Source organism: Somniosus microcephalus, unplaced genomic scaffold, assembly GCF_052327205.1.
Source record: "Somniosus microcephalus isolate GS21.2 unplaced genomic scaffold, FLI_Smic_1.0 scaffold39, whole genome shotgun sequence".
Lineage (NCBI taxonomy): Eukaryota > Metazoa > Chordata > Chondrichthyes > Squaliformes > Somniosidae > Somniosus > Somniosus microcephalus.
In genome coordinates, this window is record NW_028225226.1 from 1,048,612 (window position 1) to 1,175,000 (window position 126,389).

At 46.0% G+C, this 126,389-nt stretch overlaps 24 non-coding genes across 24 annotated transcripts; all 24 read right to left on the minus strand.

The window, feature by feature from the left end:
* Positions 1 to 26,129: 26,129 nt before the first annotated feature.
* Positions 26,130 to 26,201, minus strand: trnaq-cug (transfer RNA glutamine (anticodon CUG)). Its single transcript has one exon. It is a non-coding gene; the product is annotated as a tRNA-Gln (tRNA).
* Positions 26,202 to 28,156: 1,955 nt separating this feature from the next.
* On the minus strand, positions 28,157 to 28,228 carry trnaq-cug (transfer RNA glutamine (anticodon CUG)). Its single transcript has one exon. It is a non-coding gene; the product is annotated as a tRNA-Gln (tRNA).
* Positions 28,229 to 29,511: 1,283 nt separating this feature from the next.
* Positions 29,512 to 29,583, minus strand: trnaq-cug (transfer RNA glutamine (anticodon CUG)). The gene has a single exon. It is a non-coding gene; the product is annotated as a tRNA-Gln (tRNA).
* Positions 29,584 to 32,889: 3,306 nt separating this feature from the next.
* On the minus strand, positions 32,890 to 32,961 carry trnaq-cug (transfer RNA glutamine (anticodon CUG)). Its single transcript has one exon. It is a non-coding gene; the product is annotated as a tRNA-Gln (tRNA).
* Positions 32,962 to 34,236: 1,275 nt separating this feature from the next.
* Positions 34,237 to 34,308, minus strand: trnaq-cug (transfer RNA glutamine (anticodon CUG)). Its single transcript has one exon. It is a non-coding gene; the product is annotated as a tRNA-Gln (tRNA).
* A 3,315-nt stretch (positions 34,309 to 37,623) lies between these two features.
* trnaq-cug (transfer RNA glutamine (anticodon CUG)) lies at positions 37,624 to 37,695 on the minus strand. The gene has a single exon. It is a non-coding gene; the product is annotated as a tRNA-Gln (tRNA).
* Positions 37,696 to 38,970: 1,275 nt separating this feature from the next.
* On the minus strand, positions 38,971 to 39,042 carry trnaq-cug (transfer RNA glutamine (anticodon CUG)). The gene has a single exon. It is a non-coding gene; the product is annotated as a tRNA-Gln (tRNA).
* Positions 39,043 to 45,059: 6,017 nt separating this feature from the next.
* trnaq-cug (transfer RNA glutamine (anticodon CUG)) lies at positions 45,060 to 45,131 on the minus strand. Its single transcript has one exon. It is a non-coding gene; the product is annotated as a tRNA-Gln (tRNA).
* A 1,283-nt stretch (positions 45,132 to 46,414) lies between these two features.
* Positions 46,415 to 46,486, minus strand: trnaq-cug (transfer RNA glutamine (anticodon CUG)). Its single transcript has one exon. It is a non-coding gene; the product is annotated as a tRNA-Gln (tRNA).
* Positions 46,487 to 47,769: 1,283 nt separating this feature from the next.
* trnaq-cug (transfer RNA glutamine (anticodon CUG)) lies at positions 47,770 to 47,841 on the minus strand. Its single transcript has one exon. It is a non-coding gene; the product is annotated as a tRNA-Gln (tRNA).
* Positions 47,842 to 49,124: 1,283 nt separating this feature from the next.
* On the minus strand, positions 49,125 to 49,196 carry trnaq-cug (transfer RNA glutamine (anticodon CUG)). Its single transcript has one exon. It is a non-coding gene; the product is annotated as a tRNA-Gln (tRNA).
* Positions 49,197 to 51,833: 2,637 nt separating this feature from the next.
* Positions 51,834 to 51,905, minus strand: trnaq-cug (transfer RNA glutamine (anticodon CUG)). The gene has a single exon. It is a non-coding gene; the product is annotated as a tRNA-Gln (tRNA).
* A 4,668-nt stretch (positions 51,906 to 56,573) lies between these two features.
* On the minus strand, positions 56,574 to 56,645 carry trnaq-cug (transfer RNA glutamine (anticodon CUG)). Its single transcript has one exon. It is a non-coding gene; the product is annotated as a tRNA-Gln (tRNA).
* A 1,953-nt stretch (positions 56,646 to 58,598) lies between these two features.
* trnaq-cug (transfer RNA glutamine (anticodon CUG)) lies at positions 58,599 to 58,670 on the minus strand. The gene has a single exon. It is a non-coding gene; the product is annotated as a tRNA-Gln (tRNA).
* Positions 58,671 to 61,978: 3,308 nt separating this feature from the next.
* trnaq-cug (transfer RNA glutamine (anticodon CUG)) lies at positions 61,979 to 62,050 on the minus strand. The gene has a single exon. It is a non-coding gene; the product is annotated as a tRNA-Gln (tRNA).
* Positions 62,051 to 77,423: 15,373 nt separating this feature from the next.
* On the minus strand, positions 77,424 to 77,495 carry trnaq-cug (transfer RNA glutamine (anticodon CUG)). The gene has a single exon. It is a non-coding gene; the product is annotated as a tRNA-Gln (tRNA).
* A 1,283-nt stretch (positions 77,496 to 78,778) lies between these two features.
* On the minus strand, positions 78,779 to 78,850 carry trnaq-cug (transfer RNA glutamine (anticodon CUG)). Its single transcript has one exon. It is a non-coding gene; the product is annotated as a tRNA-Gln (tRNA).
* Positions 78,851 to 81,481: 2,631 nt separating this feature from the next.
* On the minus strand, positions 81,482 to 81,553 carry trnaq-cug (transfer RNA glutamine (anticodon CUG)). Its single transcript has one exon. It is a non-coding gene; the product is annotated as a tRNA-Gln (tRNA).
* A 3,315-nt stretch (positions 81,554 to 84,868) lies between these two features.
* On the minus strand, positions 84,869 to 84,940 carry trnaq-cug (transfer RNA glutamine (anticodon CUG)). The gene has a single exon. It is a non-coding gene; the product is annotated as a tRNA-Gln (tRNA).
* A 1,947-nt stretch (positions 84,941 to 86,887) lies between these two features.
* trnaq-cug (transfer RNA glutamine (anticodon CUG)) lies at positions 86,888 to 86,959 on the minus strand. The gene has a single exon. It is a non-coding gene; the product is annotated as a tRNA-Gln (tRNA).
* Positions 86,960 to 88,242: 1,283 nt separating this feature from the next.
* trnaq-cug (transfer RNA glutamine (anticodon CUG)) lies at positions 88,243 to 88,314 on the minus strand. Its single transcript has one exon. It is a non-coding gene; the product is annotated as a tRNA-Gln (tRNA).
* A 3,315-nt stretch (positions 88,315 to 91,629) lies between these two features.
* Positions 91,630 to 91,701, minus strand: trnaq-cug (transfer RNA glutamine (anticodon CUG)). Its single transcript has one exon. It is a non-coding gene; the product is annotated as a tRNA-Gln (tRNA).
* A 1,953-nt stretch (positions 91,702 to 93,654) lies between these two features.
* trnaq-cug (transfer RNA glutamine (anticodon CUG)) lies at positions 93,655 to 93,726 on the minus strand. The gene has a single exon. It is a non-coding gene; the product is annotated as a tRNA-Gln (tRNA).
* Positions 93,727 to 95,009: 1,283 nt separating this feature from the next.
* trnaq-cug (transfer RNA glutamine (anticodon CUG)) lies at positions 95,010 to 95,081 on the minus strand. Its single transcript has one exon. It is a non-coding gene; the product is annotated as a tRNA-Gln (tRNA).
* Between the last annotated feature and the right edge of the window lie 31,308 nt (positions 95,082 to 126,389).

The window sequence follows — 126,389 nt, forward strand, 5'->3', positions numbered from 1 at the left end:
TCTCACACACTGTCTCTCCCTGACTCACTCTCTCACATACTGTCTCTCCCTGACTCACTCTCTCACACACTGTCTCTCTCAGACTCACTCTCTCACACACTGTCTCTCTCAGACTCTCTCTCTCACACACTGTCTCTCTCAGACTCACTCTCTCACACACTGTCTCTCTCAGACTCACTCTCACACACTTTCTCTCTCAGACTCACACTCTCACACTGTCTCTCTCAGACTCACTCTCTCACACACTGTCTCTCAGACTCACTCTCACACACACTCTCTCTCAGACTCACTCTCACACACTGTCTCTCTCAGACTCACTCTCTCACAAGCTCCCTCTCAGACTCACTCTCTCACACACTGCCTCTCTCAGACTCACTCTCTCACACACTGTCTCTCTCCGACTCACTCTCTCACACTTTCTCTCGCAGACTCACTCTCTCACACACTGTCTCTCAGACTCACTCTCACACACACTCTCTCTCAGACTCACTCTCACACACTGTCTCTCTCCGACTCTCTCTCTCTCACACTGTCTCTCTCACACACTGTCTCTCAGACTCACTCTCACACACACTGTCTCTCTCAGACTCACTCTCTCACACACGGTCTCTCTCAGACTCACTCTCTCACACACTGTCTCTCTCAGACTCTCTCTCACACATTGCCTCTCTCAGACTCACTCTCCCATACAATGCCTCCCTCAGACTCACTCTCTCACACACTGGCTCTCTCAGACTCACTCTCTCACACATGGCCTCTTTCAGAATCACTCTCTCTCACAGTTTCTCAGAGTCACTCTCTCACACAGTCTCTCAGACTCACTCTCTCACACACTGTCTCTCAGATTCACTCTCTCACACACTGTCTCTCTCAGACTCATTCTCTCACACACTGTCTCTCTCCGACTCACTCTCTCACATGCTCCCTCTCAGACTCACTCTCTCACACACTGTCTCTCTCAGACTCACACTCTCACACACTGTCTCTCAGACTCACTCTCTCACACACTGTCTCTCAGACTCACTCTCTCACACACTGTCTCTCTCAGACTCACTGTCTCGCACACTGTCTCTCAGACTCACTCTCTCACACACTGTCTCTCAGACTCACTCTCTCACACACTGTCTCTCAGACTCATTCTCTTGCACACTGTCTCTCTCAGACTCACACTCTCACACACTGTCTCTCCCTGACTCACTCTCTCACATACTGTCTCTCCCTGACTCACTCTCTCACACACTGTCTCTCTCAGACTCACTCTCTCACACACTGTCTCTCTCAGACTCTCTCTCTCACACACTGTCTCTCTCAGACTCACTCTCTCATACACTGTCTCTCTCAGACTCACTCTCTCACACACTGTCTCTCTCAGACTCACTCTCTCACACACTGTCTCTCTCAGACTCTCTCTCACACACACTGTCTCTCTCCGACTCACTCTCTCACACACTGTCTCTCTCAGACTCACTCTCTCACACACTGTCTCTCTCCGACTCACTCTCTCACACACTGTCTCTCTCAGACTCACTCTCTCACACACTGTCTCTCTCAGACTCACTCTCTCACACTCTCTCTCAGACTCACTCTCTCTCACACACTGTCTCTCTCAGACTCACTCTCACACACACTGTCTCTCTCAGACTCAATCTCTCACACACTGTCTCTCTCAGACTCACTCTCACACACACTGTCTCTCTCAGACTCAATCTCTCACACACTGTCTCTCTCAGACTCTCTCTCTCTCACACTGTCTCTCTCAGATTCACTCTCACACACTGTCTCTCTCAGACTCACTCTGTCACACACTGTCTCTCTCAGACTCACTCTCTCACACACTGACTCTCTCACACACTGCCTCTCAGACTCTCTCTCTTGCACACTGTCTCTCTCAGACTCACACTCTATAAACACTGTCTCTCTCAGACTCACACACTGTCTCCCTCAGACTCTCTCTCTCACACATGGTCTCTTTCAGACTCACTCTCTCACACACTGTCTCTCTCAGACTCACTCTCTCACACACTGTCTCTCTCAGACTCACTCTCTCACACAATGTCTCTCTCCGACTCACTCTCTCACACATTGCCCCTCTCAGACTCACTCTCTCACACACTGTCTCTCCAGACTTCCTCTCTCACACACTGTCTCTCTCCGACTCACTCTCTCACACATTGCCCCTCTCAGACTCACTCTCTCACACACTGTCTCTCTCCGACTCACTCTCACACACTGTCTCTCTCAGACTCAATTCAATTCAATTCAAATCGCTTTATTGGCATGATAAGGTACATCTTATGTTGCCAAAGCATCGAAAAACATTCATGGTTGAACATATAAATGCAGATCTATCCATACAGTGTATAAACAGATATATCCCTGAGTGTATAAATATACATTCGTATAATTTGTATATACTCTTTTCTTAGGTTTACTGGTTGTCCCTCTGTTTATGCCAAGCTGTAACATAGTGTGCCGCTAAGGTTACACAATTTCTCTGTTCCCCTAGTAGGTATGGGAGTTTTTGGTCGTCATTCAAATTTCTGAATTCAGGGCATATTTTTGTGAATTTTGGGTAGAAATTCTCCCTTAAGCCCTGATATTTTCCACAAGCTGTGAGGAAGTGCATCTCTGTCTCCACCACTCCCTGACTGCAGTGAGAGCATATCCTGTCCTCTCTTGGCAGCCGGGTCTGTCTGTGTCTGCCTTTTTCGATGGCCAGGCTATGTTCACTAAGTCTGTACCTTGTCAAGGTTTTTCTCAGTTTGCTATCCTTTACCACGGTCAGGTATTCAGCCATGTTGTATTGTCTGTTTAGGGCCAAGTAGCAAATGAGTTTTTTGGGTTTTTGTTGTTTCTGCCCAAAATGACAGGTATTTTTCCTTTTGCTCAGTGACAATTGTGTTGGGTCGAATTCTCTGCGCTACGATGTCACTCTCCTGGGGCTGGCTAGTGTTAGTAGTGTTAGTAGTTACTTCACTGAGTCCCAGGACTAGTTGACTGAGGGTATTCTTCTTTATGGTCCTCTCTTGGCATTTCAGGGCTTCGTAATGATAGCAGTGGGAGTTGCTCATTTTTAGGCGTTTCCAAAATTTGGTGGCTCTTTTTTGGATAGTAATTATTAATGGATATTGGCCTAGTTCTGCCCTGCATGCATTGTTTGGTGGCTCTTTTTTGGATCGTAATTATTAATGGATATTGGCCTAGTCTGCCCTGCACGCATTGTTTACGGTTTTCCTTTGAGTCCGGAGGATACTTTTACAGAATTCTGCATGTAGGATCTCAATTAGGTGTTTGTCCCATTTTCTAAATTCTTGTTGTGTTAGCGGTCCCCACACCTCACTGCCATAGAGTGCAATTGGTTCAATTACTGATTTAATAATTTTGAGCCAAATGCTAATCGGGATTTCTATTTGGATTGATTTTTTTATGGCATAGAAAGCCCTTCTAGCTTTCTCTTTCAGTTCATTCGCAGCCAGATGAAAATTTCCCGTAAAGCTGATTTTTAAGCCCAAGTATGTGTAGTTAGTGGTTTGTTCAATTTTAGTTGTTCCTAGTGTGAAATTTATTCTGGGTCCCTGATGTCTGGATCTTTGCTGGAACACAAGGACTTTGGTTTTTGGGGGGTTTATTGTCAGGGCCCAGGTCTGACAGAATGACTCTAGCAGATCCAGGTTCTGCTGTAGACCCTCCTTAGTTGGTGAAAGCAGAACCAGGTCATCTGCATAGAGGAGGAATTTAACCTTGGATTAACATAGGGTGAGGCCGGGTGCTGTAGATTGTTCAAGTAGTTTTGCCAATTCATTTATGTAAATATTAGAGTGTCGGTGAGATGGGTGAGCCCTGCGTCACACCACGCCCCTGTGGGAAGTATTTTGTTTGTTTGTCTCCAATTTTAACTGCACATTTATTGTTTGTATACATTGATTTAATTACATCATATGTTTTTCCCCCTACACCACTTTCAATAAGTTTCAAGAATAGACCGTCGTGCCAGATGGAATTGAAAGCCTTCTGGAAATCTATAAAGCAGGCAAAAATTTTGCTTTTGTTTTGATGAACATGTTTGTCAATAAGGGTCCGCAGGGTGAAGATATGATCTGATGTTCTGTAGTTTGGTAGGAATCCAATTTGGCTTTTACTCAAGACATTGTGCTCCTCAAGGAAGTTTATAAGTCTTTTGTTTATGATACTACAGAAAACCTTCCCCAGGTTACTGTTTACACAGATGCCTCGATAGTTATTTGGGTCAACTTTGTCTCCACTTTTGTATCTGGGCGTTATGAGTCCTTTGTTCCAGATATCAGGGAAGTAACCGACACTCAGAACCAAGTTGAAGAGTTTCAGTATAGCCAATTTCATTTTATCGTCCGTGTGTTTAATCATCTCGCTTAGGATGCCGTCTGCACCGCAAGCTTTTCCTGGTCGCAGGTCCTTGAGTTTTTCAAATAGCTCTTTTTCAGATATTATGGGGTCTATCGGGTTTTGGTTATCTTTTATGGCAAATTCGAGCTTTTCCAGTTTTTCGCATATTTGGTATTGCTCTGGGCTTAGTGTGTTTTTCTGGTATCATTTTTCAAAATGGTTTTCCCATGTGTCTCCATTTTGAATGGCCAATTCGTTGTGTTGTTTTTTGTGTAATGTATTCCAGTTGTCCCAGAAACAATTGGAATCAATGGATTCCTCAATGGAGCTGAGTGTATTCTTAATATACTGCTCTTTCTTGGTTCTGAGTGTGTTTTTGTATTGTGTTAGTGCCTGACAATAAGTAAGGCGTAATTCCTCGTTTTCTGGTTGTCTGTGTTTTTGGTTTGATGTTTTTCTGAGTTTTTTCCTCGTGTTCTGGCAATCGGAGTCAAACCATTTTTCGTAGTTTTTTGTTTTGGGTTTGTTCTTGTGAACTTTCAAGTTTGACATTGATGCCAAATTATCAAAAATATTTTTTAGGTCATTCACTGCCCGGTTTACGCCTTCTTTATTGTGTGTGTATGTATTTTCCAGAAAGGTGTCCAAGAGAGCTTGAGTTGATTGATTGCTAATTACTTTCTGGTATTTTTCCATGCTGTTTTTGGCCCATCTGTAGGATTTTTTAATGTTGTACAGCTTACTGGGTTGTGTTTCTGTGTTGGTTGTTTCTGTCCTTTTAAGATATGCAGTAATTTGACTGTGATCTGACAGTGTTGTTTGTGGTTTGACTGTGAATGCTTTGAAAGAGGATGGGTCCAGATCCGTAATCATATAGTCTACGGTGCTGAAGCGAAGAGGTGAGCAATAGGTGGATCTTCCTAGGTAGTCTCCCATGAACCTACCATTGACAATGTACAGACCCAGGCTTCGACAGAGCTGCAGGAGCTGTTTTCCATTAGCATTTGTCTGTTTGTCGCAGTTATGCCTGTGTGGATGGGAAGGGAGATCAAAGTGGTTATTCCCAAATATGTAATTATTCCCCTGTCTCTCAGACACACTCTCTCTCACACTGTCTCTCTCAGTCTCACTCTCACACGCTGTCTCTCTCAGACTCACTCTCTCACACACTGTCTGTCTCCGACTCACTCTCTCACACACCGTCTCTCTCAGTCTCACTCTCACACACTGTCTCTCTCAGACTCTCTCTCACACCGTCTCTCTCAGACTTACTCTCTCACACATTGTCTCTCTCACACGTTGCCCCTCTCAGACTCTCTCTCTCAGACTCTCTCTCTCTCTCTCTCAGACTCTCTCTCTCTCTCAGACTCACTCTCTCACTCTCTGTCTCTCAGACTCATTCTCTCACACACTGTCTCTCTCAGACTCTCTCTCTCACACCGTCTCTCTCAGACTTACTCTCTCACACACTGTCTCTCTCACACACTGTCTCTCTCACGCATTGCCCCTCCCAGACTCACTCTCTCAGACTTTGTCTCTCTCAGACACTCTCTCTCTCTCTCTCTCTCTCTCAGACTCACTCTCTCACACTCTGTCTCTCTCAGACTCACTCTCACACACTGTCTCTCTCAGACTCACTCTCTCTCACACTGTCTCTCTCAGGCTCATTCTCTCAAACACGGTCTCTCTGAGATTCACTCTCACACACTGTCTCTCTCAGACTCACTTTTTCACCCACTGTCTCTCTCAGACGCACTCTCTCATACACTCTCTCTAACTCAGTCTCTCACACACTGTCTCTCTCAGACTCACTCTCACACACACTGTCTCTCTCAGACTCACTCTCACACACATACTATCTCTCTCAGACTCACTCTCTCACACTGTCTCTCTCAGACTCACTCTCACACACTGTCTCTCTCAGACACACTCTCTCACACAATGCCGCTCTCAGACGCACTCTCTCACACACTGTCTCTCTGAAACTCAATCTCTCACATACTGTGTCTCAGACTCTCGCACACACTCTCTCAGACTCACTGTGACACACACACTGTCTATCTGACTCACTCTCTCACCCGCTGTGTCTCTCTGACTCACTCTCTCAGACTCACTCTCTCTCACACTGTCTCTCTCATACTCACTCTCTCATATACTGTCTATCTCAGACTCATGCTCTAACACCCTGTCTCTATCAGACTCACTGTCTCACTCAGACTCACTCTCTCACACACTGTCTCTCTCACACTCACTCTCTCATATACTGTCTATCTCAGACTCATGCTCTAACACCCTGTCTCTATCAGACTCACTGTCTCACTCAGACTCACTCTCTCACACACTGTCTCTCTCACACTCACTCTCGCACACACTGGCCCCGATTTTCGGGCAGCTGTCGGGTGGCTTTTCATGCGGCCGTGGTCCGAAAATCGCGGAAGATGCGAGTCGGGACCCCTCCCCCGTCTGATTCCCCGCCCCTTCTGAATTTCGGACCGCCGTTTCCACGCACCCCGCTTCAGTCCCGCCCGCCGCTGGCGGGACTGCTCGTCGGAGCACTAATCGCCAATGATCACCTTGTTAAGGACGATTTTCCCGTGCCGTTGCGACTTTGGGGCTTTCCCCACCTGAAACCCGCCTGCGGGGAACCCCGCCGATGAGAGCTGGCGTGAAAACAGCTGGCTTGCTTGCTTGCAGCAGCAGGTCGCTGAGGGCTGAAGGTATTTAAAGAGGCAGCATTTGCAGGCTGCAGGACCTTGTTGATCAAGGCTTGGGGGAACTATTTGAAGCCTTAGGAGCAGCTGCAGAAAGTTGGAGCCTCACACACTTCTCCAGTGTGAGCTCCTGGAAAGCCGCTCTCACCACCCTAACTCAGGACCTCCTCAACCGAGGCATCTGCTAGAAGCATGGGAGGCCTTTGGCACCTTCCCTTCCTGGCATTAGAGGATCTCCAACAGCAGAGGTGGCAGCAGCAGAACCAGGATGAGCACCAGGAGCACCAGGCTGCTGCTCACTCACCTGAAGCTGCACAATCCAGAAGGGGCCAGCGCTTGGAAGTGGCTTGAGAGCACCTTGCTGCGCTTTAGGGGGCCAGTGGGACCCGTTTCTGCACTGGCAGTCCTACTCAGAAGGACTTCCATGAAGATCTGGTTTCTCTGTTCAACAGATGGCCAACGCTCCTCAAGAGATGTCATTCTCTTATGAGCACTCACCATGTTTTCCGTATGAAACATCGAAACAGAAACTAGGAGCAGGAGTAGGCCATTCGGCCCTTCGAGCCTGCTCCGCCATTCAACGAGATCATGGCTGATCATCCAAACCCTAGCACCCGGTCCCTACACCGACAGCCATCCCACCCAAGCCCTATCCCCGTAACCCCATAACCCCACATATTTAATCCCCCCTAACACTAAGGGCCAATTTTTATCATGGCCAATCAACCTAACCCGCACATCTTTGGACTGTGGGAGGAAACCAGAGCACCCGGAGCAAACCCACGCAAACACGGGGAGAATGTGGAAACTCCACACAGACAGTCACCCGAGGCCGGATTTGAACCCGGGTCCCTGGCGCTGTGAGGCAACAGTGCTAACCACTACGCTGGCGAGTTATCTCCTCCATGGAGGTTGCCAACCTTTCCATGGTGCTGCGTTCATGCACCAGTGACTCCACAAAGGCTCTGCTCATGGTCGCTATGGACTCCTCCATTCGCTCCACATTCGCAGCGACCCTGGAGACAAAACCTGCCAGAGACTCCTGCATCTGTGCATGGAGATCCATCAGCTCTTCTCTTGTGGATGGACCCAGAGGCAGAGGGTCGAGATGCAGCGCAGCTGAGCTGAGCTGGCAGAGCCCTGCGCCCTCCGACGAGGACTCTCCACTGCTGTCCCTGTCTCCAGAATCTGCTGAGGCTCACTTGTCAGCTGTGAAACACCAGGTGACAACACTACTCTATGTCCCAAAGGTACCCCCGAGGTGTGAGTGTCTGCGCTGGTGCTGGGTGCGCTTACTTCTGCTGACGCTGCACCTTCAGAGGTTGGAGCTTCCTCTGAGGAATCTGGCTGCACAGCCTCTTCCTCCTCCACAGTGAGGACGGGGGCTCTGGATGGTACTGTGGGGGAGTCAAGGAAGGAGTTACAGATGTAATGCCAAGGTTCCTCTGGTGACTCCCAGCGAGTTGGCATCTGCTGACACCTGCATCCATGCAGCATTGGTCTCAGTGGGAGGCCTCTTCCTCCCTGACCTAGGGAAGAGGACCTCCCTGTGGGCCCTAACCCCATCCAATAATGCCTGCAGTGAAGCCTCCTCGAATTTTAAGGCAGCTCGGGGTCTGGCACTGGCCACAGCTGCTGCAGGCTCCTCTGCCATCCTGTATGGTTCATTTGGAAGCCTTCAGAGGATGCAGTGCTTGCCATGGACCTTGAAAGCACCACGAATGATGACATCATACTGTGGGGATTTCTGACTCGATTTAGACAATTAGCAAGGCTTCCCACATGCTTGGAATTAATTGGCCAATTGAGGGAAAATTGCATGGGGCGGGCTGACACTTTATTATGTGTGTCAGAAACCCCACATTCGGGGAAATCCGACCATTTCCCACACAAGCCGAAAATCGGGGCCACTGTCTCTCTCAGACTCACTCTCTCACCCACTGTCTCTCTGACTCACTCTCTGATACACAGTCTCTCTGACTCTCTCTCTGATACACTGTCTCTCTGACCATCTCTCTCTCTCTCTCACACTCTCTCTCAGACTCACTCTCTCACACACTGTCTCTCTGACTCACTCTCTCACACACTGTCTCTCTCAGACTCACTCTCTCACACACTGTCTCTCTCAGGCTCACTCTCTCGCACACTGTCTCTCTCAGACTCACTCTCTCACACACTGTCTCTCTCAGGCTCACTCTCTCACACACTGTCTCTCTCAGACTCTCTCTCACACACTGTCTCTCTCAGACTCTCTCACACACTGTCTCTCTCAGACTCTCACACACTGTCTCTCAGACTCACTCTCTCACACACAGTCTCTCTCAGACTCACTCTCTCACACACTGCCTCTCTCAGACTCACTCTCTCACACACTGTCTCTCTCAGACTCACTCTCTCACACAGTGTCTCTCTCAGACTCACTCTCTCAGACACTGTCTCTCAGACTCACTCTCTCACACACTGTCTCTCTCAGGCTCACTCTCTCATACACTGTCTCTCTCAGACTCACTCTCTCAGACACTGTCTCTCAGACTCACTCTCTCACACACTGTCTCTCTCAGACTCACTCTCTCAGACACTGTCTCTCTCAGACTCACTCTCACACACACTGTCTCTCTCAGACTCACTCTCTCACACACTGTCTCTCTCAGACTCACTCTCTCACACACTGTCTCTCTCAGACTCACTCTCTCAGACACTGTCTCTCTCAGACTCACTCTCACACACACTGTCTCTCTCAGACTCACTCTCTCACACACTGTCTCTCTCAGACTCACTCACACTGTCTCTCTGACTCACTCTCTGATACACTGTCTCTCTCTCACTCTCTCTCAGACTCACTCTCTCATACACTGTCTCTCTCAGACTCACTCTCTCACACACTGTCTCTCAGGCTCACTCTCTCATACACTGTCTCTCTCAGACTCACTCTCTCACACACTGCTTCTCTCAGACTCAATCTCTCACACTGTCTCACTCAGACTCTCTCTCTCACACATATAGAAACACAGAAGATAGGAGCAGGAGTAGAACATTCGGCCCCTCGAGCCTGCTCCGCCATTCAATGAGATCATGGCTGATCATCCAAATTCAGTACCCTGTCCCTGCTTTCTCCCCATATCCCTTGATCCCTTTAGCCTTAAGAAATATATCCAACTCCTTCTTGAATATATTTAATGAATTGGCCTCCACTGCCTTCTGTGGTAGAGAATTCCAAAGGTTCACCACTTTCTGGGTGAAGAAATTCCTCCTTATCTCAGTCCTAAATGGCTTACCCCTTATCCATAGACTGTGACCCCTGGTTCTTTACTCCTTGGCCATCGGGAACATCCTTCCTGCATCTAGTCTGTCCAGTCCTGTTAGAATTTTATATGTTTCAATGAGATCCCCTCTCGTTCTTCTAAATTGCAGCGAGTATAAGCCCCAATCGATCCAATCTCTCCTCATACGTCATTCCTGCCATCCCAGGTATCAGTCTGGTGAATCTTCACTGCACTCCCTCCATGGCAAGAACATCCTTCCTCAGATAAGGCGACCAAAACTGCACACAATACTCAAGGTGAGGTCTCACCAAGTCCCGGTACAACTGCAGCAAGACATCTTTGTTCCTGTACTCGAATCATCTCACTACGAATGCCAACATACCATTTACCTTCTTAACCGCATGCTGCACCTGCATGCTTACCTTCAGAGACGGGTGCACAAGGACACCCAGGTCTCGTTGCACTTCCCCTTCTCCCAATCTATTGCCATTCAGATAATCTGCCTTCCTGTTTTTGCCACCAAAGTGGATAACCTCGCTTTTTTCCACATTGTACTGCATCTGCCATGCTTCTGCCCAATCACCCAACCTGTCCAAATCATACTGGAGATTCTCGGCATCCTCCTTACAGCACACATGCCCACCCAGCTTTGTGTCGTCTGCAAACTTGGAGATATTACATCTAGTTCCCTCGTCTAGCTCATTTATATATATTGTGAATAGCTGGTCTCTCACGGTCTCTCTCAGACTCACTCTCACACACTCTCTCTCTCACACACTGTCTCTCTGACTGACTCTCACACACTGTCTGACTCTCTCTCACACACAGTCTCTCTCAGACTCACTCTCTCACACACAGTCTCTCTCAGACTCACTCTCTCACACACTGTCTCTCTCAGACTCACTCTCTCTCACACACTGTCTCTCTCAGACTCACTCTCACACACTCTCTCTCTCACACACTGTCTCTCTGACTGACCCTCACACACTGTCTGACTCTCTCTCACACACAGTCTCTCTCAGACTCACTCTCTCACACACAGTCTCTCTCAGACTCTCTCTCTCACACACAGTCTCTCTCAGACTCACTCTCTCACACACAGTCTCTCTCAGACTCACTCTCTCACACACTGTCTCTCTCAGACTCACTCTCTCTCACACACTGTCTCTCTCAGGCTCACTCTCTCACACACTCTCTCTCTCAGACTCACTCTCTCACACAGTCTCTCTCAGACTCTCTCATGCACTGTCTCTGTCAGACTCTCTCACACACTGTCTCTCTCAGACTCTCTCTCACACACAGTCTCTCTCAGACTCTCTCTCTCACACACTGTCTCTCTCAGACTTACTCCCTCACACACAGCCTCTGGGTCTCTCTCTCACACACGGTCTCTGTCAGACTCTCACTTCTTCTTAGGCATTCCCTTGGAACAGAGGATGATTTGCTTCATTACTGATAATTAGTTCTCAAGTGACTGATGAGTCCAATGCAGGACCTACAGTCTCTGTCACAGGTGGGGCAGACAGTGCTTGAAGTGGTGGGTGGGTGTGGTGCCTGGGTTGACGTGCGCTCCTTCCACTGTTTGCTCTTGGCTTCCGCTTTCTCCCGTCGAAGAGACTCGAGGTGTTTGGCGCCTTCCCGGATGCTTCTCCTCCACTTTGTGTGGTTTTGGGCCAGGGATTCCCAGGTGTTGGTGGGGATGTTGCACTTTTTCAAGGAGGTTTTTAGGGTGCCCTTGAAGCATTTCCTCTGCCCACCTGGGGCTCTCATGCCGTGTTGGAGCTCCGAGTAGAGCGCTTGTTTTGGGAGTCTCGTATCGAGCATGCGGACGATGTGGCCCATCCATCAGAGCTGATCGAGCGTGGTCAAAGCTTCAATACTGGGGATGTTGCCTGAGCGAGAACACATACATTCATGCGCCTATCCTGCCAATGGATTTGCAGGATCTTGTGGAGGCAGCGTTGGAGGTACCTCTCCAGGGCTTTGAGTTGCCTGTTGGACATGGTCCATATCTCTGAAGCATACAGGAGGGCGGGAATCACGACTGCTCTGTAGACCATGAGCTTGGTGCCGGGTTCGACGCCCTGGTCTTCAAACATGCTCTTCCTCAGGCGACCGAAAACTGCACCGGCAAACTGAAGGTGGAGTTGGACTTCATCACTGCCTCTGAGTCTCACTCTCTCACACACCGTCTCTCAGACTCACTCTCTCACACACTGTCTCTTTTAGACTCACTCTCTCACACACTGTCTCTCTCAGACTCACTCTCTCACACACTGTCTCTCTCAGACTCACTCTCTCACACACTGTCTCTCTCAGACTCACTCTCTCTCTGTCTCTCTCAGACACACTCTCTCTCAGAAGGTTGTGATTTCAAGTCCCATTCCAAAGACTTGAGCACATAAAGCTATGCTGACACTCCAGTGCAGTGCTGAGGGAGTTCTGCACTGTCGGAGGTGCAGTCTTTCAGATGAGACGTTAAACCGAGATCCCTTCTACTCTCAGGTGGATGTAAATGATCCCATGGCACTATTTCGAGGATGACCAGCGGTCCTGGCCAATATTTATCCCTCAACCAACATAACAGAAACAGATTATCTCGTCATTATCACATTGCTGTTTGTGGGAGCTTGCTGTGCACTAATTGGCGGCTGCGTTTCCCACATTACAACAGCAACTCCACTTCAAAAGTACTTCAAAGTACTTTCTTTGTTATTATAGCTATTGTCATACATTCCTATTGCACTTTTGCCCTGAATTACATTGAATTTGCAGCACAGAAACAGGCCATTGGGCCCAACTGGTGTATCGCGGTGTTTGTGACTGACACAAGCCTCCTCCCAGCCCTCTTCACCTCACCTTTCAGCATCTCCTTCTATTCCTTTCACCCTCAGCTGCTGATCAAGCTGCCCCTCAAATGGGCCTGTGCTGTTCACCTCAACTGCTCCTTGTGGGAGCGAGTTCCACATTCTAACCACTCTCTGGGCAAAGAAGTTTCTCCTGAATTCCCGGTGGGATTTATTAATGGCCAGCTTGTATTTATGGAGCCTAGTTCTGGTCTCCCCCCACAAGTGGAAGAATCTCTCCACGTCTACCCTATCAAACCCTTTCATAATCTTATAGAACTCTGAGCTCACCCCTCAGCCCTCTCTTTTCTACAGGCCTGTTCTGCCTTTCCTGATAATTATAACCTCTTAGTTTTGGTATCAACCTTGTAAATCTTTTTTGCATCTTCTTCAGTGTCTCTCCATCCTTTTAATAATATGGAGACCAGAACTGTGAAATTAAAGTTAAGTGTGGTCTAACCAAGGTTCAATACAAGTTTAACAAACCTTGTCTGCTTTTCAATTCAATCCCTTTAGAAACAAACTCAAGGGGTTGGTTTGCTTTTTTTGGCCTTATTAACCTGGGTCGCTACTTTTAGTGATTTGAGTATCTGTCCCCCAGATCACTTTGATCATCTGCCCCAGTTAGACTATTAATTTCCAAGCAGTCTGTGGCCTCCTTATTCTTCCTACGAAAATGTAAAATCTCTCACTTATCTCTGTAGAAATTCATTTGCCAATTACACGCCCATTCTGCAAGTTTATTAATGTTCTCTTGTATTTTGTCGCAGTCTTTCCCAGTATTAACTATACTCCCCCAATTTGGTGACATCTGCAAATTTTGAAATTGTGTTTCCGATTCTCAATTCCAAACCGTTTGTGTAAATTGTGAACAGTGCTCCCAGCACCGATCCTTGTGGAACACCACTTCCCAACATTTTCCAGTCAGGGTAGCTCCCCTTAACCCCGACTCTCTGTTTTCCATTCTGCATCCAGCTTGCTAGCCATTCTGCTACCGGTCCCCTGACTCCACATGCTCTGACCATAGTCATGAGTCTACGATGCGGTACCTTATCGAAGGCCTTTGGAAAATCCTAATCTATTACACCTACTGTATTATCCTTGTCTTCTCTTTGTTACTACTTCACAGAATTGAATAAGGTTGGTCATGCATGACCTTCCCTTTTGAAATCCGTCCTGACTATTCTTTATTACGTTTTCTGTTTCCACATGTTTTTCTACTGTGGGTACATTGCAGGATATTGTCATACATGCTTAGTGGCCGCATGTGGGGGTATCATAGATATTGTTGACATGAATCAACTGAGCGGCCTGCGGTTGGCGCTGTCCAGGGAGAGTATGAAAACTGTGGAGGTATTGTATGATATGGGATATACCTCAAACATCCATTGCCTTTATTACCGCTACAATTGACGATTCCAACGCTCTCCTGGCCAGCGTCCCACCTTCTCCCTTCCGTAAACTGCAGGTCATCCAAAACTCTGCTGTCCGTGTCCAACTCGCACCAAGTCCCGTTCACCCATCACCCCTGTGCTCGCTGACCTACATTGCCTCCCGGTTAGGCAATGGCTCAATTTAAAATTCTCATCCTTGTTTTCAAATCGCTCCAGGGCCCCTTCCTCCCTATCTTTGTAATCTCTTCCAGCCCCACAAAACTCCCTCCGAGGTATCTGTGCTCCTCTAATTCCGGCCTCTTGAGCATCCCTGATTTTAATCACTCCTCCATTAGTGGCCGTGCCTTCAGCTGCCTCGGCCCTAAGCTCTGAATTTCCTCTCTAAACCTTTCTACCTCTCTTTCCTCCTTTAAACCTTTGAACAACATTTTGGCAATCTGCCCTAATGTGGCTCGTTGTCAAATTTTGTCTGAAATGCTCCAGTGTATCATCCTGGGACTTTTTACCATTTTTAGTACGTTAAAGATGCTATATAAATACAAGTTGTTGTTGTATTACCCTCATGTCGAAGCTTTGTAGGACATTGTCATATATCCCTATTGCCCTTATTGAGGTACTGTAGGATATTGTCATATAAATCTCTATTGCCCTTTTTGAGATATTGGAGGATATTGTCATATATCCCTATTGCCCTTATTGAGGTCTTGGAGGATATTGTCATATATCCCTATTGCCATTATTGAGGTATTGTAGGATATTGTCATATATCCCTATTGCCCTAATTGAGGTCTTGGAGGATATTGTCATATATCCCTATTGCCGTTATTGAGTATTGGAGGATATTGTCATATATCCCTATTGCCCTTATTGAGGTATTGGAGGATATTGTCATATATCCCTATTACCGTTATTGAGGTATTGGAGGATATTGTCATATATCCCTATTGCCCATATTGAGGTATTGGAGGATATTGTCATATATCCCTATTGCCCTGATGTGGGATATGAGAAGCACAGGACATAGAAACAGGAAGAGGCCCTTCAGCCCATCGAGCCTGTCCCTCCATTCAATGAGATCGTGGCTGATCTGTGTCCTAACTCCATCCACCCGACTTAGCTCCAGATCCCTTAATACCCTTGGCGATGATAAATCTATCGAACTCAGATATGAAATTATTATTTGCGCTGACTTCTACTGCTTTTTGTGGAAGAGGGTTCCACACTTCTACCACCCTTTGTGTGAAGAAGTGTTTCCTAAATTCTCTCCTGAATGGCCTGGCTCTGATTTTAAGGTTATTACCCGTTGTTCGAGACTCCTCCACCAGTGGAAATAGTTTTTCTCTATCCTATCAATTCCTTTCAAAATCCTGGAAACCTCAATCAACTCACCCCTTAACCTTCTATATTCCAGGAACAGAAGCCAGGTTTATGTAATCTCACCTCATACTTTAACCCTTGGTCCCAGTTAACATGCTCCAAGTCCAGGATATCCTTTACCAGGTGCGGTGCCCAGAACTGTACACAGTGCTCCAGATGAGATCTAACCAGGGCTTTGTAAAGCTCTAGCAATCCCCCTTGTATTCTGGCCCTCTCAATATAAATTGGGTGAGTAGCGCCACCTGTTAGCACCTAAAGAGGCAGGCAGTGGCTGTAGCGCCACTGGCTGCACCTCCCGCGATATTCAGGAGGGGTGCTAATGGTGGCGTTAGCCTGTTGCGCTGCACCGCCACCGATGACGTCATCGGTGTGCGCAGCGCCCCATTCGTGCCCCGTTCGTGATATTTGGTAGCGAACAGTGCAGTTGTGCCGTTCGCTACCCTCGCCCGGTTCACGGGGCCTTACTGTGCCGGCAGTGGCGCAAGTTAAGGTGGAGGTGCGGGGCGGCCGCCTGCCAGCACCTCCGTCCCTGGCCTCCTAACCCCACCCCCGCGGCATTGCCGGCTGTTTCCCGAGAGCCCGGCACTTCTCCTTGGTGCCGGGCTCATTTCCCAGCACTCGCGATTGATGTTCGCGCTGTTGCAGGCACCTCCCCCTTAACAGTGGGAGGAAGGCCTGCAGTACCGCAGCGTGCTGTGCCGCAGTGTGTGGCGCTGCGGCACGTTGCACTGCGATAATCAGTTTCAGCGCCCTAAGAGGGACGCGGAGCGACTCGAGTCTCGCCCCGTGTCCCTCGAGGGGCACTGAAACTGAATTTCTGGCGATCGGTATTACTACGATCGCTGCGCTAAATCCTGCGCTCAGGCGACTTTTGCGCCACTTTGGCGCCACAACCCAATTTCTAGGCAAAGGCTCACATTCCATTGGCTTTGTTGATTATTTTTTGTACCTGATCACTATATTTTAGTGATCTCTTTACACAAACCCCTAAATGTCTTTGGACCTTCACTGTTCCCAGCTTTCCACCATTTAAACAATACTCACATCTGTCTTTCTTTGGTCCAGAATGGATGACCTCACATTTAACTGTTGAAATCCACCTGCCACAGTTTTGCCCACTCAGTTAATCTATCAATGTCTCTTTGTAATTTTATGCTCCCCTCTGCACTACTTACTGTGCCACCTATCTTTGTGTCATCGGCAAACCTGGATATATGGCTCGCTATTATGTTATCCCTGTCATTAATAAATATAGTGAATAGTTGACCCCCCCAGCACAGATTCTTGTGGACACCACAAGTCACTTCCTTCCAATTCGAGTACATTCCCACTGTCCCTACTCTCTGTCTCCCACCGCCTAACCAATCTCCTAACGAGCCCAATAATTTGCCTTCAATTCCATGACCTTTAATTTTAGCTAACAGTCTCTTATACTGAACCTCATTGAATCCATTCTGGAAGTCCATATACAACATATCCACAGACATTCCTCTGTCTACTACTTCAGCTAATTCCTCAAAATTCAATGAGGTTCGTTAGACATGACCTGCCCTCTACACATCCATATTGTCTCTCTCTAATCAACTCACATTTCTCTCCGTGCTCAGTCACTTTGTCCTTGGCTGTAGGAGATTGTCATATATTCCTATCTCCCGTGTGGATGTATTACAGGATATTGTCAAACATCCTTTATCTCCAATACAAGTTCGAGGTGAAGGGAAACAGTGAAAAAACCTTTGACTTCGTTCAATAAAGTTATAATCAATCAGATACTGAAATATAACCCCTTCCATGCAGTGTATATGAGATATCGGTACCAATAAAACTCACACACCCCAGAGATACCGGCTTTGCTCCTCAAAGAGTCGATTTGAAGAGTTCCCCTTTTTTTATTACTCTGAGCTTCAGATTGCTGTATTCTTATATTTTTCATATTGGGACACGTGTGGGAATCATAAACCATCACTCCCTCCCTGTGTGTATCCTGATGATACAGTGGTTCTCATTTGTTCGGGAAGCCTTGGATGTTTGATCGCTTCCAACCTTTATTGCAAAGACAACGTTTGTCTCTTCTCCACACGAGCAGTTGAAATTCCTGCTTCACACTCCCCCCTGCTGTGATAAAAGTCTGTCTCTTTCAGTGTGTGTCTTTCTCTCGTGTGTTTTAAACTTGCTCCATCCGGAGGGACCACCCGGCATCGAACTCGGCACCAGCTAAGAACACGGCAACGGCACACCCAGCCCCGTCGACCCTGCAAAGTCCTCCTCACCAACATCTGGGCAATTGTGCCAGAATTGGGAGAGCTGTAACACAGACTAGTCAAGCAACAGCCTGACATAGTCATAATCACAGAATCTTACCTTTCAGCCAATGCCCCAAACTCCTCCATCACGATCCCTGGGTATGTCCTGTCTCACCGGCAGGACAGACCCACCAGGGGTGGCGGCACTGTGGTATACAGTCGGGAGGGAGTGGCCCTGGGAGTCCTCAACATTGACTCCGGACCCCATAAAAGTCTTGTTGCTTCAGGTCAAGCATGGGCAAGGAAACCTCCTGCTGATTACCACCTCCCTCCCACCCTCAGCTGATGAATCAGTGCTCCTCCATGTTGAACACCACTTGGAAGAAGCACTGAGAGTAACAAGGGCACAGAATGTACTCTGGGTGCGGGACTTCAATGTCCATCACCATGAGTGGTTCGGTAGCACCACTACTGACCGAGCTGGCTGAGTCCGGAAAGACATATCTGCCAGTCTGGGCCTCCGGCAGGTGGTGAGAGAACCAAAATGAGGGAAAAACCTACTTGACCTCGTCCTCACCAATCTACCTGTCGCAGATGGATCTTTCCATGACAGCATTGGCAGCAGCGACCACCGCACAGTCACTGAGGAGACGAAGTCCCGTCTTCACACCGAGAACACCCTCCATCATGTTGTGTGGCACTACCACCGTGCTAAATGGGACAGATTCAGAACAGATCTAGCAGCTCAAAACTGGGCATCCATGCGGCGCTGTGGGCCATCAGCAACAGCAGAATAGTATTCAACCACAATCTGTACCACCAAGGCCTGGCCTGGTTCAATAAGGAGTGCAGAAAACCATGCCAGGAGTAGCAGCAGGCATACCAAAAATGAAGTGCTAAAAAGCGGAAGCAGCATGCTATAGACAGGGTGAAGTGATCCCACAATCAATGGATCAGATCAAAGCTCTGCAGTCCTGCCACATTCAGTCGTGAATGGTGGTGGACAATTAAACAACTAACGGGAGGAGGAGGCACCATGAATATCCCCATCCTCAATGATGGCGGAGTACAGCACGTGAGTGCAAAAACACGGCTGAAGCGTTTACCACCACGTTTATCACCATCTCACCCCCTCTCACTCTCTCTTCGCCCTCTCTCTCTCCCTCCCCTCTCTCTCCCGCCCCCTCTCTCTGCCGCCCCCTCTCTCTCCCGCCCCCTCTCTCCCCGCCCCCTCTCTCTCCCGCCGCCTCTCTCTCCCGCCCCCTCTCTCTCCCGCCCCCTCTCTCTCCCGCCCCCTCTGTCTCCCGCCTCCCCTCTCTCCCGCCCCCCCTCTCTCCCGCCCCCCCTCTCTCCCGCCCCCCCTCTCTCCCGCCACCCCTCTCTCCCGCCACCCCTCCCTCCCGCCCCCTCTCTCTCCCGCCCCCTCTCTCTCCCGCCCCCTCTCTCTCTACCTCCGTTCTCTCGCTCATCCTCTCACTCCTTCCCCGCTCTCTCTCCCTCCCCCTCTCTCTCCCTCCCCACTCCCTCTCTTTCTCTCCCTCCCCCCTCCCTCTCTTTCTCTCTCTCCCTCGCTCCCCCCCTCTCCCACCCTACGATTCACACTGTTGTCTCCCTATTAATGTGTCCAGTTTTAGATGTGGCCGTGTAATAATACTGTGTAATGTCGATGTAATGAGTACAGACTCTGAACACAAAGCTTCCTGTGGGCAATTGGGGAGAGGAACACCAGCAGACTCTGCAGGAATTCCCACTGGGAGCACAAATTCATAACATCAACTAGTTTATGTCGATTAGATTTGATTGGCTTTCAGGGAAATATTTTTACATCAATTTAAACATCAACCCACAGCTGTACGATGGGGTTAATTATGAGGTCATTGTGATGAAATATTCCATTCATCACTGCCTGTGACTGTGGTTGGTTTCAGGTTCCCCCTTACCATTGTATTGCCTGTGACTGTGGTTGGTTTCAGGTTTCTGCTCACCATTGTACTGTGTATTGGAATGTATTGAATGTGTTGTGTGTAGGGCTCCGCCCATACCTGGCCTCTATGTAAGCCAGCTCAGTCTGGCCTCACAGCCAGTACTGCAGACCTCCAGGGAAGATACCTCTCTCCACTGCGTGTTATCTTCTCAGTTAATAAAAGCCTTGTTTTGTTTCGCTAACATCGAGTCTCGGGATTATTGAGGCACATCAATTTTATTAACTTATTTTTCAACACAATGGATCAACTCCTGAAACCCGAACGTTTGGATTTGGATCAGCATGCTCCGGACGCATCAGCACGCTTCGGACACTGGTTTATGTGTATGGAATTCTTCCTGGACAATTCCGCAGCCGTCAAAGACGCTACGGACGCTGCGAGTATGAAACTCGGAATTCTGCGGAATTGGGTAAGCCACCGGGTTTACCCCATCATCCAAGACGCTGACACGTACCTGGCCGCCTGCGACATCTTAAAGGCGCATTACCAGCAGCCTACGAATGAGGTGTATGCTAGGCATCTGCTCGCCACTCGCGCACAGCGACCTGGGGAATCGGTGGAGGAGTTCCTAGGCACCCTGAAAATGCTTGGCAAAGACTGCAAGTGCCGAGATGTAAAAGCCGCAGTGTACACCGATGAGCTTGTTCGCGATACCTTTATCACAGGCCTCAGCTCCACTTACATCCGGCAAAGACTGCTGGAAAAAACGGGATTGGACCTGAAACAGGCTGCGGACACCGCGCGATCACTGGATGTGGCCCAGAGAAACTCGGACGCCTACTCTTCAGCCCGTGCCGTCCACGCCGCCACGTGTGCACCAAGGGCGCCGCCATCTTGGAAGGCATCTTCCCCGCCCGGCAGCCCGACACCGTCGGGGCCCCGCTCTCCCCCCCAGAAGCCCTACGACAGCCGCGACGCGTCGGGGACCCAACTGCTACTTCTGCGGGCAGCCAAAGCACACCAGAAATCTGTGCCCGGCGAAAGGCACCACCTGCTTTAAGTGCGGTAAGAAGGGGCACTTTGGGAAGGTGTGCAGAGGGAACCCCGCTGGAAAACCAAAACCCGCTACAGCCGCGTGTGCGCCGTGGGAGCGGCCATCTTGGACGCCATCTTGCCCGACCTCGTGGGGTCGCCATCTTGTGAGCAGACAGCGTGGACGCCATCTTGTCTCGATCAGGGCCCTACAGTGGCATCGGTCACAGTGGACCAGACCAGGCCCCACCCGCTATCCAAATCAATGGTGGACATCGAGGTAAACGGGTGCGGGGTTAAATGTTTAATTGACAGTGGAAGCACGGAGAGTTTTATCCACCCGGAACTGGCACGACAACTCTCCCTAAAGGTGGTCCCTACTCGGGGTACCATCTCTATGGCTGACAAAACCCAGACATCGACCATTCTGGGTTACTGCACGGTACAATTGTCCATTAACGGGACTGTATACGATAATTTTAAAGTATTAATCATGAAGAATCTATGCGCGAGCGTGATCTTGGGCCTGGATTTCCAGTGCAACCACCAAAGCATCACGCTCAAGTACGGTGGGTCCCAGCCGCCCCTCACAGTGTGCGGCCTGGCTACCCTGAAGGTAAAGCCGCCTTCGCTATTCGCGAACCTCACCCCTAACTGCCGGCCAATAGCGACCAAAAGCAGGAGGTACAGCTGGGAGGACAGGCGGTTTATCGCAACCGAGGTAGACAGGCTCCTGAAAGAGCGCATTATTGAATGCAGCAATAGCCCGTGGCGCGCCCAAGTGGTGGTGGTAAGGGGTAGCGAGAAGAAATGGATGGTGATCGACTATAGCCAAACGATCAACAGGTACACCCAACTAGACGCCTACCCGCTACCCCGCATATCAGAAATGGTGAACCAAATCGCCCAATACCGGGTGTTCTCCACCATCGACCTCAAGTCAGCGTACCACCAGCTCCCTATCAGACCAGAGGACCGCCCGTACACCGCCTTCGAGGCGAACGGACGCCTCTACCAATTCCTCAGAGTCCCCTTTGGGGTGACGAATGGGGTCTCGGTCTTCCAGAGGGAGATGGATCGCATGGTCGATGACCACCACTTGCAGGCAACCTTCCCCTACCTCGACAACGTCACCATCTGCGGTCACAACCAGCAGGATCACGACTCGAACCTCGAGAGGTTCCTGAAAAGCGCACAAAAACTCAACCTCACCTACAACGAGGACAAGTGCGTTTTCAACACCACGCGCCTCTGCATACTAGGCAGCGTGGTGGAGAATGGGGAAATCGGACCAGACCCCGACCGATTGCGCCCCCTACGGGAGCTGCCCCTGCCCAACACTCCCAAAGCCCTGAAAAGGTGCCTGGGGTTATTTTCTTATTATTCCCAATGGGTCCCCAACTACTCCGACAAAGCCCGCCCCCTCTTGAAAGCATCCTCTTTTCCGCTCTCTGCTGAGGCCCACGCCGCCTTCAAAAGCATTAAGCAGGATATTGAGCGGGCCACGCTACAGGCAGTGGACGAGAACACTCCATTTCAAGTGGAAATTGATGCGTCTGACTTTGCCTTGGCGGCCACCCTCAACCAGGCGGGGCGGCCCGTAGCTTTCTTCTCGAGGACCCTCCAAGGGCCCGAGATCAGACACTCCTCCGTGGAAAAGGAGGCCCAAGCCATCGTGGAGGCAGTGCGCCACTGGCGCCACTGCCTAGCCGGCAAATGCTTCACCCTACTTACCGACCAGCGGTCGGTAGCGTTTATGTTCAATAACAAACAGAGGGGGAAGATCAAAAATGATAAGGTTCTTAGGTGGCGGATCGAGCTCTCCACCTTCGAGCATGACATCATTTACCGGCCAGGGGCCCTTAACGAACCCCCAGATGCCCTCTCACGAGGGATGTGTGCCAGCGCCACCGGGGATCGGCTACAGACCCTCCACAATGACCTCTGCCACCCAGGGGTCACGCGGCTGTTCCACTTCATAAAGTCCTGCAACTTACCCTACTCGATTGAGGAAGTTCGGTCTCTGACCAGGAACTGCCGCACTTGCGCTGAATGCAAGCCTCGGTTCTACCACCCTGATAGAGCCCACTTAATCAAAGCTACACGGCCCTTTGAGCGGCTCAGCTTAGATTTCAAGGGCCCCCTCCCATCCGTCGACCGCAATGTTTACTTCCTGAACATTGTGGACGAATACTCCCGGTTCCCATTCGCCTTCCCCTGCCCAGACATGACCAGCGCCACGGTCATTAAATGCCTCAACAGCCTGTTCTGCCTGTTCGGTATGCCGAGCTACATCCACACGGATAGGGGGGCGTCCTTCATGAGTGAAGAGCTACGCCAGTACATGCTGTCCAGGGGTATTGCCACGAGCCGTACCACCAGCTACAACCCCCGGGGTAACGGTCAAGTGGAGCGAGAGAACGGGACAGTATGGAAAGCAGTCAATCTAGCTCTAAGGACCAAGGGCCTCCCTATCTCCCGCTGGCAGGAAGTCCTCTCAGATGTGCTCCATTCGATACGGTCGCTATTGTGTACTGCCACTAATGCCACGCCTCATGAACGAATGTTTAGCTTCCCCCGGAAATCCACCTCAGGCGTATCCATGCCGTCATGGCTCTCCACCCCGGGTCCGGTATTCGTGCGAAGGCATGTGAGGGGCCATAAGACGGACCCTCTCGTGGAGCCAGTGCACCTACTCCAAACCAACCCCCAATACGCGTATGTCCGGCACGCCGACGGAAGGGAGGACACCGTGTCAATAAAAGATGTCGCCCCAGCCGGTGACGACAACAACCATGGCAATAGCAGCAACAACGACCACAGCAACTCTTACCCACCCACTACTCTTTCATCACCCCCGGAAGAACATCGACCAACGGCACCCCCACCAACTACCCCTTCAACAACCCTGGCGGCACCCCCGGCAGAGACCCAGGAGGCCACCGGGGACACCCGCGACACCACAACAGCCACGTCGGTCGCAGAGGACTACCAAACCCCCGAACAGACTAAATCTATAGAAGGGGTGAATGTGATTAAATATTCCATTCATCACTGCCTGTGACTGTGGTTGGTTTCAGGTTCCCCCTTACCATTGTATTGCCTGTGACTGTGGTTGGTTTCAGGTTTCTCCTCACCATTGTATTGTGTATTGGAATGTATGGAATGTGTTGTGTGTAGGGCTCCGCCCATACCTGGCCTCTATGTAAGCCAGCTCAGTCTGGCCTCACAGCCAGTACTGCAGACCTCCAGGGAAGATACCTCTCTCCACTGCGTGTTATCTTCTAAGTTAATAAAAGCCTTGTTTTGTTTCGCTAACATCGAGTCTCGGGATTATTGAGGCACATCAGTCATCATCAGCAGTGAGGTAATCAGCTGGCAGGTCAGGTGACCGCTTGAGCCACAAGGCATCAAAACCCGATCTGTGACTGGATTCAGAGCCCAAACCCTGTCACAATGGCCTTTTCAAATCAACTTACTGGCTGCTGGAAAACACAGCAGGTAAACTTTGTGTTTGACCGCGAGGAGAGCGAGTGAGAGATTTACAAAACACAATCAACTCTTGTGAAGATCAGTGAGTAAAGGCTGAGAGCTCTGTGCTCGAGCAGACCGTGAGTTTATCAATAGGAGCTAGGCCGAGAAATTCCTTTCCCCGAGAATGGGTGCGGGGATCGGGATGGGCTCGCAACACAGGCCCGTTCGGAGGACTGCAGGCTGTTTGCCAACTTCGTGCTGCCGACTCTGCTGAGCACTGAGCACGGGGGGGTGAATAACGCCAAGGGCGCGGGTCCGATCCCCGTACGGGCCATCAGCCTAATTTTATGGTCTTTCCGAAAATATAAAATACAAACTTTAGAAGGAAGCCAATGCAGACAGAATCTCACGGGGGATTTATTTGGATTAACATCCACTGCACCTTTGCCACCGGGGCTGAGAGACACATCTTTCTGTTTATTTGTCTTTCTGGGTTTGCTGATGAAAGTTGAACAGGCGGCCTGTTCCCGATAATGGTCCCAAGCAGGTAAGAGACAGACAGAGCGGCTCTGACCCCGCGAGATGGGCAAAAGGCTTCAGTTCAGGAGAAATGCATCAATGAATTGTTCGCCCAGCACTGAGAGAGACAACATCCAGAGAAAAACACAGGAGGAAATCGATTTCAAGTGGATGCCTACCCGCACTTGGTGCCGTGCTTTCGCGAACACGTCTTTTGTGTGCTCGTCTAAAAAATGTCATTTTGTCCGAACAGTTTGCCTGTCGCGAAAGGATCTGAATTGCAAAGGAGCAGGCAGGAACAACTGCATTGCTGTGCTTGCTGGAGCTTCCCTGGTGATCTACTGGTTAGGATTCGGCGCTCTCATTGCCGCGGCCCGGGTTCGATTCCCGGTCAGGGAACAGTGCGTTTTGGGGCTGTTTGAATTGCCCGATTTGTAGAGCCTCTCAATCGAGCTTGAGCGCACCACAGTCCGGAAGGGTCAGCGCGCTCCCTGCTTCCAGCACGATTCGCTGGAACCACAGTCTCTCCCACAATTCTCCAAACACCGATGGATTCTTTGGGCGGTTGCCCTCGGTCGGCGCCCGTTGCTCAGACTACGACCTTCCAGGACCTTCCTTTCAGGTGAGATCCCCGTGAGATGATGCCACACTGCAGGTGAGTTCGAACTTACTCGTCGCCACTGTAAAGTCTGCACCTCAATAATACACGCACTTCGGGAGAACAGTTTAACAGGTACTTTACTGAACAAGAGGCAGCTTGAAACTGAAACTACAGAAGCCTGCTAGGGCCTTTTATACAGGGGTGGTCACTGCCAGTACTGCAGTCTAAGACCAGTTATTCCCTTAAAGGTACATACACAACAGAGAACAATAAATCAACCGTCATTGATTCAGGCAGCAAACGGTCCAGCAACCGTGGTTGGTACGCAAATGCCTTCACCCTGTATGTCCGAAATTTCCAGCAACTGGGACAACAAGAATTCAGGTTCCACAGAGATTTGAACTCTGATTGCTGGATTCAGAGTCCAGAGTGCTAACCATTACACCATGGAACCGTTGCTGAAGATTTCATTAGCTCTTTTCTCAAAATCAACAACATTAACGTCCCCACCATTCAACTTTGTCTCGGCCTGGTCTCATCCTTAACTTCAGCTTGCCCAATTGCCCCTCTGCTAAGCCTCGGTTCTGAGCAAATCACACAGCCGCCTTGATGGATCTTGGTTCTCAAAACGCTGCTTCTTTCTCACACTGCTCAGAGCAGCTTGTATTACAGTCCTGCCTGATAAAATGTGTATAAACCTTGCAAGGCACTGCTGCACCAAAGAAAAGCAATTGTTAACTTTTTTCGAGAATACGAAGTGCAATGCCTACGTTTCAAGAAGCTCTGCTTTCAATGACAACAAGTATGCCAGCCGAATGCAGCTTGCAAAGAAAATGTTGAGCAATCTGCTGTGGAATCAAATGAAGCACTGAACAACACATATCTTTCTGCTCCGCTCATTTGGAACAGGGAATGAGAGGTTCAGCCTATCATCTGATGTCGAGAACAATAAATCAACCGTCATTGATTAAGGCAGCAAAAGCCCAGTGACCGTGGTTGGTATGCAGATGCCAAGCATGTATGCCCTAAATTTCCAGCAGCTGGGACAACAAGAATTCAGGTCCCACCGAGATTTGAACACGGATCACTGGATTTAAAGTCCAGAGTGGTCACCATTACACCATGTAACCGTTGCTGAAATGTTCATTAGATTCTTTGCTCAAAATCAACAACATTACCGTCTCCACCATTATACTTTGTCTCGGCCTGATCTCATCCTTAACTTCAGCTTGCCTACTTGCCCCTCTGCTAAGCTTCGGTTCTGAGTAAATCACACAGCTGCCGTGATGGCTATCGGTTCACAAATCTGTGCTTTTTCACACTGCTCATAGCAGCTTGTATTGCAGTCCTGCCAGGTAAAATGTGAATAATCTTTGCAAGGCACTGCTGCACGATAGATAAGCAATTGTTAACTTTTTTCGAGAATATGAAGTGCAATGTCTACGTTTCAAGAAGCATTGCTTTCAATTTCAGCAAGTATGCCAGCCGAATGCAGCTTAAAAGAAAATGTTGAGCATTCTGCTGTGCAGTCAAACGAAGCACTGGACAACACACATTTTTCTCCCCCTCTTATTTGGAACTGGGAATGAGAGGTTGAGCCGATCATCTGATGTCGAGAACAATAGATCAACCGTCATTGATTCAGGCAGCAAACGGTCCCGTAACCGTGGTTGGTATGCAGATGCCAAGCTTGTATGTCCCAAATTTCCAGCAGCTGGGACAACAAGAATTCAGGTTCCACCAAGATTTGAACTCGGATCGCTGGACTCAAAGTCCAGAGTGGTCACCATTACAGCATGCAACCGGCGCTGAAGAATTCATTCGAATCTTTTCTTAAAATCAACAACATTACCGTCGCCACCATTATACTTTGTCTCGGTCTGGTCTCATCCTTAACTTCAGCTTGCCCACTTGCCCCTCTGGTAAGCCTCGGTTCTGAGTAAATCACACAGCTGCCTTGATGGCTATCGGTTCACAAATCTCTGCTTCTTTTTCACACTGCTCATAGCAGCTTGTATTGCAGTCCTGCCAGGTAAAATGTGAATAATCTTTGCAAGGCACTGCTGTACGAAAGATAAGCAATTGTTAACTTTTTTCGAGAATACGAAGTGCAATGTCTACGTTTCAAGAAGCACTGCTTTCAATTTCAGCAAGTATGCCAGCCGAATGCAGCTTAAAAGTAAATGTTGAGCATTCTGCTGTGCAGTCAAACGAAGCACTGGACAACACACATTTTTCTCCCCCTCTTATTTGGAACTGGGAATGAGAGGTTGAGCCTATCATCTGATGTCGAGAACAATAAATCAACCGTCATTGATTCAGGCAGCAAACGGTCCCGTAACCGTGGTTGGTATGCAGATGCCAAGCTTGTATGTCCCAAATTTCCAGCAGCTGGGACAACAAGAATTCAGGTTCCACCGAGATTTGAACTCGGATCGCTGGATTCAGAGCCCAGAGTGCTTACCATTACACCATGGAACCTTTGCTAAACAGTTCCCTAGATTCTTTTCTCAAAATCAACAACATTACCATCTCCACCATTATACTTCGTCTCGGCCTGGTCTCATCCTTAACTTCAGCTTGCCCACTTGCCCCTCTGCTAAGCCTCGGTTCTGAGCAAATCACACAGCTGCCTTGATGGCTATCGGTTCACAAATCTCTGCTTCTTTTTCACACTGCTCATAGCAGCTTGTATTGCAGTCCTGCCAGGTAAAATGTGAATAATCTTTGCAAGGCACTGCTGTACGAAAGATAAGCAATTGTTAACTTTTTTCGAGAATACGAAGTGCAATGTCTACGTTTCAAGAAGCACTGCTTTCAATTTCAGCAAGTATGCCAGCCGAATGCAGCTCAAAAGAAAATGTTGAGCATTCTGCTGTGCAGTAAAACGAAGCACTGGACAACACACATTTTTCTCCCCCTCTTATTTGGAACTGGGAATGAGAGGTTGAGCCTATCATCTGATGTCGAGAACAATAAATCAACCGTCATTGATTCAGGCAGCAAACGGTCCCGTAACCGTGGTTGGTATGCAGATGCCAAGCTTGTATGTCCCAAATTTCCAGCAGCTGGGACAACAAGAATTCAGGTTCCACCGAGATTTGAACTCGGATTGCTGGATTCAGAGCCCAGAGTGCTTACCATTACACCATGGAACCTTTGCTGAACAGTTCCCTAGATTCTTTTCTCAAAATCAACAACATCACCATCTCCACCATTATACTTTGTCTCGGCCTGGTCTCATCCTTAACTTCAGCTTGCCCACTTGCCCCTCTGCTAAGCTTCGGTTCTGAGCAAATCACACAGCTGCCTTGATGGCTATCGGTTCACAAATCTCAGCTTCTTTTTCACACTGCTCATGGCAGATTGCATTGCAGTCCTGCCAGGTAAAATGTGAATAATCTTTGCAAGGCACTGCTGCACGATAGATAAGCAATTGTTAACTTTTTTCGAGAATACGAAGTGCAATGTCTACGTTTCAAGAAGCACTGCTTTCAATTTTAGCAAGTATGCCAGCCGAATGCAGCTTGCAAAGAAAATGTTGAGCAATCTGCTGTGCAGTGAAACGAAGCACTGGACAATACACATCTTTCTCCCCCGCTTATTTGGAACTGGGAATGAGAGGTTGAGCCTATCATCTGATGTCGAGAACAATAAATCAACCGTCATTGATTCAGGCAGCAAACGGTCCCGTAACCGTGGTTGGTATGCAGATGCCAAGCTTGTATGTCCCAAATTTCCAGCAGCTGGGACAACAAGAATTCAGGTTCCACCGAGATTTGAACTCGGATCGCTGGATTCAGAGCCCAGAGTGCTTACCATTACACCATGGAACCTTTGCTGAACAGTTCCCTAGATTCTTTTCTCAAAATCAACAACATTACCATCTCCACCATTATACTTTGTCTCGGCCTGGTCTCATCCTTAACTTCAGCTTGCCCACTTGCCCCTCTGCTAAGCTTCGGTTCTGAGCAAGTCACACAGCTGCCTTGATGGCTATCGGTTCTCAAATCTCAGCTTCTTTTTCACACTGCTCATGGCAGATTGCATTGCAGTCCTGCCAGGTAAAATGTGAATAATCTTTGCAAGGCACTGCTGCACGATAGATAAGCAATTGTTAACTTTTTTCGAGAATACGAAGTGCAATGTCTACGTTTCAAGAAGCACTGCTTTCAATTTTAGCAAGTATGCCAGCCGAATGCAGCTTGCAAAGAAAATGTTGAGCAATCTGCTGTGCAGTGAAACGAAGCACTGGACAATACACATCTTTCTCCCCCGCTTATTTGGAACTGGGAATGAGAGGTTGAGCCTATCATCTGATGTTGAGAACAATACATCAACCGTCATTGATTGAGGCAGCAAACGGTCCCGTAACCGTGGTTGGTATGCAGATGCCAAGCTTGTATGTCCCAAATTTCCAGCAGCTGGGACAACAAGAATTCAGGTTCCACCAAGATTTGAACTCCGATCGCTGGACTCAAAGTCCAGAGTGGTCACCATTACAGCATGCAACCGGCGCTGAAGAATTCATTGGAATCTTTTCTTAAAATCAACAACATTACCGTCGCCACCATTATACTTTGTCTCGGTCTGGTCTCATTCTTAACTTCAGCTTGCCCCTCTGCTAAGCCTCGGTTCTGAGTAAATCAGACAGCTGCCTTGATGGCTATCGGTTCACAAATCTCTGCTTCTTTTCCACACTGCTCATAGCAGCTTGTATTGCAGTCCTGCCAGGTAAAATGTGAATAATCTTTGCAAGGCACTGCTGTACGAAAGATAAGCAATTGTTAACTTTTTTCGAGAATACAAAGTGCAATGTCTACGTTTCAAGAAGCACTGCTTTCAATTTCAGCAAGTATGCCAGCCGAATGCAGCTTAAAAGAAAATGTTGAGCATTCTGCTGTGCAGTGAAACGAAGCACTGGACAACACACTTTTTTCTCCCCCTCTTATTTGGAACTGGGAATGAGAGGTAGAGCCGACCATCTGATGTCGAGAACAATAAATCAACTATCATTGATTCAGGCAGCAAACGGTCCCGTAACCGTGGTTGGTATGCAGATGCCAAGCTTGTATGTCCCAAATTTCCAGCAGCTGGGACAACAAGAATTCAGGTTTCACCAAGATTTGAACTCGGATCGCTGGACTCAAAGTCCAGAGAGGTCACCATTACAGCATGCAACCGGCGCTGAAGAATTCATTAGAATCTTTTCTTAAAATCAACAACATTACCGTCGCCACCATTATACTTTGTCTCGCTCTGGTCTCATCCTTAACTTCAGCTTGCCCACTTGCCCCTCTGCTAAGCCTCGGTTCCGAGTAAATCACACAGCTGCCTTGATGGCTATCGGTTCACAAATCTCTGCTTCTTTTTCACACTGCTCATAGCAGCTTGTATTGCAGTCCTGCCAGGTAAAATGTGAATAATCTTTGCAAGGCACTGCTGTACGAAAGATAAGCAATTGTTAACTTTTTTCGAGAATACGAAGTGCAATGTCTACGTTTCAAGAAGCACTGCTTTCAATTTCAGCAAGTATGCCAGCCGAATGCAGCTTAAAAGAAAATGTTGAGCATTCTGCTGTGCAGTGAAACGAAGCACTGGACAACACACATTTTTCTCCCCCTCTTATTTGGAACTGGGAATGAGAGGTTGAGCCTATCATCTGATGTCGAGAACAATAAATCAACCGTCATTGATTCAGGCAGCAAATGGTCCCGTAACCGTGGTTGGTATGCAGATGCCAAGCTTGTATGTCCCAAATTTCCAGCAGCTGGAACAACAAGAATTCAGGTTCCACCAAGATTTGAACTCGGATCGCTGGACTCAAAGTCCAGAGTGGTCACCATTACAGCATGCAACCGGCGCTGAAGAATTCATTAGAATCTTTTCTTAAAATCAACAACATTACCGTCGCCACCATTATACTTTGTCTCGGTCTGGTCTCATCCTTAACTTCAGCTTGCCCACTTGCCCCTCTGCTAAGCCTCGGTTCTGAGTAAATCACACAGCTGTCTTGATGGCTATCGGTTCACAAATCTCTGCTTCTTTTTCACACTGCTCATAGCAGCTTGTATTGCAGTCCTGCCAGGTAAAATGTGAATAATCTTTGCAAGGCACTGCTGTACGAAAGATAAGCAATTGTTAACTTTTTTCGAGAATGCGAAGTGCAATGTCTACGTTTCAAGAAGCACTGCTTTCAATTTCAGCAAGTATGCCAGCCGAATGCAGCTTAAAAGAAAATATGGAGCATTCTGCTGTGCAGTCAAACGAAGCACTGGACAACACACATTTTTCTCCCCCTCTTATTTGGAACTGGGAATGAGAGGTTGAGCCTATCATCTGATGTCGAGAACAATAAATCAACCATCATTGATTCAGGCAGCAAACGGTCCCGTAACCGTGGTTGGTATGCAGATGCCAAGCTTGTATGTCCCAAATTTCCAGCAGCTGGGACAACAAGAATTCAGGTTCCACCAAGATTTGAACTCGGATCGCTGGACTCAAAGTCCAGAGTGGTCACCATTACAGCATGCAACCGGCGCTGAAGAATTCATTCGAATCTTTTCTTAAAATCAACAACATTACCGTCGCCACCATTATACTTTGTCTCGGTCTGGTCTCATCCTTAACTTCAGCTTGCCCACTTGCCCCTCTGGTAAGCCTCGATTCTGAGTAAATCACACAGCTGCCTTGATGGCTATCGGTTCACAAATCTCTGCTTCTTTTTCACACTGCTCATAGCAGCTTGTATTGCAGTCCTGCCAGGTAAAATGTGAATAATCTTTGCAAGGCACTGCTGTACGAAAGATAAGCAATTGTTAACTTTTTTCGAGAATACGAAGTGCAATGTCTACGTTTCAAGAAGCACTGCTTTCAATTTCAGCAAGTATGCCAGCCGAATGCAGCTTAAAAGTAAATGTTGAGCATTCTGCTGTGCAGTCAAACGAAGCACTGGACAACACACATTTTTCTCCCCCTCTTATTTGGAACTGGGAATGAGAGGTTGAGCCTATCATCTGATGTCGAGAACAATAAATCAACCGTCATTGATTCAGGCAGCAAACGGTCCCGTAACCGTGGTTGGTATGCAGATGCCAAGCTTGTATGTCCCAAATTTCCAGCAGCTGGGACAACAAGAATTCAGGTTCCACCGAGATTTGAACTCGGATCGCTGGATTCAGAGCCCAGAGTGCTTACCATTACACCATGGAACCTTTGCTGAACAGTTCCCTAGATTCTTTTCTCAAAATCAACAACATTACCATCTCCACCATTATACTTTGTCTCGGCCTGGTCTCATCCTTAACTTCAGCTTGCCCACTTGCCCCTCTGCTAAGCTTCGGTTCTGAGCAAGTCACACAGCTGCCTTGATGGCTATCGGTTCACAAATCTCAGCTTCTTTTTCACACTGCTCATGGCAGATTGCATTGCAGTCCTGCCAGGTAAAATGTGAATAATCTTTGCAAGGCACTGCTGCACGATAGATAAGCAATTGTTAACTTTTTTCGAGAATACGAAGTGCAATGTCTACGTTTCAAGAAGCACTGCTTTCAATTTTAGCAAGTATGCCAGCCGAATGCAGCTTGCAAAGAAAATGTTGAGCAATCTGCTGTGCAGTGAAACGAAGCACTGGACAATACACATCTTTCTCCCCCGCTTATTTGGAACTGGGAATGAGAGGTTGAGCCTATCATCTGATGTTGAGAACAATACATCAACCGTCATTGATTGAGGCAGCAAACGGTCCCGTAACCGTGGTTGGTATGCAGATGCCAAGCTTGTATGTCCCAAATTTCCAGCAGCTGGGACAACAAGAATTCAGGTTCCACCAAGATTTGAACTCCGATCGCTGGACTCAAAGTCCAGAGTGGTCACCATTACAGCATGCAACCGGCGCTGAAGAATTCATTGGAATCTTTTCTTAAAATCAACAACATTACCGTCGCCACCATTATACTTTGTCTCGGTCTGGTCTCATCCTTAACTTCAGCTTGCCCCTCTGCTAAGCCTCGGTTCTGAGTAAATCAGACAGCTGCCTTGATGGCTATCGGTTCACAAATCTCTGCTTCTTTTCCACACTGCTCATAGCAGCTTGTATTGCAGTCCTGCCAGGTAAAATGTGAATAATCTTTGCAAGGCACTGCTGTACGAAAGATAAGCAATTGTTAACTTTTTTCGAGAATACAAAGTGCAATGTCTACGTTTCAAGAAGCACTGCTTTCAATTTCAGCAAGTATGCCAGCCGAATGCAGCTTAAAAGAAAATGTTGAGCATTCTGCTGTGCAGTGAAACGAAGCACTGGACAACACACTTTTTTCTCCCCCTCTTATTTGGAACTGGGAATGAGAGGTTGAGCCGATCATCTGATGTCGAGAACAATAAATCAACTATCATTGATTCAGGCAGCAAACGGTCCCGTAATCGTGGTTGGTATGCAGATGCCAAGCTTGTATGTCCCAAATTTCCAGCAGCTGGGACAACAAGAATTCAGGTTCCACCGAGATTTGAACTCGGATCGCTGGATTCAGAGCCCAGAGTGCTTACCATTACACCATGGAACCTTTGCTGAACAGTTCCCTAGATTCTTTTCTCAAAATCAACAACATTACCATCTCCACCATTTTCCTTTGTCTCGGCCTGATCTCATCCTTAACTTCAGCTTGCCCACTTGCCCCTCTGCTAAGCTTCGGTTCTGAGCAAATCACACAGCTGCCTTGATGGCTATCGGTTCACAAATCTCAGCTTCTTTTTCACACTGCTCATGGCAGATTGCATTGCAGTCCTGCCAGGTAAAATGTGAATAATCTTTGCAAGGCACTGCTGCACGATAGATAAGCAATTGTTAACTTTTTTCGAGAATACGAAGTGCAATGTCTACGTTTCAAGAAGCACTGCTTTCAATTTTAGCAAGTATGCCAGCCGAATGCAGCTTGCAAAGAAAATGTTGAGCAATCTGCTGTGCAGTGAAACGAAGCACTGGACAATACACATCTTTCTCCCCCGCTTATTTGGAACTGGGAATGAGAGGTTGAGCCTATCATCTGATGTTGAGAACAATACATCAACCGTCATTGATTCAGGCTGCAAACGGTCCCGTAACCGTGGTTGGTATGCAGATGCCAAGCTTGTATGTCCCAAATTTCCAGCAGCTGGGACAACAAGAATTCAGGTTCCACCAAGATTTGAACTCGGATCGCTGGACTCAAAGTCCAGAGTGGTCACCATTACAGCATGCAACCGGCGCTGAAGAATTCATTAGAATCTTTTCTTAAAATCAACAACATTACCGTCGCCACCATTATACTTTGTCTCGCTCTGGTCTCATCCTTAACTTCAGCTTGCCCACTTGCCCCTCTGCTAAGCCTCGGTTCCGAGTAAATCACACAGCTGCCTTGATGGCTATCGGTTCACAAATCTCTGCTTCTTTTTCACACTGCTCATAGCAGCTTGTATTGCAGTCCTGCCAGGTAAAATGTGAATAATCTTTGCAAGGCACTGCTGTACGAAAGATAAGCAATTGTTAACTTTTTTCGAGAATACGAAGTGCAATGTCTACGTTTCAAGAAGCACTGCTTTCAATTTCAGCAAGTATGCCAGCCGAATGCAGCTTTAAAGAAAATGTTGAGCATTCTGCTGTGCAGTCAAACGAAGCACTGGACAACACACATTTTTCTCCCCCTCTTATTTGGAACTGGGAATGAAAGGTTGAGCCTATCATCTGATGTCGAGAACAATAAATCAACCGTCATTGATTCAGGCAGCAAACGGTCCCGTAACCGTGGTTGGTATGCAGATGCCAAGCTTGTATGTCCCAAATTTCCAGCAGCTGGGACAACAAGAATTCAAGTTCCACCGAGATTTGAACTCGGATCGCTGGATTCAGAGCCCAGAGTGCTTACCATTACACCATGGAACCTTTGCAAAACAGTTCCCTAGATTCTTTTCTCAAAATCAACAACATTACCATCTTCACCATTATACTTTGTCTTGGCCTGGTCTCATCCTTAACTTCAGCTTGCCCACTTGCCCCTCTGCTAAGCTTCGGTTCTGAGCAAATCACACAGCTGCCTTGATGGCTATCGGTTCACAAATCTCAGCTTTTTTTCACACTGCTCATGGCAGATTGCATTGCAGTCCTGCCAGGTAAAATGTGAATAATCTTTGCAAGGCACTGCTGCACGATAGATAAGCAATTGTTAACTTTTTTCGAGAATACGAAGTGCAATGTCTACGTTTCAAGAAGCACTGCTTTCAATTTTAGCAAGTATGCCAGCCGAATGCAGCTTGCAAAGAAAATGTTGAGCAATCTGCTGTGCAGTGAAAGGAAGCACTGGACAACTCACATCTTTCTCCCCCGCTTATTTGGAACTGGGAATGAGAGGTTGAGCCTATCATCTGGTGTTGAGAACAATACATCAACCGTCATTGATTCAGGCAGCAAACGGTCCCGTAACCGTGGTTGGTATGCAGATGCCAAGCTTGTATGTCCCAAATTTCCAGCAGCTGGGACAACAAGAATTCAGGTTCCACCAAGATTTGAACTCGGATCGCTGGACTCAAAGTCCAGAGTGGTCACCATTACAGCATGCAACCGGCGCTGAAGAATTCATTAGAATCTTTTCTTAAAATCAACAACATTACCATCACCACCATTATACTTTGTCTCGCTCTGGTCTCATCCTTAACTTCAGCTTGCCCACTTGCCCCTCTGTTAAGCCTCGGTTCTGAGCAAATCACACAGCTGCCTTGATGGCTATCGGTTCACAAATCTCAGCTTCTTTTTCACACTGCTCATGGCAGATTGCATTGCAGTCCTGCCAGGTAAAATGTGAATAATCTTTGCAAGGCACTGCTGCACGATAGATAAGCAATTGTTAACTTTTTTCGAGAATACGAAGTGCAATGTCTACGTTTCAAGAAGCACTGCTTTCAATTTTAGCAAGTATGCCAGCCGAATGCAGCTTGCAAAGAAAATGTTGAGCAATCTGCTGTGCAGTGAAACGAATCACTGGACAATACACATCTTTCTCCCCTGCTTATTTGGAACTGGGAATGAGAGGTTGAGCCTATCATCTGATGTTGAGAACAACACATCAACCGTCATTGATTCAGGCAGCAAACGGTCCCGTAACCGTGGTTGGTATGCAGATGCCAAGCTTGTATGTCCCAAATTTCCAGCAGCTGGGACAACAAGAATTCAGGTTCCACCAGGATTTGAACTCGGATCGCTGGACTCAAAGTCCAGAGTGGTCACCATTACAGCATGCAACCGGCGCTGAAGAATTCATTAGAATCTTTTCTTAAAATCAACAACATTACCGTCGCCACCATTATACTTTGTCTCGCTCTGGTCTCATCCTTAACTTCAGCTTGCCCACTTGCCCCTCTGCTAAGCCTCGGTTCTGAGTAAATCACACAGCTGCCTTGATGGCTATCGGTTCACAAATCTCTGCTTCTTTTTCACACTGCTCATAGCAGCTTGTATTGCAGTCCTGCCAGGTAAAATGTGAATAATCTTTGCAAGGCACTGCTGTACGAAAGATAAGCAATTGTTAACTTTTTTCGAGAATACGAAGTGCAATGTCTACGTTTCAAGAAGCACTGCTTTCAATTTCAGCAAGTATGCCAGCCGAATGCAGCTTAAAAGTAAATGTTGAGCATTCTGCTGTGCAGTCAAACGAAGCACTGGACAACACACATTTTTCTCCCCCTCTTATTTGGAACTGGGAATGAGAGGTTGAGCCTATCATCTGATGTCGAGAACAATAAATCAACCGTCATTGATTCAGGCAGCAAACGGTCCCGTAACCGTGGTTGGTATGCAGATGCCAAGCTTGTATGTCCCAAATTTCCAGCAGCTGGGACAACAAGAATTCAGGTTCCACCGAGATTTGAACTCGGATCGCTGGATTCAGAGCCCAGAGTGCTTACCATTACACCATGGAACCTTTGCTGAACAGTTCCCTAGATTCTTTTCTCAAAATCAACAACATTACCATCTCCACCATTATACTTTGTCTCGGCCTGGTCTCATCCTTAACTTCAGCTTGCCCACTTGCCCCTCTGCTAAGCTTCGGTTCTGAGCAAGTCACACAGCTGCCTTGATGGCTATCGGTTCACAAATCTCAGCTTCTTTTTCACACTGCTCATGGCAGATTGCATTGCAGTCCTGCCAGGTAAAATGTGAATAATCTTTGCAAGGCACTGCTGCACGATAGATAAGCAATTGTTAACTTTTTTCGAGAATACGAAGTGCAATGTCTACGTTTCAAGAAGCACTGCTTTCAATTTTAGCAAGTATGCCAGCCGAATGCAGCTTGCAAAGAAAATGTTGAGCAATCTGCTGTGCAGTGAAACGAAGCACTGGACAATACACATCTTTCTCCCCCGCTTATTTGGAACTGGGAATGAGAGGTTGAGCCTATCATCTGATGTTGAGAACAATACATCAACCGTCATTGATTGAGGCAGCAAACGGTCCCGTAACCGTGGTTGGTATGCAGATGCCAAGCTTGTATGTCCCAAATTTCCAGCAGCTGGGACAACAAGAATTCAGGTTCCACCAAGATTTGAACTCCGATCGCTGGACTCAAAGTCCAGAGTGGTCACCATTACAGCATGCAACCGGCGCTGAAGAATTCATTGGAATCTTTTCTTAAAATCAACAACATTACCGTCGCCACCATTATACTTTGTCTCGGTCTGGTCTCATCCTTAACTTCAGCTTGCCCCTCTGCTAAGCCTCGGTTCTGAGTAAATCAGACAGCTGCCTTGATGGCTATCGGTTCACAAATCTCTGCTTCTTTTCCACACTGCTCATAGCAGCTTGTATTGCAGTCCTGCCAGGTAAAATGTGAATAATCTTTGCAAGGCACTGCTGTACGAAAGATAAGCAATTGTTAACTTTTTTCGAGAATACAAAGTGCAATGTCTACGTTTCAAGAAGCACTGCTTTCAATTTCAGCAAGTATGCCAGCCGAATGCAGCTTAAAAGAAAATGTTGAGCATTCTGCTGTGCAGTGAAACGAAGCACTGGACAACACACTTTTTTCTCCCCCTCTTATTTGGAACTGGGAATGAGAGGTTGAGCCGATCATCTGATGTCGAGAACAATAAATCAACTATCATTGATTCAGGCAGCAAACGGTCCCGTAACCGTGGTTGGTATGCAGATGCCAAGCTTGTATGTCCCAAATTTCCAGCAGCTGGGACAACAAGAATTCAGGTTCCACCGAGATTTGAACTCGGATCGCTGGATTCAGAGCCCAGAGTGCTTACCATTACACCATGGAACCTTGGCTGAACAGTTCCCTAGATTCTTTTCTCAAAATCAACAACATTACCATCTCCACCATTTTCCTTTGTCTCGGCCTGATCTCATCCTTAACTTCAGCTTGCCCACTTGCCCCTCTGCTAAGCTTCGGTTCTGAGCAAATCACACAGCTGCCTTGATGGCTATCGGTTCACAAATCTCAGCTTCTTTTTCACACTGCTCATGGCAGATTGCATTGCAGTCCTGCCAGGTAAAATGTGAATAATCTTTGCAAGGCACTGCTGCACGATAGATAAGCAATTGTTAACTTTTTTCGAGAATACGAAGTGCAATGTCTACGTTTCAAGAAGCACTGCTTTCAATTTTAGCAAGTATGCCAGCCGAATGCAGCTTGCAAAGAAAATGTTGAGCAATCTGCTGTGCAGTGAAACGAAGCACTGGACAATACACATCTTTCTCCCCCGCTTATTTGGAACTGGGAATGAGAGGTTGAGCCTATCATCTGATGTTGAGAACAATACATCAACCGTCATTGATTCAGGCTGCAAACGGTCCCGTAACCGTGGTTGGTATGCAGATGCCAAGCTTGTAAGTCCCAAATTTCCAGCAGCTGGGACAACAAGAATTCAGGTTCCACCAAGATTTGAACTCGGATCGCTGGACTCAAAGTCCAGAGTGGTCACCATTACAGCATGCAACCGGCGCTGAAGAATTCATTAGAATCTTTTCTTAAAATCAACAACATTACCGTCGCCACCATTATTCTTTGTCTCGGTCTGGTCTCATCCTTAACTTCAGCTTGCCCACTTGCCCCTCTGCTAAGCCTCGGTTCTGAGTAAATCACACAGCTGCCTTGATGGCTATCGGTTCACAAATCTCTGCTTCTTTTTCACACTGCTCATAGCAGCTTGTATTGCAGTCCTGCCAGGTAAAATGTGAATAATCTTTGCAAGGCACTGCTGTACGAAAGATAAGCAATTGTTAACTTTTTTCGAGAATACGAAGTGCAATGTCTACGTTTCAAGAAGCACTGCTTTCAATTTCAGCAAGTATGCCAGCCGAATGCAGCTTTAAAGAAAATGTTGAGCATTCTGCTGTGCAGTCAAACGAAGCACTGGACAACACACATTTTTCTCCCCCTCTTATTTGGAACTGGGAATGAGAGGTTGAGCCTATCATCTGATGTCGAGAACAATAAATCAACCGTCATTGATTCAGGCAGCAAACGGTCCCGTAACCGTGGTTGGTATGCAGATGCCAAGCTTGTATGTCCCAAATTTCCAGCAGCTGGGACAACAAGAATTCAGGTTCCACCGAGATTTGAACTCGGATTGCTGGATTCAGAGCCCAGAGTGCTTACCATTACACCATGGAACCTTTGCTGAACAATCCCTACATTCTTTTCTCAAAATCAACAACATTACCATCTCCACCATTATACTTTGTCTCGGCCTGGTCTCATCCTTAACTTCAGCTTGCCCACTTGCCCCTCTGCTAAGCTTCGGTTCTGAGCAAATCACACAGCTGCCTTGATGGCTATCGGTTCACAAATCTCAGCTTCTTTTTCACACTGCTCATGGCAGATTGCATTGCAGTCCTGCCAGGTAAAATGTGAATAATCTTTGCAAGGCACTGCTGCATGATAGATAAGCAATTGTTAACTTTTTTCGAGAATACGAAGTGCAATGTCTACATTTCAAGAAGCACTGCTTTCAATTTTAGCAAGTATGCCAGCCGAATGCAGCTTGCAAAGAAAATGTTGAGCAATCTGCTGTGCAGTGAAACGAAGCACTGGACAATACACATCTTTCTCCCCCGCTTATTTGGAACTGGGAAAGAGAGGTTGAGCCTATCATCTGATGTTGAGAACAATACATCAACCGTCATTGATTCAGGCAGCAAACGGTCCCGTAACCGTGGTTGGTATGCAGATGCCAAGCTTGTATGTCCCAAATTTCCAGCAGCTGGGACAACAAGAATTCAGGTTCCACCAAGATTTGAACTCGGATCGCTGGACTCAAAGTCCAGAGTGGTCACCATTACAGCATGCAACCAGCGCTGAAGAATTCATTAGAATCTTTTCTTAAAATCAACAACATTACCGTCGCCACCATTATACTTTGTCTCGCTCTGGTCTCATCCTTAACTTCAGCTTGCCCACTTGCCCCTCTGCTAAGCCTCGGTTCCGAGTAAATCACACAGCTGCATTGATGGCTATCGGTTCACAAATCTCAGCTTCTTTTTCACATTGCTCATGGCAGATTGCATTGCAGTCCTGCCAGGTAAAATGTGAATAATCTTTGCAAGGCACTGCTGCACGATAGATAAGCAATTGTTAACTTTTTTCGAGAATACGAAGTGCAATGTCTACGTTTCAAGAAGCACTGCTTTCAATTTTAGCAAGTATGCCAGCCGAATGCAGCTTGCAAAGAAAATGTTGAGCAATCTGCTGTGCAGTGAAACGAAGCACTGGACAATACACATCTTTCTCCCCCGCTTATTTGGAACTGGGAATGAGAGGTTGAGCCTATCATCTGATGTTGAGAACAACACATCAACCGTCATTGATTCAGGCAGCAAACGGTCCCGTAACCGTGGTTGGTATGCAGATGCCAAGCTTGTATGTCCCAAATTTCCAGCAGCTGGGACAACAAGAATTCAGGTTCCACCAAGATTTGAACTCGGATCGCTGGACTCAAAGTCCAGAGTGGTCACCATTACAGCATGCAACCGGCGCTGAAGAATTCATTAGAATCTTTTCTTAAAATCAACAACATTACCGTCGCCACCATTATACTTTGTCTCGCTCTGGTCTCATCCTTAACTTCAGCTTGCCCACTTGCCCCTCTGCTAAGCCTCGGTTCCGAGTAAATCACACAGCTGCCTTGATGGCTATCGGTTCACAAATCTCTGCTTCTTTTTCACACTGCTCATAGCAGCTTGTATTGCAGTCCTGCCAGGTAAAATGTGAATAATCTTTGCAAGGCACTGCTGTACGAAAGATAAGCAATTGTTAACTTTTTTCGAGAATACGAAGTGCAATGTCTACGTTTCAAGAAGCACTGCTTTCAATTTCAGCAAGTATGCCAGCCGAATGCAGCTTTAAAGAAAATGTTGAGCATTCTGCTGTGCAGTGAAACGAAGCACTGGACAACACACATTTTTCTCCCCCTCTTATTTGGAACTGGGAATGAAAGGTTGAGCCTATCATCTGATGTCGAGAACAATAAATCAACCGTCATTGATTCAGGCAGCAAACGGTCCCGTAACCGTGGTTGGTATGCAGATGCCAAGCTTGTATGTCCCAAATTTCCAGCAGCTGGGACAACAAGAATTCAAGTTCCACCGAGATTTGAACTCGGATCGCTGGATTCAGAGCCCAGAGTGCTTACCATTACACCATGGAACCTTTGCAAAACAGTTCCCTAGATTCTTTTCTCAAAATCAACAACATTACCATCTTCACCATTATACTTTGTCTTGGCCTGGTCTCATCCTTAACTTCAGCTTGCCCACTTGCCCCTCTGCTAAGCTTCGGTTCTGAGCAAATCACACAGCTGCCTTGATGGCTATCGGTTCACAAATCTCAGCTTCTTTTTCACACTGCTCATGGCAGATTGCATTGCAGTCCTGCCAGGTAAAATGTGAATAATCTTTGCAAGGCACTGCTGCACGATAGATAAGCAATTGTTAACTTTTTTCGAGAATACGAAGTGCAATGTCTACGTTTCAAGAAGCACTGCTTTCAATTTTAGCAAGTATGCCAGCCGAATGCAGCTTGCAAAGAAAATGTTGAGCAATCTGCTGTGCAGTGAAACGAATCACTGGACAACTCACATCTTTCTCCCCTGCTTATTTGGAACTGGGAATGAGAGGTTGAGCCTATCATCTGATGTTGAGAACAACACATCAACCGTCATTGATTCAGGCAGCAAACGGTCCCGTAACCGTGGTTGGTATGCAGATGCCAAGCTTGTATGTCCCAAATTTCCAGCAGCTGGGACAACAAGAATTCAGGTTCCACCAGGATTTGAACTCGGATCGCTGGACTCAAAGTCCAGAGTGGTCACCATTACAGCATGCAACCGGCGCTGAAGAATTCATTAGAATCTTTTCTTAAAATCAACAACATTACCGTCGCCACCATTATACTTTGTCTCGCTCTGGTCTCATCCTTAACTTCAGCTTGCCCACTTGCCCCTCTGCTAAGCCTCGGTTCTGAGTAAATCACACAGCTGCCTTGATGGCTATCGGTTCACAAATCTCTGCTTCTTTTTCACACTGCTCATAGCAGCTTGTATTGCAGTCCTGCCAGGTAAAATGTGAATAATCTTTGCAAGGCACTGCTGTACGAAAGATAAGCAATTGTTAACTTTTTTCGAGAATACGAAGTGCAATGTCTACGTTTCAAGAAGCACTGCTTTCAATTTCAGCAAGTATGCCAGCCGAATGCAGCTTTAAAGAAAATGTTGAGCATTCTGCTGTGCAGTGAAACGAAGCACTGGACAACACACATTTTTCTCCCCCTCTTATTTGGAACTGGGAATGAGAGGTTGAGCCTGTCATCTGATGTCGAGAACAATAAATCAACCGTCATTGATTCAGGCAGCAAACGGTCCCGTAACCGTGGTTGGTATGCAGATGCCAAGCTTGTATGTCCCAAATTTCCAGCAGCTGGGACAACAAGAATTCAGGTTCTATCCGGATTTGAACTTGGATCGCTGGATTCAGAGCCCAGAGTGCTTACCATTACACCATGGAACCTTTGCTAAACAGTTCCCTAGATTCTTTTCTCAAAATCAACAACATTACCATCTCCACCATTATACTTTGTCTCGGCCTGGTCTCATCCTTAACTTCAGCTTGCCCACTTGCCCCTCTGCTAAGCTTCGGTTCTGAGCAAATCACACAGCTGCCTTGATGGCTATAGGTTCACAAATCTCAGCTTCTTTTTCACACTGCTCATGGCAGATTGCATTGCAGCCCTGCCAGGTAAAATGTGAATAATCTTTGCAAGGCACTGCTGCACGATAGATAAGCAATTGTTAACTTTTTTCGAGAACACGAAGTGCAATGTCTACGTTTCAAGAAGCACTGCTTTCAATTTTAGCAAGTATGCCAGCCGAATGCAGCTTGCAAAGAAAATGTTGAGCAATCTGCTGTGCAGTGAAACGAAGCACTGGACAATACACATCTTTCTCCCCCGCTTATTTGGAACTGGGAATGAGAGGTTGAGCCTATCATCTGATGTTGAGAACAATACATCAACCGTCATTGATTCAGGCAGCAAACGGTCCCGTAACCGTGGTTGGAATGCAGATGCCAAGCTTGTATGTCCCAAATTTCCAGCAGCTGGGACAACAAGAATTCAGGTTCCACCAAGATTTGAACTCGGATCGCTGGACTCAAAGTCCAGAGTGGTCACCATTACAGCATGCAACCGGCGCTGAAGAATTCATTAGAATCTTTTCTTAAAATCAACAACATTACCGTCGCCACCATTATACATTGTCTCGCTCTGGTCTCATCCTTAACTTCAGCTTGCCCCTCTGCTAAGCCTCGGTTCCGAGTAAATCACACAGCTGCCTTGATGGCTATCGGTTCACAAATCTCTGCTTCTTTTTCACACTGCTCATAGCAGCTTGTATTGCAGTCCTGCCAGGTAAAATGTGAATAATCTTTGCAAGGCACTGCTGTACGAAAGATAAGCAATTGTTAACTTTTTTCGAGAATACGAAGTGCAATGTCTACGTTTCAAGAAGCACTGATTTCAATTTCAGCAAGTACGCCAGCCGAATGCAGCTTAAAAGAAAATGTTGAGCATTCTGCTGTGCAGTCAAACGAAGCACTGGACAACACACATTTTTCTCCCCCTCTTATTTGGAACTGGAAATGAGAGGTTGAGCCTATCATCTGATGTCGAGAACAATAAATCAACCATCATTGATTCAGGCAGCAAACGGTCCCGTAACCGTGGTTGGTATGCAGATGCCAAGCTTGTATGGCCCAAATTTCCAGCAGCTGGGAGAACAAGAATTCAGGTTCCACCGAGATTTGAACTCGGATCGCTGGATTCAGAGCCCAGAGTGCTTACCATTACACCATGGAACCTTTGCTAAACAGTTCCCTAGATTCTTTTCTCAAAATCAACAACATTACCATCTCCACCATTATACTTTGTCTCGGCCTGGTCTCATCCTTAACTTCAGCTTGCCCACTTGCCCCTCTGCTAAGCTTCGGTTCTGAGCAAATCACACAGCTGCCTTGATGGCTATCGGTTCACAAATCTCAGCTTCTTTTTCACACTGCTCATGGCAGATTGCATTGCAGTCCTGCCAGGTAAAATGTGAATAATCTTTGCAAGGCACTGCTGCACGATAGATAAGCAATTGTTAACTTTTTTCGAGAATACGAAGTGCAATGTCTACGTTTCAAGAAGCACTGCTTTCAATTTTAGCAAGTATGCCAGCCGAATGCAGCTTGCAAAGAAAATGTTGAGCAATCTGCTGTGCAGTGAAACGAAGCACTGGACAATACACATCTTTCTCCCCCGCTTATTTGGAACTGGGAATGAGAGGTTGAGCCTATCATCTGATGTTGAGAACAATACATCAACCGTCATTGATTCAGGCAGCAAACGGTCCCGTAACCGTGGTTGGTTTGCAGATGCCAAGCTTGTATGTCCCAAATTTCCAGCAGCTGGGACAACAAGAATTCAGGTTCCACCAAGATTTGAACTCGGATCGCTGGACTCAAAGTCCAGAGTGGTCACCATTACAGCATGCAACCGGCGCTGAAGAATTCATTAGAATCTTTTCTTAAAATCAACAACATTACCGTCGCCACCATTATACTTTGTCTCGGTCTGGTCTCATCCTTAACTTCAGCTTGCCCACTTGCCCCTCTGCTAAGCCTCGGTTCCGAGTAAATCACACAGCTGCCTTGATGGCTATCGGTTCACAAATCTCTGCTTCTTTTTCACACTGCTCATAGCAGCTTGTATTGCAGTCCTGCCAGGTAAAATGTGAATAATCTTTGCAAGGCACTGCTGTACGAAAGATAAGCAATTGTTAACTTTTTTCGAGAATACGAAGTGCAATGTCTACGTTTCAAGAAGCACTGCTTTCAATTTCAGCAAGTACGCCAGCCGAATGCAGCTTAAAAGAAAATGTTGAGCATTCTGCTGTGCAGTCAAACGAAGCACTGGACAACACACATTTTTCTCCCCCTCTTATTTGGAACTGGAAATGAGAGGTTGAGCCGATCATCTGATGTCGAGAACAATAAATCAACCATCATTGATTCAGGCAGCAAACGGTCCCGTAACCGTGGTTGGTATGCAGATGCTAAGCTTGTATGGCCCAAATTTCCAGCAGCTGGGAGAACAAGAATTCAGGTTCCACCGAGATTTGAACTCGGATCGCTGGATTCAGAGCCCAGAGTGCTTACCATTACACCATGGAACCTTTGCTAAACAGTTCCCTAGATTCTTTTCTCAAAATCAACAACATTACCATCTCCACCATTATACATTGTCTCGGCCTGGTCTCATCCTTAACTTCAGCTTGCCCACTTGCCCCTCTGCTAAGCTTCGGTTCTGAGCAAATCACACAGCTGCCTTGATGGCTATCGGTTCACAAATCTCAGCTTCTTTTTCACACTGCTCATGGCAGATTGCATTGCAGTCCTGCCAGGTAAAATGTGAATAATCTTTGCAAGGCACTGCTGCACGATAGATAAGCAATTGTTAACTTTTTTCGAGAATACGAAGTGCAATGTCTACGTTTCAAGAAACACTGCTTTCAATTTTAGCAAGTATGCCAGCCGAATGCAGCTTGCAAAGAAAATGTTGAGCAATCTGCTGTGCAGTGAAACGAAGCACTGGACAATACACATCTTTCTCCCCTGCTTATTTGGAACTGGGAATGAGAGGTTGAGCCTATCATCTGATGTTGAGAACAATACATCAACCGTCATTGATTCAGGCAGCAAACGGTCCCGTAACCGTGGTTGGTTTGCAGATGCCAAGCTTGTATGTCCCAAATTTCCAGCAGCTGGGACAACAAGAATTCAGGTTCCACCAAGATTTGAACTCGGATCGCTGGACTCAAAGTCCAGAGTGGTCACCATTACAGCATGCAACCGGCGCTGAAGAATTCATTAGAATCTTTTCTTAAAATCAACAACATTACCGTCGCCACCATTATACTTTGTCTCGGTCTGGTCTCATCCTTAACTTCAGCTTGCCCACTTGCCCCTCTGCTAAGCCTCGGTTCCGAGTAAATCACACAGCTGCCTTGATGGCTATCGGTTCACAAATCTCTGCTTCTTTTTCACACTGCTCATAGCAGCTTGTATTGCAGTCCTGCCAGGTAAAATGTGAATAATCTTTGCAAGGCACTGCTGTACGAAAGATAAGCAATTGTTAACTTTTTTCGAGAATACGAAGTGCAATGTCTACGTTTCAAGAAGCACTGCTTTCAATTTCAGCAAGTACGCCAGCCGAATGCAGCTTAAAAGAAAATGTTGAGCATTCTGCTGTGCAGTCAAACGAAGCACTGGACAACACACATTTTTCTCCCCCTCTTATTTGGAACTGGAAATGAGAGGTTGAGCCTATCATCTGATGTCGAGAACAATAAATCAACCATCATTGATTCAGGCAGCAAACGGTCCCGTAACCGTGGTTGGTATGCAGATGCCAAGCTTGTATGGCCCAAATTTCCAGCAGCTGGGAGAACAAGAATTCAGGTTCCACCGAGATTTGAACTCGGATCGCTGGATTCAGAGCCCAGAGTGCTTACCATTACACCATGGAACCTTTGCTAAACGGTTCCCTAGATTCTTTTCTCAAAATCAACAACATTACCATCTCCACCATTATACTTTGTCTCGGCCTGGTCTCATCCTTAACTTCAGCTTGCCCACTTGCCCCTCTGCTAAGCTTCGGTTCTGAGCAAATCACACAGCTGCCTTGATGGCTATCGGTTCACAAATCTCAGCTTCTTTTTCACACTGCTCATGGCAGATTGCATTGCAGTCCTGCCAGGTAAAATGTGAATAATCTTTGCAAGGCACTGCTGCACGATAGATAAGCAATTGTTAACTTTTTTCGAGAATACGAAGTGCAATGTCTACGTTTCAAGAAGCACTGCTTTCAATTTTAGCAAGTATGCCAGCCGAATGCAGCTTGCAAAGAAAATGTTGAGCAATCTGCTGTGCAGTGAAACGAAGCACTGGACAATACACATCTTTCTCCCCCGCTTATTTGGAACTGGGAATGAGAGGTTGAGCCTATCATCTGATGTTGAGAACAATACATCAACCGTCATTGATTCAGGCAGCAAACGGTCCCGTAACCGTGGTTGGTTTGCAGATGCCAAGCTTGTATGTCCCAAATTTCCAGCAGCTGGGACAACAAGAATTCAGGTTCCACCAAGATTTGAACTCGGATCGCTGGACTCAAAGTCCAGAGTGGTCACCATTACAGCATGCAACCGGCGCAGAAGAATTCATTAGAATCTTTTCTTAAAATCAACAACATTACCGTCGCCACCATTATACTTTGTCTCGGTCTGGTCTCATCCTTAACTTCAGCTTGCCCACTTGCCCCTCTGCTAAGCCTCGGTTCCGAGTAAATCACACAGCTGCCTTGATGGCTATCGGTTCACAAATCTCTGCTTCTTTTTCACACTGCTCATAGCAGCTTGTATTGCAGTCCTGCCAGGTAAAATGTGAATAATCTTTGCAAGGCACTGCTGTACGAAAGATAAGCAATTGTTAACTTTTTTCGAGAATACGAAGTGCAATGTCTACGTTTCAAGAAGCACTGCTTTCAATTTCAGCAAGTACGCCAGCCGAATGCAGCTTAAAAGAAAATGTTGAGCATTCTGCTGTGCAGTCAAACGAAGCACTGGACAACACACATTTTTCTCCCCCTCTTATTTGGAACTGGAAATGAGAGGTTGAGCCTATCATCTGATGTCGAGAACAATAAATCAACCATCATTGATTCAGGCAGCAAACGGTCCCGTAACCGTGGTTGGTATGCAGATGCCCAGCTTGTATGGCCCAAATTTCCAGCAGCTGGGAGAACAAGAATTCAGGTTCCACCGAGATTTGAACTCGGATCGCTGGATTCAGAGCCCAGAGTGCTTACCATTACACCATGGAACCTTTGCTAAACAGTTCCCTAGATTCTTTTCTCAAAATCAACAACATTACCATCTCCACCATTATACTTTGTCTCGGCCTGGTCTCATCCTTAACTTCAGCTTGCCCACTTGCCCCTCTGCTAAGCTTCGGTTCTGAGCAAATCACACAGCTGCCTTGATGGCTATCGGTTCACAAATCTCAGCTTCTTTTTCACACTGCTCATGGCAGATTGCATTGCAGTCCTGCCAGGTAAAATGTGAATAATCTTTGCAAGGCACTGCTGCACGATAGATAAGCAATTGTTAACTTTTTTCGAGAATACGAAGTGCAATGTCTACGTTTCAAGAAGCACTGCTTTCAATTTTAGCAAGTATGCCAGCCGAATGCAGCTTGCAAAGAAAATGTTGAGCAATCTGCTGTGCAGTGAAACGAAGCACTGGACAATACACATCTTTCTCCCCCGCTTATTTGGAACTGGGAAAGAGTGGTTGAGCCTATCATCTGATGTTGAGAACAATACATCAACCGTCATTGATTCAGGCAGCAAACGATCCCGTAACCGTGGTTGGTATGCAGATGCCAAGCTTGTATGTCCCAAATTTCCAGCAGCTGGGACAACAAGAATTCAGGTTCCACCAAGATTTGAACTCGGATCGCTGGACTCAAAGTCCAGAGTGGTCACCATTACAGCATGCAACCGGCGCTGAAGAATTCATTAGAATCTTTTCTTAAAATCAACAACATTACCGTCGCCACCATTATACTTTGTCTCGGTCTGGTCTCATCCTTAACTTCAGCTTGCCCACTTGCCCCTCTGCTAAGCCTCGGTTCTGAGTAAATCACACAGCTGCCTTGATGGCTATCGGTTCACAAATCTCTGCTTCTTTTTCACACTGCTCATAGCAGCTTGTATTGCAGTCCTGCCAGGTAAAATGTGAATAATCTTTGCAAGGCACTGCTGTACGAAAGATAAGCAATTGTTAACTTTTTTCGAGAATACGAAGTGCAATGTCTACGTTTCAAGAAGCACTGCTTTCAATTTCAGCAAGTATGCCAGCCGAATGCAGCTTTAAAGAAAATGTTGAGCGTTCTGCTGTGCAGTCAAACGAAGCACTGGACAACACACATTTTTCTCCCCCTCTTATTTGGAACTGGGAATGAGAGGTTGAGCCTGTCATCTGATGTCGAGAACAATAAATCAACCGTCATTGATTCAGGCAGCAAACGGTCCCGTAACCGTGGTTGGTATGCAGATGCCAAGCTTGTATGTCCCAAATTTCCAGCAGCTGGGACAACAAGAATTCAGGTTCCACCGAGATTTGAATTCGGATCGCTGGATTCAGAGCCCAGAGTGCTTACCATTACACCATGGAACCTTTGCTGAATTGTTCCTAGATTCTTTTCTCAAAATCAACAACATTACCATCTCCACCATTATACTTTGTCTCGGCCTGGTCTCATCCTTAACTTCAGCTTGCCCACTTGCCCCTCTGCTAAGCTTCGGTTCTGAGCAAATCACACAGCTGCCTTGATGGCTATCGGTTCACAAATCTCAGCTTCTTTTTCACACTGCTCATGGCAGATTGCATTGCAGCCCTGCCAGGTAAAATGTGAATAATCTTTGCAAGGCAATGCTGCACGATAGATAAGCAATTGTTAACTTTTTTCGAGAATACGAAGTGCAATGTCTACGTTTCAAGAAGCACTGCTTTCAATTTTAGCAAGTATGCCAGCCGAATGCAGCTTGCAAAGAAAATGTTGAGCAATCTGCTGTGCAGTGAAACGAAGCACTGGACAATACACATCTTTCTCCCCCGCTTATTTGGAAGTGGGAATGAGAGGTTGAGCCTATCATCTGATGTTGAGAACAATACATCAACCGTCATTGATTCAGGCAGCAAACGGTCCCGTAACCGTGGTTGGAATGCAGATGCCAAGCTTGTATGTCCCAAATTTCCAGCAGCTGGGACAACAAGAATTCAGGTTCCACCAAGATTTGAACTCGGATCGCTGGACTCAAAGTCCAGAGTGGTCACCATTACAGCATGCAACCGGCGCTGAAGAATTCATTAGAATCTTTTCTTAAAATCAACAACATTACCGTCGCCACCATTATACTTTGTCTCGGTCTGGTCTCATCCTTAACTTCAGCTTGCCCACTTGCCCCTCTGCTAAGCCTCGGTTCCGAGTAAATCACACAGCTGCCTTGATGGCTATCGGTTCACAAATCTCTGCTTCTTTTTCACACTGCTCATAGCAGCTTGTATTGCAGTCCTGCCAGGTAAAATGTGAATAATCTTTGCAAGGCACTGCTGTACGAAAGATAAGCAATTGTTAACTTTTTTCGAGAATACGAAGTGCAATGTCTACGTTTCAAGAAGCACTGCTTTCAATTTCAGCAAGTACGCCAGCCGAATGCAGCTTAAAAGAAAATGTTGAGCATTCTGCTGTGCAGTCAAACGAAGCACTGGACAACACACATTTTTCTCCCCCTCTTATTTGGAACTGGAAATGAGAGGTTGAGCCTATCATCTGATGTCGAGAACAATAAATCAACCATCATTGATTCAGGCAGCAAACGGTCCCGTAACCGTGGTTGGTATGCAGATGCCCAGCTTGTATGGCCCAAATTTCCAGCAGCTGGGAGAACAAAAATTCAGGTTCCACCGAGATTTGAACTCGGATCGCTGGATTCAGAGCCCAGAGTGCTTACCATTACACCATGGAACCTTTGCTAAACAGTTCCCTAGATTCTTTTCTCAAAATCAACAACATTACCATCTCCACCATTATACTTTGTCTCGGCCTGGTCTCATCCTTAACTTCAGCTTGCCCACTTGCCCCTCTGCTAAGCTTCGGTTCTGAGCAAATCACACAGCTGCCTTGATGGCTATCGGTTCACAAATCTCAGCTTCTTTTTCACACTGCTCATGGCAGATTGCATTGCAGTCCTGCCAGGTAAAATGTGAATAATCTTTGCAAGGCACTGCTGCACGATAGATAAGCAATTGTTAACTTTTTTCGAGAATACGAAGTGCAATGTCTACGTTTCAAGAAGCACTGCTTTCAATTTTAGCAAGTATGCCAGCCGAATGCAGCTTGCAAAGAAAATGTTGAGCAATCTGCTGTGCAGTGAAACGAAGCACTGGACAATACACATCTTTCTCCCCCGCTTATTTGGAACTGGGAAAGAGTGGTTGAGCCTATCATCTGATGTTGAGAACAATACATCAACCGTCATTGATTCAGGCAGCAAACGATCCCGTAACCGTGGTTGGTATGCAGATGCCAAGCTTGTATGTCCCAAATTTCCAGCAGCTGGGACAACAAGAATTCAGGTTCCACCAAGATTTGAACTCGGATCGCTGGACTCAAAGTCCAGAGTGGTCACCATTACAGCATGCAACCGGCGCTGAAGAATTCATTAGAATCTTTTCTTAAAATCAACAACATTACCGTCGCCACCATTATACTTTGTCTCGGTCTGGTCTCATCCTTAACTTCAGCTTGCCCACTTGCCCCTCTGCTAAGCCTCGGTTCTGAGTAAATCACACAGCTGCCTTGATGGCTATCAGTTCACAAATCTCTGCTTCTTTTTCACACTGCTCATAACAGCTTGTATTGCAGTCCTGCCAGGTAAAATGTGAATAATCTTTGCAAGGCACTGCTGTACGAAAGATAAGCAATTGTTAACTTTTTTCGAGAATACGAAGTGCAATGTCTACGTTTCAAGAAGCACTGCTTTCAATTTCAGCAAGTATGCCAGCCGAATGCAGCTTTAAAGAAAATGTTGAGCGTTCTGCTGTGCAGTCAAACGAAGCACTGGACAACACACATTTTTCTCCCCCTCTTATTTGGAACTGGGAATGAGAGGTTGAGCCTGTCATCTGATGTCGAGAACAATAAATCAACCGTCATTGATTCAGGCAGCAAACGGTCCCGTAACCGTGGTTGGTATGCAGATGCCAAGCTTGTATGTCCCAAATTTCCAGCAGCTGGGACAACAAGAATTCAGGTTCCACCGAGATTTGAATTCGGATCGCTGGATTCAGAGCCCAGAGTGCTTACCATTACACCATGGAACCTTTGCTGAATTGTTCCTAGATTCTTTTCTCAAAATCAACAACATTACCATCTCCACCATTATACTTTGTCTCGGCCTGGTCTCATCCTTAACTTCAGCTTGCCCACTTGCCCCTCTGCTAAGCTTCGGTTCTGAGCAAATCACACAGCTGCCTTGATGGCTATCGGTTCACAAATCTCAGCTTCTTTTTCACACTGCTCATGGCAGATTGCATTGCAGCCCTGCCAGGTAAAATGTGAATAATATTTGCAAGGCAATGCTGCACGATAGATAAGCAATTGTTAACTTTTTTCGAGAATACGAAGTGCAATGTCTACGTTTCAAGAAGCACTGCTTTCAATTTTAGCAAGTATGCCAGCCGAATGCAGCTTGCAAAGAAAATGTTGAGCAATCTGCTGTGCAGTGAAACGAAGCACTGGACAATACACATCTTTCTCCCCCGCTTATTTGGAACTGGGAATGAGAGGTTGAGCCTATCATCTGATGTTGAGAACAATACATCAACCGTCATTGATTCAGGCAGCAAACGGTCCCGTAACCGTGGTTGGAATGCAGATGCCAAGCTTGTATGTCCCAAATTTCCAGCAGCTGGGACAACAAGAATTCAGGTTCCACCAAGATTTGAACTCGGATCGCTGGACTCAAAGTCCAGAGTGGTCACCATTACAGCATGCAACCGGCGCTGAAGAATTCATTAGAATCTTTTCTTAAAATCAACAACATTACCGTCGCCACCATTATACTTTGTCTCGCTCTGGTCTCATCCTTAACTTCAGCTTGCCCACTTGCCCCTCTGCTAAGCCTCGGTTCCGAGTAAATCACACAGCTGCATTGATGGCTATCGGTTCACAAATCTCTGCTTCTTTTTCACACTGCTCATAGCAGCTTGTATTGCAGTCCTGCCAGGTAAAATGTGAATAATCTTTGCAAGGCACTGCTGTACGAAAGATAAGCAATTGTTAACTTTTTTCGAGAATACGAAGTGCAATGTCTACGTTTCAAGAAGCACTGCTTTCAATTTCAGCAAGTATGCCAGACGAATGCAGCTTAAAAGAAAATGTTGAGCATTCTGCTGTGCAGTCAAACGAAGCACTGGACAATACACATCTTTCTCCCCCGCTTATTTGGAACTGGGAAAGAGTGGTTGAGCCTATCATCTGATGTTGAGAACAATACATCAACCGTCATTGATTCAGGCAGCAAACGATCCCGTAACCGTGGTTGGTATGCAGATGCCAAGCTTGTATGTCCCAAATTTCCAGCAGCTGGGACAACAAGAATTCAGGTTCCACCAAGATTTGAACTCGGATCGCTGGACTCAAAGTCCAGAGTGGTCACCATTACAGCATGCAACCGGCGCTGAAGAATTCATTAGAATCTTTTCTTAAAATCAACAACATTACCGTCGCCACCATTATACTTTGTCTCGGTCTGGTCTCATCCTTAACTTCAGCTTGCCCACTTGCCCCTCTGCTAAGCCTCGGTTCTGAGTAAATCACACAGCTGCCTTGATGGCTATCGGTTCACAAATCTCTGCTTCTTTTTCACACTGCTCATAGCAGCTTGTATTGCAATCCTGCCAGGTAAAATGTGAATAATCTTTGCAAGGCACTGCTGTACGAAAGATAAGCAATTGTTAACTTTTTTCGAGAATACGAAGTGCAATGTCTACGTTTCAAGAAGCACTGCTTTCAATTTCAGCAAGTATGCCAGCCGAATGCAGCTTTAAAGAAAATGTTGAGCGTTCTGCTGTGCAGTCAAACGAAGCACTGGACAACACACATTTTTCTCCCCCTCTTATTTGGAACTGGGAATGAGAGGTTGAGCCTGTCATCTGATGTCGAGAACAATAAATCAACCGTCATTGATTCAGGCAGCAAACGGTCCCGTAACCGTGGTTGGTATGCAGATGCCAAGCTTGTATGTCCCAAATTTCCAGCAGCTGGGACAACAAGAATTCAGGTTCCACCGAGATTTGAATTCGGATCGCTGGATTCAGAGCCCAGAGTGCTTACCATTACACCATGGAACCTTTGCTGAATTGTTCCTAGATTCTTTTCTCAAAATCAACAACATTACCATCTCCACCATTATACTTTGTCTCGGCCTGGTCTCATCCTTAACTTCAGCTTGCCCACTTGCCCCTCTGCTAAGCTTCGGTTCTGAGCAAATCACACAGCTGCCTTGATGGCTATCGGTTCACAAATCTCAGCTTCTTTTTCACACTGCTCATGGCAGATTGCATTGCAGCCCTGCCAGGTAAAATGTGAATAATATTTGCAAGGCAATGCTGCACGATAGATAAGCAATTGTTAACTTTTTTCGAGAATACGAAGTGCAATGTCTACGTTTCAAGAAGCACTGCTTTCAATTTTAGCAAGTATGCCAGCCGAATGCAGCTTGCAAAGAAAATGTTGAGCAATCTGCTGTGCAGTGAAACGAAGCACTGGACAATACACATCTTTCTCCCCCGCTTATTTGGAACTGGGAATGAGAGGTTGAGCCTATCATCTGATGTTGAGAACAATACATCAACCGTCATTGATTCAGGCAGCAAACGGTCCCGTAACCGTGGTTGGAATGCAGATGCCAAGCTTGTATGTCCCAAATTTCCAGCAGCTGGGACAACAAGAATTCAGGTTCCACCAAGATTTGAACTCGGATCGCTGGACTCAAAGTCCAGAGTGGTCACCATTACAGCATGCAACCGGCGCTGAAGAATTCATTAGAATCTTTTCTTAAAATCAACAACATTACCGTCGCCACCATTATACTTTGTCTCGCTCTGGTCTCATCCTTAACTTCAGCTTGCCCACTTGCCCCTCTGCTAAGCCTCGGTTCCGTGTAAATCACACAGCTGCATTGATGGCTATCGGTTCACAAATCTCTGCTTCTTTTTCACACTGCTCATAGCAGCTTGTATTGCAGTCCTGCCAGGTAAAATGTGAATAATCTTTGCAAGGCACTGCTGTACGAAAGATAAGCAATTGTTAACTTTTTTCGAGAATACGAAGTGCAATGTCTACGTTTCAAGAAGCACTGCTTTCAATTTCAGCAAGTATGCCAGACGAATGCAGCTTAAAAGAAAATGTTGAGCATTCTGCTGTGCAGTCAAACGAAGCACTGGACAACACACATTTTTCTCCCCCTCTTATTTGGAACTGGGAATGAGAGGTTGAGCCTATCATCTGATGTCGAGTACAATAAATCAACCGTCATTGATTCAGGCAGCAAACGGTCCCGTAACCGTGGTTGACATGCAGATGCCAAGCTTGTATGTCCCAAATTTCCAGCAGCTGGGACAACAAGAATTCAGGTTCCACCGAGATTTGAACTCGGATCGCTGGATTCAGAGCCCAGAGTGCTTACCATTACACCATGGAACCTTTGCTGAACAATTCCCTAGATTCGGTTCTCAAAATCAACAACATTACCATCTCCACCATTATACTTTGTCTCGGCCTGGTCTCATCCTTAACTTCAGCTTGCCCACTTGCCCCTCTGCTAAGCTTCGGTTCTGAGCAAATCACACAGCTGCCTTGATGGCTATCGGTTCACAAATCTCAGCTTCTTTTTCACACTGCTCATGGCAGATTGCATTGCAGTCCTGCCAGGTAAAATGTGAATAATCTTTGCAAGGCACTGCTGCACGATAGATAAGCAATTGTTAACTTTTTTCGAGAATACGAAGTGCAATGTCTACGTTTCAAGAAGCACTGCTTTCAATTTTAGCAAGTATGCCAGCCGAATGCAGCTTGCAAAGAAAATGTTGAGCAATCTGCTGTGCAGTGAAATGAAGCACTGGACAATACACATCTTTCTCCCCCGCTTATTTGGAACTGGGAATGAGAGGTTGAGCCTATCATCTGGATGTTGAGAACAATACATCAACCGTCATTGATTCAGGCAGCAAACGGTCCCGTAACCGTGGTTGGTATGCAGATGCCAAGCTTGTATGTCCCAAATTTCCAGCAGCTGGGACAACAAGAATTCAGGTTCCACCAAGATTTGAACTCGGATCGCTGGACTCAAAGTCCAGAGTGGTCACCATTACAGCATGCAAGCGGCGCTGAAGAATTCATTAGAATCTTTTCTTAAAATCAACAACATTACCGTCACCACCATTATACTTTGTCTCGCTCTGGTCTCATCCTTAACTTCAGCTTGCCCACTTGCCCCTCTGCTAAGCCTCGGTTCTGAGTAAATCACACAGCTGCCTTGATGGCTATCGGTTCACAAATCTCTGCTTCTTTTTCACACTGCTCATAGCAGCTTGTATTGCAGTCCTGCCAGGTAAAATGTGAATAATCTTTGCAAGGCACTGCTGTACGAAAGATAAGCAATTGTTAACTTTTTTCGAGAATACGAAGTGCAATGTCTACGTTTCAAGAAGCACTGCTTTCAATTTCAGCAAGTATGCCAGCCGAATGCAGCTTAAAAGAAAATGTTGAGCATTCTGCTGTGCAGTCAAACGAAGCACTGGACAACACACATTTTTCTCCCCCTCTTATTTGGAACTGGGAATGAGAGGTTGAGCCTATCATCTGATGTCGAGAACAATAAATCAACCGTCATTGATTCAGGCAGCAAACGGTCCCGTAACCGTGGTTGGTATGCAGATGCCAAGCTTGTATGTCCCAAATTTCCAGCAGCTGGGACAACAAGAGATCAGGTTCCACCGAGATTTGAACTCGGATCGCTGGACTCAAAGTCCAGAGTGGTCACCATTACAGCATGCAACCGGCGCTGAAGAATTCATTAGAATCTTTTCTTAAAATCAACAACATTACCGTCGCCACCATTATACTTTGTCTCGCTCTGGTCTCATCCTTAACTTCAGCTTGCCCCTCTGCTGAGCCTCGGTTCCGAGTAAATCACACAGCTGCCTTGATGGCTATCGGTTCACAAATCTCTGCTTCTTTTTCACACTGCTCATAGCAGCTTGTATTGCAGTCCTGCCAGGTAAAATGTGAATAATCTTTGCAAGGCACTGCTGTACGAAAGATAAGCAATTGTTAACATTTTTCGAGAATACGAAGTGCAATGTCTACGTTTCAAGAAGCACTGCTTTCAATTTCAGCAAGTATGCCAGCCGAATGCAGCTTAAAAGAAAATGTTGAGCATTCTGCTGTGCAGTGAAACGAAGCACTGGACAACACACATTTTTCTCCCCCTCTTATTTGGAACTGGGAATGAGAGGTTGAGCCTATCATCTGATGTCGAGAACAATAAATCAACCGTCATTGATTCAGGCAGCAAACGGTCCCGTAACCGTGGTTGATATGCAGATGCCAAGCTTGTATGTCCCAAATTTCCAGCAGCTGGGACAACAAGAATTCAGGTTCCACCGAGATTTGAACTCGGATCGCTGGATTCAGAGCCCAGAGTGCTTACCATTACACCATGGAACCTTTGCTGAACAATTCCCTAGATTCGGTTCTCAAAATCAACAACATTACCATCTCCACCATTATACTTTGTCTCGGCCTGGTCTCATCCTTAACTTCAGCTTGCCCACTTGCCCCTCTGCTAAGCTTCGGTTCTGAGCAAATCACACAGCTGCCTTGATGGCTATCGGTTCACAAATCTCAGCTTCTTTTTCACACTGCTCATGGCAGATTGCATTGCAGTCCTGCCAGGTAAAATGTGAATAATCTTTGCAAGGCACTGCTGCACGATAGATAAGCAATTGTTAACTTTTTTCGAGAATACGAAGTGCAATGTCTACGTTTCAAGAAGCACTGCTTTCAATTTTAGCAAGTATGCCAGCCGAATGCAGCTTGCAAAGAAAATGTTGAGCAATCTGCTGTGCAGTGAAATGAAGCACTGGACAATACACATCTTTCTCCCCCGCTTATTTGGAACTGGGAATGAGAGGTTGAGCCTATCATCTGGATGTTGAGAACAATACATCAACCGTCATTGATTCAGGCAGCAAACGGTCCCGTAACCGTGGTTGGTATGCAGATGCCAAGCTTGTATGTCCCAAATTTCCAGCAGCTGGGACAACAAGAATTCAGGTTCCACCAAGATTTGAACTCGGATCGCTGGACTCAAAGTCCAGAGTGGTCACCATTACAGCATGCAAGCGGCGCTGAAGAATTCATTAGAATCTTTTCTTAAAATCAACAACATTACCGTCACCACCATGATACTTTGTCTCGCTCTGGTCTCATCCTTAACTTCAGCTTGCCCACTTGCCCCTCTGCTAAGCCTCGGTTCTGAGTAAATCACACAGCTGCCTTGATGGCTATCGGTTCACAAATCTCTGCTTCTTTTTCACACTGCTCATAGCAGCTTGTATTGCAGTCCTGCCAGGTAAAATGTGAATAATCTTTGCAAGGCACTGCTGTACGAAAGATAAGCAATTGTTAACTTTTTTCGAGAATACGAAGTGCAATGTCTACGTTTCAAGAAGCACTGCTTTCAATTTCAGCAAGTATGCCAGCCGAATGCAGCTTAAAAGAAAATGTTGAGCATTCTGCTGTGCAGTCAAACGAAGCACTGGACAACACACATTTTTCTCCCCCTCTTATTTGGAACTGGGAATGAGAGGTTGAGCCTATCATCTGATGTCGAGAACAATAAATCAACCGTCATTGATTCAGGCAGCAAACGGTCCCGTAACCGTGGTTGGTATGCAGATGCCAAGCTTGTATGTCCCAAATTTCCAGCAGCTGGGACAACAAGAGTTCAGGTTCCACCGAGATTTGAACTCGGATCGCTGGACTCAAAGTCCAGAGTGGTCACCATTACAGCATGCAACCGGCGCTGAAGAATTCATTAGAATCTTTTCTTAAAATCAACAACATTACCGTCGCCACCATTATACTTTGTCTCGCTCTGGTCTCATCCTTAACTTCAGCTTGCCCCTCTGCTGAGCCTCGGTTCCGAGTAAATCACACAGCTGCCTTGATGGCTATCGGTTCACAAATCTCTGCTTCTTTTTCACACTGCTCATAGCAGCTTGTATTGCAGTCCTGCCAGGTAAAATGTGAATAATCTTTGCAAGGCACTGCTGTACGAAAGATAAGCAATTGTTAACATTTTTCGAGAATACGAAGTGCAATGTCTACGTTTCAAGAAGCACTGCTTTCAATTTCAGCAAGTATGCCAGCCGAATGCAGCTTAAAAGAAAATGTTGAGCATTCTGCTGTGCAGTGAAACGAAGCACTGGACAACACACATTTTTCTCCCCCTCTTATTTGGAACTGGGAATGAGAGGTTGAGCCTATCATCTGATGTCGAGAACAATAAATCAACCGTCATTGATTCAGGCAGCAAACGGTCCCATAACCGTGGTTGACATGCAGATGCCAAGCTTGTATGTCCCAAATTTCCAGCAGCTGGGACAACAAGAATTCAGGTTCCACCGAGATTTGAACTCGGATCGCTGGATTCAGAGCCCAGAGTGCTTACCATTACACCATAGAACCTTTGCTGAACAATTCCCTAGATTCGTTTCTCAAAATCAACAACATTACCATCTCCACCATTATACTTTGTCTCGGCCTGGTCTCATCCTTAACTTCAGCTTGCCCACTTGCCCCTCTGCTAAGCTTCGGTTCCGAGCAAATCACACAGCTGCCTTGATGGCTATCGGTTCACAAATCTCAGCTTCTTTTTCACACTGCTCATGGCAGATTGCATTGCAGTCCTGCCAGGTAAAATGTGAATAATCTTTGCAAGGCACTGCTGCACGATAGATAAGCAATTGTTAACTTTTTTCGAGAATACGAAGTGCAATGTCTACGTTTCAAGAAGCACTGCTTTCAATTTTAGCAAGTATGCCAGCCGAATGCAGCTTGCAAAGAAAATGTTGAGCAATCTGCTGTGCAGTGAAACGAAGCACTGGACAATACACATCTTTCTCCCCCGCTTATTTGGAACTGGGAATGAGAGGTTGAGCCTATCATCTGATGTTGAGAACAATACATCAACCGTCATTGATTCAGGCAGCAAACGGTCCCGTAACCGTGGTTGGAATGCAGATGCCAAGCTTGTATGTCCCAAATTTCCAGCAGCTGGGACAACAAGAATTCAGGTTCCACCAAGATTTGAACTCGGATCGCTGGACTCAAAGTCCAGAGTGGTCACCATTACAGCATGCAACCGGCGCTGAAGAATTCATTAGAATCTTTTCTTAAAATCAACAACATTACCGTCGCCACCATTATACTTTGTCTCGCTCTGGTCTCATCCTTAACTTCAGCTTGCCCACTTGCCCCTCTGCTAAGCCTCGGTTCCGAGTAAATCACACAGCTGCATTGATGGCTATCGGTTCACAAATCTCTGCTTCTTTTTCACACTGCTCATAGCAGCTTGTATTGCAGTCCTGCCAGGTAAAATGTGAATAATCTTTGCAAGGCACTGCTGTACGAAAGATAAGCAATTGTTAACTTTTTTCGAGAATACGAAGTGCAATGTCTATGTTTCAAGAAGCACTGCTTTCAATTTCAGCAAGTATGCCAGCCGAATGCAGCTTAAAAGAAAATGTTGAGCATTCTGCTGTGCAGTCAAACGAAGCACTGGACAACACACATTTTTCTCCCCCTCTTATTTGGAACTGGGAATGAGAGGTTGAGCCTATCATCTGATGTCGAGAACAATAAATCAACCGTCATTGATTCAGGCAGCAAACGGTCCCGTAACCGTGGTTGACATGCAGATGCCAAGCTTGTATGTCCCAAATTTCCAGCAGCTGGGACAACAAGAATTCAGGTTCCACCGAGATTTGAACTCGGATCTCTGGATTCAGAGCCCAGAGTGCTTACCATTACACCATGGAACCTTTGCTGAACAATTCACTAGATTCGGTTCTCAAAATCAACAACATTACCATCTCCACCATTATACTTTGTCTCGGCCTGGTCTCATCCTTAACTTCAGCTTGCCCACTTGCCCCTCTGCTAAGCTTCGGTTCTGAGCAAATCACACAGCTGCCTTGATGGCTATCGGTTTACAAATCTCAGCTTCTTTTTCACACTGCTCATGGCAGATTGCATTGCAGTCCTGCCAGGTAAAATGTGAATAATCTTTGCAAGGCACTGCTGCACGATAGATAAGCAATTGTTAACTTTTTTTGAGAATACGAAGTGCAATGTCTACGTTTCAAGAAGCACTGCTTTCAATTTTAGCAAGTATGCCAGCCGAATGCAGCTTGCAAAGAAAATGTTGAGCAATCTGCTGTGCAGTGAAATGAAGCACTGGACAATACACATCTTTCTCCCCCGCTTATTTGGAACTGGGAATGAGAGGTTGAGCCTATCATCTGGATGTCGAGAACAATACATCAACCGTCATTGATTGAGGCAGCAAACGGTCCTGTAACCGTGGTTGGTATGCAGATGCCAAGCTTGTATGTCCCAAATTTCCAGCAGCTGGGACAACAAGAATTCAGGTTCCACCAAGATTTGAACTCGGATCGCTGGACTCAAAGTCCAGAGTGGTCACCATTACAGCATGCAAGCGGCGCTGAAGAATTCATTAGAATCTTTTCTTAAAATCAACAACATTACCATCTCCACCATTATACTTTGTCTCGGCCTGGTCTCATCCTTAACTTCAGCTTGCCCACTTGCCCCTCTGCTAAGCTTCGGTTCTGAGCAAATCACACAGCTGCCTTGATGGCTATCGGTTCACAAATCTCTGCTTCTTTTTCACACTGCTCATAGCAGCTTGTATTGCAGTCCTGCCAGGTAAAATGTGAATAATCTTTGCAAGGCACTGCTGTACGAAAGATAAGCAATTGTTAACTTTTTTCGAGAATACGAAGTGCAATGTCTACGTTTCAAGAAGCACTGCTTTCAATTTCAGCAAGTATGCCAGCCGAATGCAGCTTAAAAGAAAATGTTGAGCATTCTGCTGTGCAGTCAAACGAAGCACTGGACAACACACATTTTTCTCCCCCTCTTATTTGGAACTGGGAATGAGAGGTTGAGCCTATCATCTGATGTCGAGAACAATAAATCAACCGTCATTGATTCAGGCAGCAAACGGTCCCGTAACCGTGGTTGGTATGCAGATGCCAAGCTTGTATGTCCCAAATTTCCAGCAGCTGGGACAACAAGAGTTCAGGTTCCACCGAGATTTGAACTCGGATCGCTGGACTCAAAGTCCAGAGTGGTCACCATTACAGCATGCAACCGGCGCTGAAGAATTCATTAGAATCTTTTCTTAAAATCAACAACATTACCGTCGCCACCATTATACTTTGTCTCGCTCTGGTCTCATCCTTAACTTCAGCTTGCCCCTCTGCTAAGCCTCGGTTCCGAGTAAATCACACAGCTGCCTTGATGGCTATCGGTTCACAAATCTCTGCTTCTTTTTCACACTGCTCATAGCAGCTTGTATTGCAGTCCTGCCAGGTAAAATGTGAATAATCTTTGCAAGGCACTGCTGTACGAAAGATAAGCAATTGTTAACATTTTTCGAGAATACGAAGTGCAATGTCTACGTTTCAAGAAGCACTGCTTTCAATTTCAGCAAGTATGCCAGCCGAATGCAGCTTAAAAGAAAATGTTGAGCATTCTGCTGTGCAGTGAAACGAAGCACTGGACAACACACATTTTTCTCCCCCTCTTATTTGGAACTGGGAATGAGAGGTTGAGCCTATCATCTGATGTCGAGAACAATAAATCAACCGTCATTGATTCAGGCAGCAAACGGTCCCGTAACCGTGGTTGGTATGCAGATGCCAAGCTTGTATGTCCCAAATTTCCAGCAGCTGGGACAACAAGAGTTCAGGTTCCACCGAGATTTGAACTCGGATCGCTGGACTCAAAGTCCAGAGTGGTCACCATTACAGCATGCAACCGGCGCTGAAGAATTCATTAGAATCTTTTCTTAAAATCAACAACATTACCGTCGCCACCATTATACTTTGTCTCGCTCTGGTCTCATCCTTAACTTCAGCTTGCCCCTCTGCTAAGCCTCGGTTCCGAGTAAATCACACAGCTGCCTTGATGGCTATCGGTTCACAAATCTCTGCTTCTTTTTCACACTGCTCATAGCAGCTTGTATTGCAGTCCTGCCAGGTAAAATGTGAATAATCTTTGCAAGGCACTGCTGTACGAAAGATAAGCAATTGTTAACATTTTTTGAGAATACGAAGTGCAATGTCTACGTTTCAAGAAGCACTGCTTTCAATTTTAGCAAGTATGCCAGCCGAATGCAGCTTGCAAAGAAAATGTTGAGCAATCTGCTGTGCAGTGAAATGAAGCACTGGACAATACACATCTTTCTCCCCCGCTTATTTGGAACTGGGAATGAGAGGTTGAGCCTATCATCTGGATGTCGAGAACAATACATCAACCGTCATTGATTGAGGCAGCAAACGGTCCTGTAACCGTGGTTGGTATGCAGATGCCAAGCTTGTATGTCCCAAATTTCCAGCAGCTGGGACAACAAGAATTCAGGTTCCACCAAGATTTGAACTCGGATCGCTGGACTCAAAGTCCAGAGTGGTCACCATTACAGCATGCAAGCGGCGCTGAAGAATTCATTAGAATCTTTTCTTAAAATCAACAACATTACCATCTCCACCATTATACTTTGTCTCGGCCTGGTCTCATCCTTAACTTCAGCTTGCCCACTTGCCCCTCTGCTAAGCTTCGGTTCTGAGCAAATCACACAGCTGCCTTGATGGCTATCGGTTCACAAATCTCTGCTTCTTTTTCACACTGCTCATAGCAGCTTGTATTGCAGTCCTGCCAGGTAAAATGTGAATAATCTTTGCAAGGCACTGCTGTACGAAAGATAAGCAATTGTTAACTTTTTTCGAGAATACGAAGTGCAATGTCTACGTTTCAAGAAGCACTGCTTTCAATTTCAGCAAGTATGCCAGCCGAATGCAGCTTAAAAGAAAATGTTGAGCATTCTGCTGTGCAGTCAAACGAAGCACTGGACAACACACATTTTTCTCCCCCTCTTATTTGGAACTGGGAATGAGAGGTTGAGCCTATCATCTGATGTCGAGAACAATAAATCAACCGTCATTGATTCAGGCAGCAAACGGTCCCGTAACCGTGGTTGGTATGCAGATGCCAAGCTTGTATGTCCCAAATTTCCAGCAGCTGGGACAACAAGAGTTCAGGTTCCACCGAGATTTGAACTCGGATCGCTGGACTCAAAGTCCAGAGTGGTCACCATTACAGCATGCAACCGGCGCTGAAGAATTCATTAGAATCTTTTCTTAAAATCAACAACATTACCGTCGCCACCATTATACTTTGTCTCGCTCTGGTCTCATCCTTAACTTCAGCTTGCCCCTCTGCTAAGCCTCGGTTCCGAGTAAATCACACAGCTGCCTTGATGGCTATCGGTTCACAAATCTCTGCTTCTTTTTCACACTGCTCATAGCAGCTTGTATTGCAGTCCTGCCAGGTAAAATGTGAATAATCTTTGCAAGGCACTGCTGTACGAAAGATAAGCAATTGTTAACATTTTTCGAGAATACGAAGTGCAATGTCTACGTTTCAAGAAGCACTGCTTTCAATTTCAGCAAGTATGCCAGCCGAATGCAGCTTAAAAGAAAATGTTGAGCATTCTGCTGTGCAGTGAAACGAAGCACTGGACAACACACATTTTTCTCCCCCTCTTATTTGGAACTGGGAATGAGAGGTTGAGCCTATCATCTGATGTCGAGAACAATAAATCAACCGTCATTGATTCAGGCAGCAAACGGTCCCGTAACCGTGGTTGGTATGCAGATGCCAAGCTTGTATGTCCCAAATTTCCAGCAGCTGGGACAACAAGAGTTCAGGTTCCACCGAGATTTGAACTCGGATCGCTGGACTCAAAGTCCAGAGTGGTCACCATTACAGCATGCAACCGGCGCTGAAGAATTCATTAGAATCTTTTCTTAAAATCAACAACATTACCGTCGCCACCATTATACTTTGTCTCGCTCTGGTCTCATCCTTAACTTCAGCTTGCCCCTCTGCTAAGCCTCGGTTCCGAGTAAATCACACAGCTGCCTTGATGGCTATCGGTTCACAAATCTCTGCTTCTTTTTCACACTGCTCATAGCAGCTTGTATTGCAGTCCTGCCAGGTAAAATGTGAATAATCTTTGCAAGGCACTGCTGTACGAAAGATAAGCAATTGTTAACATTTTTCGAGAATACGAAGTGCAATGTCTACGTTTCAAGAAGCACTGCTTTCAATTTCAGCAAGTATGCCAGCCGAATGCAGCTTAAAAGAAAATGTTGAGCATTCTGCTGTGCAGTGAAACGAAGCACTGGACAACACACATTTTTCTCCCCCTCTTATTTGGAACTGGGAATGAGAGGTTGAGCCTATCATCTGATGTCGAGAACAATAAATCAACCGTCATTGATTCAGGCAGCAAACGGTCCCGTAACCGTGGTTGGTATGCAGATGCCAAGCTTGTATGTCCCAAATTTCCAGCAGCTGGGACAACAAGAGTTCAGGTTCCACCGAGATTTGAACTCGGATCGCTGGACTCAAAGTCCAGAGTGGTCACCATTACAGCATGCAACCGGCGCTGAAGAATTCATTAGAATCTTTTCTTAAAATCAACAACATTACCGTCGCCACCATTATACTTTGTCTCGCTCTGGTCTCATCCTTAACTTCAGCTTGCCCCTCTGCTAAGCCTCGGTTCCGAGTAAATCACACAGCTGCCTTGATGGCTATCGGTTCACAAATCTCTGCTTCTTTTTCACACTGCTCATAGCAGCTTGTATTGCAGTCCTGCCAGGTAAAATGTGAATAATCTTTGCAAGGCACTGCTGTACGAAAGATAAGCAATTGTTAACATTTTTCGAGAATACGAAGTGCAATGTCTACGTTTCAAGAAGCACTGCTTTCAATTTCAGCAAGTATGCCAGCCGAATGCAGCTTAAAAGAAAATGTTGAGCATTCTGCTGTGCAGTGAAACGAAGCACTGGACAACACACATTTTTCTCCCCCTCTTATTTGGAACTGGGAATGAGAGGTTGAGCCTATCATCTGATGTCGAGAACAATAAATCAACCGTCATTGATTCAGGCAGCAAACGGTCCCGTAACCGTGGTTGGTATGCAGATGCCAAGCTTGTATGTCCCAAATTTCCAGCAGCTGGGACAACAAGAGTTCAGGTTCCACCGAGATTTGAACTCGGATCGCTGGACTCAAAGTCCAGAGTGGTCACCATTACAGCATGCAACCGGCGCTGAAGAATTCATTAGAATCTTTTCTTAAAATCAACAACATTACCGTCGCCACCATTATACTTTGTCTCGCTCTGGTCTCATCCTTAACTTCAGCTTGCCCCTCTGCTAAGCCTCGGTTCCGAGTAAATCACACAGCTGCCTTGATGGCTATCGGTTCACAAATCTCTGCTTCTTTTTCACACTGCTCATAGCAGCTTGTATTGCAGTCCTGCCAGGTAAAATGTGAATAATCTTTGCAAGGCACTGCTGTACGAAAGATAAGCAATTGTTAACATTTTTCGAGAATACGAAGTGCAATGTCTACGTTTCAAGAAGCACTGCTTTCAATTTCAGCAAGTATGCCAGCCGAATGCAGCTTAAAAGAAAATGTTGAGCATTCTGCTGTGCAGTGAAACGAAGCACTGGACAACACACATTTTTCTCCCCCTCTTATTTGGAACTGGGAATGAGAGGTTGAGCCTATCATCTGATGTCGAGAACAATAAATCAACCGTCATTGATTCAGGCAGCAAACGGTCCCGTAACCGTGGTTGGTATGCAGATGCCAAGCTTGTATGTCCCAAATTTCCAGCAGCTGGGACAACAAGAGTTCAGGTTCCACCGAGATTTGAACTCGGATCGCTGGACTCAAAGTCCAGAGTGGTCACCATTACAGCATGCAACCGGCGCTGAAGAATTCATTAGAATCTTTTCTTAAAATCAACAACATTACCGTCGCCACCATTATACTTTGTCTCGCTCTGGTCTCATCCTTAACTTCAGCTTGCCCCTCTGCTAAGCCTCGGTTCCGAGTAAATCACACAGCTGCCTTGATGGCTATCGGTTCACAAATCTCTGCTTCTTTTTCACACTGCTCATAGCAGCTTGTATTGCAGTCCTGCCAGGTAAAATGTGAATAATCTTTGCAAGGCACTGCTGTACGAAAGATAAGCAATTGTTAACATTTTTCGAGAATACGAAGTGCAATGTCTACGTTTCAAGAAGCACTGCTTTCAATTTCAGCAAGTATGCCAGCCGAATGCAGCTTAAAAGAAAATGTTGAGCATTCTGCTGTGCAGTGAAACGAAGCACTGGACAACACACATTTTTCTCCCCCTCTTATTTGGAACTGGGAATGAGAGGTTGAGCCTATCATCTGATGTCGAGAACAATAAATCAACCGTCATTGATTCAGGCAGCAAACGGTCCCGTAACCGTGGTTGGTATGCAGATGCCAAGCTTGTATGTCCCAAATTTCCAGCAGCTGGGACAACAAGAGTTCAGGTTCCACCGAGATTTGAACTCGGATCGCTGGACTCAAAGTCCAGAGTGGTCACCATTACAGCATGCAACCGGCGCTGAAGAATTCATTAGAATCTTTTCTTAAAATCAACAACATTACCGTCGCCACCATTATACTTTGTCTCGCTCTGGTCTCATCCTTAACTTCAGCTTGCCCCTCTGCTAAGCCTCGGTTCCGAGTAAATCACACAGCTGCCTTGATGGCTATCGGTTCACAAATCTCTGCTTCTTTTTCACACTGCTCATAGCAGCTTGTATTGCAGTCCTGCCAGGTAAAATGTGAATAATCTTTGCAAGGCACTGCTGTACGAAAGATAAGCAATTGTTAACATTTTTCGAGAATACGAAGTGCAATGTCTACGTTTCAAGAAGCACTGCTTTCAATTTCAGCAAGTATGCCAGCCGAATGCAGCTTAAAAGAAAATGTTGAGCATTCTGCTGTGCAGTGAAACGAAGCACTGGACAACACACATTTTTCTCCCCCTCTTATTTGGAACTGGGAATGAGAGGTTGAGCCTATCATCTGATGTCGAGAACAATAAATCAACCGTCATTGATTCAGGCAGCAAACGGTCCCGTAACCGTGGTTGGTATGCAGATGCCAAGCTTGTATGTCCCAAATTTCCAGCAGCTGGGACAACAAGAGTTCAGGTTCCACCGAGATTTGAACTCGGATCGCTGGACTCAAAGTCCAGAGTGGTCACCATTACAGCATGCAACCGGCGCTGAAGAATTCATTAGAATCTTTTCTTAAAATCAACAACATTACCGTCGCCACCATTATACTTTGTCTCGCTCTGGTCTCATCCTTAACTTCAGCTTGCCCCTCTGCTAAGCCTCGGTTCCGAGTAAATCACACAGCTGCCTTGATGGCTATCGGTTCACAAATCTCTGCTTCTTTTTCACACTGCTCATAGCAGCTTGTATTGCAGTCCTGCCAGGTAAAATGTGAATAATCTTTGCAAGGCACTGCTGTACGAAAGATAAGCAATTGTTAACATTTTTTGAGAATACGAAGTGCAATGTCTACGTTTCAAGAAGCACTGCTTTCAATTTTAGCAAGTATGCCAGCCGAATGCAGCTTGCAAAGAAAATGTTGAGCAATCTGCTGTGCAGTGAAATGAAGCACTGGACAATACACATCTTTCTCCCCCGCTTATTTGGAACTGGGAATGAGAGGTTGAGCCTATCATCTGGATGTCGAGAACAATACATCAACCGTCATTGATTGAGGCAGCAAACGGTCCTGTAACCGTGGTTGGTATGCAGATGCCAAGCTTGTATGTCCCAAATTTCCAGCAGCTGGGACAACAAGAATTCAGGTTCCACCAAGATTTGAACTCGGATCGCTGGACTCAAAGTCCAGAGTGGTCACCATTACAGCATGCAAGCGGCGCTGAAGAATTCATTAGAATCTTTTCTTAAAATCAACAACATTACCATCTCCACCATTATACTTTGTCTCGGCCTGGTCTCATCCTTAACTTCAGCTTGCCCACTTGCCCCTCTGCTAAGCTTCGGTTCTGAGCAAATCACACAGCTGCCTTGATGGCTATCGGTTCACAAATCTCTGCTTCTTTTTCACACTGCTCATAGCAGCTTGTATTGCAGTCCTGCCAGGTAAAATGTGAATAATCTTTGCAAGGCACTGCTGTACGAAAGATAAGCAATTGTTAACTTTTTTCGAGAATACGAAGTGCAATGTCTACGTTTCAAGAAGCACTGCTTTCAATTTCAGCAAGTATGCCAGCCGAATGCAGCTTAAAAGAAAATGTTGAGCATTCTGCTGTGCAGTGAAACGAAGCACTGGACAACACACATTTTTCTCCCCCTCTTATTTGGAACTGGGAATGAGAGGTTGAGCCTATCATCTGATGTCGAGAACAATAAATCAACCGTCATTGATTCAGGCAGCAAACGGTCCCGTAACCGTGGTTGGTATGCAGATGCCAAGCTTGTATGTCCCAAATTTCCAGCAGCTGGGACAACAAGAGTTCAGGTTCCACCGAGATTTGAACTCGGATCGCTGGACTCAAAGTCCAGAGTGGTCACCATTACAGCATGCAACCGGCGCTGAAGAATTCATTAGAATCTTTTCTTAAAATCAACAACATTACCGTCGCCACCATTATACTTTGTCTCGCTCTGGTCTCATCCTTAACTTCAGCTTGCCCCTCTGCTAAGCCTCGGTTCCGAGTAAATCACACAGCTGCCTTGATGGCTATCGGTTCACAAATCTCTGCTTCTTTTTCACACTGCTCATAGCAGCTTGTATTGCAGTCCTGCCAGGTAAAATGTGAATAATCTTTGCAAGGCACTGCTGTACGAAAGATAAGCAATTGTTAACATTTTTTGAGAATACGAAGTGCAATGTCTACGTTTCAAGAAGCACTGCTTTCAATTTTAGCAAGTATGCCAGCCGAATGCAGCTTGCAAAGAAAATGTTGAGCAATCTGCTGTGCAGTGAAATGAAGCACTGGACAATACACATCTTTCTCCCCCGCTTATTTGGAACTGGGAATGAGAGGTTGAGCCTATCATCTGGATGTCGAGAACAATACATCAACCGTCATTGATTGAGGCAGCAAACGGTCCTGTAACCGTGGTTGGTATGCAGATGCCAAGCTTGTATGTCCCAAATTTCCAGCAGCTGGGACAACAAGAATTCAGGTTCCACCAAGATTTGAACTCGGATCGCTGGACTCAAAGTCCAGAGTGGTCACCATTACAGCATGCAAGCGGCGCTGAAGAATTCATTAGAATCTTTTCTTAAAATCAACAACATTACCATCTCCACCATTATACTTTGTCTCGGCCTGGTCTCATCCTTAACTTCAGCTTGCCCACTTGCCCCTCTGCTAAGCTTCGGTTCTGAGCAAATCACACAGCTGCCTTGATGGCTATCGGTTCACAAATCTCTGCTTCTTTTTCACACTGCTCATAGCAGCTTGTATTGCAGTCCTGCCAGGTAAAATGTGAATAATCTTTGCAAGGCACTGCTGTACGAAAGATAAGCAATTGTTAACTTTTTTCGAGAATACGAAGTGCAATGTCTACGTTTCAAGAAGCACTGCTTTCAATTTCAGCAAGTATGCCAGCCGAATGCAGCTTAAAAGAAAATGTTGAGCATTCTGCTGTGCAGTCAAACGAAGCACTGGACAACACACATTTTTCTCCCCCTCTTATTTGGAACTGGGAATGAGAGGTTGAGCCTATCATCTGATGTCGAGAACAATAAATCAACCGTCATTGATTCAGGCAGCAAACGGTCCCGTAACCGTGGTTGGTATGCAGATGCCAAGCTTGTATGTCCCAAATTTCCAGCAGCTGGGACAACAAGAGTTCAGGTTCCACCGAGATTTGAACTCGGATCGCTGGACTCAAAGTCCAGAGTGGTCACCATTACAGCATGCAACCGGCGCTGAAGAATTCATTAGAATCTTTTCTTAAAATCAACAACATTACCGTCGCCACCATTATACTTTGTCTCGCTCTGGTCTCATCCTTAACTTCAGCTTGCCCCTCTGCTAAGCCTCGGTTCCGAGGAAATCACACAGCTGCCTTGATGGCTATCGGTTCACAAATCTCTGCTTCTTTTTCACACTGCTCATAGCAGCTTGTATTGCAGTCCTGCCAGGTAAAATGTGAATAATCTTTGCAAGGCACTGCTGTACGAAAGATAAGCAATTGTTAACATTTTTCGAGAATACGAAGTGCAATGTCTACGTTTCAAGAAGCACTGCTTTCAATTTCAGCAAGTATGCCAGCCGAATGCAGCTTAAAAGAAAATGTTGAGCATTCTGCTGTGCAGTGAAACGAAGCACTGGACAACACACATTTTTCTCCCCCTCTTATTTGGAACTGGGAATGAGAGGTTGAGCCTATCATCTGATGTCGAGAACAATAAATCAACCGTCATTGATTCAGGCAGCAAACGGTCCCGTAACCGTGGTTGGTATGCAGATGCCAAGCTTGTATGTCCCAAATTTCCAGCAGCTGGGACAACAAGAGTTCAGGTTCCACCGAGATTTGAACTCGGATCGCTGGACTCAAAGTCCAGAGTGGTCACCATTACAGCATGCAACCGGCGCTGAAGAATTCATTAGAATCTTTTCTTAAAATCAACAACATTACCGTCGCCACCATTATACTTTGTCTCGCTCTGGTCTCATCCTTAACTTCAGCTTGCCCCTCTGCTAAGCCTCGGTTCCGAGTAAATCACACAGCTGCCTTGATGGCTATCGGTTCACAAATCTCTGCTTCTTTTTCACACTGCTCATAGCAGCTTGTATTGCAGTCCTGCCAGGTAAAATGTGAATAATCTTTGCAAGGCACTGCTGTACGAAAGATAAGCAATTGTTAACATTTTTCGAGAATACGAAGTGCAATGTCTACGTTTCAAGAAGCACTGCTTTCAATTTCAGCAAGTATGCCAGCCGAATGCAGCTTAAAAGAAAATGTTGAGCATTCTGCTGTGCAGTGAAACGAAGCACTGGACAACACACATTTTTCTCCCCCTCTTATTTGGAACTGGGAATGAGAGGTTGAGCCTATCATCTGATGTCGAGAACAATAAATCAACCGTCATTGATTCAGGCAGCAAACGGTCCCGTAACCGTGGTTGGTATGCAGATGCCAAGCTTGTATGTCCCAAATTTCCAGCAGCTGGGACAACAAGAGTTCAGGTTCCACCGAGATTTGAACTCGGATCGCTGGACTCAAAGTCCAGAGTGGTCACCATTACAGCATGCAACCGGCGCTGAAGAATTCATTAGAATCTTTTCTTAAAATCAACAACATTACCGTCGCCACCATTATACTTTGTCTCGCTCTGGTCTCATCCTTAACTTCAGCTTGCCCCTCTGCTAAGCCTCGGTTCCGAGTAAATCACACAGCTGCCTTGATGGCTATCGGTTCACAAATCTCTGCTTCTTTTTCACACTGCTCATAGCAGCTTGTATTGCAGTCCTGCCAGGTAAAATGTGAATAATCTTTGCAAGGCACTGCTGTACGAAAGATAAGCAATTGTTAACATTTTTCGAGAATACGAAGTGCAATGTCTACGTTTCAAGAAGCACTGCTTTCAATTTCAGCAAGTATGCCAGCCGAATGCAGCTTAAAAGAAAATGTTGAGCATTCTGCTGTGCAGTGAAACGAAGCACTGGACAACACACATTTTTCTCCCCCTCTTATTTGGAACTGGGAATGAGAGGTTGAGCCTATCATCTGATGTCGAGAACAATAAATCAACCGTCATTGATTCAGGCAGCAAACGGTCCCGTAACCGTGGTTGGTATGCAGATGCCAAGCTTGTATGTCCCAAATTTCCAGCAGCTGGGACAACAAGAGTTCAGGTTCCACCGAGATTTGAACTCGGATCGCTGGACTCAAAGTCCAGAGTGGTCACCATTACAGCATGCAACCGGCGCTGAAGAATTCATTAGAATCTTTTCTTAAAATCAACAACATTACCGTCGCCACCATTATACTTTGTCTCGCTCTGGTCTCATCCTTAACTTCAGCTTGCCCCTCTGCTAAGCCTCGGTTCCGAGTAAATCACACAGCTGCCTTGATGGCTATCGGTTCACAAATCTCTGCTTCTTTTTCACACTGCTCATAGCAGCTTGTATTGCAGTCCTGCCAGGTAAAATGTGAATAATCTTTGCAAGGCACTGCTGTACGAAAGATAAGCAATTGTTAACATTTTTCGAGAATACGAAGTGCAATGTCTACGTTTCAAGAAGCACTGCTTTCAATTTCAGCAAGTATGCCAGCCGAATGCAGCTTAAAAGAAAATGTTGAGCATTCTGCTGTGCAGTGAAACGAAGCACTGGACAACACACATTTTTCTCCCCCTCTTATTTGGAACTGGGAATGAGAGGTTGAGCCTATCATCTGATGTCGAGAACAATAAATCAACCGTCATTGATTCAGGCAGCAAACGGTCCCGTAACCGTGGTTGGTATGCAGATGCCAAGCTTGTATGTCCCAAATTTCCAGCAGCTGGGACAACAAGAGTTCAGGTTCCACCGAGATTTGAACTCGGATCGCTGGACTCAAAGTCCAGAGTGGTCACCATTACAGCATGCAACCGGCGCTGAAGAATTCATTAGAATCTTTTCTTAAAATCAACAACATTACCGTCGCCACCATTATACTTTGTCTCGCTCTGGTCTCATCCTTAACTTCAGCTTGCCCCTCTGCTAAGCCTCGGTTCCGAGTAAATCACACAGCTGCCTTGATGGCTATCGGTTCACAAATCTCTGCTTCTTTTTCACACTGCTCATAGCAGCTTGTATTGCAGTCCTGCCAGGTAAAATGTGAATAATCTTTGCAAGGCACTGCTGTACGAAAGATAAGCAATTGTTAACATTTTTTGAGAATACGAAGTGCAATGTCTACGTTTCAAGAAGCACTGCTTTCAATTTTAGCAAGTATGCCAGCCGAATGCAGCTTGCAAAGAAAATGTTGAGCAATCTGCTGTGCAGTGAAATGAAGCACTGGACAATACACATCTTTCTCCCCCGCTTATTTGGAACTGGGAATGAGAGGTTGAGCCTATCATCTGGATGTCGAGAACAATACATCAACCGTCATTGATTGAGGCAGCAAACGGTCCTGTAACCGTGGTTGGTATGCAGATGCCAAGCTTGTATGTCCCAAATTTCCAGCAGCTGGGACAACAAGAATTCAGGTTCCACCAAGATTTGAACTCGGATCGCTGGACTCAAAGTCCAGAGTGGTCACCATTACAGCATGCAAGCGGCGCTGAAGAATTCATTAGAATCTTTTCTTAAAATCAACAACATTACCATCTCCACCATTATACTTTGTCTCGGCCTGGTCTCATCCTTAACTTCAGCTTGCCCACTTGCCCCTCTGCTAAGCTTCGGTTCTGAGCAAATCACACAGCTGCCTTGATGGCTATCGGTTCACAAATCTCTGCTTCTTTTTCACACTGCTCATAGCAGCTTGTATTGCAGTCCTGCCAGGTAAAATGTGAATAATCTTTGCAAGGCACTGCTGTACGAAAGATAAGCAATTGTTAACTTTTTTCGAGAATACGAAGTGCAATGTCTACGTTTCAAGAAGCACTGCTTTCAATTTCAGCAAGTATGCCAGCCGAATGCAGCTTAAAAGAAAATGTTGAGCATTCTGCTGTGCAGTCAAACGAAGCACTGGACAACACACATTTTTCTCCCCCTCTTATTTGGAACTGGGAATGAGAGGTTGAGCCTATCATCTGATGTCGAGAACAATAAATCAACCGTCATTGATTCAGGCAGCAAACGGTCCCGTAACCGTGGTTGGTATGCAGATGCCAAGCTTGTATGTCCCAAATTTCCAGCAGCTGGGACAACAAGAGTTCAGGTTCCACCGAGATTTGAACTCGGATCGCTGGACTCAAAGTCCAGAGTGGTCACCATTACAGCATGCAACCGGCGCTGAAGAATTCATTAGAATCTTTTCTTAAAATCAACAACATTACCGTCGCCACCATTATACTTTGTCTCGCTCTGGTCTCATCCTTAACTTCAGCTTGCCCCTCTGCTAAGCCTCGGTTCCGAGTAAATCACACAGCTGCCTTGATGGCTATCGGTTCACAAATCTCTGCTTCTTTTTCACACTGCTCATAGCAGCTTGTATTGCAGTCCTGCCAGGTAAAATGTGAATAATCTTTGCAAGGCACTGCTGTACGAAAGATAAGCAATTGTTAACATTTTTCGAGAATACGAAGTGCAATGTCTACGTTTCAAGAAGCACTGCTTTCAATTTCAGCAAGTATGCCAGCCGAATGCAGCTTAAAAGAAAATGTTGAGCATTCTGCTGTGCAGTGAAACGAAGCACTGGACAACACACATTTTTCTCCCCCTCTTATTTGGAACTGGGAATGAGAGGTTGAGCCTATCATCTGATGTCGAGAACAATAAATCAACCGTCATTGATTCAGGCAGCAAACGGTCCCGTAACCGTGGTTGGTATGCAGATGCCAAGCTTGTATGTCCCAAATTTCCAGCAGCTGGGACAACAAGAGTTCAGGTTCCACCGAGATTTGAACTCGGATCGCTGGACTCAAAGTCCAGAGTGGTCACCATTACAGCATGCAACCGGCGCTAAAGAATTCATTAGAATCTTTTCTTAAAATCAACAACATTACCGTCGCCACCATTATACTTTGTCTCGCTCTGGTCTCATCCTTAACTTCAGCTTGCCCCTCTGCTAAGCCTCGGTTCCGAGTAAATCACACAGCTGCCTTGATGGCTATCGGTTCACAAATCTCTGCTTCTTTTTCACACTGCTCATAGCAGCTTGTATTGCAGTCCTGCCAGGTAAAATGTGAATAATCTTTGCAAGGCACTGCTGTACGAAAGATAAGCAATTGTTAACATTTTTCGAGAATACGAAGTGCAATGTCTACGTTTCAAGAAGCACTGCTTTCAATTTCAGCAAGTATGCCAGCCGAATGCAGCTTAAAAGAAAATGTTGAGCATTCTGCTGTGCAGTGAAACGAAGCACTGGGCAACACACATTTTTCTCCCCCTCTTATTTGGAACTCGGAATGAGAGGTTGAGCCTATCATCTGATGTCGAGAACAATAAATCAACCGTCATTGATTCAGGCAGCAAACGGTCCCGTAACCGTGGTTGACATGCAGATGCCAAGCTTGTATGTCCCAAATTTCCAGCAGCTGGGACAACAAGAATTCAGGTTCCACCGAGATTTGAACTCGGATCGCTGGATTCAGAGCCCAGAGTGCTTACCATTACACCATGGAACCTTTGCTGAACAGTTCCCTAGATTCTTTTCTCAAAATCAACAACATTAACATCTCCACCATTATACTTTGTCTCGGCCTGGTCTCATCCTTAACTTCAGCTTGCCCACTTGCCCCTCTGCTAAGCTTCGGTTCTGAGCAAATCACACAGCTGCCTTGATGGCTATCGGTTCACAAATCTCAGCTTCTTTTTCACACTGCTCATGGCAGATTGCATTGCAGTCCTGCCAGGTAAAATGTGAATAATCTTTGCAAGGCACTGCTGCACGATAGATAAGCAATTGTTAACTTTTTTCGAGAATACGAAGTGCAATGTCTACGTTTCAAGAAGCACTGCTTTCAATTTTAGCAAGTATGCCAGCCGAATGCAGCTTGCAAAGAAAATGTTGAGCAATCTGCTGTGCAGTGAAACGAAGCACTGGACAATACACATCTTTCTCCCCTGCTTATTTGGAACTGGGAAAGAGAGGTTGAGCCTATCATCTGATGTTGAGAACAATACATCAACCGTCATTGATTCAGGCAGCAAACGGTCCTGTAACCGTGGTTGGTATGCAGATGCCAAGCTTGTATGTCCCAAATTTCCAGCAGCTGGGACAACAAGAATTCAGGTTCCACCAAGATTTGAACTCGGATCGCTGGACTCAAAGTCCAGAGTGGTCACCATTACAGCATGCAACCGGCGCTGAAGAATTCATTAGAATCTTTTCTTAAAATCAACAACATTACTGTCGCCACCATTATACTTTGTCTCGCTCTGGTCTCATCCTTAACTTCAGCTTGCCCACTTGCCCCTCTGCTAAGACTCGGTTCCGAGTAAATCACACAGCTGCATTGATGGCTATCGGTTCACAAATCTCTGCTTCTTTTTCACACTGCTCATAGCAGCTTGTATTGCAGTCCTGCCAGGTAAAATGTGAATAATCTTTGCAAGGCACTGCTGTACGAAAGATAAGCAATTGTTAACTTTTTTCGAGAATACGAAGTGCAATGTCTACGTTTCAAGAAGCACTGCTTTCAATTTCAGCAAGTATGCCAGCCGAATGCAGCTTAAAAGAAAATGTTGAGCATTCTGCTGTGCAGTCAAACGAAGCACTGGACAACACACATTTTTCTCCCCCTCTTATTTGGAACTGGGAATGAGAGGTTGAGCCTATCATCTGATGTCGAGAACAATAAATCAACCGTCATTGATTCAGGCAGCAAACGGTCCCGTAACCGTGGTTGACATGCAGATGCCAAGCTTGTATGTCCCAAATTTCCAGCAGCTGGGACAACAAGAATTCAGGTTCCACCGAGATTTGAACTCGGATCGCTGGATTCAGAGCCCAGAGTGCTTACCATTACACCATGGAACCTTTGTTGAACAATTCCCTAGATTCGTTTCTCAAAATCAACAACATTACCATCTCCACCATTATACTTTGTCTCGGCCTGGTCTCATCCTTAACTTCAGCTTGCCCACTTGCCCCTCTGCTAAGCTTCGGTTCTGAGCAAATCACACAGCTGCCTTGATGGCTATCGGTTCACAAATCTCAGCTTCTTTTTCACACTGCTCATGGCAGATTGCATTGCAGTCCTGCCAGGTAAAATGTGAATAATCTTTGCAAGGCACTGCTGCACGATAGATAAGCAATTGTTAACTTTTTTCGAGAATACGAAGTGCAATGTCTACGTTTCAAGAAGCACTGCATTCAATTTTAGCAAGTATGCCAGCCGAATGCAGCTTGCAAAGAAAATGTTGAGCAATCTGCTGTGCAGTGAAACGAAGCACTGGACAATAGACATCTTTCTCCCCCGCTTATTTGGAACTGGGAATGAGAGGTTGAGCCTATCATCTGGATGTTGAGAACAATACATCAACCGTCATTGATTGAGGCAGCAAACGGTCCTGTAACCGTGGTTGGTATGCAGATGCCAAGCTTGTATGTCCCAAATTTCCAGCAGCTGGGACAACAAGAATTCAGGTTCCACCAAGATTTGAACTCGGATCGCTGGACTCAAAGTCCAGAGTGCTCACCATTACAGCATGCAAGCGGCGCTGAAGAATTCATTAGAATCATTTCTTAAAATCAACAACATTACCGTCACCACCATTATACTTTGTCTCGCTCTGGTCTCATCCTTAACTTCAGCTTGCCCACTTGCCCCTCTGCTAAGCCTCGGTTCTGAGTAAATCACACAGCTGCCTTGATGGCTATCGGTTCACAAATCTCTGCTTCTTTTTCACACTGCTCATAGCAGCTTGTATTGCAGTCCTGCCAGGTAAAATGTGAATAATCTTTGCAAGGCACTGCTGTACGAAAGATAAGCAATTGTTAACTTTTTTCGAGAATACGAAGTGCAACGTCTACGTTTCAAGAAGCACTGCTTTCAATTTCAGCAAGTATGCCAGCCGAATGCAGCTTAAAAGAAAATGTTGAGCATTCTGCTGTGCAGTCAAACGAAGCACTGGACAACACACATTTTTCTCCCCCTCTTATTTGGAACTGGGAATGAGAGGTTGAGCCTATCATCTGATGTCGAGAACAATAAATCAACCGTCATTGATTCAGGCAGCAAACGGTCCCGTAACCGTGGTTGGTATGCAGATGCCAAGCTTGTATGTCCCAAATTTCCAGCAGCTGGGACAACAAGAATTCAGGTTCCACCAAGATTTGAACTCGGATCGCTGGATTCAGAGCCCAGAGTGCTTACCATTACACCATGGAACCTTTGCTGAACTGATCCCTAGATACTTTTCTCAAAATCAACAACATTACCATCTCCACCATTATACTTTGTCTCGGCCTGGTCTCATCCTTAACTTCAGCTTGCCCACTTGCCCCTCTGCTAAGCTTCGGTTCTGAGCAAATCACACAGCTGCCTTGATGGCTATCGGTTCACAAATCTCAGCTTCTTTTTCACACTGCTCATGGCAGATTGCATTGCAGTCCTGCCAGGTAAAATGTGAATAATCTTTGCAAGGCACTGCTGCACGATAGATAAGCAATTGTTAACTTTTTTCGAGAATACGAAGTGCAATGTCTACGTTTCAAGAAGCACTGCTTTCAATTTTAGCAAGTATGCCAGCCGAATGCAGCTTGCAAAGAAAATGTTGAGCAATCTGCTGTGCAGTGAAACGAAGCACTGGACAATACACATCTTTCTCCCCCGCTTATTTGGAACTGGGAATGAGAGGTTGAGCCTATCATCTGATGTTGAGAACAATACATCAACCGTCATTGATTCAGGCAGCAAACGGTCCCGTAACCGTGGTTGGTATGCAGATGCCAAGCTTGTATGTCCCAAATTTCCAGCAGCTGGGACAACAAGAATTCAGGTTCCACCAAGATTTGAACTCGGATCGCTGGACTCAAAGTCCAGAGTGGTCACCATTACAGCATGCAACCGGCGCTGAAGAATTCATTAGAATCTTTTCTTAAAATCAACAACATTACCGTCGCCACCATTTTTCTTTGTCTCGGTCTGGTCTCATCCTTAACTTCAGCTTGCCCCTCTGCTAAGCCTCGGTTCTGAGTAAATCACACAGCTGCCTTGATGGCTATCGGTTCACAAATCTCTGCTTCTTTTTCACACTGCTCATAGCAGCTTGTATTGCAGTCCTGCCAGGTAAAATGTGAATAATCTTTGCAAGGCACTGCTGTACGAAAGATAAGCAATTGTTAACTTTTTTCGAGAATACGAAGTGCAATGTCTGCGTTTCAAGAAGCACTGCTTTCAATTTCAGCAAGTATGCCAGCCGAATGCAGCTTAAAAGAAAATGTTGAGCATTCTGCTGTGCAGTCAAACGAAGCACTGGACAACACACATTTTTCTCCCCCTCTTATTTGGAACTGGGAATGAGAGGTTGAGCCGATCATCTGATGTCGAGAACAATAAATCAACCGTCATTGATTCAGGCAGCAAACGGTCCCGTAACCGTGGTTGACATGCAGATGCCAAGCTTGTATGTCCCAAATTTCCAGCATCTGGGACAACAAGAATTCAGGTTCCACCGAGATTTGAACTCGGATCGCTGGATTCAGAGCCCAGAGTGCTTACCATTACACCATGGAACCTTTGCTGAACAGTTCCCTAGATTCTTTTCTCAAAATCAACAACATTAACATCTCCACCATTATACTTTGTCTCGGCCTGGTCTCATCCTTAACTTCAGCTTGCCCACTTGCCCCTCTGCTAAGCTTCGGTTCTGAGCAAATCACACAGCTGCCTTGATGGCTATCGGTTCACAAATCTCAGCTTCTTTTTCACACTGCTCATGGCAGATTGCATTGCAGTCCTGCCAGGTAAAATGTGAATAATCTTTGCAAGGCACTGCTGCACGATAGATAAGCAATTGTTAACTTTTTTCGAGAATACGAAGTGCAATGTCTACGTTTCAAGAAGCACTGCTTTCAATTTTAGCAAATATGCCAGCCGAATGCAGCTTGCAAAGAAAATGTTGAGCAATCTGCTGTGCAGTGAAACGAAGCACTGGACAATACACATCTTTCTCCCCCGCTTATTTGGAACTGGGAAAGAGAGGTTGAGCCTATCATCTGATGTCGAGAACAATAAATCAACCGTCATTGATTCAGGCAGCAAACGGTCCCGTAACCGTGGTTGGTATGCAGATGCCAGGTTTGTATGTCCCAAATTTCCAGCAGCTGGGACAACAAGAATTCAGGTTCCACCAAGATTTGAACTCGGATCGCTGGACTCAAAGTCCAGAGTGGTCACCATTACAGCATGCAACCGGCGCTGAAGAATTCATTAGAATCTTTTCTTAAAATCAACAACATTACCGTCGCCACCATTATACTTTGTCTCGCTCTGGTCTCATCCTTAACTTCAGCTTGCCCACTTGCCCCTCTGCTAAGCCTCGGTTCCGAGTAAATCACACAGCTGCATTGATGGCTATCGGTTCACAAATCTCTGCTTCTTTTTCACACTGCTCATAGCAGCTTGTATTGCAGTCCTGCCAGGTAAAATGTGAATAATCTTTGCAAGGCACTGCTGTACGAAAGATAAGCAATTGTTAACTTTTTTCGAGAATACGAAGTGCAATGTCTACGTTTCAAGAAGCACTGCTTTCAATTTTAGCAAGTATGCCAGCCGAATGCAGCTTGCAAAGAAAATGTTGAGCAATCTGCTGTGCAGTGAAACGAAGCACTGGACAATACACATCTTTCTCCCCCGCTTATTTGGAACTGGGAATGAGAGGTTGAGCCTATCATCTGGATGTTGAGAACAATACATCAACCGTCATTGATTGAGGCAGCAAACGGTCCCGTAACCGTGGTTGGTATGCAGATGCCAAGCTTGTATGTCCCAAATTTCCAGCAGCTGGGACAACAAGAATTCAGGTTCCACCAAGATTTGAACTCGGATCGCTGGACTCAAAGTCCAGAGTGCTCACCATTACAGCATGCAAGCGGCGCTGAAGAATTCATTAGAATCTTTTCTTAAAATCAACAACATTACCGTCACCACCATTATACTTTGTCTCGCTCTGGTCTCATCCTTAACTTCAGCTTGCCCACTTGCCCCTCTGCTAAGCCTCGGTTCTGAGTAAATCACACAGCTGCCTTGATGGCTATCGGTTCACAAATCTCTGCTTCTTTTTCACACTGCTCATAGCAGCTTGTATTGCAGTCCTGCCAGGTAAAATGTGAATAATCTTTGCAAGGCACTGCTGTACGAAAGATAAGCAATTGTTAACTTTTTTCGAGAATACGAAGTGCAATGTCTACGTTTCAAGAAGCACTGCTTTCAATTTCAGCAAGTATGCCAGCCGAATGCAGCTTAAAAGAAAATGTTGAGCAATCTGCTGTGCAGTCAAACGAAGCACTGGACAACACACATTTTTCTCCCCCTCTTATTTGGAACTGGGAACGAGAGGTTGAGCCTATCATCTGATGTCGAGAACAATAAATCAACCGTCATTGATTCAGGCAGCAAACGGTCCCGTAACCGTGGTTGGTATGCAGATGCCAAGCTTGTATGTCCCAAATTTCCAGCAGCTGGGACAACAAGAATTCAGGTTCCACCGAGATTTGAACTCGGATCGCTGGATTCAGAGCCGAGAGTGCTTACCATTACACCATGGAACCTTTGCTGAACTGTTCCCTAGATTCTTTTCTCAAAATCAACAACATTACCATCTCCACCATTATACTTTGTCTCGGCCTGGTCTCATCCTTAACTTCAGCTTGCCCACTTGCCCCTCTGCTAAGCTTCGGTTCTGAGCAAATCACACAGCTGCCTTGATGGCTATCGGTTCACAAATCTCAGCTTCTTTTTCACACTGCTCATGGCAGATTGCATTGCAGTCCTGCCAGGTAAAATGTGAATAATCTTTGCAAGGCACTGCTGCACGATAGATAAGCAATTGTTAACTTTTTTCGAGAATACGAAGTGCAATGTCTACGTTTCAAGAAGCACTGCTTTCAATTTTAGCAAGTATGCCAGCCGAATGCAGCTTGCAAAGAAAATGTTGAGCAATCTGCTGTGCAGTGAAACGAAGCACTGGACAATACACATCTTTCTCCCCCGCTAATTTGGAACTGGGAATGAGAGGTTGAGCCTATCATCTGATGTTGAGAACAATACATCAACCGTCATTGATTCAGGCAGCAAACGGTCCCGTAACCGTGGTTGGAATGCAGATGCCAAGCTTGTATGTCCCAAATTTCCAGCAGCTGGGACAACAAGAATTCAGGTTCCACCAAGATTTGAACTCGGATCGCTGGACTCAAAGTCCAGAGTGGTCACCATTACAGCATGCAACCGGCGCTGAAGAATTAATTAGAATCTTTTCTTAAAATCAACAACATTACCGTCGCCACCATTTTTCTTTGTCTCCGTCTGGTCTCATCCTTAACTTCAGCTTGCCCCTCTGCTAAGCCTCGGTTCTGAGTAAATCACACAGCTGCCTTGATGGCTATCGGTTCACAAATCTCTGCTTCTTTTTCACACTGCTCATAGCAGCTTGTATTGCAGTCCTGCCAGGTAAAATGTGAATAATCTTTGCAAGGCACTGCTGTACGAAAGATAAGCAATTGTTAACTTTTTTCGAGAATACGAAGTGCAATGTCTACGTTTCAAGAAGCACTGCTTTCAATTTTAGCAAGTATGCCAGCCGAATGCAGCTTGCAAAGAAAATGTTGAGCAATCGGCTGTGCAGTGAAACGAAGCACTGGACAATACACATCTTTCTCCCCCTCTTATTTGGAACTGGGAATGAGAGGTTGAGCCTATCATCTGATGTCGAGAACAATAAATCAACCGTCATTGATTCAGGCTGCAAACGGTCCCGTAACCGTGGTTGGTATGCAGATGCCAAGCTTGTATGTCCCAAATCAAATTTCCAGCAGCTGGGACAACAAGAATTCAGGTTCCACCGAGATTTGAACTCGGATCGCTGGATTCAGAGCCCAGAGTGCTTACCATTACACCATGGAACCTTTGCTGAACAGTTCCCTAGATTCTTTTCTCAAAATCAACAACATTAACATCTCCACCATTATACTTTGTCTCGGCCTGGTTTCATCCTTAACTTCAGCTTGCCCACTTGCCCCTCTGCTAAGCTTCGGTTCTGAGCAAATCACACAGCTGCCTTGATGGCTATCGGTTCACAAATCTCAGCTTCTTTTTCACACTGCTCATGGCAGATTGCATTGCAGTCCTGCCAGGTAAAATGTGAATAATCTTTGCAAGGCACTGCTGCACGATAGATAAGCAATTGTTAACTTTTTTCGAGAATACGAAGTGCAATGTCTACGTTTCAAGAAGCACTGCTTTCAATTTTAGCAAGTATGCCAGCCGAATGCAGCTTGCAAAGAAAATGTTGAGCAATCTGCTGTGCAGTGAAACGAAGCACTGGACAACACACATCTTTCTCCCCCGCTTATTTGGAACTGGGAAAGAGAGGTTGAGCCTGTCATCTGATGTTGAGAACAATACATCAACCGTCATTGATTCAGGCAGCAAACGGTCCCGTAACCGTGGTTGGTATGCAGATGCCAAGCTTGTATGTCCCAAATTTCCAGCAGCTGGGACAACAAGAATTCAGGTTCCACCAAGATTTGAACTCGGATCGCTGGACTCAAAGTCCAGTGTGCTCACGATTACAGCATGCAAGCGGCGCTGAAGAATTCATTAGAATCTTTTCTTAAAATCAACAACATTACCGTCACCACCATTATACTTTGTCTCGCTCTGGTCTCATCCTTAACTTCAGCTTGCCCACTTGCCCCTCTGCTAAGCCTCGGTTCTGAGCAAATCACACAGCTGCCTTGATGGCTATCGGTTCACAAATCTCAGCTTCTTTTTCACACTGCTCATGGCAGATTGCATTGCAGTCCTGCCAGGTAAAATGTGAATAATCTTTGCAAGGCACTGCTGCACGATAGATAAGCAATTGTTAACTTTTTTCGAGAATACGAAATGCAATGTCTACGTTTCAAGAAGCACTGCTTTCAATTTTAGCAAGTATGCCAGCCGAATGCAGCTTGCAAAGAAAATGTTGATCAATCTGCTGTGCAGTGAAACGAAGCACTGGACAATACACATTTTTCTCCCCCGCTTATTTGGAACTGGGAATGAGAGGTTGAGCCTATCATCTGATGTTGAGAACAATACATCAACCGTCATTGATTCAGGCAGCAAACGGTCCCGTAACCGTGGTTGGAATGCCAAGCTTGTATGTCCCAAATTTCCAGCAGCTGGGACAACAAGAATTCAGATTCCACCAAGATTTGAACTCGGATCGCTGGACTCAAAGTCCAGAGTGGTCACCATTACAGCATGCAACCGGCGCTGAAGAATTCATTAGAATCTTTTCTTAAAATCAACAACATTACCGTCGCCACCATTATACTTTGTCTCGCTCTGGTCTCATCCTTAACTTCAGCTTGCCCCTCTGCTAAGCCTCGGTTCCGAGTAAATCACACAGCTGCCTTGATGGCTATCGGTTCACAAATCTCTGCTTCTTTTTCACACTGCTCATAGCAGCTTGTATTGCAGTCCTGCCAGGTAAAATGTGAATAATCTTTGCAAGGCACTGCTGTACGAAAGATAAGCAATTGTTAACTTTTTCCGAGAATACGAAGTGCAATGTCTACGTTTCAAGAAGCACTGCTTTCAATTTCAGCAAGTATGCCAGCCGAATGCAGCTTAAAAGAAAATGTTGAGCATTCTGCTGTGCAGTCAAACGAAGCACTGGACAACACACATTTTTCTCCCCCTCTTATTTGGAACTGGGAATGAGAGGTTGAGCCTATCATCTGATGTCGAGAACAATAAATCAACCGTCATTGATTCAGGCAGCAAACGGTCCCGTAACCGTGGTTGGTATGCAGATGCCAAGCTTGTGTGTCCCAAATTTCCAGCAGCTGGGACAACAAGAATTCAGGTTCCACCGAGATTTGAACTCGGATCACTGGATTCAGAGCCCAGAGTGCTTACCATTACACCATGGAACCTTTGCTGAACAGTTCCCTAGATTCTTTTCTCAAAATCAACAACATTACCATCTCCACCATTATACTTTGTCTCGGCCTGGTCTCATCCTTAACTTCAGCTTGCCCACTTGCCCCTCTGCTAAGCTTCGGTTCTGAGCAAATCACACAGCTGCCTTGATGGCTATCGGTTCACAAATCTCAGCTTCTTTTTCACACTGCTCATGGCAGATTGCATTGCAGTCCTGCCAGGTAAAATGTGAATAATCTTTGCAAGGCACTGCTGCACGATAGATAAGCAATTGTTAACTTTTTTCGAGAATACGAAGTGCAATGTCTACGTTTCAAGAAGCACTGCTTTCAATTTTAGCAAGTATGCCAGCCGAATGCAGCTTGCAAAGAAAATGTTGAGCAATCTGCTGTGCAGTGAAACGACGCACTGGACAATACACATCTTTCTCCCCCGCTTATTTGGAACTGGGAATGAGAGGTTGAGCCTATCATCTGATGTTGAGAACAATACATCAACCGTCATTGATTCAGGCAGCAAACGGTCCCGTAACCGTGGTTGGTATGCAGATGCCAAGCTTGTAAGTCCCAAATTTCCAGCAGCTGGGACAACAAGAATTCAGGTTCCACCAAGATTTGAACTCGGATCGCTGGACTCAAAGTCCAGAGTGGTCACCATTACAGCATGCAACCGGCGCTGAAGAATTCATTAGAATCTTTTCTTAAAATCAACAACATTACCGTCGCCACCATTATTCTTTGTCTCGGTCTGGTCTCATCCTTAACTTCAGCTTGCCCACTTGCCCCTCTGCTAAGCCTCGGTTCTGAGTAAATCACACAGCTGCCTTGATGGCTATCGGTTCACAAATCTCTGCTTCTTTTTCACACTGCTCATAGCAGCTTGTATTGCAGTCCTGCCAGGTAAAATGTGAATAATCTTTGCAAGGCACTGCTGTACGAAAGATAAGCAATTGTTAACTTTTTTCGAGAATACGAAGTGCAATGTCTACGTTTCAAGAAGCACTGCTTTCAATTTCAGCAAGAATGCCAGCCGAATGCAGCTTTAAAGAAAATGTTGAGCATTCTGCTGTGCAGTCAAACGAAGCACTGGACAACACACATTTTTCTCCCCCTCTTATTTGGAACTGGGAATGAGAGGTTGAGCCTATCATCTGATGTCGAGAACAATAAATCAACCGTCATTGATTCAGGCAGCAAACGGTCCCGTAACCGTGGTTGGTATACAAATGCCAAGCTTGTATGTCCCAAATTTCCAGCAGCTGGGACAACAAGAATTCAGGTTCCACCGAGATTTGAACTCGGATCGCTGGATTCAGAGCCCAGAGTGCTTACCATTACACCATGGAACCTTTGCTGAATAATTCCCTAGATTCTTTTCTCAAAATCAACAACATTACCATCTCCACCATTATACTTTGTCTCGGCCTGCTCTCATCCTTAACTTCAGCTTGCCCACTTGCCCCTCTGCTAAGCTTCGGTTCTGAGCAAATCACACAGCTGCCTTGATGGCTATCGGTTCACAAATCTCAGCTTCTTTTTCACACTGCTCATGGCAGATTGCATTGCAGTCCTGCCAGGTAAAATGTGAATAATCTTTGCAAGTCACTGCTGCACGATAGATAAGCAATTGTTAACTTTTTTCGAGAATACGAAGTGCAATGTCTACGTTTCAAGAAGCACTGCTTTCAATTTTAGCAAGTATGCCAGCCGAATGCAGCTTGCAAAGAAAATGTTGAGCAATCTGCTGTGCAGTGAAACGAAGCACTGGACAATACACATCTTTCTCCCCCACTTATTTGGAACTGGGAAAGAGAGGTTGAGCCTATCATCTGATGTTGAGAACAATACATCAACAGTCATTGATTCAGGCAGCAAACGGTCCCGTAACCGTGGTTGGTATGCAGATGCCAAGCTTGTATGTCCCAAATTTCCAGCAGCTGGGACAACAAGAATTCAGGTTCCACCAAGATTTGAACTCTGATCGCTGGACTCAAAGTCCAGAGTGGTCACCATTACAGCATGCAACCGGCGCTGAAGAATTCATTAGAATCTTTTCTTAAAATCAACAACATTACCGTCGCCACCATTATACTTTGTCTCGCTCTGGTCTCATCCTTAACTTCAGCTTGCCCACTTGCCCCTCTGCTAAGCCTCGGTTCCGAGTAAATCACACAGCTGCATTGATGGCTATCGGTTCACAAATCTCAGCTTCTTTTTCACATTGCTCATGGCAGATTGCATTGCAGTCCTGTCAGGTAAAATGTGAATAATCTTTGCAAGGCACTGCTGCACGATAGATAAGCAATTGTTAACTTTTTTCGAGAATACGAAGTGCAATGTCTACGTTTCAAGAAGCACTGCTTTCAATTTTAGCAAGTATGCCAGCCGAATGCAGCTTTAAAGAAAATGTTGAGCATTCAGCTGTGCAGTGAAACGAAGCACTGGACAACACACATTTTTCTCCCCCTCTTATTTGGAACTGGGAATGAGAGGTTGAGCCTATCATCTGATGTCGAGAACAATAAATCAACCGTCATTGATTCAGGCAGCAAACGGTCCCGTAACCGTGGTTGGTATGCAGATGCCAAGCTTGTATGTCCCAAATTTCCAGCAGCTGGGACAACAAGAATTCAAATTCCACCGAGATTTGAACTCGGATCGCTGGATTCAGAGCCCAAAGTGCTTACCATTACACCATGGAACCTTTGCAGAACAGTTTCCTAGATTCTTTTCTCAAAATCAACAACATTACCATCTTCACCATTATACTTTGTCTTGGCCTGGTCTCATCCTTAACTTCAGCTTGCCCACTTGCCCCTCTGCTAAGCTTCGGTTCTGAGCAAATCACACAGCTGCCTTGATGGCTATCGGTTCACAAATCTCAGCTTCTTTTTCACACTGCTCATGGCAGATTGCATTGCAGTCCTGCCAGGTAAAATGTGAATAATCTTTGCAAGGCACTGCTGCACGATAGATAAGCAATTGTTAACTTTTTCGAGAATACGAAGTGCAATGTCTACGTTTCAACAAGCACTGCTTTCAATTTTAGCAAGTATGCCAGCCGAATGCAGCTTGCAAAGAAAATGTTGAGCAATCTGCTGTGCAGTGAAAGGAAGCACTGGACAATACACATCTTTCTCCCCCGCTTATTTGGAACTGGGAATGAGAGGTTGAGCCTATCATCTGATGTTGAGAACAATACATCAACCGTCATTGATTCAGGCAGCAAACGGTCCCGTAACCGTGGTTGGTATGCAGATGCCAAGCTTGTATGTCCCAAATTTCCAGCAGCTGGGACAACAAGAATTCAGGTTCCACCAAGATTTGAACTCGGATCGCTGGACTCAAAGTCCAGAGAGGTCACCATTACAGCATGCAACCGGCGCTGAAGAATTCATTAGAATCTTTTCTTAAAATCAACAACATTACCATCACCACCATTATACTTTGTCTCGCTCTGGTCTCATCCTTAACTTCAGCTTGCCCACTTGCCCCTCTGCTAAGCCTCGGTTCTGAGCAAATCACACAGCTGCCTTGATGGCTATCGGTTCACAAATCTCAGCTTCTTTTTCACACTGCTCATGGCAGATTGCATTGCAGTCCTGCCAGGTAAAATGTGAATAATCTTTGCAAGGCACTGCTGCACGATAGATAAGCAATTGTTAACTTTTTTCGAGAATACGAAGTGCAATGTCTACGTTTCAAGAAGCACTGCTTTCAATTTTAGCAAGTATGCCAGCCGAATGCAGCTTGCAAAGAAAATGTTGAGCAATCTGCTGTGCAGTGAAACGAAGCACTGGACAATACACATCTTTCTCCCCCGCTTATTTGGAACTGGGAATGAGAGGTTGAGCCTATCATCTGATGTTGAGAACAACACATCAACCGTCATTGATTCAGGCAGCAAACGGTCCCGTAACCGTGGTTGGTATGCAAATGCTAAGCTTGTATGTCCCAAATTTCCAGCAGCTGGGACAACAAGAATTCAGGTTCCACCAAGATTTGAACTCGGATCGTTGGACTCAAAGTCCAGAGTGGTCACCATTACAGCATGCAACCGGCGCTGAAGAATTCATTAGAATCTTTTCTTAAAATCAACAACATTACCGTCGCCACCATTATACTTTGTCTCGCTCTGGTCTCATCCTTAACTTCAGCTTGCCCACTTGCCCCTCTGCTAAGCCTCGGTTCCGAGTAAATCACACAGCTGCCTTGATGGCTATCGGTTCACAAATCTCTGCTTCTTTTTCACACTGCTCATAGCAGCTTGTATTGCAGTCCTGCCAGGTAAAATGTGAATAATCTTTGCAAGGCACTGCTGTCCGAAAGATAAGGAATTGTTAACTTTTTTCGAGAATACGAAGTGCAATGTCTACGTTTCAAGAAGCACTGCTTTCAATTTCAGCAAGTATGCCAGCCGAATGCAGCTTAAAAGAAAATGTTGAGCATTCTGCTGTGCAGTGAAACGAAGCACTGGACAATACAGATCTTTCTCCCCCGCTTATTTGGAACTGGGAATGAGAGGTTGAGCCTATCATCTGATGTTGAGAACAATACATCAACCGTCATTGATCTAGGCAGCAAACGGTCCCGTAACCGTGGTTGACATGCAGATGCCAAGCTTGTATGTCCCAAATTTCCAGCAGCTGGGACAACAAGAATTCAGGTTCCACCGAGATTTGAACTCGGATCGCTGGATTCAGAGCCCAGAGTGCTTACCATTACACCATGGAACCTTTGCTGAACAATTCCCTAGACTCTTTTCTCAAAATCAACAACATTACCATCTCCACCATTATACTTTGTCTCGGCATGGTCTCATCCTTAACTTCAGCTTGCCCACTTGCCCCTCTGCTAAGCTTCGGTTCTGAGCAAATCACACAGCTGCCTTGATGGCTATCGGTTCACAAATCTCAGCTTCTTTTTCACACTGCTCATGGCAGATTGCATTGCAGTCCTGCCAGGTAAAATGTGAATAATCTTTGCAAGGCACTGCTGCACGATAGATAAGCAATTGTTAACTTTTTTCGAGAATACGAAGTGCAATGTCTACGTTTCAAGAAGCACTGCTTTCAATTTTAGCAAGTATGCCAGCCGAATGCAGCTTGCAAAGAAAATGTTGAGCAATCTGCTGTGCAGTGAAACGAAGCACTGGACAATACACATCTTTCTCCCCCGCTTATTTGGAACTGGAAATGAGAGGTTGAGCCTATCATCTGATGTCCAGAACAATAAATCAACCATCATTGATTCAGGCAGCAAACGGTCCCGTAACCGTGGTTGGTATGCAGATGCCAAGCTTGTATGTCCCAAATTTCGAGCAGCTGGGACAACAAGAATTCAAATTCCACCGAGATTTGAACTCGGATCGCTGGATTCAGAGCCCAGAGTGCTTACCATTACATCATGGAACCTTTGCAGAACAATTCCCTAGATTCTTTTCTCAAAATCAACAACATTACCATCTTCACCATTATACTTTGTCTCGGCCTGGTCTCATCCTTAACTTCAGCTTGCCCACTTGCCCCTCTGCTAAGCTTCGGTTCTGAGCAAATCACACAGCTGCCTTGATGGCTATCGGTTCACAAATCTCAGCTTCTTTTTCACACTGCTCATGGCAGATTGCATTGCAGCCCTGCCAGGTAAAATGTGAATAATCTTTGCAAGGCACTGCTGCACGATAGATAAGCAATTGTTAACTTTTTTCGAGAATACGAAGTGCAATGTCTACGTTTCAAGAAGCACTGCTTTCAATTTTAGCAAGTATGCCAGCCGAATGCAGCTTGCAAAGAAAATGTTGAGCAATCTGCTGTGCAGTGAAACGAAGCACTGGACAATACACATCTTTCTCCCCCGCTTATTTGGAACTGGGAATGAGAGGTTGAGCCTATCATCTGATGTTGAGAACAATACATCAACCGTCATTGATTCAGGCAGCAAACGGTCCCGTAACCGTGCTTGGAATGCAGATGCCAAGCTTGTATGTCCCAAATTTCCAGCAGCTGGGACAACAAGAATTCAGGTTCCACCAAGATTTGAACTCGGATCGCTGGACTCAAAGTCCAGAGTGGTCACCATTACAGCATGCAACCGGCGCTGAAGAATTCATTAGAATCTTTTCTTAAAATCAACAACATTACCGTCGCCACCATTATACTTTGTCTCGCTCTGGTCTCATCCTTAACTTCAGCTTGCCCCTCTGCTAAGCCTCGGTTCCGAGTAAATCACACAGCTGCCTTGATGGCTATCGGTTCACAAATCTCTGCTTCTTTTTCACACTGCTCATAGCAGCTTGTATTGCAGTCCTGCCAGGTAAAATGTGAATAATCTTTGCAAGGCACTGCTGTACGAAAGATAAGCAATTGTTAACTTTTTTCGAGAATACGAAGTGCAATGTCTACGTTTCAAGAAGCACTGCTTTCAATTTCAGCAAGTACGCCAGCCGAATGCAGCTTAAAAGAAAATGTTGAGCATTCTGCTGTGCAGTCAAACGAAGCACTGGACAACACACATTTTTCTCCCCCTTTTATTTGGAACTGGAAATGAGAGGTTGAGCCTATCATCTGATGTCGAGAACAATAAATCAACCGTCATTGATTCAGGCAGCAAACGGTCCCGTAACCGTGGTTGGTATGCAGATGCCAAGCTTGTATGGCCCAAATTTCCAGCAGCTGGGAGAACAAGAATTCAGGTTCCACCGAGATTTGAACTCGGATCGCTGGATTCAGAGCCCAGAGTGCTAACCATTACACCATGGAACCTTTGCTAAACAGTTCCCTAGATTCTTTTCTCAAAATCAACAACATTACCATCTCCACCATTATACTTTGTCTCGGCCTGGTCTCATCCTTAACTTCAGCTTGCCCACTTGCCCCTCTGCTAAGCTTCGGTTCTGAGCAAATCACACAGCTGCCTTGATGGCTATCGGTTCACAAATCTCAGCTTCTTTTTCACACTGCTCATGGCAGATTGCATTGCAGTCCTGCCAGGTAAAATGTGAATAATCTTTGCAAGGCACTGCTGCACGATAGATAAGCAATTGTTAACTTTTTTCGAGAATACGAAGTGCAATGTCTACGTTTCAAGAAGCACTGCTTTCAATTTTAGCAAGTATGCCAGCCGAATGCAGCTTGCAAAGAAAATGTTGAGCAATCTGCTGTGCAGTGAAACGAAGCACTGGACAATACACATCTTTCTCCCCCGCTTATTTGGAACTGGGAAAGAGAGGTTGAGCCTATCATCTGATGTTGAGAACAATACATCAACCGTCATTGATTCAGGCAGCAAACGGTCCCGTAACCGTGGTTGGTTTGCAGATGCCAAGCTTGTATGTCCCAAATTTCCAGCAGCTGGGACAACAAGAATTCAGGTTCCACCAAGATTTGAACTCGGATCGCTGGACTCAAAGTCCAGAGTGGTCACCATTACAGCATGCAACCGGCGCTGAAGAATTCATTAGAATCTTTTCTTAAAACCAACAACATTACCATCGCCACCATTATACTTTGTCTCGGTCTGGTCTCATCCTTAACTTCAGCTTGCCCACTTGCCCCTCTGCTAAGCCTCGGTTCTGAGTAAATCACACAGCTGCCTTGATGGCTATCGGTTCACAAATCTCTGCTTCTTTTTCACACTGCTCATAGCAGCTTGTATTGCAGTCCTGCCAGGTAAAATGTGAATAATCTTTGCAAGGCACTGCTGTACGAAAGATAAGCAATTGTTACCTTTTTTCGAGAATACGAAGTGCAATGTCTACGTTTCAAGAAGCACTGCTTTCAATTTCAGCAAGTATGCCAGCCGAATGCAGCTTTAAAGAAAATGTTGAGCATTCTGCTGTGCAGTCAAACGAAGCACTGGACAACACACATTTTTCTCCCCCTCTTATTTGGAACTGGGAATGAGAGGTTGAGCCTGTCATCTGATGTCGAGAACAATAAATCAACCGTCATTGATTCAGGCAGCAAACGGTCCCGTAACCGTGGTTGGTATGCAGATGCCAAGCTTGTATGTCCCAAATTTCCAGCAGCTGGGACAACAAGAATTCAGGTTCCACCGAGATTTGAACTCGGATCGCTGGATTCAGAGCCCAGAGTGCTTACCATTACACCATGGAACCTTTGCTGAACTGTTCCTAGATTCTTTTCTCAAAATCAACAACATTACCATCTCCACCATTATACTTTGTCTCGGCCTGGTCTCATCCTTAACTTCAGCTTGCCCACTTGCCCCTCTGCTAAGCTTCGGTTCTGAGCAAATCACACAGCTGCCTTGATGGCTATAGGTTCACAAATCTCAGCTTCTTTTTCACACTGCTCATGGCAGATTGCATTGCAGCCCTGCCAGGTAAAATGTGAATAATCTTTGCAAGGCACTGCTGCACGATAGATAAGCAATTGTTAACTTTTTTCGAGAATACGAAGTGCAATGTCTACGTTTCAAGAAGCGCAGCTTTCAATTTTAGCAAGTATGCCAGCCGAATGCAGCTTGCAAAGAAAATGTTGAGCAATCTGCTGTGCAGTGAAACGAAGCACTGGACAATACACATCTTTCTCCCCCGCTTATTTGGAACTGGGAATGAGAGGTTGAGCCTATCATCTGATGTTGAGAACAATACATCAACCGTCATTGATTCAGGCAGCAAACGGTCCCGTAACCGTGGTTGGTATGCAGATGCCAAGCTTGTATGTCCCAAATTTCCAGCAGCTGGGACAACAAGAATTCAGGTTCCACCAAGATTTGAACTCGGATCGCTGGACTCAAAGTCCAGAGTGGTCACCATTACAGCATGCAACCGGCGCTGAAGAATTCATTAGAATCTTTTCTTAAAATCAACAACATTACCGTCGCCACCATTATACTTTGTCTCGCTCTGGTCTCATCCTTAACTTCAGCTTGCCCCTCTGCTAAGCCTCGGTTCCGAGTAAATCACACAGCTGCCTTGATGGCTATCGGTTCACAAATCTCTGCTTCTTTTTCACACTGCTCATAGCAGCTTGTATTGCAGTCCTGCCAGGTAAAATGTGAATAATCTTTGCAAGGCACTGCTGTACGAAAGATAAGCAATTGTTAACTTTTTTCGAGAATACGAAGTGCAATGTCTACGTTTCAAGAAGCACTGCTTTCAATTTCAGCAAGTATGCCAGCCGAATGCAGCTTAAAAGAAAATGTTGAGCATTCTGCTGTGCACTGAAACGAAGCACTGGACAACACACATTTTTCTCCCCCTCTTATTTGGAACGGGGAATGAGAGGTTGAGCCTATCATCTGATGTCGAGAACAATAAATCAACCGTCATTGATTCAGGCAGCAAACGGTCCCGTAACCGTGGTTGACATGCAGATGCCAAGCTTGTATGTCCCAAATTTCCAGCAGCTGGGACAACAAGAATTCAGGTTCCACCGAGATTTGAACTCGGATCGCTAGATTCAGAGCCCAGAGTGCGTACCATTACACCATGGAACCTTTGCTGAACAATTCCCTAGATTCGTTTCTCAAAATCAACAACATTACCATCTCCACCATTATACTTTGTCTCGGCCTGGTCTCATCCTTAACTTCAGCTTGCCCACTTGCCCCTCTGCTAAGCTTCGGTTCTGAGCAAATCACACAGCTGCCTTGATGGCTATCGGTTCACAAATCTCAGCTTCTTTTTCACACTGCTCATGGCAGATTGCATTGCAGTCCTGCCAGGTAAAATGTGAATAATCTTTGCAAGGCACTGCTGCACGATAGATAAGCAATTGTTAACTTTTTTCGAGAATACGAAGTGCAATGTCTACGTTTCAAGAAGCACTGCTTTCAATTTTAGCAAGTATGCCAGCCGAATGCAGCTTGCAAAGAAAATGTTGAGCAATCTGCTGTGCAGTGAAACGAAGCACTGGACAATACACATCTTTCTCCCCCGCTTATTTGGAACTGGGAATGAGAGGTTGAGCCTATCATCTGGATGTTGAGAACAATACATCAACCGTCATTGATTGAGGCAGCAAACGGTCCAGTAACCGTGGTTGGTATGCAGATGCCAAGCTTGTATGTCCCAAATTTCCAGCAGCTGGGACAACAAGAATTCAGGTTCCACCAAGATTTGAACTCGGATCGCTGGACTCAAAGTCCAGAGTGGTCACCATTACAGCATGCAACCGGCGCTGAAGAATTCATTAGAATCTTTTCTTAAAATCAAAAACATTACCGTCGCCACCATTTTTCTTTGTCTCGGTCTGGTCTCATCCTTAACTTCAGCTTGCCCCTCTGCTAAGCCTCGGTTCTGAGTAAATCACACAGCTGCCTTGATGGCTATCGGTTCACAAATCTCTGCTTCTTTTTCACACTGCTCATAGCAGCTTGTATTGCAGTCCTGCCAGGTAAAATGTGAATAATCTTTGCAAGGCACTGCTGTACGAAAGATAAGCAATTGTTAACTTTTTTCGAGAATGCGAAGTGCAATGTCTACGTTTCAAGAAGCACTGCTTTCAATTTCAGCAAGTATGCCAGCCGAATGCAGCTTAAAAGAAAATGTTGAGCATTCTGCTGTGCACTGAAACGAAGCACTGGACAACACACATTTTTCTCCCCCTCTTATTTGGAACTGGGAATGAGAGGTTGAGCCTATCATCTGATGTCGAGAACAATAAATCAACCGTCATTGATTCAGGCAGCAAACGGTCCCGTAACCGTGGTTGACATGCAGATGCCAAGCTTGTATGTCCCAAATTTCCAGCAGCTGGGACAACAAGAATTCAGGTTCCACCGAGATTTGAACTCGGATCGCTGTATTCAGAGCCCAGAGTGCTTACCATTACACCATGGAACCTTTGCTAAACAGTTCCCTAGATTCTTTTCTCAAAATCAACAACATTACCATCTCCACCATTATACTTTGTCTCGGCCTGGTCTCATCCTTAACTTCAGCTTGCCCACTTGCCCCTCTGCTAAGCTTCGGTTCTGAGCAAATCACACAGCTGCCTTGATGGCTATCGGTTCACAAATCTCAGCTTCTTTTTCACACTGCTCATGGCAGATTGCATTGCAGTCCTGCCAGGTAAAATGTGAATAATCTTTGCAAGGCACTGCTGTACGAAAGATAAGCAATTGTTAACTTTTTTCGAGAATACGAAGTGCAATGTCTACGTTTCAAGAAGCACTGCTTTCAATTTCAGCAAGTATGCCAGCCGAATGCAGCTTATAAGAAAATGTTGAGCATTCTGCTGTGCAGTCAAACGAAGCACTGGACAACGCACATTTTTCTCCCCCTCTTATTTGGAACTGGGAATGAGAGGTTGAGCCTATCATCTGATGTCGAGAACAATAAATCAGCCGTCATTGATTCAGGCAGCAAACGGTCCCGTAACCGTGGTTGGTATGCAGATGCCAAGCTTGTATGTCCCAAATTTCCAGCAGCTGGGACAACAAGAATTCAGGTTCCACCGAGATTTGAACTCGGATCGCTGGATTCAGAGCCCAGAGTGCTTACCATTACACCATGGAAGCTTTGCTGAACTGCTCCCTAGATTCTTTTCTCAAAATCAACAACATTACCATCTCCACCATTATACTTTGTCTCGGCCTGGTCTCATCCTTAACTTCAGCTTGCCCACTTGCCCCTCTGCTAAGCTTCGGTTCTGAGCAAATCACACAGCTGCCTTAATGGCTATCGGTTCACAAATCTCAGCTTCTTTTTCACACTGCTCTTGGCAGAATGCATTGCAGTCCTGCCAGGTAAAATGTGAATAATCTTTGCAAGGCACTGCTGCACGATAGATAAGCAATTGTTAACTTTTTTCGAGAATACGAAGTGCAATGTCTACGTTTCAAGAAGCACTGCTTTCAATTTTAGCAAGTATGCCAGCCGAATGCAGCTTGCAAAGAAAATGTTGAGCAATCTGCTGTGCAGTGAAACGAAGCACTGGACAATGCACATCTTTCTCCCCCGCTTATTTGGAACTGGGAATGAGAGATTGAGCCTGTCATCTGATGTCGAGAACAATAAATCAACCGTCATTGATTCAGGCAGCAAACGGTCCCGTAACCGTGGTTGGTATGCAGATGCCAAGCTTGTATGTCCCAAATTTCCAGCAGCTGGGACAACAAGAATTCAGGTTCCACCGAGATTTGAACTCGGATCGCTGGATTCAGAGCCCAGAGTGCTTACCATTACACCATGGAAGCTTTGCTGAACTGCTCCCTAGATTCTTTTCTCAAAATCAACAACATTACCATCTCCACCATTATACTTTGTCTCGGCCTGGTCTCATCCTTAACTTCAGCTTGCCCACTTGCCCCTCTGCTAAGCTTCGGTTCTGAGCAAATCACACAGCTGCCTTAATGGCTATCGGTTCACAAATCTCAGCTTCTTTTTCACACTGCTCTTGGCAGAATGCATTGCAGTCCTGCCAGGTAAAATGTGAATAATCTTTGCAAGGCACTGCTGCACGATAGATAAGCAATTGTTAACTTTTTTCGAGAATACGAAGTGCAATGTCTACGTTTCAAGAAGCACTGCTTTCAATTTTAGCAAGTATGCCAGCCGAATGCAGCTTGCAAAGAAAATGTTGAGCAATCTGCTGTGCAGTGAAACGAAGCACTGGACAATGCACATCTTTCTCCCCCGCTTATTTGGAACTGGGAATGAGAGATTGAGCCTATCATCTGATGTCGAGAACAATAAATCAACCGTCATTGATTCAGGCAGCAAACGGTCCCGTAACCGTGGTTGGTATGCAGATGCCAAGCTTGTATGTCCCAAATTTCCAGCAGTTGGGACAACAAGAATTCAGGCTCCACCGATATTTGAACTCGGATCGCTGGATTCAGAGCCCAGAGTGCTTACCATTACACCATGGAACCTTTGCTGAACAGTTCCTAGATTCTTTTCTCAAAATCAACAACATTACCATCTCCACCATAATACTTTGTCTCGGCCTGGTCTCATCCTTAACTTCAGCTTGCCCACTTGCCCCTCTGCTAAGCTTCGGTTCTGAGCAAATCACACAGCTGCCTTGATGGCTATCGGTTCACAAATCTCAGCTTCTTTTTCACACTGCTCATGGCAGATTGCATTGCAGCCCTGCCAGGTAAAATGTGAATAATCTTTGCAAGGCACTGCTGCACGATAGATAAGCAATTGTTAACTTTTTTCGAGAATACGAAGTGCAATGTCTACGTTTCAAGAAGCACTGCTTTCAATTTTAGCAAATATGCCAGCCGAATGCAGCTTGCAAAGAAAATGTTGAGCAATCTGCTGTGCAGTGAAACGAAGCACTGGACAATACACATCTTTCTCCCCCGCTTATTTGGAACTGGGAATGAGAGGTTGAGCCTATCATCTGATGTTGAGAACAATACATCAACCGTCATTGATTCAGGCAGCAAACGGTCCCGTAACCGTGGTTGGAATGCAGATGCCAAGCTTGTATGTCCCAAATTTCCAGCAGCTGGGACAACAAGAATTCAGGTTCCACCAAGATTTGAACTCGGATCGCTGGACTCAAAGTCCAGAGTGGTCACCATTACAGCATGCAACCGGCGCTGAAGAATTCATTAGAATCTTTTCTTAAAATCAACAACATTACCGTCGCCACCATTATACTTTGTCTCGCTCTGGTCTCATCCTTAACTTCAGCTTGCCCCTCTGCTAAGCCTCGGTTCTGAGTAAATCACACAGCTGCCTTGATGGCTATCGGTTCACAAATCTCTGCTTCTTTTTCACACTGCTCATAGCAGCTTGTATTGCAGTCCTGCCAGGTAAAATGTGAATAATCTTTGCAAGGCACTGCTGTACGAAGGATAAGCAATTGTTAACTTTTTTCGAGAATACGAAGTGCAATGTCTACGTTTCAAGAAGCACTGCTTTCAATTTCAGCAAGTACGCCAGCCGAATGCAGCTTAAAATAAAATGTTGAGCATTCTGCTGTGCAGTCAAACGAAGCACTGGACAACACACATTTTTCTCCCCCTCTTATTTGGAACTGGAAATGAGAGGTTGAGCCTATCATCTGATGTCGAGAACAATAAATCAACCATCATTGATTCAGGCAGCAAACGGTCCCGTAACCGTGGTTGGTATGCAGATGCCAAGCTTGTATGGCCCAAATTTCCAGCAGCTGGGACAACAAGAGTTCAGGTTCCACCGAGATTTGAACTCGGATCGCTGGATTCAGAGCCAAGAGTGCTTACCGTTACACCATGGAACCTTTGCTGAACTGTACACTAGATTCTTTTCTCAAAATCAACAACATTACCATCTCCACCATTATACTTTGTCTCGGCCTGGTCTCATCCTTAACTTCAGCTTGCCCACTTGCCCCTCTGCTAAGCTTCGGTTCTGAGCAAATCACACAGCTGCCTTGATGGCTATCGGTTCACAAATCTCAGCTTCTTTTTCACACTGCTCATGGCAGATTGCATTGCAGTCCTGCCAGGTAAAATGTGAATAATCTTTGCAAGGCACTGCTGCACGATAGATAAGCAATTGTTAACTTTTTTCGAGAATACAAAGTGCAATGTCTACATTTCAAGAAGCACTGCTTTCAATTTTAGCAAGTATGCCAGCCGAATGCAGCTTGCAAAGAAAATGTTGAGCAATCTGCTGTGCAGTGAAACGAAGCACTGGACAATACACATCTTTCTCCCCCGCTTATTTGGAACTGGGAATGAGAGGTTGAGCCTATCATCTGATGTTGAGAACAATACATCAACCGTCATTGAGTCAGGCAGCAAACGGTCCCGTAACCGTGGTTGGTATGCAGATGCCAAGCTTGTATGTCCCAAATTTCCAGCAGCTGGGACAACAAGAATTCAGGTTCCACCAAGATTTGAACTCAGATCGCTGGACTCAAAGTCCAGAGTGGTCACCATTACAGCATGCAACCGGCGCTGAAGAATTCATTAGAATCTTTTCTTAAAATCAACAACATTACCGTCGCCACCATTATACTTTGTCTCGCTCTGGTCTCATCCTTAACTTCAGCTTGCCCACTTGCCCCTCTGCTAAGCCTCGGTTCCGAGTAAATCACACAGCTGCCTTGATGGCTATCGGTTCACAAATCTCTGCTTCTTTTTCACACTGCTCATAGCAGCTTGTATTGCAGTCCTGCCAGGTAAAATGTGAATAATCTTTGCAAGGCACTGCTGTACGAAAGATAAGCAATTGTTAACTTTTTTCGAGAATACGAAGTGCAATGTCTACGTTTCAAGAAGCACTGCTTTCAAATTCAGCAAGTATGCCAGCCGAATGCAGCTTTAAAGAAAATGTTGAGCATTCTGCTGTGCAGTCAAACGAAGCACTGGACAACACATATTTTTCTCCCCCTCTTATTTGGAACTGGGAATGAGAGGTTGAGCCTATCATCTGATGTCGAGAACAATAAATCAACCGTCATTGATTCAGGCAGTAAACGGTCCCGTAACCGTGGTTGGTATGCAGATGCCAAGCTTGTACGTCCCAAATTTCCAACAGCTGGGACAACAAGAATTCAGATTCCACCGAGATTTGAACTCAGATCGCTGGATTCAGAGCCCAGAGTGCTTACCATTACACCATGGAACCTTTGCTGAACACTTCCCTAGATTCTTTTCTCAAAATCAAAAGCATTACCATCTCCACCATTATACTTTGTCTCGGCCTGGTCTCATCCTTAACTTCAGCTTGCCCACTTGCCCCTCTGCTAAGCTTCGGTTCTGAGCAAATCACACAGCTGCCTTGATGGCTATCGGTTCACAAATCTCAGCTTCTTTTTCACACTGCTCATGGCAGATTGCATTGCAGTCCTGCCAGGTAAAATGTGAATAATCTTTGCAAGGCACTGCTGCACGATAGATAAGCAATTGTTAACATTTTTCGAGAATACAAAGTGCAATGTCTACATTTCAAGAAGCACTGCTTTCAATTTTTGCAAGTATGCCAGCCGAATGCAGCTTGCAAAGAAAATGTTGAGCAATCTGCTGTGCAGTGAAACGAAGCACTGGACAATACACATCTTTCTCCCCCGCTTATTTGGAACTGGGAATGTGAGGTTGAGCCTATCATCTAATGTTGAGAACAATACATCAACCGTCATTGATTCAGGCAGCAAACGGTCCCGTAACCGTGGTTGGTATGCAGATGCCAAGTTTGTATGTCCCAAATTTCCAGCAGCTGGGACAACAAGATTTCAGGTTCCACCGAGATTTGAACTCGGATCGCTGGATTCAGAGCCAAGAGTGCTTACCGTTACACCATGGAACCTTTGCTGAACTGTTCCCTAGATTCTTTTCTCAAAATCAACAACATTACCATCTCCACCATTATACTTTGTCTCGGCCTGGTCTCATCCTTAACTTCAGCTTGCCCACTTGCCCCTCTGCTAAGCTTCGGTTCTGAGCAAATCACACAGCTGCCTTGATGGCTATCGGTTCACAAATCTCACCTTTTTCACACTGCTCATGGCAGATTGCATTGCAGTCCTGCCAGGTAAAATGAGTATAATCTTTGCAAGGCACTGCTGCACGAAAGATGAGCAATGCCTACGTTTCAAGAAGCACTGCTTTCAATTTCAGCAAGTATGCCAGCCGAATGCAGCTTGCAAAGAAAGTGTTGAGCATTCTGCTGTGCAGTCAAATGAAGCACTGGACAACACACATCTTTCTCCCCCTCTTATTTGGAACTGGGAATGAGAGGTTGAGCCTATCATCTGATGTCGAGAACAATAAATCAACCGTGACTGACCCAGGCAGCAAACGGTCCCGTAACCGTGGTTGTTATGAAGATGCCAAGCTTGTCTGTCCCAAATTTCCAGCAGCTGGGACAACAAGAATTCAGGTTCCACCGAAATTTGAACTCAGATCGCTGGATTCAGAATCCCGAGTGCTCACCCTTACACCATGGATCCGTTACAGAAAAGTTCTTTAGATTCTTTTCTCAAAATCAACAACATTACCATCTCCACCTGATGTGCCTCAATAATTCCGAGACTCGATGTTAGTGAAGTAAAACAAGGCTTTTATTAACTTAGAAGGTAACACGCAGTGGAGAGAGGTATCTTACATCTGGAGGTCTGCAGTACTGGATATGAGGCCAGACTGAGCTTGCTTACATAGGGGCCAGGTATGGGCGGAGCCCGACACACAATACATTACAATATACAATACAATGGTGAGGAGACGGAACTGAGGTAAGGGAACTGAAACCTGAAACCAACCACAGTCACAGGCAGTGATGAATGGAGTATTTCATCACACCACCATTATACTTTGTCTCGGCCTGGTCTCATCCTTAACTTCAGCTTACCCACTTCCCCTCTGCTAAGCCTCGGTTCTGAGTAAATCACACAGCTGCCTTGATGGCTATCGGTTCACAAATCTCTGCTTCTTTTTCACACTGCTCATAGCAGCTTGTATTGCAGTCCTGCCAGGTAAAATGTGAATAATCTTTGCAAGGCACTGCTGCACGAAAGATAAGCAATTGTTAACTTTTTTCGAGAATACGAAGTGCAATGTCTACGTTTCAAGAAGCACTGCCTTCAATTTCAACAAGTATGCCAGCCGAATGCAGCTTGCAAAGAAGATGTTGAGCAATCTGCTGTGCATTCAAACGAAGCACTGGACATGACACATCTTTCTGCCCCGCTTATTTGGAACTGCGAATGAGAGGTTCAGCCTATCATCTGATGTCGAGAACAATAAATCAACCGTCATTGATTCAGGCAGCAAACGGTCCCGTAACCGTGGTTGGTATGCAGATGCCAAGCTTATATGTCCCAAATTTCCAGCAGCTGGGACAACAAGAATTCAGGTTCCACCAAGATTTGAACTTGGATCGCTGGACTCAAAGTCCAGAGTGGTCACCATTACACCATGCAACCGTCGCTGAAGAATTCATTAGAATCTTTTCTTAAAATCAACAACATTACTGTCGCCACCATTATACTTTGTCTTGGTCTGGTCTCAACCTTAACTTCAGCTTGCCCACTTGCCCCTCTGCTAAGCCTCGGTTCTGTGCAAATCACGCAGCTGCCTTGATGGCTATCGGTTCACAAATCTCAGCTTCTTTTTCACACTGCTCATGGCAGCTTACATTGCAGTACTGCCAGGTAAAATGTGTATAATCTTTGCAAGGCACTGCTGCACGAAAGATAAGCAATTGTTAACTTTTTTCGAGAATACGAAGTGCAATGCCTACGTTTCAAGAAGCACTGCTTTCAATTTCAACAAGTATGCCAGCCGAATGCAGCTTGCAAAGAAAATGTTGAGCAATCTGCTGTGCAGTCAAACGAAGCTCCTGATTCTTATGTAACTTATGTAACAGGTTACGGAGTGGAAATAATTGGTGTAGGGCTTCCAGACATCATTGGGTCCCCATTTTAAAGTCCCCGCATTGTGGTTTACAACAAAGCTTAGAGTAATATGCCAGGTAGCTACAGTGGGTTGAACCAGAGAATGGTGGACAATGAGAAGCTGGGGCAGGTAAATCTGGACGGCTGCAGTGGCACCAACTGGTGACATAGAGAGTTACCTTTATCATTATTATTATTGACAGAGCAATTTATTACAGAAAAGTTGGCACAGAAGTGTGACAAAATAGGGACAGGAGGTTTTGTAATAAGGAACTGGCGCAGATGAAATGTTTTTATTACATTTTATTGAACCGATACATATATGGAATGAGTGATACAGTAATTTGATACATTTGAACATATATAAAGTGCACGTGGGGATATTGAGAGTATTTGGATATAATCATTCTTGCATATTATGGACATTGTGCCCGGGTACGAGAACTAATTCAAGCAGGTTATCGTTCCTCAACATGTAAAGGAAATCAAATGTAATTAGTCCTGCCTCTCGTCAGAAGTCAATTCAAAGTGGATTTGTGTCATATATATGTGTGTATATATAAATCAATTTAATATTTACTTAATAGTTGTTTCAAGACCAGCAAAACACAGAACACTGGGCATAACGGCATGAGATCATGGGGCAACCGTAACTTACAGGATATAATAGTTAATCCATCCTAGGATCACAGCCATCTAACAACTCTGCCCAGAACTGAATACAATACTCCAACTGAGGCCTAAACAGGGCTTTGTATAGCTGCAGCATAACTTCTGCCCCGTTGTATTCTAGCTTTCTAGATATTAAGGCCAGCATTCCATTTGCCTTTTTGATTATTTTCCATACCTGTTCATGAGATTTTATTGATCTATGTACATGGAACCTCGAGTCTCTTTGGACAGCAAAGGGGTGCAAAAACACTGTAGAAAGGGAATGCAAGAATAAACCTGTGAAAAGTTTTTACTGGTATAGTATGATAAAGAGGGAGGCGAAGGAGAATGTGGGCCCCTTAAAAACAGAGTCCTTTCTACAAAACTTCCTATCACTTTTTTGTCACACTTCTGTGCCAACTTTTCTGCAATAAATTGCTCTGTCCATAAGAATAATGGCAACTCTCTATGTCACCACTTGGTGCCGCTGCAGCAGCACAGATTTACCATCCCAGCTTCTCAGTGTGCACAAGTCTCTGGTTCAACCCACTGTAGCTACCTTGCATATTACTCTAAGCTTTGTTGCAAACCACAATGTGGGGACTTTAAAATGGAGAACCAATGAAGTCTGGAAGCCCTACTCCAATTAACCCCAACTCCCTAACCCTGTCATGTAAGAAACATAAGAATCAGGAGCAGGATTAGGCCTTTCAGCCCCTCAAGCCTGCTCCGCCATTCAATTAGATCATGGCTGATCTTCGACCTCAACTACACTTTCCCACCCGATCCCCATATTTCCTGATTCCCTCAGGGCCCAAAAGCACTGACAATTGCAGGGATGAGAGACTTACTCCTCACTTTTATATTCCAAACCCCTTGCAATAAAGGCCAAAATGCATCCACCTTCCTAATTTTTTGGTGTACCTTCATATTGTAGGCGGGCATTCTTTACCTGCTTTATGGCAATTTACCTTCCTTTACCTGGTTTACGGTACTTTACCTGGTCAGACAGCCTTTTTGCCACTGCACTTTGACCAGCTCCAATCAGCGGTCTCGAATCGCTATAGCCCTCCTTCGAGTTCTGACGGGAGGAACTTATAATTAATGATATATTAAAACGGACAAATGGTCTGGATGCAAGAAAGTCAAACTTTATTAAAACTAAGAAACTACACCACACGATCTTGTAATCACGCTAAAATTGCTTAAAGAGGGGAGGAAAAAAACGGACACAACGAGGGAAATCGACTAAAATACAATTCTAATGAAATCCCCACTTTTCTCCCACCCCTAAGCCTATCCTAAGTTGCCTTGTGGAAGACCAGAAAAATATATGCTCACCACTGCAGTGCCAGCTGCGTGTCCCACGAGATCTTCACTGTCCTGAAGTAAAGAAACACCCCAGTGTTTTAAAAGCAAACTGCTGGTGTTACTTCTTCAGACAGACTGCCACACTGTAGAGAGCACATGGAGGCAAGCCAGAGAGAGAGAGATGCCTCTGAGAAGCTATCTCTTACACCCCAGTTTTGGGGCCGAAATGTTCCCGCCCAGATCCGGAAGTTTCTGGGCTAAAGCAAAAGGGATCCAACTGTCCCCATTGTCCAGAAATGGGTGCTTCAAACCCATTTATTTTAAACTGTTCCCTTCCTCAGTTTAAGTGTTTCTTTTCAAATGTCTGTGCTGAGCCTTCGAACCATCTCCATTCACCCTGATGGGTTTTGAATGGAGTTGTATTCCTATGTAAACAGAAACCCATTATCTTGTGGTCACTGCAACCGCAGTCAATTGGTTTAATCCCTTGTGCAAATAGCCTTTTGCAGGTTCTGTAAACAAACATCGATTGTCTCTGCAGGGAGGGAGCCTCCCCTTCTGATTGACAGAATTTGACTGCCGTTGCTTCACAGACACAGAAAGCTGCTTCCAGGCCCTTTGTCCTTGGCCACGCAGTCTGACGGCCATTTTATCCCTGGGCAATTTACCAAACTCAAGAGTACCTTTTTTTAATAAAAATGTGCTGTCTTAAGGTGTGCGATTTTTTTTACAAAGTTCTTTGATTCCGGTGTTGTCCAAGTGCTGCCTAGCTTAACGCAGACTTCTTGCGGTTCTGGGTATGTTATAAAAAAAATCCAACCCAGAGACAATTTAAATCACGCAAACTCTTCGTCCACGATGTGGGTTAATATTTCCCGATCTTCGGGGGCTGAGGGGATTTTGCAAACCCCTACATTCGCACCTTGGATACTTCCAACTTGCTTGTAGTATCCTCTTGAAGAAGTGAGCAAAGATTTCTGACACCCGACAAACAACAATCCCCTGTATTTACCTATAGCTACCTATCACTGATTCCCCGACCCGTCTATTCCACTCAAATCCGAGAAAACCGTGGTACGGTAGGCATCTACAGATACATCAATTACAAAATGTTACAATAAGGGTCTCATACCCCTGCACCACTTGTTACATTATAACATATTACAAAATGTTGCAATCTTGGTTATACAATGTAATCAGAATGATTTCAAGCACGTAGAGTGTCCTACGCCTCTGCAGCACTTGGAACTGTAAAACAAAATACAAAAATCTCCATTAAACATTTGAAACAAAATGCTGAAATAAACCCCGACCATCACGTGCCAATGAAGGGCCACGAAATTCGAGTGAGTATTACTCCTCCCACCCGGGCAGTAAATGTTCCTTCCACCCCCCCTTTTAATGGTCTTAAACTTTTAAAACATACAGAATGGATTTTACAGAACAGTCTGCTCCGCCAGCCCCAAGCCATTCCCTTCTCCCTTTGTGGAGGCGGGGTACCCCTCATGTTTCACAGACCGAGACCGGGGAGTATGGGATCGCAACTCCCAGTCCCTCCCCCTCCCATCTTCCCTTGACTGGCTGCAGAAAATGATGGGTGCCTGTGTGGCGTCTCTCACTGGCCCCACACTCAAACTTGGATCACAGATCCGGCCACTCACTCATCCTTCCCAGCCACAGTTAGACTCCAACTTTGCCTGTGGGCCCCGGGTGAGTTCCTCCCTTCCCCGAATGCACCCATGCGACTCTTGAGTCTCCCCCTCCCCTTTACAATCTTTCCCGGGCCATCACCACCCAGTCCCCGGGGAACGCGTCCCTATCTGACAAGGCGCCTGTGCTTCCCCACCATGACTCCTCAATAGCGAGGTCTCCAGCAAGTGAAATTCGGTCAGGATTGTGCTGGGTTGCGGCTGTGCCCCACCTAGCTGGGGCCATCCCTACCACGTAGGATGAATCACACACAGAATCTACAGTGCAGATAGAGGCCATTTCAGCCCATCGAGCCTGCACCGACACATGTCCCACCCTATCCCCGTAACCCCACGTATTTAATCCCCTAACACTAAGGGTCAATTTATCATAGCCAGATCAACCTAACCTGCACATCTTTGGACTGTGGGAGGAAACCGGAGCACCCAGAGGAAACCCACGCAGACACAGGGAGAATGTGCAAACTCCACACAGACAGTCGCCCGAGGCCAGATTTGAACCCGGGTCCCTAGCGCTGTGAGGCAACAGTGCTAACCACTATGCCACCGTGCCCCCCTTGAGTAGGCAGGTTCCTCCGGACTCTGTCCGGTTTCTTCCGAAGGTCACTGTGGGGTCTCCTTCTGGATTTGTCCAATGGCGAGGTGATCACCAGCATTCTGTATAACCATATCTTCATTCGATGCCCAGCTCGGGCTGGGCGAACAGGTCTTCTCCTTTGTCCACTCTCCTGCAAAAGAACTTAAAAGGACATGCAGCCAAGTCGCTCACTGACCTGCTGCCTTAGGTGGAGACATGGTCGGGTCCCTTGACCTCTGACCAATAATACAAATATTTGGCACACTTACAAGCTTAAACTTTAAACTACTAGTTACATTCTAAACTTAAAATTTAAACACCTTAAAAGCAAGCTATAAACACTGGTAACTTAACACAAAGCTATAATACAAATGCCGCCCGTCTCTGGACGGCCAGGCTAATCTCTGGTGTCACTGTCGCAGATTACTGCTGCCTGCAGTGAAGCTGGACTGCCTCCTGCTTCTGGTCCCTGGCAGCTTATGGCTGCTAGTTGGGGACCTCTGTGATCTGTTTCCTCCCGGCTCGGAAGATTGCTCTTTGTGACAGGTACCCTGGTGACCATCTTATATTAGGCTTGTGGACCCGCTGAGACTTTCTGAGGGTCGTCTCTGCGGGGAAACTTTGGCTGACAGACCCTGAGCCTGGGTCACAGCCCTAGCTGGCTAGGAACTTTCTCCCCCTGATGCAAACAGACCGCACTGTTTAATATACCTGGCAGCCTGCCAGTAATCCGGGTTTGTCTCCTTTTCCCTACCCACTCCTGTACTGGGGGCAGGCATCCCCTCACCACCCGCTGCTGGTGACTGAAAATCTTCCTCTCCAGGTCCAAAACCTGGTACCGGCTCCTTCCATATGTCCCCCACAAGAGGAATTTCAATCCTTTCCTCCCCAGAGTCCCACACCATAGGGGGAACCACTCTAGAAGCGGGCTGGGAAGTTTGTCCCTTGAAACAGGCAACTGCGCCTGCACAAACCTCCTCCCCTGAGTCCCCCGGCAGAGGCTGTGAAATCTCTGTATTCAAACAGGCGACAGCGCCTGCGCGGGAAAACTGAAGAGGAGCCACTGGGGTCACAGGCTGGGGAACTGCACCTGTGCGAACCTGGTGTTGGGAAACCTCTCCCCGTGAACCTCCTGTTCAAAAGACTGGGGAATTCCTGCCTCCAGACCAGCGACTACACATGTGCGGGCAGTCTCTTCTGGGAATGAACTCGCAGCACCCTGCAGATTTTTACTCTCAGGCGGCTGTTTCTCTGTTTCTGAACTAGATAACTGGTTCAAATTTAAACTTAGGCCAAAACTTAGGTCCCACTGGGGCGGGGAAGTGTCCCAGTTGGTGGGCCGGACAACTTTTCCCTTGGAACAAGCCACAGTGCCTGTCTTTACAGCCTGTGAACTTGAACTTGTTACAATTTACATTGGTTGGCGTGGAACTACTTTGTGCACCGTGGTAGTTTTACTGCATTGACCATGGGGCTGTCCCTATCAACTATAATAGTATAGTCCCATGTAGAGTGGCTCTAAACTTCCCACCTGGGCATTGTATCTTACCATCACTAGCTCTCCTATCTCCCACTGGTGGCTCCTGCTAGGCTCCAGCAGCAGCAGGTTATTCCAATGCTGCTTCCTCATGCTGTCTGCTGCCTGCAGAAAAAATTCCCTTTTCCCATCTATCGCTCCTAGGGCTGCTGCGGTCTGCAGGTCTCCCATTAACTTAACAAATGCTGCCTGGCATCCCTCAACCCAGGACCACTCCACTCCCTTGTGTAGGAGACGGAGCAGAGGGGCCGCTGTGGCTGCATAGTCCTCTATAAATTCCCTGCAGTACCCCGTCAATCCCAGGAACGACCTCAGCCCTCTTACTGATTTGGGAATCGGTAACTCCTGGACCGCTTCCATCCTTGCCTTATCTATCGACCTCTCTCCTGTGCGGACAGTCAGACCCAGGAATTAAACTTCTTGCTGACCCATCTGCGCCTTCTTGGGGTTGACTTTAAACCACTTTCTCTGCAGCAGCTCAGCCAGCAGTGGGCCATGCTCCCCGACCGAGTCGGTAAATAAGAGCAGATCATCCACATACTGCAGTAATTGAGTGGTTTGACTGAACTCCTTTAAACTATCCTTCATGCATTGGTGGAAGATGCCGGGGCTGTTGTAGAAACCCTGTGGCAGACAGGTCCAGGTATATTGCTGTCCCTTGAAGGTGAAGGCAAACTTATATTGCACCTCCCATTTTAAAGGGATGGACCAGAACCCATTCGAAATTTCCAGCACCGTGAATGTGTTCGCGGATTCTGGAATACTGCTAATAATATTAGCCACTGCTTCTACTGTGGGGGCACACACGGGGATATTGCTGTTAAGCACCCGATAGTCCACCGTGGCTCTCCATGAATTATCCGGTTTCCTAACCGGCCAAAGTGGAGAATTAACATGAGTGGCTATGGGCCTCAACACTCCCTGTTTAACTAAGGAGGTGATGGCTGCCTCCATGTCGGGTTCTGCCTCCTTGGGGAAATTGTACTGCTTCTGTGGTCGGGTCATGGGTTCCCCATTTATTTTAAACTCAAACCCTGTGATCCTTCCGTAGACGTGTTTATGGGTGGCAAAGGCTGTGAGGTTTGCCTGCACGACTGCCTGCAGTGCCTCCGGGACATCATTTACCATGAGCCTTCTTTGGGCTTCACAGTACACAAGGTCCCCTTACCCTCCTTGGCCGGGATGACCACTACACCTTCTTCCCTGTCTGTGCTAGCCCCCCAAAGGCAATGGTTGCGGAGATCCACGAGGATCCCGTGGCCCACCAGGAAGTCGGCTCCTTGGATCCCGTTTCCTTCCTCCTTATTCCACTTTGCCAGGATGCACGTCCACTTAGTTAGGAGCATGCCCAGATGGACGGAGAGGGATCTGGAGTATACCCCCGCCTGCTACTGACTGGTAAATTCCGATAGCATGTATGGAACCCCATCAAACAGAGGTGTGGTGGTGGGATTATCCATATGGATCACGATGCATGATGCCCCCGTATCCAATAGATAAGTCCCTGTAACCTTCTCTGTCTCCATCTGTACGAGCGGTCTCTTCCATTCATCTTACCGGAGATTACACAGACGGACAGGCTGCGCGTGATCCAGTCATTGTGGGGAGTCAAAGGTGGGCAAGGGGTTTGCAGCACCACTGATGGCTGCTACCTTTCCCTGATTGGCCCTGAGGAACGATTTTATCGACTCCATGATGGACTCGACTGTATCGGGAGGAGTTTCTGTCTCTGCCTTCTGAGTTGGGGCTGTGGGGGTGCTGGCTTTATCGTCTCTCCAGGCTTTTTACAATCCCTGCGCCAGTGTCCATCCTCCCCGCTCCTGTAACAAGTGACCTTGTTCTTGGAGGGTCGGCTCCCCTCCTGGCGACGCTCTTTCTTGAATTGAGTCCCAGGTTTAACCTTGTGGACCTTACCCTTTTGCTGGGGCTCCCACTATTCCTACTGTTCCTATATGCTACTGTGAGCTGCCGGATTACAGTCTCTTCGGTTGCTAGGGGGTCTCGGTGGTCAAACCAAGTATCAGCCTTTGCTTTTATCTGGGGAAGACAATTGGACACCAGGCAACAAAGCCATTGGGTCCGCTGCTGTGGGTTCAGGCGTGCCCTATTTTGTCCCCCTGTACATGCACTGTTGTAGACTGGCTACCGCCTGTCTGCAAATGTCTGTGGGGTCTCCCCTTCCTTCTGCGGTGTTTTTCCTATGCGATCGAACGGACTGCCGTCGTTCGCACCCATGGCTTCCAGTATTTCCTCCTTTAGGTCCTCAAAACCCTTCTGCCCTCTCTTAGCCTCATCTGAAAGGGTCTGATAGAGCTTAGTATCTACAGAGAAAAGGAACATTTTGGCTTTCTCTTCATCATCACAGCCATTAACACAGGCATCTGTTCTATCCCTTGCAAGTGCACTGAGGGGTCTCTCTTTTTGGAGAGCAGGGGAATATGTTTCACCAGGCCTCTGAGCTGTGGGGTATCATAGGGCACCAGATAGATATGCTGAGCAGTCCCTGGGTCTTTATCGTTCACGGGCGGCCCGTACCTCCGTTGTGGGAGGGGGTACACTGGTTCTGATCCCCGCCTGCCGAGCGGGACCTGCTGGCGTTCTGCTACCACCCCATTGTCCACCCCTTCTTGCTGCCAGAGCTCCTCAAAACTCGGTGCCGTGGGCTGCTGTCTTGGGATCTCTAATTCCCTAGCAAGCTCTGTTCTGGGTGCTGCCTGTGGGGCGGTTTTATTTGGGCTGCTGGTACTGTCCGATGGACTTCCCTTCGGACTTATGAGGCATTCCATCCCTTCAGTCCTTAATAACTCCATACCCAAACTCTCAATCATTCTGTTACATGGGGTATGATCTGCTCCACTAAACCTTTGGTCGCAGGCCAGCTTATAAGCTGCCTTTACCTCCTTAACCTTTTCCTCCTGCTCTGTTACTTCTGAGGTGAGGTGGGTATTCTCTTCCCGCAGTCTCATCTCGTTCCTCCTTGCTTCTGTAATTTGGCACTTTAGGAACTCTATCTTGTGCCTCACGTGGCTTTTGCCATCACTAGTTTCTTGGGTGAGGTGTGCGTTTTCCTCCTGTAGCTTCATCTCACTGTCCCTAGCCACTGTGGCTTCCTGCACAAGGCGCTCTATCTCAGCCTGGCATTTCATGACCTCTAGTGTAAGGCGTGCATTTTCTTCCCGCACCCTCATCCCACTATCTCTGGCCTTATTCACCTCTCTTATGAGGCATTCTACCTCCGCCTGGCATTTTTCAAACTCTGACTCCCGATTCTTGGCCTCTTTAACCTCCTCCCGCACCCTCATCTCACCCTTCTTAACCCAGCCACCTATACCATAAACGGTGAGCTTACACACTGCCGCTAACTTCTGCAGGGCTACCCACAGACTAAAAGCAAGAAAAGCAAGAGCTGGTGCTTTCTCCAGGTCCAGACCACTTATCATATCAAAAACTGCCTCCAGTCCTGCCACGGTCGCAAATTTGAAGGGGGCATTCTTTACCTGGTTTACGGTAATTTACCTTCCTTTACCTGGTTTACGGTAATTTACCTGGTCAGGCAGCGTTTTTGCCACTGCACTTTTTGCACTGCACAGCGGTTTCAAATCACAAAACCCCTCCTTCCAGTTCTGACTGGAGGAACTTATAATTAATGATATATTAAAATGGACAAATGGTCTGGATGCAAGAAAGTCAAACTTTACTAAAACTAAGAAACTACAACACACGATCTTGTAATCACGGTAAAATTGCTTAAATAGGGAAGGAAAAAAACGGACACAACGAGGGAAATCGACTAAAATACAATTCTAACGAAATCCCCACTTTACTCCCACCCCTAAACCTATCATAAGTTGCCTTGTGGAAGGCCAGAAAAATATATGCTCACCACTGCAGTGCCAGCTCCATGTCCAACGAGATCTTCACTGTCCTGAAGTAAAGAAACACCGCAATGTTTTAAAAGTAAACTGCTGGTGTTCTTACTTCTTCAGACAGACTCCCACGCTGCAGAGGGCACACGGAGGCAAGCCAGAGAGAGAGAGATGCCTCTGAGAAGCAATCTCTTATACCCCAGTTTTGGTGCCGAAATGTGCCCGCCCAGATCCGGAAGTTTCTGGGCTAAAACAAAAGGGATCCAACTGTCCCCATTTTCCAGTAATGGGTGGTTCAAACCCATTCATTTTAAACTGTTCCCTTCCTCAGTTTAAGTGTTTCTTTTCAAATGTCTGTGCTGAGCCTTCGATCCATCTCCATTCAACCTGATGGGTTTTGAATGGAGTTGTATTGCTATGTAAACAGAAACCCATTATCTTGTAGTCACTGAAACCGCAGTCAATTGGTTTAATCCCTTGTGCAAATATCCTTGTAGCAGTTTCTGTAAACAAACATCGATTGTCTCTGCAGGGAGGGGAAACTCCCCTTTTGATTGACAGAATTTGACTGCCGTTGCTTCACAGACACAGAAAGCTGCTTCCATGCCCTTTGTCCTTGGCCATGCAGTTTGACAGCCATTTTATCCCTGGGCAATTTACCAAACTCAAGAGTTCCTTTTTTTAATAAAATTGTACTGTCTTAAGGTGTGCGATTTTTTTACAAAGTTCTTTGAATCCGGTGTTGTCCAAGTGCTGCCTAGCTTAACGCAGCCTTCTTGCGGTTCTGGGTATGTTTTAAAACATTGTCCAACCCAGAGACAATTTAAATCACGCAACGTCTTCGTCCACGATGTGGGTTAATATTTCCCGATCTTTGGGGGCTGAGGGGATTTTGCGAACCCCTACAATGTTACCTCTCTGTGTTTCGTGTACAAGGCAGACAAAGCCCTCTGAGCACCAACATTTAACAGTGCCTCGCCGTTTAAAATAATGTTCTGTTTTCTGATTTTTCCTACCAAAGTGAATAACCTTACATTTCCCCACAGTATACTCCGTCTGCCACCTTATTGCACACTCACTTAACCTGTCTATATCCCTTTGCAGGTTCTTTGTGTCCTCCTCACAGGTTACTGTCCCACCTATCTTTGTATCGTCAGCAAACTTGGGCACATTACAATCGCTCCCTTCATCTAACTTACTGATATAGAGTGTTTCGCCTTAATACCACACCTAGGGGGGAAATTCAGTTGTTTGCACCTCCCGTTAGCGCCTTAAGAGGGCACTAAATGGGCGTAAAGCAACTAGTGCCCGGGCGCGGCGATGCTTGCGCCACTCGCGAAATTAACTAGACTTTTGTGGCGGCACTAAACACTACCGCCACGATCTCTTGGGCCGGCAGATCGTGACGTCAGTCAAGTGCACAATGCCCCGGTAGTGCCCCGGACCAGATATTTAGTGGCGCCCCCTGCCTTACCGCCTGCCGCTAGCAACAACAGTTTGAGGAGAGCGTTATGCAGTCAGAAAGGGACTGGGGGAGCGCTACTTAAAGGCGACCGCTTCCTGCCTTTTTTTGTTGGTGACATTTTTGCACCACGCATTCTGAGAGAGAGAGCGAGAGAGACTTCTGGAGAGATTCAATGCTGTGTGAAGGAGTTTTGGGTACAGAGCAGCACTTTGCAGGTTTATTTTAGTTTGCCCTTCCTTGCTTCGCCAGCGCTCTGAGGTATCGCATCACTCCTCGGACTTTTTGCCTTAAGACTGGTGTGAAGCACCTGATTTAGCGCTCCAATCATCTCCAGGGGCAATAAAAGCCAAGTTTGCCGTCGGAGGTGATAATTAGTGCGCCAGGCACTAAATTTTGCGCATGGCCGATAATGCCGCCCCAAACGGGGCAATACTGAACTTTTCCCCCCTAGTCACAGTGCCCCGTGTGTGGCACTAATGGAGATTAACTGATAATAATAGAATGCTATTGAAAGATATAAATATAGTCAGTATCCTAAGGTACTGCACATGGCAAGGTTCCTCTTCGCTGTGTGTGCTATTTCTCTCTGTCTCCTCCTTTGCTTCTTTCTCCCTATTTCCCTTCTCTTCAATCCTCAATTCCTATGTTCGCGTCTCTTTTTCTCCTTTTCTCCCCCTACCATTTTTCTTTTTTCCTTTCGCATGGGAGCTGCTGGTTTGCATCGTGTGGTGGTGCACAATAAGCAGCCGCCAATGTCCTCCGGAAGCAATTTGTGGGTAGGACTTGGCCGGAATTCCCTCCCGACCCATCCCCAAACACTCACGCCTCCCACCCCTCATTCCCATTGCATCCCCTGTACCGTTACCTTCCCACTGACCCCGCCCATTAGCTTCCCCTCTCAAGAACATGAGAAATAGTAGCAGGAGTCAGCCATATGGTCCCTCAAGCCAGCTCCGCCATTTAATAAGATCATGGCTGATCTTCGACCTCAACTCCACTTTCCCACCTGATCCCACCTGATCCCCATATCCCTTGATTCCCCTAGAGTCTAAACAGCTATCGATCTCAGCCTTGAATATACTCAACGCTTCAGCATTCACAGCCCTCTGGGGTAGAGAATTCCAAAGATTCACCACCCTCAATGAAGAAATATCTCCTCATCTCAGTCGCCCCCTCCTTCTGGACTCTCCAGCCAGGGGAAACAGCTTCTCAGCATCTACCCTGCCAAGCCCCTTAAGAATTTTACACGTTTCAATGAGATCACCTCTCATTCTTCCAAACCCCAGAGCGCATAGTCCCAATCTACTCAATCTCTCCTCATAGGACAGCCCTCTCACCCCAGGAATCAGTCTGCTGAACCTTCATTGCACTCCCTCTAAGGCAAGTATATCCTGCCTTAGGAAAGGAGACCAAAACTCTGCACAGTACTCCAGGTGTGGTCTCAGCAAGGCCCTCTACAATCGCAGCGACACTTTCCTCACTCGTACATTCCAACCCATTGAATGTCGTCTGCCATGTGCTTGCACATTCCACCAGCCTGTCAATGACCTCTGTGTACACAGGGAAAAATAAACATAGAAACGTAGAAGATAGGAGCAGGAGTAGGCCATTCGCCCCCTCGAGCCTACTCTGCCATTCAATGAGATCATGGCTGATCATCCAAACACAGTACCCTGTCCCTGCCCTCTCCCCATATCCCTTGATCCCTTTAGCCTTAAGAAATATATCTAACTCCTTCTTGAATATATTTAATGAATTGGCCTCAACTGCCTTCTGTGGTAGAGAATTCCATAGGTTCACCATTCTCTGGGTGAAGAAATTCCTCCTCATCTCAGTCCTAAATGGCTTACCCCTTATCATTAGACTGTGGCCCCTGGGTCTGGACTGCCCCGCCATCGGGAACAGCCTTCCTGCATCTAGTCTGTCTAGTTCTGTTAGAATTTTATAAGTTTCAATGAGATCACCTCTCATTCTTCTGAACTCCAGCGAGTATAAGTCCAATTGAACTCATACGTCATTCCTGCCATCCCAGGTATCAGTCTGGTGAATCTTCGCTGCACTCCCTCCATGGCAAGAACATCCTTCCTCAGATAAGGCGACCAAAACTGCACACAATACTCAAGGTGTGGTCTCACCAAGGCCCTGTACAACTGCAGCAAGACATCCTTGTTCCTGTACTCAAACCCTCTCGATACGAAGGCCAACATACCATTTGCTTTCTTAACCGCCTGCTGCACCTGCATGCTTACCTTCAGCGACTGGTGCACAAGGACACTCAGGTCTCGTTGCACTTACCCTTCTCCCAATCTATTGCCGTTCAAATAATAATCTGCCTTCCTGTTTTTGCCAGCAAAGTGGATAACCTCAAATTTATTCACATTATACTGCATATGCCATGCATCTGCCCAATCAGCCAACCTGTCCAAATCATCCTGGAGTTTCTCGGTATCCTCCTCACAGCACACACACCCACCCAGCTTTGTGTCATCTGCAGACTTGGAGGTGTTGGTTGAAGGATAAAGATTTGTCCAGGAGAACACCCCGGTGTTCTTCCAAATACAACTGTGGGATCTTTTACATCCACCTGAGAGGGAAAACAGAGCCTCGGTTTAACATCACATCCGAAAGACGACACCTCCGACAGTGCTGCGCTCCCTCAGGACTATTTCACAGGAATTTGTGCTTCAGTCAAGTGGAGCTTGCACCTACGACTCACGCGAGCGCGCGAACAACTGAGCCGAGGCTGACACCCAACATCAACCAGAAAGCCCCCTTAAAACAGAATAACCTAAGAATTAGGAGCAGGAGTCAGCCATACGGCCCCTCGAGCCTGCTCCACCATTCAATGAGATCATGGCTGATCATCGAGCTCAACTCCACTTTCCCGCCCGATTACCATGTCCCTTGATTCCCCTACAGTCCAAACATTATATCTATCTCAGCCTTGACTATACACAAAGACTCAGCATCCACAGCCCTCTGGGGCAGAGAATTCCAAAGATTCACCACCCTCTGAGTGAAGAAATTCCTCCTCATCTCAGTCTTAAATGGCCGACCCCGCTTCCTGAGACTATGCCTAGTTCTAGACACTCCAGCCAGGGGAAACAACCTCTCAGTGTCTACCCTGTCAATCCCCATGGAACATAGGAACAGGAGGAGGCTATTCAGCCTCTCGAGCCTGTTCCGCCATTCAATGAGATTATGGCTGATCTGTGATCTAACTCCATCTATCTGCCTTTGCCCATACTGTGGTGTATGTGCCTTTAAGAGCAATTGTGGTGTATGTGCCTTTAAGAGCCCCAGGTGTGCATAATGCCGGTAATTGCCACTTGGGCTATATAAGCCTGTGTATTGTGTATATCCTTTAGAACCCCCCCGAGATTTGCTTAGTAAATATCTATGAACCAACTCCTGTCTTCAGTGTCTTTATCTACACACGGACACTACAGTGGCGACGAAGTGGAAACGGACTTACCTGCAATTCGGCAGCACCTCAAGGACATCGGTTCCTCCAGCGTCCAGAAGACTCAAGGAAGTAATAGAAACTGTGGTTTCACCAGCTGGCCAAGCTGGTGGCAGGTACTGCGCAAATCCTTCCTGGGCGTCAGGCTGGGGCTCCAGCGGTGGGCTCTACAGCTGAGACAGGCAGCGAAATCGGAGGCAAGCAATAACGGACTGGGAGGGTGCACTCGGGAGACGGCCGGCGCGGCAAGCAGGTCAGCGTTTAGACCTCCGTCGGGAACGAGTCTCCAACAGTGAATAAACGGAAACCACAGTAAAACAGCGTTGTTATCGGTAGCAGCGGCGGCAAAGCGCAGGAAGCGCAATATCGTTGCTCCAGAGAAGAAAAAAAAAAGCGCAGGAAGCGCCATATCTTTTTTTGAAATGCCTAAGTCTGGCAATATTGATGCTTTTGATAACGAAACAGAGCCTAACTTTGGCAATATTGATGTTTTTGATAACAAGATAGAGGATTGGACCACATATGTAGAAAGAGTGGAGGTGTTTTGCACCGCAAATGGAATAGAAGATGAAAAAAAAGCTTCAGTGCTTCTGGATCTAATGGGCGCAGAAACATACAAGCTGTTACATAACTTAATCACTCCAGCCAAACCGATGGACAAGAATTTTGAGGAGATTGTTGATACCCTACACTGCCAATTCGAGGCAGGACTGGCAGATTCTCTTCAAGACAAATTCATCTGCGATCCCCTAAGTGTAGAAACACAAAAAAAAGGTATCTTCTGGAAAAGATCTACCACTGGACAAGGCTTTCAGTGCAATAGGAGCGGCAAATATACAGCAAAGGCCACAGGACTTCGGCACCCATGAAATGACGCGGGGTTTCAAGAGATGTTATTGCTGCGACAGATCCAACCATGACCAGACGGATTGCTGGTTCAAAGAAAAAGCATGCAGGTGATGCGGAAAGATGGGACACATTCCACGTGTATGCCGATCTGAAAATAAAAAATCCACTAACAGGAAAAGAATCAATAAGGAAAAGCACAGAAAGGTACAAATGATGACAGACAGTAGCTCCAAAGACCAGAAGAGTGATAGCCACTCCGGGAACAAGAGACTAAGCTCTCTCAAATTACATAATGTAATTGCCAATGAAGATTACCAGACCATTTGGGTTACCCTCATAATAGCCGGGTCCCCAGTTAAAATGGAGCTAGATACAGGATCAGCTCTAACCGTAATAAATCGATCAGATTACGAGAGGCGATTTTCACATATACCTCTAAAAGACACATCCATTATCTTAAAAACATATACGGGGCAGAAAGTATACCCCAAAGGAAAAATAAAGGTGCCTGTGGTATACAACGGCAAAGAAATACAAAAGTTGTATGTATACATTCTACAAGATGGTGGTCCACCGTTGTTGGGACGTGAATGGATAAGGAAGATACGTTTAGACTGGCACTCCATTCAGGCACTGACGGTGACCAGTAAGGAAAAAAACAATGATGACATCATACCTGAACGATTAAAAGACATCTTGGCCAACTCCAAAGAAGTGTTTCAAGAGAAACTAGGAACCTTGAAAGGCATCACCGCCTCAATAAAAGTGGAAGATGCAGCAATTCCAAAAATTTTTAAGGCAAGACCGGTGCCATACGCAATACGTCCAGCAGTCGAGGCAGAGCTGGAGAATTTGGAAAAGGCAGGCGTATTATCCAAAATAGATTGGAGCGAATGGGCAACACCCATCGTTCCAGTCATGAAAAAAACATTGAAAAATAACTCTGAGGAACAGAGAAAAATTCGCATCTGTGGAGACTTTAAGGTGACTGTAAACCCGGTCCTTCACACGGTACAGTATCCTCTTCCGAGGATAGAAGATATTTTCGCCTCACTATCCGGAGGAAAACGTTTCACAAAAATTGACTTGGCACAGGCATATCTACAGATGGAGGTTGAGGAGAGATCTAAAAAGTATCTCACAATAAACACACACAAAGGCCTGTACCAGTACAATCGACTGGTTTTTGGAGTAGCATCAGCTCCAGCTATCTGGCAAAGAGCTATGGAGCAAATCCTGCAAGGGATTCCGGGGACTCAGTGCTACCTAGATGACATCCTTATAACAGAAGAAAACGACAACGAGCACCTTGCCAATTTGGAGCAGGTACTCACTAGGCTGAAAGAACGGGGCCTACGAGCAAATCGCCCCAAGTGCGAATTTTTCCAAAATCAGATATCATATTGTGGCCACATAATTAATAAGGAAGGGTTGCATAAGTCACCTGAAAAAATTGAAGCAGTTATAAAACCCCCAGCACCTGAAAATGTTTCACAATTGAGGTCATTCCTGGGATTAATAAATTACTATCATAAATTTTTACCTAACTTATCAACTATTCTACACCATCTTAATGATCTTCTACACACAGGAGTGATTTGGAAATGGAACGAAGACTGTAAACGTGCCTTCCATAAATGTAAAGACTTAATCACATCCGAGAAAGTTTTGGCTCATTACAACCCATCACTACCAATCAGACTGGCGTGCGATGCATCCCCTTACGGCATAGGAGCGGTATTGCCCCATAGATTCCCTGATGGCTCGGAACGGCCGATAGCTTTTGCGTCACGCTCATTGATCTCAGCTGAGCGTAACTATTCCCAGATAGACAGGGAAGCACTCAGCCTGGTATGGGGAGTGAAGAAATTCAACCATTACCTACACGGACAAAAATTTACCTTGCTGACTGACCATCAACCCCTCATCTCCATATTCAACCCTAAGAAAGGTGTCCCCATTATGACGGCACAAAGACTACAGAGGTGGTCCCTTTTTCTAGGGGCACACCAATACAACATTGAATACAAAGGGTCAAAACAGCATGGGAATGCTGACGGTTTATCGCGCCTGCCATTGCCAACGATAGAAGAGGCACCTACAGTAGACCCAGCAGAGATATTCCACTCTACCATAGTGGAATGTCTACCGGTGACAAATTCTGCCATTGAAAGGGAGACAAGAAATGACCCTACTCTCTCACGGGTCTACGATTTAACAATGAAGGGATGGCCAGCACATGGTGAACCACTGTTGCCAGCATTCTTGCAAAGAAGAGAACAGCTGTCAGTGTGCCGAGGAACCTTGATGTGTGGATCCAGGGTGGTGATTCCACCCAAACTCCAGGATAAAGTGCTAAAGGAGCTTCACGAGGGGCATCTGGGTGGAGTGAAAATGAAGAACCTAGCTAGGGCGTTTGTATGGTGGCCAGGTATCGATGGAGACATCGAAGACATGACCAAGAGCTGCCTCGGATGCCAGAAGGTCCAAAATGCTCCACCACAGGCCCCTCTACATCCATGGGAGTGGCCCTCATCTCCCTGGCAAAGGGTGCACATCGACTTTGCTGGTCCATTTATGGATTCAATGTTCTTAATCGCAGTTGATGCACACTCCAAGTGGCTGGAGGTAATAAAGATGTCCTCCACCACCACGGTAAAAACCATCACAGTATTAAGGACCATATTTGCCAGGAATGGGCTGCCGGAACAGATATGTTCTGATAATGGACCGCAATTTGTGTCCGAAGAATTCAGAAAGTTCTTAAAGAACAATGGGGTAAAGCACTACACGTCCGCCCCATACCATCCCGCCACCAATGGATTGGCTGAAAGGTTTGTCCAGACCATTAAGAAGGCCATAAAGGCCATGGGTAATGAAGACATAAAACTTCAGCACAAGGTGGATAACTTCTTATTTGCATATAGGAATGCAACACATATGGTTACAAACCAAACTCCCGCCATGATGTTCTACAATAGAAACCTAAGATGCCGGTTGGATTTGGTCAAGCCCAACATCCGAAGGGACGTGGAGAACCGGCAGTTTCAGGGCATGAATGAAAGGCCAACTCGGGCCTTCCAGATAGGCCAACCGGTTTTGGCCCGGGACTACCATACCGAGAAATGGCAGCCTGGAACTATCTGCACACGACTAGGACCACTGATGTATACCGTGGACATCGGAGAAAGCATAATAAGGCACCATGCTGACCAAATCATCAAGTCATCCGAAAAGGGACAACCTACACCACCACACTATACATCTAACAATGAAATAGGGATACCCATATCTACCTCCGATCCGGTGATACTGGAACCCGATGAACCCGACACTGGCCTTCAAGCCGAATCAGCCTTGCCAGAAGAACCTACTACACCACCAGAAACTACTACACCCCCGAGGCATTATCCGGACCGAGTCAGGAAGCCTCCTGAGAGACTAACCTATAATTAATTAATACAGCAACGTATATTATTTTGCCAATAACATGTAATTAATAATTACTTAAAATATGATGTACTAGTTAGCTAGAAGGGGAGGAATTGTGGTGTATGTGCCTTTAAGAGCAATTGTGGTGTATGTGCCTTTAAGAGCCCCAGGTGTGCGTATTGCCGGTAATTGCCACTTGGGCTATATAAGCCTGTGTATTGTGTATATCCTTTAGAACCCCCCCCCCAGACTTGCTTAGTAAATAACTATGAACCAACTCCTGTCTTCAGTGTCTTTATCTACACACGGACACTACAAAAACCCATATTACCTTTGGTTAACAATTATCGATCAATCGCAGATTTAATATTAACAATGGACCCAGCATCAGTTGCTGTTTGTGGAAGAGAGTTCCAAACTTCTACCACCCTTTGTGTGTAGAAATGTTTCCCAAGTACAACTCCTGAAAGGCCTGGATCTAATTTGTAAGCTATGTTCCCTAACCCTAGACTCCCCAACTGGGGGAAATAGTTTCTCTCTACCTACCCTATCAGTTCCCCCTTAAATATCAAACCAAACTTGGGGGTGTGGCAAACATTGAGGTTGATACCAATCGATGGCAACAGGAAATAAAAAGGCTAGCAGAATGGGCAGATGGAATTTAATACAGAGAAGTGTGAGGTGATGCATTTTGGCAGAGGGAACAGGGAGAGGCAATATACATTAATGGCACAGTCTTAACGAGTTTGCAGGGACAGAGGGATCTGGGAGTTAATGTACATAGGACACTATGGAGGGATTTTCTAGATTTAATATGATGATTTCTAGCAGGCATTTGAGAAGATTTCACACAAGCGACTGTTAGCAAAAATTTAATTCTACGTTAAATTAGTAACTGTTAATAATATATTGCATTAATAACTTTAATTAGGTACATCTTAGTCTTAATATTCTGTAAAGTTAGTTAATAGTCGAATAAATAAAGGCAGGGCAGCTCAGTCCCACGGAATGTGCATCCTTTGCCATGTGGGAAATCCAGGATGTATCCCATGTCCTGGACAACCACTTGTGCAGGTCGTGTCGTCAGCTGGAGGAGCTCGCGGTTTCGGAGCTTGATCAGCAGCTGGCGTCACTGCAGTGCATCCGCGAGGCTGAGAGCTACGTGGACAGCACGTTTCAGGAGGTGGTCACCCCGCAGCTAAGGAGTGTACAGGCAGAGAGGGAATGGGTGATCGTTAGACAGACGAGGAGAACAGACATGACTCCAGGATGGTAATGTTGCCTCCTTGGTGCCAGGGTCAAGGATGTCACTGAGCGGCTGCAGAATATTCTGAGGTGGAGGAGAACAGCCAGAGGTCGTGGTAGAAAGAGGGATGAGATTCCTGGGGCATTGTGGCCGGTTCTGGAGGAGGTGGGTCCGGTACAGGCCGGACGGGTTGCAAATCAACAGAGCCGGTAGAAATATCATCATGGGGAGGTTTGCTAGTGTTGTTGGGGAGGATTTAAATTAAGTTGGCAGGGATATGGGCACCAGGATGTACCAATAGAAAGAAGAAAATGGTGTACACCAGATTTGGAGAGAGGGATAACGCTAACGTAAAAAATAGTAAGGTATTAGGTGGGGTCAGACTTAGAGAGAACACAGGATGTTCTAAGATAGGGTTACAGTGCATGTATGTGAATGCACGAAGCATAGTAAACAAGGTTGGTGAGCTGAAGGCACAAATAGTCACATGGGAATAGGATGTTGTGAAAATAACTGAAACCTGGCTCAAAAAAGGGCAGGATTGGGTATTAAATAATCTTGGATAGATGGTGTTCAGGAAGGATAGGGAAGGAATGACAGGAGGTGGTGCGACATTATTGGTTAAGCAGAATGTTACAGTGCTGGGGAGAGAGGATGTCCTGGGGGGACAAGGACCGAATTTATATGGCTAGAGTTAAGATATAATAGAGGGGCCGTTACACTACTAGATGTATTCTATAGGCCACCAACTAGTGAGAAAATATGGAGAAGCAAATTTGCAGAGAAATTACAGAGAGATGTAAGAACTATTCAAGAAAGGCTGTAAGGATAATTCCAGTAACTACAGGCTGGACAGTTTAACATCAATGGTGGGTAAAGTTCTAGAAACAATAATCAAGGAAAATATCAACGGCCAGTTGGAGAGGTTTAAGCTAATTAAGGAGAGCCAACATGGATTTGTAAAAGGCAGATCGTGTTTGACTAATATAATTGAATTTTTTGATGAAGTA